The sequence below is a fragment of the Miniopterus schreibersii genome (assembly GCF_964146895.1).
Source record: "Miniopterus schreibersii genome assembly, chromosome: 6".
NCBI classification, from domain to species: Eukaryota; Metazoa; Chordata; class Mammalia; order Chiroptera; family Miniopteridae; genus Miniopterus; species Miniopterus schreibersii.
In genome coordinates this window covers 34,958,373-35,080,268 of record NC_138107.1, presented here as the reverse complement: position 1 = coordinate 35,080,268, position 121,896 = coordinate 34,958,373, and the positions used below count along the sequence as shown (strand labels likewise).

The 121,896-nt window shown below is 37.9% G+C and overlaps 1 protein-coding gene and 1 long non-coding RNA gene across 2 annotated transcripts; both read left to right on the top strand.

The window, feature by feature from the left end:
• Nucleotides 1–14,312: 14,312 nt before the first annotated feature.
• LOC308559051 lies at nucleotides 14,313–84,707 on the top strand. The gene is made up of 4 exons (XR_013999088.1): nucleotides 14,313–14,495; nucleotides 14,620–14,748; nucleotides 52,259–52,339; nucleotides 84,548–84,707. It is a non-coding gene; the product is annotated as an uncharacterized lncRNA (long non-coding RNA).
• Nucleotides 74,799–76,045, top strand: HTR1B (5-hydroxytryptamine receptor 1B; the record flags this gene model as incomplete). Its single annotated transcript, XM_081140162.1, has 1 exon — nucleotides 74,799–76,045. One exon carries the CDS (start codon nucleotides 74,799–74,801, stop codon nucleotides 75,966–75,968), a length of 1,170 nt encoding a protein of 389 aa, XP_080996288.1. The 3' UTR covers nucleotides 75,969–76,045.
• Nucleotides 84,708–121,896: the final 37,189 nt, after the last annotated feature.

Here is a 121,896-nt window from a genome sequence, read left to right as displayed (position 1 = left end):
CTTCACTGTATGTAAATTAATGTCACAGGCATATGCACGTGGTAGGCAAACCATCTGCTAAATCAAATAATTCAATAGAGGGAATTTAATACAGGAAGTTAATTACTAAGTTGTCAAAAGTGCTAAAAGGACAAACAGGAAAAGGTGAGTCAATATCAAGATTAGTAACTGTAGGAAGCTTCTACAACATTTAGGACTAGAGGAACACAGTGAAGAAAAAATATGTTTGGGCCCATTAGCCAGGGCTGTGAAGCAAAAGTTTGAAACACTGAGCAGACAAAGTAACTGCTGGAGATGATAATTGGAAAACAGGAAGATAAAGATAAACCCTGGCTTTGTCTATCTTCCTGTTCTCCAAAGTCTAACCAGTACTTCCCATTGGCCAAATCAAGCTAAGAAGACAGTAAAGGGCCCTGGTAAGTGCAAGGATTTCTCATTAAAGAAGTTTTATGTTAGGCAGGAATTGCCCAGCTTTAGTGGCCCCTCTGTGCTCAGTCCTTTCTGGTTGCCTTTCAGTAGCATATCTCCAAGTTGGCATATCAGGTGACCATGGCTCCTTCACTTCTATTACTGTAGAATCTTCACAGGACCTTTCTTACTCTTCTTTTCCACTTTGTTGCCCTCCAATCCAATACTATATGTATGGGTACAGAATATTACATACATGTGCTTTATGAGTGATTCACACATTTTAAATGTCACTGCATAGACTCTAGCTTTTTCTTGCATACCTGAGCAAAACCATAATAAGCAAACATACTAAGCCTTTTAGATGTAGTAAGATCAGGAGTTCTCACAACAGGCCCCAAATAGCCAAAGAAATCCTGAGAAAGTAAAGCAAAGCAGGGGGCATCACACTTCCTGATTTCAAACTATACTCTAAAGCTATAATCATCAAAACAAGATGGAACTGGCATAAAAACAGACAAATAGACCAATGGAACAGAAGCAGGAACCCAGAAATAAACCCATGCAAATATGGCCAACTAATATTTGACAAGGGAGCCAAGAATCTCCAATGGAGACAAAACAGTCTCTTCAATAAATGGTGCTGGGATAATCGAATATTCCTATGTAAAAGAATGAAGCTGGACTCTTATACAACACACAAAAATTAATTCAAAATGGATTATAGACTTAAATGTGAGACCTGAAACCATGGAACACCTAGAAGAAAACATAGGGATAAAGCTCCTTAACATGGGACTTGGTAATGACTTTTTGGATATGACACCTAAAACACAAGCAACAAAATAAAAAATAAATAAGGGGATTACATAAAACTCAAAAGCTTCTGCACACAAAAAAGAAACTATCAACAAAGTGACAAGACAACATATAGAATGCAAAAAAAAAAATAATAATTTGCAAACCATATATCTGATGAGGAGTTAATATCCAAAATATACAAAGAACTCAAGCAACTCAATAGCAATAAGAAAAAAAAATTTTTTTAAAGGCCAAAGAACCTGAATAGACATTTCTCCAAAGAAGATATATGAAAGGCAATAGGTTCAGCATCACAAGTCATTAGGGAAATGAAGATTAAAACCACAATGAGATATCACCTCACACATGTTAGAATGGCCATCTTCAAAAAGACAAGTAGATAACAAGAGATAACAAATGCTGGTGTAGATGTTGAGAAAAGGGAACCCTTGTGCACTCAAGTTGGTGGGGTTATAAATTGGTACATCCACTAAGAAAAACAGTACAGAGTTTTCTCAAAAAATTAAAAATACAAATACCATATGATCTGACAATTCCACTTCTGGGAATATATCCAAAGGAAATAAAAACACTGACTTAAGATATCTACATCCCCATGTTTATAGCAGCATTATTTACAATACCTAAGAATGGAAACAACCTAAGTATCCATCTGCGGATGAATGAATAAATAAGTTATGGTATAGATATAAAATGAAATATTATTCAGCCCTGAAAAATGAGGCAATTTTTCCATTTGTGACAATGTGAATGGAGCTCGAAGGGATTATGCCAAGTAAAATAAGGCAGGCTAAGAAAGACAAAAACTGTATGATTTCACTTACATGTGGAATCTTAAATTAAAAAAAAAAAAAAAAAGCCACCAAACTCATAGAAAAAGATCAGACTTGTGGTTACCAGAGGTGGAGAATGACGAGAGGCAATTGGAGGAAGGTGGTCAAACGGTACAAACTTCCAGTTAGAAGTTGCATAAGTACTAGGGATGTAATGCTCCACGTGCTGACTATAGCTAACCCTGCTGTGTGATATATAGGAAAGCTGTTGAGAGTAAATCCTAGGAGTTCTCATCACAAGAATAAAACAATTTTTCCTTCTTTTCTGTTCTTTCTTTTTATTGCATCTACCTGAGATGGATGTTAGCTGAATCTGCTGTAGTAATCATTTGTATAGCAGATCTGGATCAGATCATCACCCTGTATTCCTTATACATATGCTGTGTTGTAAGTCAAGGATTTCTCAATAAAAGTGGAAAAAATTTGAGTTCCAATGTTTCTTTGAAAACTAAGACACATTTTCTGAGAGATGATGTTTCACTAGTTGTTTAATGGCAAGTTGTTAAGGGTGGTGGTAAAAAGGAATATCTTAAACACTGATAAAGGCAGCATAAAATAATTGGGCTTGTGGAATTCAGAACTAAGGAAGTGAACACATATAATTTTATAGAGGAAATTTAGTCTAACTTCTCCTAGGAGGGAAACAGTGAGGCAAAGGAGGCACAGATAATGATTTCCCTAGACTCACACAGTGCATTGAGGCTTTAGCAGGCCTAGGGCCCAGGTCTCCAGACTTCACAATGTACCATGAGCTCTGCTCCAGCTTCCTACTTCTTCAAAAGTGGGTACCTTTTTTTGTATACAGCTTTATCACCAAACTTTGCTAACTAACAAATTCTTTTTGGAGGTCATAGCCTACAAAAAGAACTGAACAGAAATAAAGTGATTTGGGGTTTGAAAAGTCAGGCCAAAGAAGCTCTTTTACTGCAAAATTAGAGACTTTGTTATATGCATTAAGCATTAAAATTGGTGACTAATCGTCATAATGCCTTATGCTCTGGTTACCCTAATCAGTAGAATCTGTAAAATATCAATCCATTTACTGCTTACCCTAGGAGATGATTTTGGAGAAATGCTAGGCTTTCATATTAATTGGAACAAATTACACGTAATGGGTTTCTCTAAATGGTCCGATGCCTCACAGTGTCAAATTTGCACAGTCCAGATCTTGAGGATCACTGTCTTGGGTATAAAGATGCAAACAGCTTCATCTTTCCAAAGTTGCCCACCTGAGGTGTAAGAGGATTGCTGTATGAATCACAAGTAATAGAAGTTTACTACTCCTTTTCCCATTATTGTTAAGCAGAAAATAAACTGCAAAGCGAAACACTTGCCCCCGGGCTTACTTACATCTTCATTTCCTTACCTCTGAGAATTCAGGTGCATTTCCAACAAGTTTACAGCCTCATAAGACATTAATATTGCCCCTCGGTTGCAATAATGTTCTGCCAAACGCAGTGCTCTCAGAATGGCACCATGTGTACGACTAATAGTACATTAAATCTCTCAGGTCCTGCCTGCCTCCAGGATCAAGGCTGCTTCAGGGGAGCTGTTTGGAGAGGTTGCTGATTCTCAGTATTGATAACAAGAAGCCAACTGTGGGGGCTACAGTTCAATACTGAAACCGTGTCTTGTTTTGTAACAAACAAAAAACAGCTTTCTTTTTCTCTTTTAAACCCTGATATCTTTTAATCAGAGCAGAATCCTCAACAAAGGGAAGGTGACTGGTCCAATTAAGTAACAATAAATGCATCATGCAAACTCCAGGAACACAGGATAAAAACCAATTGGATCAAGATTGTGCTAGTTTGTCCTCACTTTTCTGCTCTGTTCCCCAATTATGTTTAGGAAAAAGTGCCTAGTAATTGTAGCTCCTTTTATCAAATAGCAACAGTTTAGCTGAAAGTAACAGAATATTCAGTCAAGAGTGGCTTAGGCAGTAAAAACATCTCATACAGTCTGGAAACAGGTGGTTCCTGGGGTCACTTAGGGATTCAGTGACATCATCAAGGATTAAGGATATTTCTTTTTTTTTTTTTCCAATCTACTACCATACATTTACTATGCTTGTGGCCATTAAGGTTGATCAGTGACGATGTTGAACAGTTAGTAATTTAAACAAACAAATGAAAATCCCTGACTTAGACTGGATTAAATGCCAATTTATAAACTTTGTCTATGATGAGAGGAAAGGCCATGTGAGGACCTGACAAAAAATGTGACAGTCTGCAAGCCAGAGAGTCCTCACCAGAACCTGACCATGGTTCTTAGACCTCTAGCCTCTAGAACTGTGAGAAAATAAATTTCTGTTTTTAAACCACCCAGTCTATCATGTTTTGTTATGGCAGCCTGCACTGACTTGTAGCATACATCAGATTGGCAGCTATTGAAAAATCAGATAGCATTATGTATGTGTTGGGCACTTTAACTCTCATCCATGGCTGGAGGGAGTATAAGCTGGCACAACCACATTGGAAAACAGTTTGGCATTCCTTAGAAAATCTGAACATGCAAATGTCCTACAATTAACTCCTAGAAATCTACCCAGGGAAATGCTTCCAAATGTGTACCAGGAAATAAGCACATGAATGTATCGAACAGCATTGTCTATCATGGTTAAAAACTAGAAGAAGCCTGAATGATTATCAATAGCAAAGTTGATAAATATAATACCTTTATACAAAAGCAAGATATAATAGAATGAAAATAATGATAACTAATTAATAAAGGATTGATCACACAGTTAATGTCAAAACATAATATCAAATGAAAGAAACAAGTAACAAAAGAATTTTTACAATATTATTTCATTTATATAAAATTCAAAAACAGTAAAACAAATTTTTATTTTAATAAGCATTATGGAAGCACAATGGACATAAAATCAACCACATATATTTAAAGAGTAAACTGATAGGTTTTGATATGGCATATATCTGTGAAACCACACCACAAACGAGACAATAAACATATGCATCATTTGCAAAAGTTTCCTCTATCTCTAATTCCCCCTTCTCATCTCCTTCTGTGCCACATCCCCCATTCACAAGTCACTATGGATCTGCTTTTAATTGCTAAAGGGAAAACTACTTTCTAACAAGCCTCTGGTGCTGATTAGAGATAACAGTAGTGGAAGTACTTATAGTAGGTACTCTGAAATGTGGGCACCTGAGTAGAATCTTTTGAATTCCAACTATCCATACTTTGATTAGGATATTTCAAATGATAACTAACTGCCCTATAGTGCATAGAAAATAATACATACACAGACACATGTACATACAGAGAATGCGTGTGTATTTCTTGGTAATGAAGTATTATATTGTAAATTATAGTCAGTATAACACCAAGTGAGGTTCATATCTTGCAGTTAGAAGAAGAGACTTATTTTCCTGAGCGCATTGTCTCTCCTTGCCTACATAGTACTGGAGTACTAGTATCTAAACCAATAATATCTGCCTCAAACCTAAATATGTTAACTAGATTTATAAATATTTACATGTTAGGCTGGTAAAACCTTATTGAATTACATGAGGAAGATTAAAATTTTATATGCAATGAGTGTTTATGGAAAGGTTTCCATATTTCCCCAGGATCTTTCCGATTTATTCCTGCTCTTTGAGTGCATTATTGATAATGACTCCTTTCAGTACCAATAGTGATCAGATTGGACAATATAATATTCTATAATCCTAGTAACTAGAGTAATAAAATGAGTCACGTCTATATTCATTGTCAACATGCAGAATTAGTTGGGTGGACACATACAATACTTTATAATCTTCTAAAAATGTTCTCTACTAAGGTTGAAGGGCAAATTATTATTTAAATCATTTTTTCAGAACTGCAATTAAGTTTTACTACCATCCCTTTCTAACCCTCTACATGTAAAGTATTTTTTCTCTGCATATTGGGAGAACATGCTACGTAATTTAAATGAAAAATTAAAATTTGATGAGAAAAATTTGTTCTGTTTTCTAACAAATGAAAACAGGTTATAGATTAAAGTTTTCAACCAAGAAATGTAAACTGACTAGGAGGGAATTAGTGCAACTCACTGCATCTGTACTTACGCAAAATAAGGAATCTATTCAGATATTTGAAAACATGCCACAACGTTAGCGAAAAAGCATTAGTAGCTAAAACCTCTGGCTTTTAATTGAGCTGAGCAAAGCCACGTAAAGTAATAACAAAAAAATGTAAAGAACCAGAGAAATACTTAAAAGTTCAAACAGCAGGACCTAAGATGCTGTGTGCAGCAGGCCCCTTGAAACTACAGTAATTAGTCTTGAGTTAACGGCTGAGCAAAAATCGAAACATTGAACCTGAGGCAAGATTCCTACATCTGATTTATGTGAAAGATATCATATTCATAAAATATTTCAAAAGGAATTTTTTTCCAATATTTTCTTACAAGAGAGAATAGCTGTCTTTATAATACTGCATTCGCTTACAGATGTAGAGCTCTTGAGCTAAAGGTGCTTATGAGAACATTCTTTGTAGGAGCTCTAAAAATGATTTAGAATTAATCCTTAGAGATGAAGCTATATGTTCCTGGGATCCAACTGAAGAACAGGCCCTTAAAATCCAGACTTTTTAATAGATCTGGGAACATTAAGTCTAATTTTCAGTCCTGACTTTCTGTTCTTTCCTGCGTAGGACAGTCTAAGAACAATCTACAGCCCCTCCCCTTTCATCATATTTATAAAGGTAACAGGCCATTATGCTGATCTCTCCTAATCAGGTCAGGTGTGGGGATGGTAGACTTTTGTCTAATTTCCAGTTCTGGGCCAGTAAAGGTCATTAATGGCAAAAGGCTTTGATTTTTTTTATTTACTGTAAAATAACCCTTGTAATTGAAATTTAAAGTGATTTACTTTGTCTAGCCTTAAGAAGATAAAGATTAGAGAAGTGATTTAGTTTTATTTTGAAGTCAATTCTATGATAATGGTCTTAGTTCTATTAAAGGTTAAGGCAAAAGGTATAGAGCAAAAGAACAAATAAAATAAATATACGGCAGATGCTAGAAACTTGGATTTTGTTTTGGGAATAACCAGAATTTATTTGCCAGATGTTTGCCCTTCTAAAGATATTTAAGGAGAGAGTACCAAATATTTATTTTCCTAGAAAGGGTGGAATATAATCTTTGCTGGGTGAGAGTAAGCAGTGGTTAAATAAATAATGCTGTTCTTTTGAAGTTGACTATGTGTCTGACATAGCTGCAAATGGCCAAATTTATAAAAGCAACCCTCTGAAGAGAATATATTATTGTGATTTTCAAGGGCAAATAAAAGTCAAAGACTTAAGGTGATGGTTTTAGATTAAAAGATTTCTAAAGTCCTTTTGTGGCTTTATCATTCAATCACCTTCCAAGACAGGATATAAAGTTAAAAGTTGTTAGTCTGGCTAGAATGCCCGTCACAGCTTAAGGCCTGTCCACCCTTCTAGACTCATCTCCTGCTTCTCTGACCAATCTATTTTAAGCCAAGTTCAATTTTACAAACAGGCCGTGATCTTCCATAGCTTCATGCTTTTCCATAAAGTTTGGAAAGTGTTATTTATTTATTTTTTTCATACTTCATTTTAGATAGCTTGTCTCGCTATATCTTCACAGGCCCCAGTTTTCAGCAATGTTGAATTTGCTATTAATCACTTAGTGCTATCTTTATTACCACGCATTGTGCCTTTGTCTCTAGAAGTTTGGAGACAATCCACTACCTGTAGGTTGCTATCTTTTTAATCAGATTCGGAAATTTTTCAGCCAGTTTTTTCACCAATACAGTGGTGACTCAGTTTTCGACCGCCTCCACTGAGGAACATTTTGGGTTACAAGAGCCGTAAACTCCGAAGGAAATGCTTCGGTTTCCGAACCCGCCTCGGGAGTCGAACATGCCCCGCGGCTCCTGCTGAGGGCGAGACCCTGAGGCCCGGCTGGCGGCTGTGGGTCCCTCGGTTTGCGAACCTTTCAGAGCTCGGTCTTCCTCAATGGGTTACATTCGAAAACTGAGGGACCACTGTATTTATTTTAGTCCCATTATCTCCCCCTCTTTTCTCTTCTTCTGGGACTCTATCTATTTGATTTTGTCCTACAGGTTTTTGAGGCTATGTTAATATATATATTTTTTATTCAGTTATTCAGTTTAGTTTTCTTTCGAGCTGTTTTCAAAGTAATGTATGTGTGTTTTTTTCTTTGTCCAATATATGACTAAGTCTACTTGATTACATTTTAATTTTAAATATTATATTTTCATTTCTAGGCTAACCTTTTTTTTTTTAAATATATGTATATCTTTATTGATTTCAGAGAGAGGAAGGGAGAGAGAGGGAGAGAGAAACATCAATGATGAGAGAGTCATTGATCGGCTGCCTCCTGCACGCCCCTGACTGGGGATCAAGCCCACAACCCGGCCATGTGCCCTGCCCGGGAATCAATCTGCAATCTCTTGGATCCTAGGTCGATGCTCAATTGCTGAGCCACGCCCGGCCAGGCTTTACCGTTCTTTCTTATAGTTTCATTTTTCCTAAAATTTACATCTGTTCTCCCACTCTATCCATTTTCCCTATTGATTTTTTAGCCTACTTACTATAGTCAAAAGTACTTTTCTGTTAAAACCATCATCATCAGTATTCTCAGTGAGTCTTTCTATCAACAGATTATTCTCTTGACTATGGGTCATATTTTCCTATTTCTTCACATTTTTGATAATTGTGGATGATGTGGTGTAAAGCCTATGAGAATTACTTAGCTTTTTCTAGTATCTTATTATACTACCCTGAATTGGGCTTTAGAGGCTTGTTTTTGTTTTTTTAGGTAAATTTGTTGTAGTTTTGTCTTTTGGTTTATGGAAAATTTCTTTTCTTGGGCTTCGTTTAGTTTTCTTCTCACATGCACAGTTCAAAAATCAGCCAAAGATTTAAGGAAATGTACATGCAGATTTCGGACCCTCCTCTCTAGAGAGCCTCCTTTGTGAGTTTTTTCTCCCTTCGGCTTCCAGCCCCTCTGTCAGCTCACAAACTTCTACTTAGGTCTCTTCAGGCCAATAACAGTGCAGCTGTGCACCTAAGCTTCTCTGCCTCATGCTGTATGGGCTGAGGAGAATCCTTGGAGGTACATAACACAAATCTGGTTTGACCACAGCACAATTCCTTCTTTTGAATGTGGATTCCCCTATTTTCCTGCCCTTTGGTCACCTCCACTGCCATCAACAGTTCCTCTGCTATCTTATCAGGAGTTGGTATTGGGCATGGACAGGAGGGTTCATCCAATACATGCTGCTTCATCATTACTGGACTCAACAGTATTTTTAATTAATTTATTATTTATTTATTTATTTTTTCACCCTCTAAACTCTGGACACCTTGATGGGCAAGATCTTTCTTTATTTTTGTACTTAGAACACTGTTCAGTGAATGATGACCTTTTTGACGAGGTACTATGAAATGGGGAATTCTGAAGGTCAAAATCATCTAAGAAACCTCATGAAAGGGAGGAATTTCCAATAAATCGAAAGGTATAGTTTTACTGTAGTAGTTGTCACATTGTGTTTGAGATGAAACATCTGGGTATACATTAGAGCTGATCATGAATTTAGTGTTATTGAGGAAAGAAATCCACATCTTCAGCAATGCACTTCTTCCATTCTGCTTTGTCTCTCAGAATTCTATTTACAGGAAGTCAGAATCTCCTGAATAGTTCACAGTCAACAAAATCTGAAGATGGCAATAAGAGTGCAACAAAAATTCCCTTTTCATTTAAGCAATACTACTGATTATATTTGTATGCAAAAACAGTTGATTCCAAGCATGTGTAAAGGACCTTTCTTAGATAGTGCTTTATTTCCTGCTCTACCCTGTTACTTTCACAGCATATTTGAAATGCATGAAGTCTTCATGCCCTGGTCCACAGCATATGGTATTTTGCTTAGTCTTCTTTTTCTTTTTTCCCTTTCAGATAGTAGCAGGGATGTAGCGTAACGCACCGTGCAAAGGAATGCATTATCCAAAGGAAACATGCAAAGGAAAAGATTAATTTTGTGAATGAGGAATTCAAGGGCTTTTGTGGTTTCAATCAATCACTATTGTCTCTTGCTTGTGCCTGAGCCTGCAGAAGAAACTGGATAATACATAAGACACCACGTGAGATACGTTTTCTGTGTTTCTATCAGGACAGTGAACTACAAAATAAATAATACAGGGCAAGTTTAGTGCAGTCCCATGTTAAATGTTTCTTTCCAAAGGGAAAGAATTAAAAGCAAAAAATAGATGCCCCCCAAAATCAAAAGAACAAAAAGTTTCTTCTTTTAGAAAACACCTATTAAAGAAAATATACTTTTGAATATGCTCCTCTAATCAATTATTGAAAAAGAACAACACGAGTGCCCAGAGATAATACAGAATACAGCTACAAATACTGTACTATATAAAAAATTGTGCCCCCCAATACAGGGTTATCAGAGAACCTCACTTTCTGCTCCCTCTAAAAGATAGCAGAAAAGAGCTATCGGTCATACTCTCCTTTTGAAGAAATATTTGCTCTTGTACTACAGTTGGAAGGAATTATTTAAATAAATTTATCTCACAAGGAGGTATGAGAACTTAGTCAAATTAAATATTTAAATTTAAACATTTCCTCCTCTCTCCATTAAAAATAGCTCTAGCGAGTAAGGCAGAACAAAGGAAACTAAATTTTGTATTACTTATTAACAATCTAGCATTTTTGTTCAATGTATTCCAACTAACATTTGTTGAGTGCTGTGACTATAAAGATAAATAAAGCACAAATCCTGACCTCAACGGAATGCCATATCAGGTAGAAGATAAGGCAGGTTATTTTAAGTGCCCTGAGAAATGGTGTGTGTTAGGGGGAGAAGAGGTCAAATCCAGGAAGCAAATGAGAACAAACTTCATGGAAGATGCAGCATTTGGGGTAAAACTTGAAGGGATATTATGTCTATTTCATGGGAAGAGAAGAGGAAAATCCAAGTTACAAAAGCAGGAGAGTGCTTTTATTCAGAGGACAGAAAGGCAACTGGTCCTGCAAAGAGCAGGACTATAAGTTAGTTTTTACTGTCACTCACCTCAAAACTGTCGTTAGCATGTTGTCCCATGCCCCAAACAGATCCACCTCCTCCACACATCAACTAAAATATGAAATTATGTGAAGCTTTAAATGGGGAAGTGAGGAAAAAGTTTCCCATCACACAAGTCAGAGAATTAATCAAATCGCCTAAGAGATGAATCTAGGTTCACAACCATAGTTCATTGGTACCAGTTGCCACCACCTCATCTCCCCTACTCTCTTCATCACCTCACCTTCTGGGCCATGATTTCTGCAAGCCAGACAGTTCCTACATCACTATAGGCCTTTTGTGACTTTCTGTTTGATCTCTTGTGGCTAAAATAAACCTTAGGACCCTACCGTGCTCAAACTGGCATCACATAGACAGGGAGAGCAGAGCACAGTGACTTTATTTAATGGAGGAAGAGATGGGTCAGTTTTATTTTCTGTAGTGATTTGTTTATTTGAATAATCTGCCCTTCAGAAGATAGACCATTTTTTCCTACTCCGTTCATCCTATAATTGTGACTGTAGGGCATGCTATAGCCTTTAGGAGTTGTTAGACTCCTGAAATATGTATCCAAATGTGTCTGATGATTTGATGTGAAATTAGGTAAATTATATTATATGATACAATGGTTTTTATGAAAACAACAGGACATGTTATGTTCTGCATTGGAGAATGTTTTTATTTCTCAATTTAAGAGTCATTAGGGATTCTGAGGGTCATTGGTATCATGCCATTGGCCTTAAATATTATCAACAGAGGCCACGATGTGATGAGCTAACATTTGTTTAGAATATTTATCTATTGCTAAGTATCACTTTCTTCTCTTTAGGCAATTTGTTCCAAACTAGACCATAAAATGTCACATTATTGATGTGGCATTATCAAGTTTCATCATGATTGACCTGATGTCACACTGTTTTGTAACACAACTGGTTGCTGTCAATCAAAGGCACTTACAGAAACCCGTTATAAACATTGAGAACAATTTGTGCCGGCAAAGAACCATCTGGTGCACTCTTCACTTTAAAAAGGAGCCTTGTGGTTATTCAAAAATCATTAAAGTTGAAATGTGAATTTTTGCTATATTAAAGCCTTTACTTGATCCTTGAAATTTTCAACATTTCAATAGTTTTTTTCAGGTAGGTAAAAATGTTGAGGACTTTTCTTTGTGTAGCAGTTTCTGTTTTGTTTTGCCTTTTTAAAGTAGGAGTTTTCACTGGTGTTAGTGACCCATACCAGGAGGTCAAGAGACCAGGGTCCAACTTTGACTCCTCGCTGGAAAAGGAAGGGCGATTCTTGATGAGAATGAGAGAGAGGCAGAGGGAGAGAAGGAGAGGGAACAAAAAGGGAGAGAGGGAGAGGTGGAGAGATAGAGTCAGAGGCAGAGAGATCCTTTGGCTAAACCACAAAAAGGGAAGAACAAATAGCAGAAGGTGAAGCAGGGGCTGGTAGATCTGAGAAGCAAGCGGTGGTGCAGTGCCCAGCAGCAGTCTAGGTTCTGAGACACGGCCTCTGAGCTGCTGTCACAGAGCTTCTCCATGAATTCTCTTCTCTGAGTTCCTAAACCCTGTTCTTTCTGCTGCTACAACTTTGTTTAAAAGTGACCTTTATGTGTCTAAGTCTTTGAAATCACTTCCCTGGGTTTTTGGAAAAGAAAAAAAAAGTAATAAGTGCAGTGGGTACAGTTTAGGGAAAATGTGCCAGAAAGCGGAATGCAGGCTTGAGCTTTCTTGCTCTTTCTAGACAAGGGGTAATACTTTATCAAGACGGTTTGTCTATTTCCATTAAAATACAAAATAATGACTTCCTAGAGTCCCAGAAACTTAAGCCCCCAGTACTTGTTTGTTTGGTTACTACACAGAGACTCTTCTGAGTGTTTTTCCAAAGATTTTGTCAGGTTTGTGGCTCTCCTCTTAACCTGATTCTAATACACTGAACTGCTCTGAAGACATCTTTAAAGAAGAAAAGGTGGACTAGAAAAGCAGAGGGAAAATGGGGAGCCTAAGAAAACTTACACTCAGATTTCAATGCTGTGTAAGAACTATTTCTCTTTAGTGTCATCTCTGGCACTTTATTTTATAAGTATGGCTGCATTTGAGCCCATTATGTTACCTTTAAAAGCATGTTTCCTGATATTTAGAAAAGGTTTACATAAATATTTCTGTCTATATTTACTACCTGGCCTTATTTATATTTGCATAATTTATCATACTTTAACTTTGGAAACCACTCATTCTCTTTTCATCAGCATGTGATTTAAGTCATTTTACAACTGATTCACTTAATATATTTAGATGTGTGCTACCTGGATGGTTTTTACATGGTCACATGCTTTAAATGTATTTTTTTAATTGCTGATCCCCCCCACCACCATCTCCAAGTGCCTTATTGCTTTAAGATCATTCCAGACATGCTTCTTATTAAAATTATATATTTTATCTCTCCCTACTTTAGTCATCATTAATTGCATGCCATGCTCCTATTCCTATATTAACTGGTCTACTTTCCTTTGAGGCATTTCTCTTAAAAGATCCTGGCACAATTCCATCCATATACCTTATATCACAATTGGCCTCATAGTTTTTTGTTGTTGTTGTTGTTGTTTTAAATCTTCACCAGAAGATATGTTTTTCATTGATTCTAGAGATACAGGGAAGGAGAGGGAGAGGGAGAGAGAGAGAGAAGGAGGGAGGGAGAGAAACATCTATTGGTTGCTTCATGCACACACCCAACTGGGGATCAAACCTGAAGCCTGTCTCTGTGCCCTGACTGGGAACGGCACCCGTGCCCCTTCAGTTCACAGGACGACACTAACCACGGAGCACACTGGCTAAGGCTACCACACGCTTTAACAGGCAAAGTATCTCAGTTTGCTTTTCCCCCTTTCTTCTACATTTCAAGCACTTGTTTTTCTTTTTTTAATGACAAATGTTATGTCATTTTTCACATTCTCTCAGTAGAAAAAAACAAAAGGACTTAGAACAGTCCAGGCTTTTGATTTATAGGCAGCACTGCTACTACACTATAGAAATTTAAAAAACATTCTACCTGTCTCCTGACCTGTTCTGAGAGCCAAGCCTCTCAGATGCTATGTCCACTTGAGGGCTGCAGCCCAGTGCCTCTCTCCGACACCAAGCAATGATTCCCAGCTCTTATCTTCTGATACCCAGCAGGGCTCTCAAGGGCAGTGAGAGGGCTCAGTCTAGTTTTCAAAATGAGTGTTAATGATCCTATAGTGCTTGTGTGAGCCGACCTCCTCTGCTGAAGTCCTGGCTCCTTGCATTGGAAGATCCTGGGAAAAGGAGACAAGCAGAGGGAGTTTATATCATCTCTCCCCTCATGAGCTTCAGCACCAGGAGCAGAGGTAGCTGAACCTGACTGTTCTCCCTCGTATCTCTGGAAGAAGATATCTTCATACTTTCTCTCGCCTTGATATCATTGCTGATGTTGGTTTTTAACTTAGGTGATGCTTGTTTCTTTACCTTTAGGCTCTAAAGGACACTTCATCGGATTCATGAATAACTGCAGTGTTCTTTCCCTGGACTGTTGGAGCAGGACCTAGTTCTCCCATAAGCCCTGCACGCTTTCACTTGGTAGGATATTGAAGAAGACAAGAGGTCAGTTTCTATGTGTAATAATAACTTGCCATTATCTTAAAAGACAGAGAACTTTTATCGTGGTTAATTACCACTTCGTATTTAAACCTGTTAACTACAGATTGCATTGCCCTTGGCACTATTGTCCAAAGCATTTGACTTAATTTTCAAATTATGCTAAAAATCCATAACAGTTGAGATTGCTGAAATCCAGTTAATGTCTTGTCATTTATCTTGGGATAGACATCCACTATATTATACTATCATCCTCTCAGTCCTTCATGAGCCTGTCTTACACCTTCTCCCAGGCCAGATATGACCTAGCTTGACTGAGAAGAGATTCTTAGTGCTAATGCTTGTGGTGAACTCATTTAGAACCCTAGACCAATCTGTGGTTAAAAATATTCTGCTATATTGTATACTGCGTTCCCTTTACCTGAGGTGGTTCGTATTTGAATCCATTGTTAGCAATGGCAAGTTGGTGGACATGCAATCTTCTCTGGTTGTATAAAGTTAAACCAGCAATTACTGCATGTTAAGGAGGGCAGGGCACAAAAGAACTAACTGGAAAAAAAATCGTTTTCTTTTTTGGGGGAAAAAAAGTGTGCTAGGGAGAATGGTGAACTAGAAGGGAATCATCCTTTTAGTTCCAATTTTCTAGTCGGTAGCCTTTTACTTTGTTGTTTGCTCTCTTTCTGCGCTGAAGGGGGAAAAATAGGTCTTCAGGGCTGGTAGGGAGCTCAAGAAAAAAGACACCAAAGTCAGTCGGTGAGCACTGAGTCTCCCGTACTCTAGGCAGTGCGGTCTGCCCCCTCACCTAGCCTCGGAATACAATGGAATGGAGGCTTTTAATGCCCAGTAAAACCGAAGATAAAAGACAAACTACAGGGCAGACTACAAGTGGGTTAAGGAATAAAGGAATATTTTAATCAGGATATGTGTATAAGATATATTTTTAAAAACTGATAATTAGAAAGTTAAGTATTAGTATAAACGGAAGAGTTGTATGAAACCATTTTTAAAATAGAAAGTTAAAAAGTTATAAAGAATTTTTTACTTGAATAACAATTTGATTTGAAAAGTGGCAGATATCTAGTTTTCTTAGTAATACTCATATTGTGTCACTGTAGCATAAAAGTGACCCCTGAGGCTAGTATGCCTTTATGGCCAAATCAGTGGTGATTTTGCCTCTGGGAAGTGAAGATATTGTTTTATGAAAGATAAAATGATAAAGTATAGAATTACTGAAATTTTTGCATACTTAAGCTCACTCTTTCTGATTAAGCATTAAGCAGTGGGATAATCAACAATGACTCCCCTCTTTCCTGATTGACTTTAGAAATGGACAAAACTCTAACCATTAACAATTTATGAGTTGAGTTGATATTGTCCTATTAGTAGGTATCTAGATCAGTGCTTCTCAGTTTTCCCCCAGTCATGATGCCCAAGAATAATGCAACTTATACGGCACAATGGGGTATGAGAATGTCATGACCGGAGGTTAGCTCCATAGTGTCTCCAGGCCTGGGACCAATCTTAGACACTCCAAAAGCTAGGGTGATGAATTTATCATCACCCATGCAACCTTTCAACACATGAGTATCAGAAAGCTCTTATCTAGATCATGCCACACACTTAGGCAAAGCTAAATTTATTTTGATGGGATTTCCCCCCACTTATCTGCTAAAAACAGAACTGTATAACCCGAATAAAAATTAGGGAGCAAATTTTTGTGATGCTAAATCATGGCTAAGTTTTTAATAGACGACCTCCTCCTCTGAAAAGTTGTAAGTGGCATGATTATCCAATTGTTCTCAGGGGCATATTAATTTTGTTTTGAGAAACTTTGGGGGAAAATCCTTTTAATGACTTGAATTTTGGCCAGGGCACCATAATAGAGCTCACGGACAATCTAGATTTGATGCTTTGTTTTGTTGAGCATAAGTGTTACAAGGTAAATTTGGCTTCATTATTTCCCTAGGAAAAATTACTCTTGGACCATTTTTATTAGATTTTGACTTCCAAAAAAGAAGCACAAAAAGCAGAGAGCAAAAAAATGGATACTATAAACAATATTTTTGGAAAACAGATGGCATCTCTAAGGGTGACCTAATCTGAGGGGAAAACATTTTCATATTCATACTGGGAATGGGAAGAAATAAGTGCTAGAGTTAACATGACAGCCTGGTGAATATTAATACTAAGGATGCAGACTGTTCTCTGAAAGAGGCTAATTAAGTGCTGATTGTGTGAGTAAATCCAAGAAAGGAGAAATACACATATATGCTTTGTCTTGTTAGTTAAAATAACCAAATGTTACAAGTTCTGGCGACTGAACAGTTACTTCTTTGAACACAGTGATTTTATTTTGCTGTTAGTGAATCTTGGAAGATGGTGAGAAAAGCTATGAGAGGGAGCAAAATGAGAACAGAAAGTTTTGACTTTTAAGTTGTCCTTAATTTTGACCTAATCAATAATTCTAATTATAAACAATACCAGTATAAACTATTTCAAATTGGAATCTGATATGCTGTGTAGCTTTGAGAGCATAGGAGTTCTGTTCTGCTAATGCAAATAATAATTTAACCACCAAACAAATGAAAGACGGGCCATTTTATATTCAGCAAGCCTTCTGTATAGTAAACAAAGAGTTTATAAATTTCGTTGTCCATGTTCAACAGAAATATCATTGATTGGTTCTATTATTTGCATTAAAAAACAGATCTAGCAAATAAGGCTTCTTGCCTCCAGGGAGTTTTATAAACATCAAGTGGACTCATAATTGATCTGATTTTACATAAGGAGTTCTTGCCTTTGGGATGAAAAGAAAAAAAGAAAAAGAGCTCTTGTCACATACTGAGGGGTAAATTTAAAGAAGTTAATCCAGTGAGAACAGGAAGGCTAAATTACCTCTGGTTACCAATTTCATATGTTTATCACGCCTTTTACGTGTTACTGGGCAGGTAGTGGGATAAAAATAGTTTCTGTGTCAGAGAACTGAGTCTCACCTTTATCCCTTTTTGACGATGGCTTCATTCAGAATGGCTGGCTGAACATATATTCTACACTCCCAGCTACCACAATAGCTTTAAATACAGAAAAAATTATTATAAACATTTACAAGCATGCTGGAAAACAAAATGTAAGAGGACTTTTTACAAAAAGTAAGCAAATAGCATTGGATAGATGCACAAACAAGTTAAAAATTAGACTCCCCAAAGACACATCAGAGGCAGGGAACAGGGTATCTCTGAGTTGGGAGCCAAACACAGAGATAATAGAAGTAGTGAGTGGGAGGAAGTCAAGGACAAATATTGAGAGATTGAAGGTGGAAATGCAGCCGAGCTTAGATGCTTACATGCTGCACCTTGATTCTCTCTAGCCAACCAGCAGGCAGCAGAGATGCTGGATCCATGCTAAGCCAGAGAAGGTGGGAGCTAGAACTTGAAGTCAGAACAGTGGCCACGGGCAAACTTCAGAAGGAAAATAGAACCCGTAAAACAAGAAAACAAGTTAATTATAAATCTTCCCCTGTACACATTCTGTAATACTGCTACTCTTGAAGAAGAAGAGAGCTAGCATTCATAATTTACATCCGCAGACAGAAAAATAGGAATTATGAAATACAGAGATGAGAAGAAACCAAGAATTATCAAGTTTTGAGAAAAACCAATGTATAGAAAGGCAGGCAACAAACTCAAAAATAAAACTACAACCTCGACAATGCTGTAAAGCAAACAAAGAGAAAGTTTGAAAATAAGTGTAATTAATATACTCAAAAATATTATATCCCATTTAGAAAAGATTGGCAAACAGGCAACAGGAAAGCTGATCTTCAAAATATGAAAATTGAAGAGATGAATAGAATAAAGAATTGGCTTAGATGAAGGGGGAATAAATTAGTTGAAAGAGAAAGTAGAGGGATTATCCCAGTTCTAAAGAAAAGTAAAATTTGATTAAAAAAACCCCACTATAGCTAAAATATAATAATGTTTCAAGACTATCTAATAGGGGTCACACAAGTAAGTGACATGAAGAATGTGTGTGTGTTTGTGTGTTTTTGTGTTTGGTGGTAGTGGAGGGGGTGTTGGAAGCAAAGAAAAAATTGAAGACAACATCTCAGGGCTAAAGTAATCTTAAAACCTTTGTTTAAAAAGATTCCAAGGGATGAATAAAGTAAATTTTAGAATAGCGTACGTAGATCCACCATGGAGTGTGTTTCACATTTCAGAGCACGTTGTATGTAAAAAAGGCAGAAATGAGAACAGGAAAAAAGTTAACTGAAAAGAAACTAGAATCACATTACTATTTTTCTATTTTTTCAATATCATATGCAAAAGACATTTGAGTAGTATCTTCAATATTCTGACAAAAAATAAATTTGGGTGTAGAACCTAAATCACAATGATACTTATCTTTAAGTAAGAACTGAGAACATGTATTACCTTTTTTGAAGGACTGATAATATGCTTTAGCCAAAAAAAAAAAAAAAAAAAAAGGGAGTCAAATAACAAGTATATAAGTATCAGTTGGTTTTAGCAATTTACAGAAAATAATAGTTTAAAATCACATATTAAGTATAGGACTCATCACTAGAATAAGAAAATATATATGAAAAATATTTATTTTAGATTTGTTTTACACTTTATATACTACTAAAAGGAAAAAAATCTAGCAAATAAGATCTCATTAATCTAACAGAAGTAAAGGAAGAAAATAGAAGGAATGGAAAGTGAAAAATAGAAAATAGAAGAAATAAGGTCAAAAATCAGTAGTCAAACTGTATATCAATGTATTTATTCTCTTATTAAAAGTCACAAATCTCAGATTGTGGAGCTGAAAAAATCCAACTAAAAACTATTAACACAGAGAAATTAAAAATAAAAGGATAGATGCTGATTTAACAATGAAAGATCCAAATAGCTGAAAAAGTATTATTGCATTTTTTAAGACAAAATGGACTTTAAAGCCAAAAATATTAAATGAAACAATAAGAGATATTTCATATTAAAAAACTCAAAGCATAGAAAAGATATAACAATTATGAACCTTCATGCAACTAACCACATAACTTGAAAATACACACACTAAAAACTTAAAGAAATACAGAAAATTTGATAAATCCTCAAAAATTTCAGGATCCTTCTCTTGAAAGCAATTGGCACAATTAAACTTGACCTAAATGATAAGTGTAAATTGACTTCTGTTTTCAGTACCTGAAGAATACGTTATACATTATATTTTAAAGCCCTTGAAATAGTCACCAGGTTTGGTCATCCACCAGATGACAAAAAAGAATATCAATCCATTTTTTCAAGAACAAATTCTCTAATCACAATACAATATACTTTTTTGTAATCTGTGAGTTGAAGAAATCCGAATGAACATTTAAAACAACACTTCAACTTTTTCCCTGCTTTCATTCCATGCTATCTTTTGGTTCTATTTTGTTCTTGCAAGGGAGTTTGAGTCTTTATACTCTTGTTTTTCTTTATGTGTTTCTATTTTCTCACGTATTAATATCACACGTACCTTTGGTTAGTTGCCATATACTCAACAGTCACAAAGTGCATTATTTTTAGTCAGGTCTCTATACCCTGCAAAGCATTTCCTAATGTAGTATATTTCTGAATTTATTAGGAAATCCCCTGTTTAAAATTGTCTCAGTAGAGAGGCTAACAAAAATTATTCTCTATGTTTAATCACAAGTTTGTGTCAGACAGTTGACTTTATTTGCAAACATGCAATGAGGATCTTGAATTAACTGTTATGAGTTTGTTTTCTCTTAAATTTAATGCTCACATTTTCTGCAGAGCAGAATCTCATGACTTATATTTATGTGGTTCTCATTTTCTCTGGAATTCAGTTTCTTTATCTTTAAGATAAGGAGTTTAGGTTTCATAATATTTGTAGTGCCTTGAATAGCTAAAATCCTAGAATCACTTTAATGTTAATAGAAAATTTATATTCCACAATAGGGACTTTAATCCTAATTGACAATACAGGTTCTATATGCATATATATTTGATTCTACCACTTGAATTATGCTATTGCATAAGGAATTTATTAGTTTTCATTGATATATGGTGAAATACCATAAGTATATATATATATATGTTATGTATAAGAAATATAGGAATTTCTCATTAACAGCAGGTAGATGTCAGAAACTGTTAAACCTGTCTCTGATATATGCCATGCTTAACCTTTTTTGAAGGTGTTTTATCAAGGGCATGCATAAATTTGCTGCCTAACCATGAATCAGGAAAAATAAAAGAGATAAAGGAGACTAAGTACTTGTGGTAAAGCAGCCTGACTCTCTAATACAGTGAAAATAAAACTTAAACGTCATTTTAAATTGTATAATTTCCTTATTATTTATGCAAATAAAATTGTCTCTATAAATTTACTCATGATAATGTTTAATAAATTAACCATGTAGTGGTTTGATAAAAATGATGATCAGGGAGTAAGTCACAAAATTATTTTATGAAAAACATTTCTGTAAGTTAACAAAAATAGAAATGGACCTATAAGGCAGAGTAAGAGTTATGATTTATTTATACAGCATTTCTTATGGGTAGCTGTTGCTACTAATCTCAAGAGATAAACTGAGGCCACTATAGTGGCTTTTCATTGCTTCTTATTCTATAGCAAAAATTGTCTAGATTTGGGATTTGCCCATGTAGAACATCATCACCTCTATCTACCTCCAAACGATATATGACTTCAGTCTGCAATGTGGTATGGCACAGCTGTTCGCTGGGGCTTCTCAAAAGCAGAGAAGCCAGACACATCTCCAAGAGCTGCACATGACATCCTGGTCCTCTCAGATAACATTCAACTAGAAGGCCCAGATTCTGCATAACTTAGTAGAGCTATTTAACCGATATCTCAGTGAAATTCTAAACCATGTATGTGATCATCATTATTGCTTTGTTTTAAATATGAATCGGAATAACCCAGGCATCATCAGCGGCCTTTATAGCTTCCGGATGCTGCTGCCACTTTGTTCCGCTTGCTTTTGTCCTGCAAAAAGGCCTACAATCAGCAGATGGTGTGTTAGGCTCCCTCTGCATCCTGCATTCTTGTTCCCTGGGGTCATCGTCCTCTGTGGCTTCTAGCTAGTGGTGTTCTGATAAATGTTTGACTACTGGCTCTCTGAGGAGGTGGGGGGAGCCTTTATCCATTGCATTTGCCAATTCTCATGGTGTAAATACTCCCACTATGGACAGTTTCAACCTACCAATGAGACATCACAGAAGGAGGAGTTGGGAAGAGATACACATAATTGGCTATGAGAGCTGGTAAGCACTGGCTGCAGCACACAGCTGCTTTTAGCTGTTGTTTTAAAATATATATTTACTAATGCTTTATGCTCTCCTTCTTTGTCCTATTAAGACTACTTATAGTCCTCATTAATAAGGATCGAGCAGTTCTTCCTGCTTACAGTTCTCCTGCTGCTGTTCCTCCTCCATTTGCTCCTTGCCTCCTCCATCTCTCCCCTTTCTGCTCATGCTTTTCTTATTTTTAGAATTTTTGAGGTCAGAGAAAATTTAAGTGGCACCAGTTATTATCTCACTGAAGAGTGTACGTATATATATTCTCAACAACCACTGTTTAATAACATGGTGCATGCCTTTCAATATCCCAAGGTGAGTTTATGGCCCACCCTGAGCACACCTCCACAACTGAACTCAAAGGAAATGTGAGGATTAGAATGCACCATCCTGGGGTCCCCACTGCCTTCACTGTCACAATTTGATTTTATTATACTGAAGGAAGAGGTATGCTTATTACTCACATCATGCTTTGTTCTGTTTCATTTTGTCTATTTGCATTGGATTTACTCGTGCCAGCATTTCACAATTCAGACATATCAATACAAATCAGTCTTGCAAAGGATATGGAAAGGAAGTTACTGGTTTATACCTAGTTCCTGAGTCTAAGATTTTGTAAATATTGAGCCAGAATTTTAGTCGGTGGGTTTATTACATGATTAGACTTGTTTTTGAGCTGAATTCTCTTTAGTTTAATCTTAAATGTTTTTCTATTTTATGTATTTGCCTGAACAATTTTTTCTCACCTCATATACCCTGGCAGAACCTAGTTTTATCTCTCCAGACTGGCTATTGAATTTTACGTTTACTCTCTTCTATATCACTCGATGAGCATTTATGTTCCTCTTTTATAAATTGTTACCATTTTTCAGACAGCTTTCCTAGTACAGAAGCTTAAGGGCTCAGCTATTTCCTTGTCCAATTCTGACCTGTGATTTAGGTGTAGCAATGGCATTCTTCCACCTAGGACTTTGAGGCTTGAGGGACTGATGCAAATTTGCAGAGAAATGGTGAAATTAATCATTTTGATAATGCTTTTGAGGGTTCAGTGATAGTGATGCTGGTGGTAGAATCTTAGCCAGAATATTACTAGGACATTGACTTGAATCTTTTTCTGCCCAAATTATGACCCTGGTTTCCTATTCTTGCCACAGATCTTTAAGCCTCCTTAGTTTCCCTGGTAAAGACCATCCTAACAATATTGGTATATGTTTGTTTATTAAATAAAAAGATTGTGATGATTATGTATGGTATATTTGGTTCACTGAATACATTGCTGAGAATGTGTGATGTGACAAACCAGCAAAAGTATTTATAAAATTAGTTTATTTTATCCTCAGATTATAATAATGTTGACACATTTTAGAGACCAGTAGTCTTATATCTAGGAGAAACCACTGATATCATCTAGATCAGAGGTTTGCACATTGGTCCTGTGACACTCTAGGAGTGGCCAGTTGCATGGGGCTCCTGCTCCTCCCCCTCCACACACACACACACACACACACACACACACACACACATGCACAAGCACACACATGCACAGGCACACAAGTACCACAAGAAGGTTTCCTTTTATTATTATCTAACATGGCTTAACAAAGGAATTTATTTCAGCAAAAATGTTTTCTGCTTTAAAAATACATTTGAAAGCAACCAATCTATTCTAAACTTCTAACTTAATAGATTTTAACACTGAGACTTCAAAAAGATGCTCAAAATTCAAAATCAAAAGAATTGGACTACTGTTAAATAAATGGTTCTGAAATTCTCCCTTTTAGGATTATAGGATGCCTTAAATTCTGTATTGCAACACATGGCCATAAATGTGCCTGGATTATGGATTGCTGTCTAGAGAGGATGTGGGTTATATGCAGCTTCAATTTTACTAGCTGTGCCTCTAGGCATTCTACTTCCACTCAAGAAAGCGTTATTCACATATTCATTCACCCATTCATCTACTTACCTTTCATTCCTTCACAGACTATATACCCAGCACTGTGCAGGGCACTGGGCTTACAGTGGTGAACAGGACCAGAATGGTTCCTCCTTTCCAGAAGCTTACAGAATGACAGGCAAGAACATTAAACAAGTGATCTCACCAATCCATGTGGTTATGCACTGAGGTCGCCGTTCTGGAGGAACATGAGAAACTATAATAAAAGCAGTTGTCTTAGACTGGGGATGTGAAGCTTCCTTGGGGAAATTTCCCATGAGCTGAGGGAGGTGGCAAGGGTGCCACCAGAGACCGCTGCTCTCTCCCTCTCTTCATTGCTGCTGCTTGGGAAGGTATAGGACTGGGGCCCATCTTGTGAGTTTATTTGTTTTCCAGAACAAGAGTCCTGTTTTACCTACTAAACAAGGTCTGAACACATTTTCTTTACTAGCTTTATGGTTGTTTGAGGTGGGAAAATAAAGTTCAATCTTTGTTACTGCATAATGTCCAGAAATAGAAACTCTAGGCTTTTTTTTTTTCCACATGGAGGACATTGCTCTTAGTGAGAGCTTGAGTAGTTAGCTTCATGGGTGTAGATGGACTTTGGAATAGGATACGTGGTCAGGAGGGCAGAAGGGTGTGACAGGACAAGTACAGAACACTTTTTTAACAAGTTGGCTCTGTGGGGAAGTTGAAAGAGGAAGGGTGATGGCTGGTAGCAGATTTGGGGTCAAAGGGAAATTCTTTTTAAAATTAAATATATTTGGTTATATTTCTATGTTGATGGGAGAGATTCAACTGAGAGGTAATGGATCAAGTGGTTACTCAATAGTGTAACATTTCTGCAAAGTCATCAGCAGAAGAAATGCAAAGACCAGGTAGAGTTTTGGGACTTAGGTGAGTGAGGGGAAACTTCCTCTAACACAGCAGGAGAGGACAGCTGTGTGTGTAGGTAATGTTATAGGCTTTCTGCAGACAACGGAGGGTGTTCCTCTCTAATGGCTTCTTTTTCTCCAGGAAGTAGAAGGTTAGGGAAGTGGAGGAATAACAGGCTGGAAGGAGGTTTTTGTTTGTTTGTTTGTTTTTATTATTATTTTTTAATCCTCACCTGAGGATATGTTTTTTACTGATTCTAGAGAGAGAAGAAGGGTGAGTGAGAGAGCGAGGGAGAGAGATAGAGAAACATCGATCGGTTGCCTCCCATATGTACATCCTGACTGGGGACCAAACCCTCAACCTGGGTATGTACCCTGACCGGGGAATTGAACCTGAGACCCTTCAATGCACAGGACAATGCTCTAACCAACTGAGCCACATGGGCCAGGGCAAGGGAAGGGTTTTAAAAAGAATGGAAAGGTTCTCTATAGTCAGTGTGGGAAAAGGGAAAGGGGCTTGACTTGAGAAACAATAGAAATTCCTGGGAGTGTGAGGGTCCATAAGAGACTATTGATCATGATTATTTTATGGTGATACAAATTTGTCTTATAGACATGAAGGAAGGTGAGGGGTGAGGTAGTAGAATTTATCCTAGTGGGTGAAACACATATCGGCATGTAGGTGAGTTAAAGTGCTGAGAAGCTAAACTTGAAGTAACTCTAATTTATATTTTCTAAAAAGTCTATCATCCCAAACTTTGGTGTTTTCATTATGATTAATAATATATTACTTTTCCAGATATCAATAGCTGCTAAAGTGTTATTAATAACACATTGTTTGTGCTATTGTGCATCACTGGCCACTCTATTCTTGTCCCCAGCGGGTTTTCACAGCTCGGCTCAGCATTGCTGTGCTGGACTACATGCTTGAATCTGAGTCTTCTCACACTCAGCACTGTTTGACCTATGATACCATAAGATCTTGCTTATGGATCCTTTTGCTTAATTTCTTTCAATGTATTTGGAACTATAATATTTCCCCCCCCTCCTCTGTTAATGAAACCAATAGAACCATTGACTGTCAAAGTCTCTGAGTGTAATTGGTGCTTCATTTTTTTTTTTTTACTGTCTATCTAAACAACTCAGAAGACCAAAGAGATATAGCCATGATATATTTTCCCTTCATGAGCCACTGAAAAAGCACACAAGAAGTCCTTTTACATTTTAAATTCTGGAGACTCATGACAAAGTTATGAAAAGATCACCTTATTCTATACCCTTATTAAAGACAAAGAATAATAGCATCTATTTGACTCATCATAATTATAATGATTGATATCAATATCTCATTAGGTCAGACAGTAAAGGCGGAGAAGTTAATTAAGTTTCATGTCAGATTAGTGGAATAGGGAGATTTTGTGCAAATCACAATGGTTCTCACTCAGATTGCCTTCTTTCTGAAATTTTAGATTTTAATAAGGATGCAACATAGGGAGAGTGAAAGATGTAAAACGTTAGGAAGATATTTAGAGCACTAGATAACACTGCTTTAAAGTAAATAGTGAGCAATTAAAGTTGAATGAACTGACATTACACACACCAGATTGTTTGAGTAAGCTTTTGGGGGGTAAAATTCTGTAAATAATAGCTGTGCGAGGACGGGGGGAGGTGGTCTTCCTTGTCCATTACACCCTGAATTAGCACAAAGACATCTAGCAGTATGGGCCACCAGACTCTGGCAGATGGAGTCTGACTTGGGCTGTGGGACTTGTATGCTGCATGATTGGAGAAGAATCCCTCCTCCCCTGGTATGATCACGGCTTAGGACCCAGTAGCAGGATGCCAGAAGAATCTTAGATTTTCTCCCTGTTCTGCCTCTTTACATTTCTTGTTGGAGTGACCAAGCTCCAACCCTGGAATGATGAGAAGGCTGAGTTCCAAACAGTATGTTTATGGTCTAGTGGCCTCCAGTCCTGACACACACTTTAGCACGTTAGCACTAGTTCTGATCCACCATCTCAGCTCTAGACCGCAGTGTACTGCCTTCAGCACTGGCTGTAGCTGATTCCCATGGTGCTCTGCAGGAGGCCAAGTCCCTCTCTTTGAGCTAAGACAGCAGAGAATAAATCTTGATCAAGTTGGCTCTTACCTGTAACCCAGACCATAGAACACAAGAGCACAGGAGAAGATAAAGGTGCTTTTCCCACTTGGAGTCTGTGTGGAACCATACAACTCCACACCATTGGCAGCAACCTGAGCGTCTAGTTGGACTAGCTTATGTCCAAAGCGGAAACCGAGTATCATTGCTTTTGCTGGGCATTAGCACCATTGGCAGGAGTGTGGGAAGAATAAAAGAATTTAGAATAGAAGCTTCATGGAATAGAGTTGAGGTTGGGGAAGGGAAGTTGATAGGATAGGAGAGAGAGTGGATTTTGTTTCTTTGAGCAATATTTCCTTAAAAAAACTGTGTATGAATTTCTTTGATAAATAAATTTTAACAGTTAAAAAACAAAAAAACCTCACATATTGATAAATATGAAGAACAAAAAGTAACAATAGTCCTGGAGAGAACCTAAAATGATTACAAGATAAGGGGCTTGATCTATATATCTGTATCTCTATATCTATATCTATGTCTATACCTATACCGATACATATATCTATATGCCAACAATACCTTAGTTTTTTGATAACACTTGTTTCTTTCCAAGTGCTACCTTTGGGGTATTATAAATAGACTTCACACAAGATTGCTTTTAGTGCTGCTGACTCCAACTTTATTAATAAATTTAACCTGTAAGGAAAACTGCCAACTCAATACATCCAGGAGTTCACATCCTTTTTTGACTCTCTTCAGAAATAAGCATCCAACACCAGGTGAGACTTATTTTGGCATCCCTGCTCCCCAAGGGAAGCCAACACATTTCTACCAGTCAGATGTTGTCCAGGGTAATGCACTGAGAAAAACACTCACTCTGACAGACTTGTCATTTGGCTGCAAAAGGTCCTTATTCTTTCCTCTGGATTTTAAAACCTGTCAAGATGGTATTATCCAAGCTTGTAGACCACAGCTGTGAGCAATCATATGCGAGTGACCTCAGTTCAGTCTGGGGTCATTACCTGGAAACAGTGAAAAGAATCAATTTCTAGGACTAAATATGTTGTATAACAAACCAATACCATCTATTTTTGAAAGAAACAAACTTTGAACTTGGATAGTGAACTTATGACCAGAATCCTGGCTCCGGTTTTTCTTTTGTTTCTCACAAGCACCCAGTGAAGTACTTATTACATTTATTTTTTATTGTGGACATTGACACTCACAGTTAAGAGACAGACCCTGAGGATCAGTTCAATCTCCCTTCAACTTTGTTCAACCAAATCGCTTTGATCAGATCATCCTAACCTCTCTAAATCACAGCTTTGAAATGGGGGCAAAAACACTTTATCTGGCAGAGGTAGACTTTTAAACAGAAAGTGAAGAATAAGAACTGGTTGGGGAAAAACGGGTTTCAGTCTATTTCATTTAATTTATTCTATTCTACAACCATCACAACGATGCATACCTTTGGACTGGATATTAGGTGACATAATTGTAAAGTCAAAACATCTTTGAAATTGGATTTTTAAAAAAATATATATCTTTATTTCCGAGAGAGGAAAGGAGAGGGAGAGAGAGACAAACAGAAACATCAATGATGAGTCATTGGGAATTAAGCCTGCAGCCCGGGCATATGCCCTGACCTGGAATCGAACCTCGATCTCCTGGATCCTAAGTCGATGCTCAACCGCTGAGCCACGCCCGTCCAGGCAAAAATGGATTTTTTTTTGTTAAATGCTTTTATATTCAAAACTTCCAGTTCTAAGTAAGTCATGAATACTAGTAGTATCACAGGATAAAGAGAGAAAAAAGAAAGATGAAAGAAGAAAGAAAGAAAGAAAGAAAGAAAGAAAGAAAGAAAGAAAGAAAGAAAGAAAGAAAGAAAGAAAGAAAAAAGAAAGAGAGAAGGTTGTTTGAAAGAGTGAACTACAAAATATATGTTGTCTTCCTTGCTCACACAGTTGAATGGTAGTGAAAACACCCTGGGCATCGCTAAAGGAGAGAGCAACACACACACTTCATCTTCATTCTATCTGGAACCTATGTATTAATTCCCTAAATATTTGGATTGCTTCCATATGCCAAGCACTGTGCTATATGCTAGAGATACAAAAATGTATAAGATATGTGCCTTGTTCTCCAGGAGCTTACAGTCTACTCAGTAAGTCATTATTTCTACAAGAAGTTTAGACCTGTGTCCTATGTTTAAAACTCTCCAGTTCATTTTTGGGCCTATATTTAAGTTTCCCTCACAAAGAAAGTTTCCCATGTAGTATCCCACACGCATGCAGTGAGTACCCACTGTTTGCCAAGCACTATGTCAGCCATCAAGGAGACACTGATGAAAAGAGTCAGAGGACCCTCCCTTTCAGATGAGTTACCAAGTCTGCCAGTTTAGACTTCTGAACACCCTTTTCATGAGGCGCCATAATCTCACTCAAAACTTCTTTGGCCATTACTGTGGTCCCAAGAACAAAGTTCTGCCTGGATCAGTTGATCTAAACCAGTGATTTTCAAGCAGTGTGCTGCAAGAATTTTAAAAGCATGCAATGCCTGATAAAAGAGGGGTACTGACCTCTTTCCTTAGATTGTCAAATTTAAAAAATGACAACAGCCAACACAACAATAGACGTCTGGTGCGAATGAATCAAAATTATACCCTTTTCTTTTTGGTCAGATTGGCAAAAAATATATTTTTGGGTGTGCCTCAGGCTTTTAGTAATTAGTTTACGTGTTTCATGAGATGAAAAGGTTGAAAACTGCTGATCTAAACTATACTATTATTCATGCTAATGATGTTGAGAAAGGGCACTTGAGTAAATGTGATATGTAATCGCATTACAAAACCATTAGTTTCAGTCTCCTTAATTACAAAATCTTTTCAAGCTCCACTAAAAGTAGCCAAATTGGTTGCTTAGTTACACCTCCTTTTCCATAATCATCAGATATGCCTTGAAAAACAGACAAGTAGCATACTTTATTAAAATTTTACTGTTTACCTGCTATCTGTGGCCAAACACTGTTCTGGGCACTCAGAATATAAAAATACCTGAATTGTACTCCCTGCTCTCAAGGAATTTATTAGGAGAGATGAAGAATTAAATGAAATGCCTTGGTGATGAGTTCTTAAGAAAACAGAAGAACTGCTGTGTGGGCTGTCATATTTATTTGATTTATGACTAACTAAGGTTTAACCAGTAGATGTTTTGGTGGTAGCCCCAGTCCCAAGTGACCATTTCTAGAAAAGTTTTTATCTTTTAAGCCACTTCTACCTTGTAGCTGCAAAACAGAAACATTTCCCCCCCTGACAATTTATGCAGATTTTCATCAGAGTGGATTTTCTGTTAAAAATGGTTCTGGTTTGTGATAGACAAAAATGCTTTTCTCTATAAGACATTCTTTCAGCTACTGAACTCAAAAACAGTGCAGTGCCCTTTCATTCCAAGTCTGCTGTGCATTTTGCTTCTGCTGTGCCCTGGAATACAGCCTGCTCTCTTTAGAAGGCTCTCGACCACATTATTGTTCCTTCCCCTCGTGTTGAGGGATGACATCTCTCATTCTTCACTGTCTTGTTTCTCATGGGTAAGGACAACCGTATTCTTTGTGTCTTTCAATTTCATATGATTCTAAGAAGACACACTTTCACTTTCCCCATTTTTTTATTTGGTCTTTGCAAATAACATCAAAAGCAATTTGATGTTTCAGGCGCACAGTAAATCTCAAGAGCATGGGTTTGAGTTAAAATGTTTTCTCTCTCCCTTCAGAATCATGCTTCTTTGAGCAGTTGCTAAGACTTTGGTGAGGAAAGGATGCTGGGCAGCCCTGCGGTGATGGGTATTTTGACTAACTAGAAATGAAAAGTGACAGTTCACTGCTCTTTATTTTCAGGAGCAGCTGGAACACTAAGGGTGCCAAGACCCCTTTGAGGAAATTCAGGTTATTCTCAGCCATCATGCCTACTTTTTCTGCACTGGGAACAGAATGTTTATATATTAAGTAATAATAAATAATCATATAAAATAACTGAGATATATGTATTCTATATACCAATGTCTATTTATCTATGTATCTATCTCTCAAATACATTTTTAGCACTTTGATATAATCAGGGATTGCTATGATGTGAACATCATCTAGAACATTAACAACTTCTGATTAAATAGAAACTAAATATATTTGTGATATATGTATAAAATTAATATATTTTTAGTTTTAATCTAGAGATCTGCTGTACAGCATTGTGCTTATAGTTAACAATATTGTATGCTACTCTTAAAAATCTGTTAAGCCAGGCCAGCGTGGCTCAGCTGTTGAGTAACGACCGAGAGACCAAGAGGTCACCAGTTTGATTCCCAGTCAGGGCACATGCCCAGGTGTGGGCTCCATCCCCAGTGGGGAGCATGCAGGAGACAGCAGACCGATGATGTTCTCTCTCATCGATTTTTTATCTCTCTCTCTCCCTCTCTCTCTCTCTAAAAACCAATAAAAACATATTTAAAATAAAAATTCTATTAGGAGGATACATCTCATATCAAGGGTTCTTGCCACAATAAAATAAAAAAGGAAAATTATACACAAAAGAATTTAGTTATGGATCATTATAATGTAAACATTAAGGCAATATACTAAATAGGGTATTAGATATTCACTTTTCCAATATTTTTCTGGGTTCATTATGTCCCTATGTGATTTAAAGTGTGGTTCCTGGACTTTCCTGAGTGCAAAGAGAAAATTTATTTGTTCTCCTTGGGATCACAAAACTATGACTTAGATCTGTAGCAGCCTGGTTAAAAGGATGAAGCCACTCACAAGTATTGTCTGTACAGTGTGTCTCACAGGAAAGAGATTTTACTCATGTTGAACAGAATTGTGCTACTTCAATGGCACTACTCCAGGTTGTCTCTCATTCATAAGAAGATTAGACTGGGCTCCTTTACATGGTAGCACTAACATTCCAAAAGTGTGAGAGCCGAGTCCTCAATGCTTATTGAGACTGAGGCTCAGAACTCCCACAAAGGATTTTCTACCACATTCTATTGGTTACAGCAAAAACACAATGCCCACCCAAATTCCAGAGGTGGGAAAATACACTGTGCCTCTTCATTGGAGGATAACAAAGCTACATTGAAGGCAGGTTTAGTGCAGGAATGGGAAGAATTATTTCAGTCACCTGTGCCAACAATCTCCTAGAGATGCTTGATAAATATATTTTGTTATAAGGAAATTAGGCTGCCCATGAAGTATCTAAAATATAAATAAAACTATTTACCTAGCCAGTAAAACATCATTTTAGATTTGATTGATTAGCTTACTGATGAAAAAAATCTTAACTACTAGACTGATAACATTTTTCCCAAAAGCTTCCATTTTATGCATTATGTGTGGCTTCTGAGTAGCATGCTAGCTATTTTATTCTTAAATTTTTTCTTTCTATATCAGAACATTTTCAAACTTTCTATATTGAGTTATTACCCTTAATTCCATTATCCACGTTTTCTAAGAATGTTTTTGGTGTACAATGTGATTAACACTTAAAATAATAAAAATTACATGTCTTCAGGTAAAAATTTTAAAGAATGTATTTTACTTTATTTTTATTTTTTAAAATATATCTTTAATGATTTCAGAAAGAGGAAAGAAGAGGGAGAGAGATAGAAACATCAATGATGAGAGAGTCATTGATTGAGCCCACAGCTTGGGCATGTGCCCTGACCAGGAATCGAACCCCAATCGCCTGGATCCTAGGTCGATGCTCAGCTGCTGACCCACACCTGGCCGGGCAAGAGTGTATTTTACTTTAAAAAATTATTGCAAACAGAATTTTTGTGTTTCAATTAAAGTGGCCATAAATTTATTAGCTTTCCTTATTTAGAAAAATCTAAGGTCTCTAAGATAAACTAGATTGAATATTTAGTACCTAAATAAATGCTGCTAATAAACAGTTAAAGTCAGAATATTTCCATCAAGAGCAGAGCCTCTGAAGATTATGTAAATCATCATTATTGTTATGTACATTAGTCATTGGGAAACATCTATTTTGTTCAGTAATAAAAATGTTTAACCTTCCCTGTCATTCTTTTATTTCTCAATCTTTTGTTGCTCACCTTTAATAACCCTCAATTGACCTAGGAAAGAAAAGCTAGCATTTTTAAAATTGACTTATTATAGTCTGTAACCAGAAATTTTTTGATTGATTATTTAGTGTTGGTTTCTTAATTTAGTTTTTGAGAGCCTAACAATGCTAGGTTCAGTGGCATTTGCATAGGTAATGGTAAAAAAATTAATATCCTCATATAATTCATAGTTTGGGTCAAAATAATGTCAACATTCTCTATATATTAATAATCAAGTTAATTTCAGTCTCATTTTGCTTACTACATTTCTTTAACACTTAAAAACTATTTTTAAAAAGTTAATTCTGCTATTAATTTTTTAAAAAGTAAATGGCATTCTACCTGTGATTTATATCTATATCTTTTAGTGAATATGTCCAGAATTTAATCAGAAACTATTTTGTCTTAATTATTTCCTGTTGTTTTTTATTCTTTGAATGCAAAAACTCATCTAAGCTCCAAAGATTCTCTGATTAGTAATTATCAGTAATTTTGATAATTCTGGAAATGTCAACACATCTTGTCATTTCCTGCCTAGTTGGCACAAACTTTTGAGTTAGAAGTTTCAATTAATCAACTTTAGGCACTGATTTCTATAGCACTAACAAATAAGATTAACTATTATAAACAAATTTCATAATATTTTAATGGGTGTCATATATTACAGAATTTAAAAAAATAGTCTAGAATATATTTTCAATGATAGATACTAAAAATTCTAGTGTGGAAGAAATTCAGACAATGAAAAATTATAGCCAAACTATTGCTTTGAAGTGATATAGTATGGTTACGTGAAAAAATAAGGACAGTATTTTAAATTAATACAGACCCAAATGAATGATTGGAACTTCTACATAACCTTCCAAATTCAGCGCACACTGTACAATTTTAGCTTCACTATCTGATGCTCTTATTTACACACTCGTTGTTCTGATATGCAGCCAAAACAACTTGGGCATATTTTTAGTGTCATGGGAAGGTTTAATTCATGTTTCTTTGAAGGTTTAAGGAAACAGGTGGCAGCTGCTTGTCACGCTCTGCCCTCTTGATATAGCATGCTATCTGCTTCTAGCTTCTATACTCTTGACCTGAAATCTTTGGCTGTAAACACTGGCTTCTCATTTGAAGGGATAGCAGTATATTCCACATTCAGACTCCTGATGAATTTATATATTGCTTTATTTAGATATTTTTTCAGAGTTTTCACCTCACATGATCTAATCTCATTACTCCAAACTCGTGGAAATATTTCCAACCCACTGAAGAGAGCATGTGTAAACCACTGCCTGAAAGTGTGTGTGTGTATAATTTGTATCTCCAGGACCTAGCTAAATACTTGACTCATAAAAGATAATAAAAGTCACAAACTTTTTATCACTATAATGCTGCCTTATTAAGGGATTACTGAGAAAGTTCACATGACATATAGTTTGTGCCAGAAATAAAGGGGTCATTTCATGGTACCCAGGAATATTCTAGAACTTTGGTGATTCTTTGCTAATCACTGATAACTCATGTTGCCATAGCACTGCTCTCAGTGCTAACCTTGTTTGCCATAAATTTATGTTGGGGTGTCAAATTCATGGCGTGGGAGCAGTCATTGTCCCTCCCATCCCTACAGCAATCATTACAAATCCATCATTACACTGTTTCTGACTGAGCCCAGAAGCAACCATGGAATTCTCTAAAAATAGTGTTCCAGAGCCCATAGACAATCGATTTGAGTTGGCATGAAATTTGAAACCTGTCATTCTTGACTTAGTTTAGAAGATTAAGTATTTTTGCAATATCAACACAGCATATACCTTATTCCAAATGATGCATAATAACCTCTTGTTGATTGATGGTTTTTGAAAAACCTTATAAATATGGATTGTGAATATTCTTATATTTCCTTGATAATGTCAAATATGAGTCCTTGGGGAAAAAGTAGTTTTGCTTGGTTAAAGGTATTTGTAAGAGATAGAGAAGAATTGTCACTTTATCTATGTGTTTGCACCATTTTGTTTTAAGCCATGTACATCTCTTTATAATTTAAAAAGTGTATTTTATCTTGCTCATAGTTTGGACAGTAAAGAATGTGAGGCTGTCTTGGTGGTATCTAGCAGCTGTGTACCCAAATCCCTACACTGTTGCAAATTGTATGACTAACTGGTAGTTGCCTCCTTAAATTAATTAGCTGGAACCTGATGACAGTAGTTGCCTAGCCTCCAGTGAGGCAACCTTTCAGGATAAAATCGTGGCAGATGTTAGCATGGTTAATAGCAGACTTGTTTTTCTGGTTCTATTTACCAATTGTGAGGAAGGTCTGGATTTTGAGTTGCTACATAAGCATCATCTAGGTTTTAAAGTGACACTGACTTTCAAACAGTTCTACATGGCTGTGGTGTTGTGCTTTCTCCAAAAAGCAGGTCAGGCAAGTGCCCTGGATGCCAGTGAGCGTGGATGCAAGAGGCAGATCATTATGCTTCTGTAGTGCTACTTGTCTATTCCTCTCAATTTAAAAACAGAATATTATTTTTCAAATTCTAAAGATAGGTTGCTGGTCACCTTACAGGTTAATCCAGACCTACCTGAGAAATAACTGCAAAGATGAATTCACCAGACACGCAGCTATCAGTTAAGATGTTCATCCTACAGGAAACAGATAGGTTTAGCAGCAGCAGATCATGAATATAGCAACAGATGCAGCCTGAATGAGACACACACATGCACATGCCCCGTTTGCTGGTGGTAAGGAGGAAGAAATAGCTTCACCATTAGTTTACTGTCACATGTAAAATTCAGCTCTAGATACAGCCCATCTTTTTAAATTACCTTGGGCAGCACATCAGAGGTTTTAGCAGCCAACCTTAGCATGAAAAGTAGGTAATATCTGTAAGATTTCAGATGGAATCTAACATTTCTTTATTTGGGATATTAGAAAAAGACATTGGAAGTGAAAATGTCAGCCATATTCAATAGAGGAAAGGAACATCTGAGATTGTTTAGGAGCAAACATTCTCCTTGACAGGTTCCCCTAGCCTAAAATAATGAGTCAGCTACCTGGAAAAAAATTACCTTTAATATATGGAAAAAAGGAGCCTTCCCATCTTATGTCTGCTTTGATTTAATCATGAAACTTACCTGGTCAACCCACTCACTATTGAAATGGTTTCCTAGATGCTGCTGTAGGTTGTTGATTCAGGTTATTTTCTGTCTCCTTTGTGGGTGAACAATTGGTTCATTAAAATAAGTCATACAGGACAGATGAAATTTGCTCACTCTAAAGTGTGGTTTGAAGGTTTTAATAGCATTTTGTAGTTGTGGTATAGTGGAAATTAGAATATATTTAATACCACAGCATGCCTATTTCATAGCAGACAATCTCCTCAGTGAAGGTAAAGTTTATACTCTTGTCTCTCACAGAAGCTCTTGCATATGTCCTGGAATAATTTTTTCATATTTTTTTTGTTTTTATCTCTTTTCCCACTGAATTAATTGTTTTGCTAACACATCCTATTCAACATGTCCCAAAGTGAACTTATTTTCTATTTTGAACCATGCTCATTTCTCACTTCCCAGTCTCTGTCAATGGTACAAACATTTCTCAATTTATCCTGATTTGAAATTTTGTTTTTCTTTCCCTGGTAATTATCTATTTTTTCTCATCCAACTCGTAGCTCCTTGTCTGGTTTTGAAGTAGTGTCAGTGCAGGCAGCTAGGAGTTCATAAAAGAGAGAGAGCAAGAGCACCTGGGCCTGACTGAGTCTTGAAGTTATACTTAATCAGACTGGGGTTTGAAAGTTACAGCTTCAGACACCCCAGGAGATGGCCACATCCCCACCATGGGGATGGCATCTCTCCACCCCCTCCCTCATGTAGGGAGAAGGGACCGGCTTTCCAGTCTCCCCAGTGCACTTGCTGCAGATTACCAGGTGGAGGGGAAACCTGTGAAGGGGAAATTCCTCTGCTGGGCACATGTGCAGTCGGAGCCAAGCTGGCACGGGGGAGATAAGTGCATCTGCTCTAGAAACCAAATGATGCAGAAGAACTTTGAGGCATGTGCAGTAGGAGCCAAGATGGTGATCACATTGGGGAGGTATCTAGCTGGGGAAAGGATGAGATTGGATGAAGGCAACCTGGGAGGATCCAGGAGAGGGATTGGATAGGGCGAGGATCCAACACAAGCCCAGGAGGAGCCAGGAAAGAGACTGGTTAGTTTGAAAAAAAGCTTAATTCCTTCCCAAGCCCAAGGTAGTTTGTAGTTAGAAAAGAGGTGAGATTAGTCATCCCTCACCAGCCCCAACAAAAACTATAAAACCTTACATAAATGTCTATTCGCATAATCCCTGGTTATAGTCTCCTTTAACTTTCCATGGTGCTAACAGTGGATAAGCCTCAACGCATTACACCTCTCAAGGACATTTTCCTTTTAAAGGAATGATGTTGAATTTGTAATATTTTTACCCAAAGAATAACTTTATCTGGTAGGAAGTTTAAGCCCTGTAAAGCCTAATAAGAAAGAAGGTCTAAGAAGCTTGGGGACCTTTAAGAAGGTCTTAATACGTCTCCCTAACCCTTCCCACACTGTTGTATTTACTTTTTTGAGTCTGGTATTGTGTTTGGGTAAAAATGCTGTGTCTGAGGGACTTCTGATTTACTTTTTAAAAGGAATTAAAATTTTTATCAGGCTAAAACTTTTACAAAAATATATGAATAATAAGTACTGTTATTTGGCTGGCACAGTTGCTGTTATTCTGTGATTTTTTCTTTCACAGTATATGTATAATCAAAAGTTATGTTAAAATAGTGTTATCTGAATGTCAGAAAATATATCTAAACAAATGTAATTATGAAAGATTTGTACATTAATGTAATTGTCTAAGAATTTTGCAGACAACATAGATACTGTCAAAAACAAAAACTTGCTTCAAAGGTGCCACCAACTGTTTTGATTGTAAATTACAATTTAGGGATTTTATCACGTATTAACATAGCTCATTAAGTGTTTTTCACTGCTGTCAAGTACTATTGTTCTAGGAAACCAACTTCAGCCCTTTGCTCTTGCTTTCTAGTAAAGTTCCAGGCTTAACATAATGAAAACTATGATTCATTTTGTTTATTATGTTTCCTCTTCGGTGGTGGCCAACAAGTAGGATAATGCTCACTTGAGTTCCAAGTTTTAGAATACATATTTAAGGAATACTTGACATTTCTTAAGGCATTTATTAACAAGGAAGAAAAGAAATAGATATATGAGTGACAAAAATACAGCTAGTGAGTTAGCAGAGATTATATTAATTGATTTAAAATGACTAGGATTCATCAATAGAAGACTTCTGCAAAATATGGCTTTTCATGTGCAATTCAGAGACAATAAAAATCATACATGTGTTTTATCTTGAGCCAGCCAGTGGTGAGTTCGAAGGCAGTGTTCAGAAATATATATTTGAGCTGCAGGGCAACAAGTAGCCTTGGATGGATAAGAGTTACAGACATGAGAAAATAACATGCAAATTAACATTAGCTAGAGGAAAACATTTTATGGGTTTAGAATGCTGTGTTTGTGAAGAAAGACAGGACATGAACCATTTCCATCTCCACAAAGGACTTTTTAATAGACATCAAGAACCTTTTTGATTCATCCAGGATTTTAAACTAAGGCTAATAAAAATTGTTTTTCTCTCAAACAATGTTGCAAAATTAATTCCTGCTATGTCAACTACTGCACTTAATAGGTGATCAATTAACTTTTAAAAGTAATCTCTGTACAAGAAAAAATATCTTTCACATTTGAGGAAGTGGGCTCTGTGACACCAGAACTGTTTCAATGCTTAACGTTATTTTGTTGACCAAGTCTGTAGAAAGACTGGCAATCTTATCCAAGGTGGGATGCTTTTTGAGCCATTTTATTTGATTCTGTAAGTCACTGCATTTTCATTTTAACACAAACTTTTTATTTCTCCAGGCATGTTAGTATATTGATCTGCTCATCCAGTAGAAAATATTTAATATATATAATAGTACGGATGCTTTTTAGCTAACTTCTGTAAATAATAAGTCCAAAACTATTAAAATTTGCTTAATCTGTTTGCATGAAACACATCAACTGTTGAAATCATCAATTCAAGTTCAAATTATTCTGTGATTAATTCTTTATTATTATTTATTTATTATTTTGTACACCTGAAACAATGTTATATGTCAATTATACCTCAATAAAAATAAAATAAATGGAATCATAAAATTTTTAAAAAGTTTTAACTGTCTTAAATAATAGAAAAATAATATATACTTTTCAAAATAACATGCTATTTCCAAGTTTTTTAACTGAATGCTTATTGTCCTTTTAATAAAAATGTGGATGTTGAAGGCGCATCTGATGTAAATGAGTTACAATTTCATTTTCCCCAGAATTTTGTGTTAATAAGATTTACTCAAAACACTACTGTTGGTTAAATAAATATTAAAAGAGAAAAAACAACGAAAAACAAAAATCACACACCAATTTAGACTTTATAAGATTATTTTATTGGGAGAGTTATGTAATCATTTAATTTTGGTTATGGCTAGGTCTTTTTCTCATTCTTACAATGCAATATTTAATGTTGAAATATAGGTTCCATATATTATCCATTGTGTGGGCACCAGTTAAACAAGTTGAAAACTTAAAGATGGCAAGTTGAGCTAAATTTAAATGAGTTGACTCAATAAAATTTATGATGTAGAAATTATTGAGCATTTCAAACTAACTTAAATTTTTTTAATTAAAATTATTCCAGGGAAATATAAAAAAGCTCTTTTAAATGTTTGATTGCCTCACTGATAAAAATGGAGCATTATAAAATTCATCTACTGTTATAAAAAGTTAAAATATTTTATCATTATGAATACTTTTAATTACTTCTAATAGCTATATAATCTAAAACTAGGTTTTTTTTCAATGGTAGTTTTCTTTGTATCCCTGAATATTAAAATTTGCTTGTGAACAAAGGAGGTAGGTAAAAGATAGATGTAACTCAGAATCCTACAGAAAACAAATTATCTTGTAGAATTAGTTTTGCCTTAAAGCAAAAGACCAACGTAGTTCAATCTGAAATATTTGTGTAGAAGAGTAAGAAGATGAGCAGAGACTATGGAAAGAGTCATATGTTTGTTTCAGAGAGATGGATGATATAACAAAAAGTGGTACAGAGAAGGCAAATGTAGTTGGCTAGATTTTGAGATAAGACAATTTTTAAAAGATTTAATGACAATAAAAAGCAGTTTGCCCTGGCCAGTATGGCTCAGTTGGTTGGGCGTTGTGCAGTGCACTGGGAGGCTGCTGGTTCAATTCCTGGTCAAGGGCATATGCCAGGTTGTAGGCTTGATTCCTGGTGGGTGATGTGCTGGAGCCAGTCAATCAATGTTGTGCTCTCACATCGATATTTCTCTCTCTTCCTCTTTCTCTAAAAATCAATAAACTATTCTTTTAAAAAAAAAATCAATAAAAAGCAATTTGGAAGTAGAGACAATAAACTCAGCTGTTAATACTAAGGGGAAATCCTCTAGGAGTAGGGAACATAATTTTAGGAGTATACAAATAATATAAAAAGAAATTATCTAGTTATTTTTCAGTAGTAGAAGATATATTGGATTGAAGTTTTGTGTAAGAAGAACCAAATATAAATTTTGAATCACGTTGACATTTCTGATTTTTTTATCAGAAAATATTGGTAATTTTAGTAGAGCTTTATTATATATATCACATGTATAATAAATATATCTATGTGTCTATAATTCATGATTTTTATGAAAAGTTGATTTTCTAAAATAATCTTAACATCTTCAAAAATTTTGCAGATATTAGCTTTAGGCATTAAGAAAATTAAAATAATGTCTTCTTCAAACAGCAATGTGGTGGTTGCCAGAGAGAAGGGGGTTGGGGGGGAGGTGAAGGGGATCTTAATATATGGTGACAGGAGAAGATACGACTTTGGGCGGTGGGCACAGAGAGCAAAATACAGATTTTGTAGCATAGAAACCCACACACCTGAAACCTATATGTTCATATTAACCATTGTCACCCCAATAAATTTAATAAAGTATTATCTAAAAAAATAAAATAGTGTCTTCTGAAAACTATGCATACATTTTTTTGATTTTGTAATGTATGGCAAAATAGCTGTCAGATTTTGTAATTTATTTATGCATCTTGAAATGTACCAGATGCAGATTTAGTTTTTAAAAGAGTAAAAAAATCTTTTATAGCACTGTAATTATGCTACTAAGCTTTTTGCTAAGTGCAATAGTCTAGCTTAGAGAAGCATGAGAAAAAACACAATTAAATAGATATGACTGCAGTCTAGATTTAAGAAGTCCTTATTTTCAGTGTTTTTCACTTAAATTACAAATTACAGGGAGCCATAACAACTGGGAGCTTTTCATTTTTAAACTAAATTCAAAGAAAGATAAAAATCTTAGATCTAGCAGAGCCTATACTACACAAGTCTCAAATACTCAAGCTGCACATAAAAAAAGGAAATTAAACAAAAAAATCATGAGCATGACATGCATCACAGTTACTGACTGACTCTTCTTCTTTTGATTAGACGACATTATTTTCTTTAATGGAACTGTTTTGTGTAGCATCTTTTATACCAAATCCAAGTTCAGCCAAAGAATTGATGGAAGCTATTCAAAGCTACTTTTGAATATCTAAAGTTTCTATTATCTACAGTACTCAGTTCTTTTTAGCTCAGTCCTTTTACTTTAGGTAAAAAGGACCTCCTCTCCTCTGCAGTTGGAGAGGACTATAATATATTTAGTGGTAGAGACAAAGTTTGTGAAAGTTAGATCATTCTAGATAGACAATTCTGGGGAGCTGACTGCCCCTGGCAGGATTGGGTGTTTTCTGGTGCAGTTCTGGCTGTGGCCCAGCTCTTTTCTCAGTACCCGATAGGGGTCTCTGCTCTGTCTGAATGTAAACATTTTGAATAATTAAATACTGAGATGTGTCCCCAGATATATCTGTTGCCTTTAAGAGAAAAAATTAAATTCGGTAGGTATAAGAAAAAAAATTATAGTCATGACCATTTCCTTTGCTTTAACCATCTTTTGGTATGGAAAGAAATTAAATCTGCTCCACCCTACTGCTAATTTAACCCCCACTGATTGATCCACGTGAACTTCTATTTCAATAAACTGGGATATTATTGTTTTTGGTTACGTTTTGTGATTGAGTCACAAATATTGTTGACATTCTTGCTTTATGCAGTTTCACTTTAATGGCACTCTATTTTTTTGCATTTAATTTTTCAAAGCACATTTTGAGCCCCACTTTTATGAGGCCTTTGCTGAATACGTTAGCCCCCATTGACTTCTCTCCCCCCTGAGGCTTTATGGTACACACAATAACGTTTGGCTTTGGATCACCTTTACAAATATCTTCTTTTAGCTTGTGGGTTTCACCGACCACGTTTCTCCCCATGATTCTTGGCATCACCTCAACAGTGCTCTATAAACATAACTGGTTAAGCACTAGAAGTGCAAGGACGGATTGCTTCCCCCGCAAGCACAGTGATACCCAGAAATCTTTTCCGCCTCAATGTTTCATGAAGACCAAAGAACTAAGAGCAGAAGATTCTCAGACACACTATACAAGAAACCTGGCTTTATAGCTCTAGAAAATGAAAGCACGGGCATTGATAGGTTTAATTAATTTAGGCATAATTTATGAAAATATTTAAACTTTTGAAAATAAATCAGCATAAATATATTTTAAAATGTCACCCAGTGCTAAAGTTATTGTTTCTCCTTTTAGTCTTAGTTATTTTTGTCACTTATGCTCCCATTTAAAAGCTATATTCAGCATGTTTTCATTCAGTTTGAAGTTATCACTTTTTCCCTTTTGTCAAGAGATAGTTTAATATTTTTTAGGAAATTCTAAAACACATTTTTAGGGCTTCTTGTTTGATTAATTATTAAATAACTTTTGCATCCTTCCTAGGAATCCACATACCCTACTTTATCAGAAATTCTGGAACTTTTGGCGTATATTTATTTGTAGATAAACAGGTTATATTTATTTTGGGAACATGTGAGCAAATGTTTATTTTTCTAGGATAGAGTTTGATGGATGAATTGAACTTCGGACTTGGGGAGCAGAGACTTGGAATCTATTACTTACTATTTAAAATTGAACAAACTTCCTTTTTAAAAAATCCATTAGTAAGTTCCTTAACTCTTTCAGGTTTTGTTTCTCCTATTCTATTTAGCAGGGAAGATTAGAAACTTAATCATTTTATTTTTATAGCTGGGATATCAGTTTTGAATCTTTGACTTGGAAATCCTGGTGAAACAGAACAGGCTGCAGACATGGTCTGCACAAGGGCACACACAGAAAGTAGGCTTTGACACTTACTGTCAGTTCCCTGGGATTAAAGGTCCCAAAACATGAGACAAAAGAGAATGAACACTCTCTTGAGCACAGAGATGAGGAACCAGGGCAGGCAGCAGGCTTACCTTGAAGTCAGAGATGCTGATATTTTTATGTTCTGCGGTGGACCGCTGGTGAGTAAAAGGGGCCATTGGAACTTAGGAAAAGGAAAGCATTGTCTGAGGGCCTAATGAAGCTCTCACACTGCTGGGGAGAATCAGGTGCTGGACTGCAATGGATCAAACATGTAAAATAGGATGAAGGCAACTCTGGTACATGTGTTGATGCGGGAGGCTTTTGTTCTTCAGAGGGAGCCCAGGTATTTATATCAGTTTTCCAGGAGATTCCAACTCTGTTACCTTTGCAGTACCTTGGCTCTTGGATTTTGCTTCTGAACCGCTCCAAGACTCTTATCCTGCTCCTATCTGGGTGGCATTCACTGGGTGGCTGTGGCTATGGCTTTGTGGGTGCCCTGGTTAGGCTCTGAGGGGCGACTGTTCTCTACTGTCCCCTGATTCTGGCTTTGCCTTCTCATGTCCATCCCAGGGCAGCTGGCACTTCATTCATATTATTTTCTGAAATAAGACAGAACCACAGATGTCTGTGAATTCTTATGGCAGTTTTACTGGGGAGAGAATAAGGATGTATTGTGACACCTGTGGGACAAGGCAATGGTGGAGGTGAGCACTGTGTTTTTACATGTGACCTGTCTGGATGAGATTTGTGCATATTTAAGTCACTATTGAAATAGAGAGATTTGAAGTTTGTTCAAAATCCTCAACAAAAATAACCACATTAAAGGAATTGTCCATATGAGATAGAATAAAATACATTAATATTTCATTGATTAACAATGTTTTTGCTGCCTTTGTTATAAATATTTCAAATTATTAAGCATGAACTTAAAGATAAAGCATAAGTAATAAATCGACGATGGGCACTTTTGGGGAGAAGAAAGGAAATAAGTATGGGGAAAATGGACCAGAGTGATGGTACTAACACATGACTAATTAGTGCATGGCCTCTAGTTAGCAGGATATTGTGACACATAAAAGTTTGTTTTGAATTTCTAAAAATACTCTGGTAATTTGGAAAGAGATCTCCGAAGAAAAATACAGTGGAACAGGATGTGGGAATTTGGTTATCTAATTTCCTTTGGTAAGACTGGCACTAAGTGGCATGGAATTCCCTACCTTCTGATACCACCTGAAGCTTTTAGAGGTTTATTTAAAAGAAAAATTAAGAGATTGTTTTCATTTACAAACTATAGACTAGAGGAATACAGCTCCAAAGAGAGATGCAAATGAGAGCAGCAGAGGGTCCTTTGGCCTCATTTGTCATCCACTGATGAGGCTTCAGAGGAAAAGATACCTTGACACTTCCTTTCGGAGGGAATGTGATGCTTCTTTGCAAGAGTGGCTCTCACAGGAGTCCAGCAACAAGAGCCAATCCAAACCCTTGGTCAAATTTCAATTCATTCTTTTTAGCCAACCCCTCATTTTGGAAGCCTATTGTTTAAGATATAAGTCAGGTCTTGGGGATCAATGAAATCAATCTGTCAGTTACTAGCCTAATTAAAGTACTCTCCTGACAGCTCTGACTACTTGAATTAAAAACCCTATGCCTTTTAATACATGCTGAGTATTGTGAATAACATAATTTAGTTTGTTTTAGGGGAGTTTCTTGGCCTGGAGACCGCCTATGACTTTTGCTGCCTCCATTCTTTCTATTGCCTCAAATTTCAGTCTCTGTGTATGAGTCCAGTAGCCAAGCACACTGTTGATGAACATCTCTGGTTGAGTTTGGAAAAGGCAGCCTCTGGCAGGATGTGATCTAAGAAAATTTCAAATACTTTTTTATCTATTTGGGGCCTTCTAAGTCATTGACTATCTCCTCTTGGTCAGAAACCACAGCTTTGTGGATAGGCAGCTAAAGAATGTGTGTGGGGAAGGCTTAGTACACACGTGGAGCTTCTTACACCACTACTGTTTTCTGCTAAATGGCATCATGCCTACATTTTTCTGAGTTTCTCTGTTATTATTGGCTTCCCTTTCTTAACTTCCCTATTTCTTACATGCTCTTTCTCCACTTAACTTATATCAAATCTGTAATAGCAATGAAAGGTTAGAGATATAAAATATAAATTAAAATGTTAGAAATGTTAAAAGGTATTATCAAGGACACAAGATTAAGAGAAATGTGCTATTGCCACCACTATTGTGACCTTGTGTTTGCAAGGTTTCTTCTACTTCTAAAATACACTTTAATAATCTCATGTTAAACCTCCAGTTTGGCTCTAAAAGCCTCTATAGCCCACTAAGAATTGTACTTTACATATACTTTGCAGTTTATTTCTCTCTTAGTTGTCTTACTACTTTATTCCTTGCATATGTGCAAAGATATTACAATATAGCAGATTGCATAATAGATTGCAGATTATGTGAATGAATGGGTCATTTTTAAAAGAAGATTATAAGCTCATGATTGCCTTCCCAGAGCATGTGATCCAGAGCCAGACACATAATTACTCTCCATAAAATATGATGACTTTCATCGTAGCACTAAGCTAGGGACATTTGCATAAACAAATACCAGTTATGACATGATGTGAACCAAATTCTTCACTAAGTGCAAACTGCAGAAGAAATTTCAAGAAGTTTCTTGGTGATCTTGTTGAGTCCTGAAGCCATCTGTGGGAAAGCTATACATTTTTCAACATTTTCAGCCTCTTGGCACCAAGTAATTTGTTGAATCTCGCCATTACTGTGATCAACAAGTTGCAGTTATTTGTCTTAGCTCCTCCTCACACTCACCTTGATTGATACCCTTTTGTTCTCCACATCCCCAAGAGGCATCATATATCCCTTTTGTTTATGAAGTTACTCAAGTGTGGTCTTGGTGTGGTAATTTAGGCCTCCTGGAGATGTCTCCTCTGTGGAAAGCTGAAAAACATCTCTGTGTGCTGAGTTTTCTTGCCTGCTTTGTAGAGCTAGGCAGCCACATCATTTGAAAAGGCAATACTTCAGATTCTGTACACATGAATACCTATCATGCTTTACTTTATTTAAGCCATTATTTACATCATTTTTGTTGAAATAAGTCATTTTCTATTTGTTAACCACCCTAGACCAAGTGCCTTGAGGTTTATATATGAAATGCTTTGAATAGTTCCTGGAACATCAGTACCCAAGAAATATTTGTACACTTCTGTACTGAATTGGACTAAATTGAAGGATTGGTTGTGCCATAAACAGGGGAAAGCAAATTGGGCTGGTAGTGAGGGAGAGAGTGGGGAGCTTAGTAGATTGGAACATGATAATTCTAGCGATCCTATGGGACATCCTGGTGGAAGGATTTAGTAAGCTGTTGGTAACATGAAACTAGAGCTTAAAAGGTCAATGCCACTGATTTTGGGACCATCAACTGATAGCCACTAAGGAGCACATGGAACCAGCCATTCAGGGAGAGGGAGAATGAGGACTGGCTGACCGTCTTTTTCAGGAGCTTGCAAGGGAAGGTATGGAAGTAAAGAACTTTCCAGTGACGTGCAGGGTTTGAGCTATTTTCCTTGTGAAAGCAATATTTAATTATATTTATGATCAAAGTAAGCTCATTTCCTGCTTCAAAGCATAGGTGAAAGGCCTTGAGGAAACCAAAAAGAAAAATAGTTAGGAGGGCGAGGGAAATTCTGTGTTGAAATTTTAGCAAAGTAGTTGACCAGATCTCTCATGATGACTTTAAAAAAAAAAAAAAAAGAGCGAGAAAGAAATATGAATTATAATATTACAACTACTTTGATTCTTAATAGAATGACTGCACTAACAAAGCACTGATGTCAAAGGATGGTCTTTAGTAGCCTGCCACAGGGCTCTAGTTTCAGCTATCCTGCAAAATGACTTCTATTGGTAACTCAAAACAAGAACTTCAGGGACACTTAACACACCCATAGTGCCACCAACCTTGGTAGCAGAAATAGCATGATGGCTGACAAAATTAAAACTCAAAATCTCAAAATCTTAAAAGGTAAGAAGGAAGAGTTAAATTAAGAAGAATACCAAATTACTCCTTTTTCACATTAATTGAACTAATATTTTTTTGTCATTTAGTATATTAGCAGGCCTATATTTTTTTTGTTTTATATTTTACTTTAATGCAAGACTTTGGATTCATATTAATTTTTGGTTCCTCAAGCAGCCATGTAAGTCCCAGACAGCTTACCCCCAAACCCCTTGTATGTGAGGAGAATAAACTTTTTTTTTCCAAACTACTGTAGTTGAGTTTTATGTCACACGTGCTAAATATGATTCCTAACTGAGAGTAAGACCTAGGTCATTTAATCTTCAAAGCAACCCAAAGAGGTAGGTTTTATTATAAATTTCATTTTTAAGCTAAGAAAAAGTTTAGTCACTTGCTTTAAGTCACAGAAAGTAAGTGGAAAAACCTGCATTTGAACTCAGCTCTAATTGCCGAGCTCGAGCCCGCCCCCCGCGCCTGTGCAGAGGCGAAGAGCAGGAGCTGTGGAATCAGGGCCCAGCCAGCTCCGCAATGGACTAGCTGTGCGCCCAGCATCCTGGTCTCTAAACTGCAGCTACTAGTAATGCCCGGCTCATTTGGTCATTTCATGAGTGTCTATTATACATTAGACACCAGGCTGGGCAAAGGGAAATGGCAGCAAACAAAATATTAGAGTTTTCCCTCCCTGCCTTTATAGAACCTACATTCACTGGCAAGTGGCAAGTAAACTGTACAGTATATCAGATAATGAGAAATATAATGGAGAAAACGAAAGCTGGGAGAGGTTTGCGAGGGCTGAGCACTTCAGGTATGACTTCCACTTTAAAATATTACAGTGTGGAAACTGCTCACCAAGAAAGAGACATTTGAGCAAAGGCCTGATAGGGATGGAAGAGCAGGCCAGGTGATAGCTGAGGGAAGGGTTATCCAGGGAGGGGTGCGCAAGGGCAAGGCCCCGAGGCAGAAGGTCCTTGTAGGTTCCAGAACTAGCAGGTCAGTGTGGCTGCCGGGCTGTGCTGCAGACAGGGGGAGAGAAGTGGGGGATGACAAAGGGGTATTGAGGGACCATGTCATCTGTAGACTATTTCCAAAACTTAATTTGACTCTGTGTGAGGATATTGGAGTCTTTTGAGCAGAAGCTCAACTTGACCTCACGTATCTAAAAGTCAGCTTTTCAAGAATCTTGTGCGCCAGCAATCTAAGTAATGTCAGTGGTAAAATCCTCCTTCCTGCCAGGAGAGATTGATTCTCCCACCCTCCTTTTCCTTCCTCTGCCTCTGGTTGCTGATGTTACTTTTCAAATCCAATTATAATTGTTAAGTTGGGTATGCCAGATGGGTGGTTTGAGCATTTAAATGTGGGCAGGGTGTGGGTTATGCAGCTGTGGCAGGTCTTCGTTTCAATAAACAGGACAAAGAATATGGGTGACTTGGAGCAGTAAATTATGGCTGTGTATATCAAGCATGCTAGAGGTTCTTTGTGTCGTCCCACGCCGAGCAGCTTCGAGAGAGAGAGGCACATTCTTGGGTGCCACTAAAGTCCTAAATATTCCTGTAAAGTTTTTAGGTCCTTCAGAACACTTGTGGTGAGTAATGTCCAAGTCAATGCATCTGTATCCAAGAGTATAATTCACTTGCCCAAAGATATGCACAAAGCTCTAGCCAATAAGATGGCATCTCAGAGCTATTATTTGGGGATATGGAATTTCTGTGGGCATTGTTAATTTCATCCAAATAAAATTAGCTGCAGTATTATATATATATATATATATATATATATATATATATTCTATTGTCTTCTCTTTATATTTTAGCCTAATTCATTATGTTTTTGAAAAGAATCAATAGCTTATAGTTATCTTTTTTTATATAGCATTCTTTCCTGGGTATTCAGTAGTTTTAAATGGACATTGATGTACAGTACCTTCAATATCCACGATTTGATAAAAATGAAAGCATTAAAGTGTTTGGCAATTTATTCCCAAATGTAATTATCATTGACCTCAACATATGTCTCCCAGGAAAGAAAAGTATTGCTAATTAGTGCTTTTTCTACTTTGTGCCAAGGAAATAAGAAATAACTTATATAAAGTGATTATATAAAATGTGTTTTCACAACTCTTTCTATCAAAGAAGTCATGACTAAGTCTGGTTGATATTTTTTCCCCACTCCTGTCTACATTAAAAATGTCATTGTCAATAAATTACGGTGTATTTATTACAGTGCATTTCAAGCTCCCAAAACAATGAATGTACTGTATTCTTTTCTAAATTGTATAGATTCCTTTTTCTTTATATGTGTGTGTGTGTGTGTGTATATGGTTTAGGCTTGGTTAATCTCATAATAATTTACTTGTTGAAGTCCCTCATTTAGGAAATTTTTTTTTGCCATTACTATATCAGATATGTAATTGACTTATGAAATTTGTGCTATATATACCAAGAGAACCAGCCTTATTACCAAGCGAGCTAACTTTCTGCTTAATGAAATATTTGAAAATGAAGAGAGTATAAAATGCACTTTAATAGAGGAATAATTTATCTACAATAGTCATTTTCATAGCTGTGTGCATTGGGGTAGTGTGGATGGGTGAGAAAGTAGCCTTGGACAAAGCGTAGTGAGGTCCATAGAGAGAGAATAGTTATTCTAACAGATTAATGGAAAACAATTTACAGGAACAGAATTTAGGAGTGTATTAGAATGCATGTTAAGATACCCATTAACTTACAACTCCAAAATTAAACTGGTACTGGGATCTGTCATTGAGATGCAGAGAGCACTATTTAAAAAGCATTTCACTTGGGAATCCAAGATGTGAATTTTTTTTAGATTATCAAGTCAGTTTGATGTTGGGGCCACATTTGGAGGCTATACTTCAGGTCATAAAAATAGTTGCCCACTCTAGGCCAGAGTTCCTAATTGGAAGGCATAGACTTAAACTCTTAGATACAGATTAGAATAAAATTCTTTTAGGTCTCTGTATATATAAAATAAATCTGTCTTCTGTCTTTTTCCTCTACTTTCACACTAGTGTGAAAAGTTGGCATAAGTGGAGCCATTTTAAAACAGAGTCAGGGTAGCAATACCCAAGGAACTGCATTGCATGTCCTATCCCTGAGCCTTCAGAATGTTTAAACTGGGCAAAATAAACTTTGGACTGGGCCAGAGCAGCTTTGTCTCCCAAACAACTGTTTGTAAAACTAACAGGAAAGCAGACATCCTGACTATGAGGACTGATAATTAAAGACATTCTTAAAATTAATAAACAGATAAGGAATAACATAGCTAATTAGCACCAAGAAAAATTCCTTCCTTCTAGTCATGTAATTCTTTTTCTTCCTCTCATAAAAATCCCTTGAGTTTCATAACACTATTTGGGTTTTTGCTTGAATCGGTGCTTCCTGTACAGCCATTTCTCCATCTCAAATAAATGCTTGTTTCCTCTCACTTTGGATTTTTATTTTTAGGTTAACACTACACTAATAACACTACTTCACTAATGGTCATTGAATGTGTGGAGTTTTCCCACACCAAGCAATTCTGTGACAGAAACTTTGTGTTTTACAAATTTAAATAAATTCTGACACTATCTACCTGGAGATAGCATCAGATCCCCCTGCTTAAGGGCTCAGTCCCACAAGACTGCCTGCTCCCCTTCAGATGTCAGTTGCAAGTACAGATCAAGGGGCTATAACCAGGAGGTTCCCATGACACCCTCCTTGGGTTTGATTAATTTGTGAGAGTGGCTCACAGAACTCAGAAAAACATTTCACTTACTAGATTTCGGGTTTATTATAAAAGGATATAACTTGGGAACAGCCAGATGGAAGAGATGCATAGGGTAAACTCTCTGAACCTCTCCTTTTTGTTTTTTTATGGAAGTTTTTAGTAGGCATGACTGATGACATCATTGATCATTCATTGATTTTACTTCCACCTTCCTGGGCTTGTGTGAGAGCCTGAGAGCAGGTGCTCCAACCTCCCCTCCCTGGAGGTGGGGTGGGGTGGACTGAAAGTTCCAACCCTCTACTCAAGTAGTTGATTCCCCTGGCAAACAGCTGCCATCCTTAGGGGCTTTCCAAATGTCACCTCATTAACATACTTAGCTGTAGCTGCAGGCACTGGTTATAGTAACAAGACACCCTTATTGCTCTTATCACTTAGGAAATTACAAGGGTTTTCTGAATTCTGGGCCAGAAACCAAATTTATGTTTTATATTACAAATTACAATATTAGTCTCATTGTCATGGATGACAGTCCCCCTTACTAGTGGTTCCTGAGCTCAACTTGGTGCAAGTATAGAATTCCATTGTAGAAGTTGGGAGTTGAGTACTTGGATCCAAATATGAACACCCAAGTGACCCTCCGTAGGTCCCTCCCTAATAAACAGCTCTCACCTCTACCAACATCAGCCTTTCCCTTGGCACTCTTTCCCACTGACCCTGGATGTGGCTCCAGAATACAGAGAATCAGAAAGCTAATGTGTGAGAGTTAGCATAAAGCTTACCTAACGTCTTTCATAAGGGTGATATTCACTCTCCATTTCCTCCCCCAATATTTCTGGACTCTTTCACTGTGGTGCCAGGGCTGGTCGAGGGGCTTAATCTTCCTAGTGAATCAGAGAAGATCCCACTGAATAGACTCAGCAATAATTGTCAGCAGCTTTGGGTAGTTGACAAGCTTACCCCTCTCAAATATCAACTGTTGTATTTCTCTGTCCTCTAGTTCCAAGAATTTACTCTTTATACACAGGTATACCAGCAGGGGCTCTGATGCAGATTCTTGTTTAACCTGTCTCCTGTCACATGCTGGTGTATATTTATTGGCTTATAGGTAAGTGTTTTGTTTTCTTTTTAATTGCATCTTTCAATACAAAGCCTCTGGGCATAGTGACTTGAGGAGCAATATAAACTGGTTTTTAAAGCTTGGAATCAAAACTTTCACAAGATTTGTAGTGGTATTTTAGTTATTTGTTTTGGATCTGCTAGCATAGGAAGAGAACATTTACCCCACCTCCTGAGAACTGAAAGATTAGAAACAAGGTGACTTTTGTTGAAAAATACTTCTCTCCAATTTCTGTAATAATTATAAATCAATATTAATTTTAGACTGTAATAAAGAAAATAAAAGCATTTATTTGAGTAAAAAGAGCTGCAGCCCAGGAGACACAGATTTAGGTAGCAACTTAAATTGTGTTCCACTGAGACAAAGGGGAGTCTACCTTTTATAGCATGAGTTCACACCCAGGATCCCAATTAGGTCTGTTTTATGTAAATGAGGTATTCAAATTGTGCAGTTCTGATTGGTTTGTATAGATGCAAATGAGGATACAATTTGTGCAGTTCTAATTGGATGGCGCAGGTCTCAGTCAGTTGATGGACAGGTGAAACCAGGGTTTCCCTCTAGTGGTTGTCTCAGATGATGTGAACAAGCAGGGCGTAGTGCTGGAATCCCAGAATTCAGTCTGAGTTTCTTCCTGGTATACAGAGTACATGAGATACTGTCATCAAATGGCTGCTAGACTCTTATTATTTATAAAATGTGGGCCCTCTGTTGACCATAGAAAGTCCATCTCAGCAGATAAATTCCTTCTCAGCCTTCACATCGAATGAATCTTTCTTCTTGGGGTCTACATAATAAATAGGAGAACTTTCATATTGATATTGTTTATTAAAATGTATTAAATTTGACTTTTCAAGGAAATTTTTATTCTTTTATTTCTTCTGTTGTTTTTGTGTTTTGTTTTGTTTTTGTAACCTAGGAGTAGCCTCTTCGATCTCAATTAAAAATATTCATTTATTTATTTCGCTTTTTCGGTTCAACATTTCCTTATTAAGGTGACGTTGGTTTATAACATTATATAAGTTTCAGGTGTACAACATTAGAATTCAACATCTGTATACACTAGAGCATGCCCACTACCAAAAATCTAGTTCAAAAATTTTATTGAGCATGTAATATATGGTGTTTATTATCCACCTCCTCCCCAAAGTAAAGAATACCATGATGATTGAATCCATGTCTCCAGACTCCAGGCTTACACTATTTCACAAGGAAGTCATATATAAAACCAATACCCATGAAGGAAAATTCTACAGTAGGGGCACAAAAACTGCATAAGGCAAACTGGGGAAAATGACATTAATTCAGCCTGTGGTATATTGCAATTTAGAAACTTTCATGGAAGAGATAAAACATGCTGTAGCATTAAAAGATGAAGGTAATATGCTATGGCCAGGATTTAAGGGCTTTCAAAGAGCCTTTTTAAGTGGAGGGCAGGTGGGTTAGTAAAGCCAGACTTTGCACTGAGCTGGAGAAGTGAAGGGAAACAATGACTAGAAAAACAGACTAGGACCAGGTAGTGAAGGAACTCAGATGTCAGGCTAAAGAGGGCTGAGCATTTTTATCTATGTGACTATGAATCTAGTTCAGAGAGGACAGGAAGTCTTTCAAGTGTCTGATTCTTTAAACCTATTTAGAAACTTTTTTTATTATTACTTTCAATCCTCTCAAAGATAGGGAGTTGGTAGTGCAAGGAGGCAGGCCAACGTCCAACTTGGGTTGCTCACGCTCCAATTTTCTTTTACTTCCCAGCTCACAACCAGGAAAAAACTTGTCCTTCCAAACAACACTTACTTTCAAATCTTTTCAGTCTTAATACTTAGAACTTTCCTTTGAGCCGAAAAGCTAAGAATTGCTGTCTTTGTTCCTAAATTCTAATCTGATAACTAATTCTGGGACAAATAGAGGTTTCAAGGCTCAAATTACAAAGGGGTGACCCCAGGGCTAGGGAAAAAAGAATAAGTTTCCCCAGTGGAAAGGAATATTTTATATTCTTATTTTGCCACATGTAGAGAAAGAAACCGAAGCTCAGAGACATTAATGAAATTGAATTTGTAGGGTTAGGATTGAAATCTATTATCTCTCTGAATTCAATCCCCAAGTTGTTTAGAAGATATTATGCTGTTTTCTCAATAAGTCATTAAATATCATATGGCCTTTGTTTCCTCACCTTGAAAGTGAAAAGCTCAGACTAGATGAATTCTAAGGCTCATCATAGCTGTAAATGTGTTTCTTAGGTTGAAAAAAATCCAGAACCACCTGTGTTCTTTCCTTCATATGAACTCATAAGCCTTTCCCTAAGAAAGAGCATAAATGTGGATCCTGCTCTAGGTTGCAGAGATCTAAGTATTGATTGGAGCGAAGTAAACATTCTATTTATTAACAAGTAGTGGCAGTGGGACCTCCAGCTACTGCTAGACATTCAAATGATTTTATGTTCATATGAGTGATATTTGTTATTTTTTTTACCTTTACATTTAAGCCTTAGTGATTCATATACTCCAGAAACTTTTTTTTTTTTTAATCCTCACCCGAGGATATTTTTTTCCATTGTTTTTCAGAAAGAGTAGAAGGGAGAGGGAGAGAGAGAGAAACATCGATGTGAGAGAGACATATTTATTGGCTGCCTCCTGCATGCACCTCGACTGGTGTTGAGCCTGCAACAAAGGTACATGCCCTTGACTGGAATCAAACCCAGGACCCTTCAGTCTGCAGGCCAATGCTCTAACCACTGAACCAAACCACCTAGGGCCAGAAACTATTTTTTAAATCAAATCAAGAAATTAAATGAGATTTACTCTGTTATTATTCTTGATGCAACCTAATTACTATTTGTCTCTATTTTAATATTGCAACCTCCTTAATATTAGCATTAACTTTGACTTTTCCCAGTTGCTTATGAAGAGTGATCTTCAAATTCTTTTCCAGTATCTAACACTGCAGCTCAACTTGTTTGCTACCCTCCATCTTATCTGCACGATTTACACCTGGCCACATACTGACAGTTTGAGTTAGTTCCAGGCAATGAAATGTGAAAACTCTGATTTACAGTATATGTCTGTCTAGAACAGACCTGCCGCTGCTTCATAGGAAGCCCTGCTTCAGATTTTTCCCCAATTGATTCTGAAACTTGAGCTGCAGTAGCATTTATCAAAGAGATTAGAAATGGCTCAGATACATTCCCTGGGGCAGCCTTACTTTGGAGGATTCTGCCTGTGCCCTCTACTCAGCATGTGAAATGAGGATATCCACTGTCTATTGGCTCATTTACCTTTTTACTAGGAAAAAACAGAAACAAAATAGAGTTTTCTAAAGACTATTTTTCTTTATTCTTTTCGGTTATACTTTATATTTAGGAACTTAGTAAAAGTCCCAAATTTAGTTAAGATTTTTATCAATTAGCTAAGTGATAGAAAAACCTGGTTGTACTTGAAAAGCTAAATACGGCATCTAAAGATGTCAGAGCAGTCTATTTTATAAGTTGAATTCAAATGTAAAAGAAGAGAAACATGTTTGAGTTAAGGGATAAACCAACAATTCTAGTATTCTTCAAGCCTATTCATTTTCAGAAAAGGTAAAGTAGATGAGATTCAAATTCTGGGTTTTATTTATTTACTTATTTATTGATTACTTCCTTACTTAATCTTGCCTTGGGACAAGCGAAGTTCGTGTTAATGAAGAAATCTGAATTCAAGGTGTTAGTGCCCTCGTCTTGTAAAATGGAGATCTCTTTTTATGTGGAAATGATCCAAATAATGTTAGAAAACAGATACATTAAAAGATATCAAGAAACAGACAAGAGGTAGCAAGTATTTTAGGAGAATGGATGACATGGAAGTAGAAAAGAAAAAATAGCATTTCAAATTAGCCGGAGCATCATCAGAAAAGTAAGTGGTGTGGAAATGTCTAAAGGCTGACTAAACGCAAGGATTTGTATGGTGCCTTAGTGCTGGACCTTACGAAAATGGTTCATCTGCTTGAGAAAGGACATGCCAGGGGGAAAGCAGACTGAAGTTCCCAAAGTTATTATCAGATCTACCGATGGGCTACACTGGTTGACACACTGAAACCCAGGTCAACTCCAGAGTGCAGCTTGTTCTGTAAAGAAGTTTCTTGGGAACACAGACACCCCCCTTCATTCACAGGCTGTGGGTAGCTGCTTTTGTGCTACAGCAGCAGAGTTGAGTAGTTTTGATAAGAATGTAAGGACTGCAAAGCCTAAACTATTTATTATTTGGACCTTTAGATATACAAATATCACAAATACTCTTATTGAAAACTGTGTGCGCCAGGCCGGGCGTGGCTCAGCGGTTGAGCGTCGACCTGGGATCCAGGCGATCAGGATTTGATTCCCCGTCAGGGCACATGCCCGGGTTGCGGGCTCGATCAATGACTCTCTCATCATTGATGTTTCTATCTCTCTCTCTCCGTCTCCTTTCCTCTCTTTGAAATCAATAAAGATTAAAAAAAAAAACAAAAAAAACCCTGTGTGCTGAGTTTGAAAAGAAGATTTTGAAAATGTTCTCCTTTAGCAATACAACTTTTAAAGGCATTGTTTCAGTTTCTGAATAGTTTTGTGCCATGTTCATAGAAAATTGAAGAAAAAAGTTATCCTTAAATACTCAGGGAACATGCTACTATATTTTTATTTCTATATGTTATATCTTCTGCTCTGTTTCATAGTCTAGCTGGTGGATTGAGATGCGGTTGTATATTTTATTTTGCTATTAACACATTTTAGTCAATAGTCTCAAGTTAATACTAGGAAGAAAACGTAGGGCATAATCCTTTTCCTGATTAGTTTAATGTACATTTCATAGATCATCCCATATGCCTTCCCCTCCTTCTGGGGAATGAATGATGGTACATATTTTAAGAGTCAGTTCTCAACTACTCAGGGGGTTCAGCCTGTAAGAGAAATAAAAGAATAGAATTAAAATTTCAGGTTGCTTCCTTAGTTCTATACCATGTTGTACATACATGTTTCTCTACCTCTTGAGCAAACAAAACACTACTTCAGAATTATAGTATTAGGTGTTGTTGTTTTTTTAACAGTATAACTTTTAGATGAATATAAGCAAGTTTCCTTTTCCTACTTGTAAAATATTACATAATGGAGTTAGATGCTTCTACCTTGTTGATTATCATTTTATCATAATCTGTACTGAAGGTTATTTCTAATTGCTTTTAGCCATCGAGGGTTGACCACATTCCAGAGTGGCTGAGGGAAATGGGACCCACAAATTTATCTAATGAGATTTGCAAAGTTCATTTAAAAATTAAGAATAGGCCTAGAGTCTTCTGACTGCTGTTGACTTCTCTAAAGTCTTTTTCAATTATTGACTCAAGATTTAGGCATTTGTGGCAACAGAGCAGTCAAGAGTACAGCTAATATATTTGAAAGCAGCGGCAGAGTAAAGGGTAAAATGTTGGCCTCTCAGTTCTGCTACTTAATAGCTATGGCAAGTCCTCAATCTCATCTCTAGGATGGTGATAATAGTCAGTTGCATTGAGTTTCCCTAATGACATAGAAGGAGGGAATAATATATAGTATGTTTACAACCAGAGTTAATTCTGGGGTAGCAGCCAAGTACATAAGTGGAAGGAATACATTCCCCCGGGAAGATTCCCACAAGGAGGGCCTGGGATGCAGTTTAATGGGCAGCCTGCACATTTGGGGCCTCAGCCAGGAGTAGATGCAATAAACATATCACTTAGTACCTACAGTAGAACCTGAGAGCCAGGGTGATAACGAAGTGGACCACGTGAAAGGGAAGCTTCAGATTTATGGCATATCTGCTTTTACTTCTCTGGCAGCGCCCTGTGTGCATCCTCACAGTCGGCTGAAGCAAGGCGTCTGTGGCCAGAGTCAGTCTGGAGTCTTGCCTTGTCCATTGGACCTCCAGAACCATAAGCCCTTCTAACTTTTGCATCACTTATCATATCCACGAGAATGCTGGGAAAGCAAGTGTGACAGTCCACAGTTCTGCTGAGGCCTGGGTGAATATAGGAGTCTGGCAAAAAGAACCAGGTGGCGCAATATTAATGGATGGGGTGTGAGTGTGTTATCCAGATTATCTGGCCACTTGCACAGCCACAAGAGAAGAGGGTGATGGACAACCTGTGTGTTGGGTATAGCTCTACAATCACGCCAAATTATTATTTTTCAAAACACATCAGTCAACACCTTCACTAAGCCAGCAGCTTCTAAAGAATTTCCTCTGCCCAAAGAGGATTGCTCGAGAGCATTTGTTGCGGGATCAAAGGAACAATTAAGCAACCTTTTTATCATTGCCCTCCCACACACCAAGGACCTGCCTGCATCCTGCCTCCCTCCTTCCACATGCTATTCCATCCCATGCAGGACCAGCCTTTAAATATGACTTGAGATGACATATGTAGCAAGCGAACGTGGACTCACAGAGCCAAGAGCCAGTGAATCTCTGTGGCCCTGAGGTACCCCTTTTTCAGCGAAGGGGGAAGGAGCTCATTTCTAGAAGAGTTGCCTTGAGGACAGAGATTCGATGTGGCCAATAGATCTGGATGGAAGTGCCGTGGGGGCTCGGCGGTCCTTTACAGGGGATGCCGTGGCCACAGCCGCCCACAGAATAACTAGGCTCCTGGGTCTAGATCCCGAGAAAGGGCTGAAGGTGAAGGTGAAGGTGAAGGTGAAGGTGAAGGTGAAGGTGAAGGTGAAGGTGAAGGGAGGGAAGGCAAAGAAAGGGAAGGAAGAAAAGGAGGTGAGGGAGAAGAGAGGAAGGAGGAGAGGGCGCGGTGGCGAGGAGGGGAAACACTGGGGACCACCAGAAAGTGGGAGAGGCAAGGGCGGGCTCTCCTTCGATTCCCAACCTTGATTTCAGACTTTTGGCTTCCAGCACTGTGAGAGAAAAAGATTTCTGTTCTTTTCAGCTATCTAGTTTGTGTAAATTGTTACGGCAGCCCAAGGAAACTAAGCCGGGGATGCGGCAGCGAACAGGACAGACGGCAGGCTCTGCCTTCAGGTGTATGCAGGTGCTGCTCCTGCGCCCCTGACTCCCGCGCTCCCCCAGCCCCAGGCAGGACCAGGAGGGCAAGTCCTGTCCTTGGCTGGAAGTGGACCCTTGACATGAGGCTGCACGTTTAGAAAGAAGCTGGGGAAAAGTACTTGGACAAAAGAATTTGAAAATGGTAAAGCAGAGACACGATTTTGTGAGCACCATGGCTTATGTAATAAGAATAAAATATTAGAAGGCCAAATGGGCACACTGGAGTTCATTCTTTGGAAAAGTGGAATATGGAAAAAGAAAACAGAGAAAGTGACTTCTAGAGAAACTGAAGAATTGTTAGCATGTGACCTAGAATTGTAGGATATTTAGATGAGCGGACCTCTTAAAGAAAGCCTAACTCTTGAGCTAGTGCTAGGTGGCAATTGGGACAATTCCTGGGGACACCACGAATTTCCTGGGGATGGGGAACATCAGCACAGTCAGGGGTACTCCCCAGACTCAGGGGCACTGGGAGGCTTAACTGCCCTCACTACTCATGTCATTTGTTGAGCACACAGTACAATTCATCAGTATTTTCTTTTATTACTTGATTGTCAAGGTGGATAGTTTTCTTAAAGCAAATAATTAGCCTAAACATAAATCAGTATAGGATTCTGGTTCTTTCAGAATGAAATCTGAATTATAAGAAGATACATTTGTATGGGGGCATTAAAAGCTCTGCAAAAGGCTTAATAGAAAGAGTAAAAATGATACAGACTCTAGAAAAGGAAGAGTCTGAGAGTTGGTTACTTATCACATGTAAAACTTTCTTGGAAACCTGATTATTAACCAAAGCATTCACCTCCGAGTCATGTTTTTGCTGTAACAGCTTAGTTGAATTTGGAACATGTATACTCACCCCAGTTTGCATAGTGAATGATTTTAAAAACTCAAAGCCACCCAGAGTGGAACTAAAGCTGTTTTTTAAAAGCTAGTTGATATTCTTATTCCTATTTTAAGGAGACAAGATCAAGAACAGTTTTTAAATCCAATATGAAAAAGATAAGAGGGAAAATGGCAACTACTTTAATTCGTATATTTTTAAAGTTCAGGTAATGTTCTTAATAAAGAAGGCAGTGCAGTGTGCACCATGGTGAGAAAAGGGGGCAAGTAAAAAATGCTCTTCATACATATTGAGCAGTTTTTTATGTGGAAAAAGTTTCTCTCCAGAGAACATGAGCATACATATTTCCAAGAATAAGCAAAAGGAGAAATATTTGCAGATTTACTCAGCATATAATGGTTGTGAATTGCCATCAGATTTCCATCAAAACAATAACATAGCCAGGAAACTTTTTAACTCCTGCCATTATTTTCCAGTGTATAACTTTTAATCTGATATTTCTTCTTAACTGATGCCTGCCTCTTTTCCCCTTAAGAATTGATAACACATCAAATGTTTGTTTTGTTTTAGTTAAATTATCCGATGTACATATTTTTGCTTTTTTGGGTCACAAAGAGTACATTTTTTATAAAACAAAATGTGAATATGTTAAAGCCGTCTAGTGAACACTTAAATGAAATACAGGCACAAATGTGAATCTACAGTTCACTGGTCAAGAATCTCCTTAAAACCAAGGGTCTAGCACTAGAGGGAGATTTTTTTTTTTAGAGTTTACTAGAAGCTATTTATTTTTTTTTAACTTATTTTGATTGAGTTTATTGGGGTGACATTGGTTAAAAAAATTATGTAGGTCTCAGGTATACAATTCTACAACACATCATCTGTATATTGTATTGAGTGTTCACCACCTCAAGTCAAGTCTCCTTCCATCACTATTTATCCCTCTTTTACCTTCTTCTGACTCCCTCCACCCCTCATTCTCTCTGGGAACCACTTGACTATTGTCTGTGTCCATGAGTCTTTTTTTTTTCTTTGCTTAATCCCTTCACCCTTCTTACCCAGCCCCCAAATCCGTTCCCTTTTCTCCACATTAGAAGCTATTTAATATTTACACATGGTAGATAGCTTATACATTTGCTGGAAATCAAGAGTTAAGTGTTACTAGAACAATGTCTTTTAGCCAAAAGGTGAGCTATTCAATCTTGCTGAAAGTCAATCCCCTTGATCACTGGAAGCTGAAAACTTGTCTAATAAAAAGTGACAATGTGCCTGTTTCAGAAGAGCAAAATTATTGTCATCGTAAAGGACAGATGTCACACCAGGCCAAAGACCTCTTCTTGTTGTAGAAATAACCAACTGGGAATTTTCAAAGGTGATTCTGACCTTAACATCATGAATAGAAAAATACTTTCAAAAAAGGAAGCATAAAATACGTATGTGTGTATGTTCATTTTGAACTATATTTTAAAAACAAGACAAACTTATATTGATTTCAATGTCTTTGTCACAGAAAGAAATATTCTGTTGTGTTTCATGCCAACATTTCCAAAGTTACATCTCATAAGATCTCAAAAATTAAAAATTAAATTTTTCTTTAAAAACTATTCTATCATTTTTTAGTGGGTTCACTTCCAGGCATAGTTTTGAATTAAAGTAGGAAGAACTGATATTTGCAGGGTGGTCTGTTTTTTTTTTTCAGTTCTAAAAAGAAAATCCCAGTTGATAACATTCTTGACTAGTGTTGGGATAAACCTGATTCCAGAAGATGAATAATGCTGTTTAGCACACATTTTCAAGATTTTAGTTAATATTAGATTTGAGTTTTTCACAAGTTTTTCCAGGTAAAAAGTAATAAAATACAAGTAATAATGGCATCTCTTAGAAAAATTGGTAATAGCAAACAAAATTAAACTCATGACTAGAATAGTTGTCATATATACTTTATCACAAAATTTGGAGAGAACATCATGAATTCCCTTAGTCTGAGACAAGGCCTTTTATATTTGTTGCTATATGAGGGCCCTTAATTAATATGTGCTTAATAAAAAACAGAGAATATATCTGTTAAGATAATCTTATACAAGAATTATACAATGTGTATTTTGATAACTGTAGAGAAATCCATATTCAAATGTCCATGTTTTTATTCAAAAGAGGAAAATTCTAGATAACATTAAAGCACATTTTTAGCTATGTGATTAAATTATAAGTGCAAAAATTTTAAATTATGTTGGTATTTAAATTGTAATTGATTTATTAGTCATGATTAAACAAAAATTTTTAGCAGTATAACTCAACATGCAACTTTCAAAATATATACTGCCGAATATAAGGCCCTAGTAGTGACTGGCTGCTCAGAAAATTTAGAGAATGAAAGAAAATGTGTAAGTAGTTATCGCTTAGAAAAGCCTCTTGAGGCGAGTGTGGGTAATGACTAGCACAATGAAAACAGAATAGCCAAAGCATTTTATGACTGGACTATAATCATATTATACGGGTTAAGATTATTTCTTAAGTGAGCTAGGAATTGTGTTTGACTGCTAGTTAAATTCTAGAAATAGCAGTGACCTACTGAAGTTGAAGTCTAGAGATACACAGTTCAGGGCTGACGTGGCAGTTTCACCGAATCATCTGGAACCTAGGTTCTTTCCATCTTTCCACTTCTGCACCCTTGGCGTGGCTTCTTCAGTGTTCCAGGCAGGAACCCCAGCCATCTAAATCACAAAACAGGATTCCCCAACAAAGAACGTTGCTTTTATATTTACTCTGTTTCCCTGCAAAAGAGATGAGAAAACGGTAAATTTTCAGCTGGGCACATCAGCCAAGGTTTCTCTTAGTGAGGAAAAAAGAGGATGGATATGAAGCAGGCAATCCACAGATGCCATCAAAGGAAGAAAATATCCCTAAGGCCCAATATAAGACAAGTATCTTGAATTTCTTTATTTTTTGTTTTCTTTTCAACACCAATTTATTTTTTTCTCTTCAAGAGAATCAATATATATTATTACCCAACAATTCAAGGTGCATAACTTTGACTTAAATTGGAGAACTGAGCCCCGTGGGTGTGGGCTCCCAGGAGGTCACCTTTGGATTCTGATTCCCGGTCAGGGCCCATGCCTCAGTTGCGGGCTCGATCCCCAGGAGGGGGCGTGCAGGAGGCAGCCGATTAATGACTCTCTCATCATTGATGTTTCTCTCTCTCTCCCTCTCCATTCCTCTCTCTGAAATCAATAAAAACATATTTAAAATAAATAAATAAGTAAGTAAGCTGGAGAATTGACATAATGATATATTTAAATAAACTCAAATACATTTCAGTGAACTATGAAAGGACCTTAATGGAAACACTAAAAATGATATTCAGGAAGTGATAAATATATTGATTTTATATCAAAAGAAATGTGTAATGACAGGTAAGAAAAATTAAGTTTTAAAGCACCTTTGTGAAGTCTTCAGAGTAGCAATTGTAAACATATTAAGAACATATTAAGTGTACTTTGAGGAAAAGGCTTTATATAAAAATGTTTTCTTTCCAGATTTGTAACTGAAAATAAAATAACATATTCTTATTGATATGACATTCAAATACAGATAAAATGTGATTTTAAACAGAGTATTCAGAAAATTAGAAATTCAGAATACACTGACATTTTATTTCTGAGAGCCATTTGTTTTTAGTATGAAATATAAAAAATTTTCCTCAAATTTGTAGAAGATATGAAAATAAAATTATGGTGAAATGTTGTATTGTGTATATTACTCCACTCTTTCTGGACACAAATTCTAGGCTATAGATTTTGTATGCTATACGTAGAACATATGCTAAAATTACCAAATACAGTTCATTTTTTTTTTAAATCTTCACCAGAGGATATTTTTTCCATTGCTTTTCAGAGAGAGTGGGAGAGTGGAAGGGAGAGAGAGAAACACCAATGTGAGAGAGAGACATTGATTGGTTGGCTCTCATGAGTCCCCTAACCAGGGTGGGGATTGAGCCTACAACTGAAGTATGTGCCCTTGGCTGGAATTGAACCCAGGACACTTCAGCCTGCAGGCCGACACTCTAACCACTGAGCCAAACTGACTAAGGCACCAAATACAATTTTGAAAAACACTACAAAGGCATAGATGCACAGTAAAAATTAGTAAAGATATTAAAATTTGAGTCAGGTTACAAGCAATCAGTATTTTGTATGTTAACTACTAGAGGAAACATGTTTCAAATCTCCTTCCATGGAGGTTTGATGACAAACTCAACCTAATTGTGCTCAGGTTGCATCTATATGCTTGCTATAATTTCCAGATAAGAAGGAAACTTCCTCTAAAACATTTTAAGAGCTTAAAAATCAGATACTTCAACATAATCTACACATAAGCTCTCTTTACTTAAATAGGGCTTCAGTTATGTTTTGGCATGAAGATTTTTACCTTGGGTAAACTTTAAGAGATTGAGTGCAATTTCAATAACTGTTCATTTGACCTGATTTGTTTTCTCTGCGCATATTACCATATTATGCAATATAATAAATCCTGAAGATTAGGATTGCATAGTAATGTAATTTCTACATTGCTATAAGGTGCTTAATGAATATCTTTTAAAAATAAGAATAGTTTTATTTTTGGGAATAATAGAAATCCATAATTCATTTCAAATGAAAATAGCAATTCAAACGAGAATAAAGAAGAGACAATCATCTGTCATTCCTCTACACAAAGAATATTAATGGTTAACATTTGGCACATATGCTTCCAAACTTTTCAGTTAAATATAGCTTTTCAGTTAAATATAGCTTTGGTTTTTTTTAAAGTGTACAATTTCTTGCATATCTAAAACTGTCTACATGTTTCCTTTATATAGCAATATTGAACACAAATTTGGGTATAGAAACCTGGTTTTGCAACCTTTATTCTGTTGAACTTCTACAGACATTTCTTCATCATCTTCTGGTGATGAAGTACTGGGAGGGGCAGTGCAAGGTGGAGGGTGTCAATGGGGGAAAAAAAGAGGGACATCTGTAATACTTTCAACAATAAAGATACATTTTAAAAAAAGAAGAAACATTTTGCTGACTCCTTTTCCCTTGTGAAAAGTAATCTGTTTTATTTTTCTCTGTATCAGTTCTTATAGGATTAAAGATAATTTTATCCTGGAAATAAAATAAACAAACCAACAAGCATGATAATCAATATTTATAGGTATTTATTTTTTCATTAATTGGCCCAGCATTTGTAAACACTTTCAATAAGTAAACATATTTCTTCAATGCAGTGAAGTTTTCTTCATTTATATCATTGATTATTTCATGCTTTCTGATTTGTTTCTCCAGAATACCCATAGATCTCTGTTATCTTTATCTCTTTCTATTTCATCTCTTGCTTCTCTTTCTCTACATTCTATGATATTTTTATTTCTGTACTTCCTATTGCTGATTCAATGTTCTGTAGAAGTACTGCTTTTTCTTAATCCTAGAATAAATTTGAATATTGATATTTTAAGACTTTTAATTCTTTTCTCATTCAAAAATTTCTTGGGACTCTGACTTCATATTAAACTTCCTTTCATTGATCTCCCTTAGTTTCATGCCTTTAAACTTATGTTCACAGAGAAACCTATAAGCATACATGAGTGAATGCTTATAGTAGCTTTATTCCTGATTGCCAAAATTTGGAAACAACATAGACGACATTCAACCCATGAATGAGTAAACAAACTATAATACAAACATACAATTGAATACTATTCAGTAATAAGAAGGAATCAACTATTGATTCATGAAACAACATGAATCTTACATGCATTTTGCTATGTTAAAAAAAACAAGATCTGACCAAGTAATTTGAAGATCTAGTTGGCTTCATTAAGTGACTCATGAATTAGGCAGTATCCCATCTAGCAACTAGAAGGGCACTCTGATGAATTGTCCAAAATGGAGGGTTTTTATAGGAAGAAGGGTGGGACAAAAGAACTATTTACAAAATAAAAGAAAGGATTATTTTTAAGTCAGAGCATCTTTGGGGTGTGTGACAAATGGCAAGGTTTTATCATGCAGATTGCCTCTTCCTTCTGTGAGGGATGGAGAGGGTCCACGTAGCAGATTACCTCATTGGTTTTGACCAGGAAATACCAGACTGTTTAAGATTATATTTCTGGAAGAGGCTGAAACAGCAATTAGATCAGGTATAAAATCTAGATTTGATATAAGGGACTTCAGTATAAGTGATTCCATTTGGGGGCTGTGATTTTCTGTTTAAAAGCTACGTGAAAGAAGGCAGACCCAAAAGATTATATTTGCAGGATTAAATTTACAGGACAGAAGGGAAAAAGCAAGACTATAGGGAGGAAAACAGTTGCCGGTGGTTGGTGATATCAGCCCCTACCCCAATATGAAACCGGGAGAAGGATACTGACTTGAGTAATATTCTTTCCACACAATCCATAACCAGTGTCTAAACATGGGAAAACATCACACAAACCCAAAATGACATTCTACAAAATATCTGAGTAGTATTCTTCAAAACATTAGGATCATGAATAATAAAGACAGGCTGAGGAACTGTCAGAAAGTGTAGGAGACCAAGTAGACAGGCCACCTAAATTCAATATGGGATCCAGAATTGATTCAGAAACAGGAATGGCATTAGCTTTTTTTTGAAAAAAGTTATCGCACCAACGGTAATTTCTCAGTTTTGATAAATAATTCCGTGGCTATATTAGGGGAAGGTGGATGAGTGGATGTAGGAATTCTGTGTACCATTTTTGAATCTCTGATTGAGTGATTTTTTCTACCCTACCTTCTCATTTGCTGATCCGATCCTCAGCTTCCTCTAATCTGCTGTTTATTCCTTCCAATGTATTCTTTATTTCTGCTTTGTCATTCTTAATTTCCTTCATAGTTTCCATATCATTTTTCATGCTGTTAAGCATCCTTACAATCAGTATTCTGAACTCTATATCTGATAGACTGCTTATCTCCATTTCATTTAGCTCTTTTTCTGGAGACTTCTCTTGTTTCATTTGAGGCTTGTTTTTTTATCTCCCCATTTTGGCTGCCTGTTTGGGCTTGTTTCTATGTATTAGGTAGATCTGCTAGGATCCTCAGTCTTGTTGGAGGGTCTCTGGTGCAGGCCAATGTCAGACTCGGCCTGTGACTGGCCCTGAGTACGCTGTTTGGAACCGCAAACAACCTTCGGCTTGAGGTTCCTCTGCTGGGGTTGGGTGCAATTGGACAGGACCAAGATGCACACCAAAGTCTGCTTTTCCAAGGCCAGGGTCCAGAAGCACATCAGGCAAAGACTCAAAGTACTCTGAGGTGACTCTGCCTGCAGGCTGATTAATCTGATTCTCTTAATGAACCTCAGACTATAGAAAATCCACAGGGTGGGGCGGCTGATTGTTATCAGTCTCTGAATGAGCCCCAGGCTATAGAACCTCCAAGGGGTAGGGTAGGGCCAGAGGTTTTCCAGCATGGTGGGACAATTGCTTCCTCCTCAGGCAAAAGCTGCTTGGGAGGTAAAAGTCTGCCTGGGAAAGATGTCCTCTGCAGTCTGGGGGAAGGACTCAGCACAGGAATCCAGAGGGGTGTCTTCTGATCTCAATCTCCAGAGCCCACAACCCCAGATTCTCCTCACACAGCTCCAGTCCACTCTGCCCCCTCCGCCGGAGCCCAAGGCGAGTGGCTGCACACAGAACGGTGTGCGTTGGCTCTTTACGAGGGTGCCTGCATTTCCAGCCATCTCTCCCTGGCAGACAGAAACCCTGCTGCTTTTCACAGCCAGATGTGATGTGGGCACCTTTCTCAGTTCTGCTGCTCTTGGCTGGGGAGCCCAGCCTGGGGTTTAGGTCCCAGAGTCCTCAGTGGGAACCCCCCCAGCTGAGCTCTCCCTCTGGACCTTCAGCTGCTGCCTGTGGGAGCCCAGCCAGCCCTCTCTCTCCTCAGCACTTCCTGCCAGTCTATGTGGTCTCCACTTTTCCTCCCTGGTTATGAGGGTGCTCCCCAGCTCGTCTTCAGTTGTAGTTGATTATTCAGGATGGTTTTTCTGTGTTTTAGTTGTAATTCCAGTTTGGTCCCGGGAGAGTGTCAGTGTGGCTTCCACTCAGTCGCCACCATCTTTAATCTCTATTCTTCTACTTGAGTGGCTGCTCTTGGGGATTTTAATTTGTCTAATTCTTTGCTTTTGGAATATTGATCTGTCATATCAATATTGGTCTCATATTAAAATCAAGAGCAGAACACATTTCTCAGAATTTCTGAACCTGGAACAGATGTAGATTAGTTTCTGAAATGTGATTCAAACTAAAAGGTGTAATCCTTAAAGGTGTTAATGGCTGTGTCTTCATACGGTCTAGATAAAAACCATCTACTGCAAAATAGATGAAATAAGCCAATAAGCCGACATGCAGACAGCAAACAATAGAAGAAAGATAGAGTCCTGATGGCGTCCAGAATGCTTGTGGTTTCTAAGTCTCAGATGAGTTCCTTCTCTGCCCAAAGCCTGGTGGTTCAATACCTCTTTTGAGCCTCACTCTCCTTGAAACAAATTCTCTCTTCTGTTTTTATGTATGATTAAATTGGTTTTCCATCACTTGCAATAAAAGTCTTCACTGGTTTCTGTTTGAGCTGTGGACTTAGGAATATGTGATGTGTGATCACCTATCAGCATTACTTTGGAAGTAATAATTCACTGGCTAAAGATAATCATAGTGCACAATTTTCTACCTGATTTTTATCACCACCACCTCCCTCCACCCCGAAAAATTTGAAGGCGTGTCACAGAAAATGATTCTGGAGACTTAAATAGCTATGAGCAGTGATGCTCCTCACAGGTGGGATGAAATAAAGCCACAGGCAAGATGCTTAAAAGGGCTGCTGATGCTGAGCTGTGGCTGACTCAGTGTAGACTATTCATAAAGAGTTGGGCCTTACAATGAGAGAGACTTGGATTTGAAAGCCAGTTCTATAACTTACCAGCTGTCTGACATCGAAAAATTACTTACATTCTCTAAGCTTCAAATTCCGCATCCAGAAAATGAGGATGATAAATGACAACACCTAGTATTGTTATAAGATTTAAGTGATTGAATGTATATGGAAAGTTAGCATAAGGCTTAGTCCATAGTGGTCAATAAAGAATGATGATTATTATTCATTAATTACAGGTGAAGAAACGATAAAATTGCCTGGTTTGTTTTTTTTGCAAGACTGGAACTAATCACGCAAAGTGATGCAGTTTTTCCCAGTTGAAAATAAGGCAAAACCCAATTTCTATTGCTCCTATATTTAGGCCAGAGGACAACTTCACTATTATAGTCTTTGAATTGATTTTTCTGGAGAGACTTCATCTTGAACGGAGCTGCCTAATGATGCTGCCAACTTAAAGCAGCAAGTTGTTCCTAAGTTTTGGTGGACTTAGGTATTGCTTTTCCATCCAAAAGTTTCTTATTATTGCCACATCCCACTGTTCATCCATGAAGAAATATTCAATGCCCATCTCCCCTGTGCAACCTCTGCTTACGTAACTTTAAGTTTTAGGTTAGAAATTTTCTTCAGAGCCTGGCCGGGGCTGGCTCAGCGGTTGAGCGTTGACCTAGGATCCAGGCGATCAGGGTTCGATTCCTGGTCAGGGCACATGCCCGGTTGCGGGCTTGATCAATGACTCTCTCATCATTGATGTTTCTCTCTCTTTCTCCCTCTCCTTTCCTCTCTCTGAAATCGATAAAGATATATTTTTTAAAAAAAAGAAAAAGGAAAAAAAGAAATTTTCTTCAGAGACTTAGGTCTTCAGCCAGGAAATATGTAACTGAGACCTTAATTGGGAAATAGCTCTTCTACTGGTTGGAACTAGGCACTAGGCTAGCTTTGAACCAGCAGCAATCGACATGTTGAGGATATCTGTTCAAAGTAACAAAGTGGCTGTTACTACAGAGACAGGCATTAAGAAGTGTCTAAGTTATGCCTATTTGCTCTAATTTCTGTCTATATTCTCCCTTAACTACAGATACACAATATTTGCATCTATATATAAACACATAGTTACTATTTCTCATAGATTAATTTATGCCAGCCTAGAATTTAGAAAATAAAGCACTTAATTTTATTATTTGGGAAGGCTTACAAATCCTTTATGAAGCACACACCACATGCATACCATGACACAAATTCCAAGTCAAAGGCCCAATGTGAGGGCAATGAGTATGGAGAGGCACCTGAGCCTCACAGGATCTGTTAACACCCAGAAGTTGTCTGCAACATTCCATGTATATACATCTGTATGTATATGTGCAGATCTTCATCTATCTGAACATTCCTATAGTTTCATCGAGCAAGACATAAGTAAGACTTGTATTTTCATTATCACCAATAAAAATTTAAAGAATAGTTACTGGAGGAAACATAAGGGAAACCTAGCAAAGAGCTAAAACCATGCATGAGGTTGTGCAGAGCTCAGGGTCTGCTGCCCAACTGAGGAAGCAGGACTTGTAACAAGAAGCAGCTTGTCTCCACATTTTGTGGTTTTGGACTGCCTGTGGATTTTTCAAATTGTGGAAGTAGAGGATGTGAGATTGCATTTTCCTTTATGAAGGGGTAAAGCAACTAGAGAGTGAATGCTTTAGTTTTCTTATTTCAGCAAAGCAAAGATACACTCATAAGCACTTTCTTTGCTCCTGTGCCTAGACCTCTCTTAGGAGGCCTTTTCCTGGAAATGGAAGGAAGAGTGCCCCAGACCAGAGGGCTGGCTGGTTTGCAGCCAAGGCAGAGTTGCCTTGCAGCAAGTTCAGTGGGGTGTCTGGTGTGGCTGCGTGGAGGTGGAGGGGGCTTCTCTTCACAGTGTTCCGTCTAGTTAGCGCTCTGCTGCAAACTTGGAAGCCTGCTCCGCCTCTCCTTTCACTGCATCAGCAGCACCTTATTTTCCAGCACAGGCTAGGTCTCTTCTAGGGGCGATTCTTCTCAGGTGCCTCTGCAGCACACCAGTGTCAGGGTTCCTGTCTGATCACAGGCTTCCCTGGGGTTCCAGCGTTGTCCTGCTGCTGAAAGCCCACCCGCATGAAGTTGATGAGGGAGCACATGAATGTGCAGTTTTCATGCCAGGTGGTCAAACAGGAGCTATTTCCATGCAACAAACTTTTGCTGAGTTCTGATATCCCACCTGGATCCCTGTTTCCTCGCGCTGTGTGGGCTGAATTTCCCGCAAACTTGAGAGCGGTTCCTCCCAGCTTACCTGGGAACCATGCCAAGGGCCCCGACTTGCGCAGGGGCATCCCAGGCAGAGCAGGTTTCCTGCTCTCTTGACAGGCTCACCCACATGCGCCCATGGGCACACACTAACATTTTATATATTTTAAAATAGGAAAGGAGTGAGCGAAATGCGGGAGCCAAGTTAATGAAAAGTGGCTCTCCACAGAACTGTGGAAACTGTAGGACAACGGATGTGTTCACGCAATTCGTAGCCCGAGGGGAGGGGAGGGGGGGGAGGAGTGCAGGGATCCAACTCCGCCCACATGCTGCAGATTCCACTCAGAGTCCGGGAGGGGCTCCACCAAGCAGCGAGAACGTGGCTGGAGAAAGCCACAGGTTTTCCCATCGCTAAAGCCAAATCCTAGAAGGAGCAAGTGTTTTTCTCCTTTGCACGCTACTGGAGCAAAACCTGAAAAAGAAAAGGCTGCCCATAGCTTTTAAATTCCTCTCTGTCTTCGGTTGTCTCATAACCCTTCGACAGTTCTCGCTAATCTTGCCCGCTCCCGGGAAAATAGTTTCCTGGCGCACCCCCATTCTCAGCACACATTTTTGCTCCATCCTGGCCAACGCCCCCACCTAGTGGCTTAGGCGGCCTGTTTTGCTTCCCTCTGCTGTGGTTTCTAAGAGAAAGATGCAGTTTGCAAAATAATCAAGTCTAGCTAGACGCCTGCTGTGGGTGGGTGGAGTGGGAGGGTGGGCTGGACGGCTGAAAATGCGGTGCAAATGAGGTCTGGTGTGGCCAGAGCGGGCTGGGCGCAGGGAAGGCGAGGAGGGGAAAGGGGAGGCAGCGCTTCTTCTCGCCCTGGCGGCCGCGGCCCAGGAGCCTCCAGAGGATGCCTTTAGAGGGTCCCACCTGGTTAAAGGAGTACCCTAACTCTTAATGCATGGGTGTGTTTTGTTTTCTTCATAACACGGAACAGTTTATGAAGACATGTTAATTATTTACGGGCTCATTCGGTTATTGTCTTCCTGCCTCTTCTAGAATAAAAACTGCTTGAAAACTGGGTCTGGGTCTACCCCATGGACTTTGATCCCTGTGATGCCCAGAATTCCCCTGGCATAGAGTAGGCACTCTATTTTCACCTGCCGGCCTGGCCCACAGACCAGGAATTAAAGGAACTTGGGCTAGGGTTGCCTCACCTTGAGTGAAAAGCTCATCTCTCAAAGGACCTCAGTTACTCTTTTGAAAATGAATGGATGGGCCAGGTCATCTCTGGCTCTAGATTAGACTAAATAATACTCTTTAACATATGTTTATACTCAACCTGATAAATTCAATTACAAAGTAGTTTTTTTATTGGATGCATTCTACCTGCCAAACACTGAGCCAGACCCTGGGAACTCATAGTTTGGGTTAGCTCTGAGGGCTGAAAATACATTGTTTCTTCCTGGTGCTTTTTAAAAACTTACTCTGACTTGCATTTCCACCCTGCATTCGTTTCTGTTAAGGCTGGAGGAGGCTCTGAGCACGGGGGATATGCTCTGGGATCTTGGGACCTGTGTACTACTGCTATTGCTGGGTGTGGAAAATGGTTGATACCTTGATGTTTTTGTTGAAGGTGAGGGAGATCCATTGATGGTGCTGGCGGTGATGACCCCCAGCCGTTTTATTTGTGTTTGTTTTTTCCTTGAATCCTGATGACCTTGTTTTTAAGGCAGGTTGTGGAAAACAACGTGCTTTCTACCAGCTGCCTTCCAGAAGCACCGACCTGCTGAGCGGAGGAAGCAGGAGGGCAGAAGCGGAAGGTTTAATTTCACATACAGTGAGCTTTTGTTTGTGATACTTTTACATTTTTGCACACAGCTTTTTCTTTTCTTTTTCTTTTTCTTTCTGTTGACTCACAGTTAAAGGGGAGGGATTGAATGAAAAGCACACATTCCTAAAACCAGGTATGAAGATTTAGTTTGTATTGTAGCAAGAGTTCAGTGTGACTAGATGCCCGAAGTATAAAATGCACTGCTGGCCTTTTCCTTCTTAGGCTATGTGACCGGCGCCTCCTTCCAGCCTGGGTGTGGCCAGCAGGGCTGGATAAAATTCCCGAGCGCGGAGGTCAGAGGCTGGGGCTGGCTCCACCTAGCACCGCCTGCCGGCGCGGGAGGTGGGGCGCGGTTGCCTAGGAAGGGACGCGGCGATGGTGCTCTTGCTCCGGGTGGAGAGCGTGGGTCTAATGGGAGGGGAGCGCAGCCAGCTCGGGAGCGGACCGAGGCAAGGACAGGACGCTCTCATTCCTATTCTTGGTCCAAACTGCGGCACCTGGGTGTCAGGATCGGGCGGGGCCAAGAGATGAGATGTGGGGAGAGGGCGGTAGGACCCGGCGGGAGCTTCCTTGGCCAGGGAGGGACCCGGGAGCGAACTGGGAGGGAGGAAAGGAAAGAGGGAGAGCGCAAAAGGGACGGTGCTGGGAGCGGGCCACCGCACTCGCCGCGCCGCAAGAGTAGCGCGAGCGGACGTGCGCTCTATAAAAGGAGCTCCTCGGTTCCGCGGCTCACCAGCTCCTCCTGGGCTGGCGCACACCGCTTCCCTCCAGCTCCCCCAGAAATCTGCCCGTTCCCCGCGTGCCGCGCTAGGTCCCCCAGACCAGTGCAACCCGCGCAGTGATTCCAAGTGGTGCGGGTGGGACGGAGGTGGCCGCGGTGACCACCTGGTGAGAGCAGCCTCAGCCCAAGCCCTCGCGTCCCCCTGGTGCGGCCCCGTCTCCGCGGGGCAGCGCGCCCGAGCGGCCGGCGCGCCGACAGAAGGGAGGGCAGAGCCCCGGCGCGCGGCGCGGCGCAGCGCGGCTCCCAGACTTCACCCCACCCAACTCTGGCGGCCGCAGCCACCGCAGGAAACTGGCACAGCCTGGGGAGGGGGGCGGGAATGCCAGACCGGGACTCGTCGCTGCCCCGTGTGCTTTGGTCTCAACTGCTAGGAAACTCCTGTGGGCCGATTCTGCAGCTCCAGGAGCGCCCGGGTTAGGTAACGCCCGAGCCTTTGGGGTAAGAGACCCCCGTCTGGCTAATGCTCCCTCCTCAAACAAGACATCGCCCTCCGCCACTAGACGCCCGGGCGCGAGCGGGAGCGGAGCGGGGCTCGGGGGCCGGTCTTTAGCCAGACCGGGAGTGGAGAGGAGCGGCCGGAGACGCGGAGGCAGCGCCGGGCGCGCTCGAGCGCCGGGGACTCGCTCGCCTGCCGCGCCCTTGACCTCTAGTTTCCGCTGGGAACCTGGGTGGAGGAATAGTTGAGGAACCTACGGCAGTAACTAGCAACCCAGGGACGAGACTGTGGTCTCTTCCGCGGTCCTTCCTCCTCTCCCTCGTCCGTTCCATGCCCCAGAGCCGCGCTCCGGCGCCGGGGCGAGGAGAGAGACATGGAGAAGACCGGCGCTCCGTGCGTCCCGCCGCCCGCGGGCTCCCAGCCTGGGGTTTCTCAAGCCAACCTCTCCGCCGCTCCCTCCCCCAACTGCAGCACGGAGAACTACATTTACCAGGACTCTGTTGCCCTGCACTGGAAAGTGCTACTGGTCTTGCTGCTGGCGCTCATCACCTTGGCCACCACTCTCTCCAACGCGTTCGTGATCGCCACGGTGTACCGGACGCGGAAGCTGCACACCCCGGCCAACTACCTGATCGCCTCCCTGGCAGTCACCGACCTGCTCGTGTCCATCCTGGTGATGCCCATCAGCACCATGTACACGGTCGCCGGCCGCTGGACCTTGGGCCAGGTGGTCTGCGACTTATGGCTCTCGTCGGACATCACCTGTTGCACCGCTTCCATCCTGCACCTGTGCGTCATCGCCCTGGACCGCTACTGGGCCATCACGGACGCCGTGGACTACTCGGCGAAGCGGACGCCCAGGAGGGCGGCTGTCATGATCGTGCTGGTCTGGGTTTTCTCCATCTCCATCTCGCTGCCCCCCTTCTTCTGGCGCCAGGCCAAAGCGGAGGAGGAGGTGTCCACCTGCGTGGTGAACACGGACCACATCCTGTACACCGTGTACTCCACGGTCGGCGCCTTCTACTTCCCCACCTTGCTGCTCACCGCGCTCTACGGCCGCATCTACGTGGAAGCCCGCTCCCGGATCCTGAAGCAGACCCCCAACCAGACGGGCAAGCGCCTCACCCGCGCCCAGCTCATCACCGACTCCCCTGGCTCCACGTCTTCCGTCACCTCCATTAACTCGCGGGCGCCCGACGTGCCCAGCGAATCGGGGTCCCCGGTGTACGTGAACCAAGTCAAAGTGCGGGTGTCGGACGCCCTGCTGGAAAAGAAGAAGCTCATGGCCGCTAGGGAGCGCAAGGCCACCAAGACGCTGGGCATCATTCTGGGAGCGTTCATCGTGTGCTGGCTGCCCTTCTTCATCATCTCCCTCGTCATGCCCATCTGCAAGGGCGCGTGCTGGTTCCACCTGGCCATCTTCGACTTCTTCACGTGGCTGGGCTATCTCAACTCCCTCATTAACCCTATTATCTATACCATGTACAATGAGGACTTCAAACAAGCGTTCCATAAACTGATACGCTTTAAATGCACGAGCTGACTTGGCACTTGCGTTGGGGGGGTCACCTAAGTGGCCTTTGGGGGACCATGTTGTGTCTGGTTCCACAGGTAGGTCTGTTCTTCTTTCGCTGTCCCTGGGCCTGAGCGGGCGCTCTGCTCCCTTCTGGGCAGGGGCACCGGATCCCGAGAAGCCAGGCCAGCCCTGGGAGAGGGCGAGGGAGCTAGCTCTGAAAGGAGGACCGTGCCAACCCAAGGCAGGGGTCCCTGCTGAGCAGGAGGCTCACTTTCTTCCCTCAGACCCCAGGTTCAGCACTGCCCCTGCGGCAGCCAATCACAAGGGGGTGCTTTGCAACTTTTTAAAAAATCGGTGATGGAAAGGTGATGCCTGCCCTGCTCTGGTGTCATGGATGATGCCCTCTAGAACCCGTGATACCTGGAGTTGTCTGAACCCTGCCTCAGACGGGTCCCTACAGCCTGGCAGTACTTGAACTAGACACTTAATACCCTGCGTTTTGGGGTTACAGCTTCCTTTAAGAACAGTTGCTTTGGCATCCTTCGGTCTTCAGTTGGTGTTTATTTAGCCTTGGTTGGAGAACCTTGTGGATCTGGTGCTTCAAACCCTAGGTGTGGCTTGGAGAGCACAGAGGAACCTTGAAGAGTTAACAACAAAGTTCTGATGTTAAGATTTCTATTTTTATTACCATTGAAACTATTTGGGGTGGGTGGGAATGGGAGATGGGGTGCCAGAGTTCAAAAGAGAGAGCCAACGTCTATGATTGTTTGCTTTCTGCAGATTTGTGATTTTTTTTTTTTTAATTCCCGTTTAGTGATTGTCACACCACGTTTCTAACAACTCAAACAAAACATTACCTGTGCTAGTGCCAAAATCTGCAGATCGCTTTATTTTTTTCCTCCTATTTTCACGTACCTGTTGTTTTACACATTTAAATCCCCGTAAATGGATGATATGATGGGTGACTCTGCCCAAGCTGCTCTGTTTCTTATTAACGCAATCGATTAAACTGATAATATTAGATATATCCTGCTCCTTAACAAGAAATGTATCTTTATTCCCTTTTCCAACTCAGTGAGATGTAAAGGAGACCAATGAATAGGAATGGTTCTTATACAATTAAGGAATGAGGGGCAATAGGGGGATGTATATTTTGACTTGTAAAAAAAAATCTTAAATGCATGAGACTTTTTTCTGATAGTCATGTGCACTCTCCTTCCCATCTATAATTCCTTTGTGTGCTAATATATAAAGTAACCAAGAAAACCAGCTCCATTCTCCAAAACTCTTCAAAATTCAGTAAGAACCCTAAAAACTATATTAGAAGAAAAAAAAAACTTGTTTCTTTTACCTTTTTATTGAAGTTGGGGTAGGAACAAAGATCACTAGAAGAACTTTAGAAAAGCCTAGAGAAACTAAAATTGAGCCTTTTTCCCTTGCAACTCATGGAAAACAAACCTCAGACTTTTTAGGAAATCAAGAAACTGATGAGCCTTTACACCTTGGAAATTTGCCACTGACCTGACACCTCAATAAATATAATAACAGTAATACTTTAAATTTATTTGTCTTTTCAAATTGCAATGATACTTACTTGTTATCTCAAATTCACTCTAATGACTTCCTAACACAGGGCAAGATTTATACACCAAAAATTGAAAAATGCATTATCTAAATAAAAAGGAGTAGCCCTGAGGGATCTTCTATACAGAAACAAAAAAAAAAGTGTATGTGGACCATTTAATACGCCAAAGAAGATTTACATTCCGTTCTTCAGAGAGCTTTCTGCAGTTGCTACCCTGTGTCTGCAGGAGCAAGTTTGTCGTTGTAAAATGATTTCACTCCCTGCTTGAAGCTCTCCAGTCCAGACTGTGAGACAATAGATGTATTGACCTGAAGTACACTGTTTGCCTACTGTGCAGACTTACTCTCTGGGGTAATAACTCTTGAAAATATACTATTCTAAGTTTCACATATAAACTAAATAAAAAAAGGAATTTTGATTAACATTTACACCAGTTACTGGAATAAGATAAAATTTTAGGAATTAGATGATCCTATATTTCTGCTGTATCCCCAGGTTTCTTTGTTTAGTTTTGTGATATTTCTCCTATGGAGAAATCTAGCTTATTACCTATAGGAATGTGCATAAAGCACGGTATTTGTTTTTATGTTATGTTTGTTTTTGTTTATGCAGCTGTGCTTTCTTTGGGCCTAAGAAGCAATTAAGTCAACTTCTAGGCTCCTGAAGGGGAAAAATTAATTGGGGAAAAAAAAATAGCCACTTACAAATGATTTCTTTATTTGGCACCTACAGTGACTGTGTCCTCATAGTAAGAAAACATGGTCAATTTAGTCAAAGGGACTGTTTGCCTTCTTATAGATTACCAACTTCAATTTTTGCTTGACTATTTGGCTGATCTGACTGGATTTGGGGCATGTTATGTGAAATAGGAGCTTGCAAACCCTTGTATTTATAAGAGATCTAGAAACATCATCTGGCATTGCACATGATTATGCAAAGTGTATCATTCATCCCAGGGGTATGTAGTTAAGACTGTGAAGCTCCTTTTCAGTTACTGCTGCCTGTAGCATAGTTGTTTCATAAACTAGACCTATGGCTTTTTTGCAGAACATAAAATGGGAGATGGAAATGTCTAACTGACATAGAAATGAAAATATATTTTCATTGGCTGTTGTAACAAATAACATTTTCCATGTTGTTTAATCGCACAAATTTTCACACAAATATATGAATGTATACTCATCCCAAAATGCGAGTATTGTCTTGTGTTTCTAGGAATTTTAGAGTTTCCTTTTTAAAAATGGACACTGCACCCATAAATGAATTGCTATTGAATTCAACAGATTTCCTACAGAATGATATTCTTCACTTTTTCTCTCTATTATCTTAATTTTATCTTCTTTAACCAGAAAACCCTGAGAGGACTATAATTCACTCAAGCAGTAAAATCTCAGATTTTGTGAGTTTGATGGAGTTGCTGTGACTGAAAATCGCCTTTGGTATGCCACCTTTCAACAAATGTGTAATTGGAAACAAAATTAAGGAAAATAATGAAATAAAAGTCCTTTTTTGTGTTCTAAAGTTTTGGGTAGTAATTCTATTATGAAAAGATTGGTTCATTGGATTCTGGGTTGGATTTAGGAGTTTGAGCCTTCAAGAGGAAATACTTGAGGATAAATGATACTGTGGAGGACTGGCATGTATCGCCATGATTTGGGAGATTTAGTTTATATCTGTAGGAAGAACTTAAAAGGAAATAGATTGTGATCTCACATTCTACAAAGAGGGTAAGTAAGGTTCATTATCACAGGAGTTTTCCAGACCCACATTCTAGAGGTACTGTTCAGTCTCTAGGCTAGGTAGTAAGATCAAGATACTGTATGGTGCTTGAAATACAAAAAAAGGGAAAGGGGGAGCTGGACTAGAACCTGGCTTTGGGGAGACATTAGAGGAGGAAAACGACTTATTTTAACACTGGAGAAGTCCACAGAAAAATAGCTTTTGAAATCAGAAAGTGCTAGGTTTGAATTGCAAATAGAGCATGTTATGAGCTGTATTGTTCAACTCAAATGTAGCCTACTTACAGTTTATAGCAAAGGTTTAGAGAATATACATGAAAACACCTATCAAAGTACCTGACACCTTTTTGGATCTCAGCAGATGATACCTCCTGTTTAGCACTTATTTCCCCATTTCATCCCCTGAGGATACAGGGCCCCTGTAGCATAGAAAAACTGAGGTGCTATTTAACAGAGGTTGACTGGGAGAAACTTGACTAAACTAAAAGTGACTGAGGTTTGGAACCTTTCACACTTACCCCCTTAGGCTGGCTTATACTAGCTTTAGTGGCCTAGAGGAAATTGCCAAATACTTCATTTCCTCTTATTTACTTTTAATCTCTCCTTTCTTGTCCTTGTCTAGGGATTTCCAGCTGTCTTCCAAGAGTCTAAATCTGCATCACATCTGCATCTTTTCTTAATGTTCTCATTTGCAGCTTCTCTGCATTTTAATTCCTCATGCAAAACCATAATAATCAATGATAATATGTTGATCTAATTTTCTTATTTTACCTGTAGAGGGCTGATTAGGTAGCCCAGGGTTTTTACATTATTTAAAAGGAAATTGTTGATCCAAATTAATGTGTAATTAGTGAGGGCAAAAGCTTTCAGCTGAGGCATCCACTGGGGTTTACAGAAGCAAGGAGGCTGGAGGGGAAGGGTGTGGGAATGAAGGTTCTTCACCCTTCAGCAAAGCCCGGCCTTGAACAGTCCACCAGGGGGCAGAGTGCCTCTGAGTTGTTTAGAGGATGCTGAGCTCACCACTCCCAGTCTCCAACTCCCTCTTCTGGGACACTACAAATGGTATTAACTTCTCTAGATCCATGAGCCAAGGGAAAGAGGGCTTATCATTTATTTAAAATAGCAGATTTTTCAGAACTGCTATTCTAGAGGATCCCTAAAACACACCTGAAGTTTTTCTTTATGTAAACAAGCTAAGTTATTTTCTGATTCATCTCAAGTTCTGGAGTAATGCTAAAATCTTAGTGTTTTAAAACATTGTAACCTTTGACTCTAGTGGCACTGGATAAAGTCAGAGAATAAAGGACAAATAACTTAGATTCAAAATAAAGGGAATTAATTATTTACTTAAATGTATCTTTCACCACTACGTTTTTCTAATTTCTGGGTTTTTCAAAATTGCACTGGTTTGAGGTTGATATATCCATAGTCCAAAGGTAGAACACTTGCCTTTTACCATTTCTTTAAAGAGAGGGCTGCTTTTTTGCACAGAAGTAAGGTGTGCTTGTATGTCAGTTTTTCCCAGAAGACCGACTTTCAAGTCTGTGTAATTTTGGCATTTACTTTAAAAGCAGGCATATATAAATGTGAGTACAATCTTAGGTATCACAAAAATAAATTTCTGTGTCAGAAAATGGGTCATATAAAATGAGAAAACAAGTGAGATTATACAGGGTGGGGCAAAAGTAGGTTTACAGTTGTTCATATGGAAAATAATACAATAATAAATAATTAGTAATACAAGAATGAACTCTGTGTTTTGAGTACTCACAACTGTATACCTGCTTTTGCCCCACACTGTATTATCACATTCTTCTTTAACTGTTACAGCCCAGCATTTTCATGGTCCACGATGGGGAGTTTCTATGTGATATTTCACATATCTGTCAGTTAAATTGAACTTTCAAAGTCAACATCCACATTTTAGGATTATGCTAGGATTTTCAATGCTCCCTGAGATAGAACCAGCCCCTGGAGTTAGGCCGGCTGACAAAGAGAATGTCTTAACACTAGTCCAAGCATAGTTTCTAAAGGAAAATGCCCATTTCTTTTGACTTATCTGCACATATTTCAAAAGATAGGAAAAATCCTTTTCAAAACTACTAACTATATGACAAGAGTGATCTAATAATATTTCTTGTACTTAAAGTGAACAGATGGTGATATAGAGATCCGTTTATGGTAAATGCTTAAAAGAATCTACACACAGCTTGCTTAAACGATGCATCAGGGCATGAGTCACATCCTCGCTGACTCTGTGGGAACATTCTGCACCTCGGCCTTTGATTGGGCAGCCCTTATTGGGATAACTAGATTTCAGGATATTTCTTGCTTACAAGTGTGGTGATGAGACTGCAGGGGAGCTATGCCTGGGGGAATGTTGTAAACACATTGGTTGTCTCTTCTAAGCCCATTTGCTGATCCAGTTTGTGATCATGTATGTAGACCCTCTCCCCGCCATTCATCAATCCATTCTTATTTCCTTGAATAATTTCAATGGGTTGGGCACTGGCTGATTTGATTTTGTGGAGAAGCAGTTTTGTGGCTCTTCATCTTTTCATCCCTGTCTTGCCTGACTCTCAGGTCCTTGAGCCCACTCTCTTTTTTCTGCTCTTCATAGGCCATAGGCTTTCCCATGGAGTATGGCACGTGGTAGTCACACAGTGGGAAGTTTGGAATCAGCTACTGGCACGAAGCCCACCTCCCCACCCCAAACACACACTGATAGGTTTAAAATGCAGGAACAAGTCTTTGAAGTCAGAAAGAACTGAGTTTAAATCTATATTTTGTAATCATGATCAAATTCCTCTGTAAATGTAATAATACACACCTCTGTGTTTGCAGGTAAAAATTAAATGGGACAATGAAATTGTTTTCAACCTTGGCTACACATTTTATTCATCAGGGGAGCTTTAAAAATACCTTTGCTCAGGTCCTGTCTCAGACTAATTTAATTATATTATCTGGAGTAGGGCTTGATATTCTTATTTTTAAAATTCTCCCTATGTAATCTGATGTGTGGCCAGGCTGAGACCCACTGAGATATGTATATGCAGCTCTTAGAATAATGCTGGGCACATGCAAGATCTGTGGCTGTGAAGGGGGTCCCTAAATAAAATGGAAATCAAGTGGATTTGATTCTTAACAGTGGTACTTCTCAAAATTTAATAGACATAAGAATCACTGGGGGAGTTGGTTACAATGCAGATTCTATTTCAGTAGGTCCAGGGTGAGGTTCTGCATTCTTGATAGGCTCTCCAGAGATGCCCACGATGCTGTTCCATGAACCACTCTTTGAGTAAAAAGGACCTACGGGAAAACACAGCTTACTTATAAAACATGGAACATTTCCTAAGAATATATATATATTTAAAAACTCAAACAACCCAAACAAAACCAACATAAAACTTGCAAATGAGAAAATGTGCTTTTTCATGTACAATAGGTTGTGTTCTCTTGACTGGTTCACATGATATTCAGGTCTCAGCTGCAGCAGCTGTCACAGGAATTGTTTCCCCTTGCATGCTTTATCCCAGATGCTTCGAATCTTCAGTCTACTCTAAAACTAACAGCTTACTTCTGGATCTGAATCAGCAAAGTATGGCCCTCAGACTCAGCCCTCAGTTTTTACATCACTGCCAATAAGGACTTTGTCTTTGGGAAAACACACACACACACACACACACAGGATGGGTAAAAGTAGATTTACAGTTGTGAGTATGTGAAACAAAGTTTATTTTTGTATTATTATTTATTAATTATTGTATTATTTCCATATGAACAACTATAAGCCTACTTTTGCCCACTCTTGTATATAATTATTTAAAAATACAAAACAAATGATAAAACAACAAATAAAGCAAAGAAATAACAATTGTCAACATATGGCAGGTGGCACCATCTCCTTGGTAATCTAGTTCACTCAGCCCATTTGACTTTCTTCCATTAGCAGGCACACCCACCCACAAACAGATTTGCATATTATATAGATATTATCTTTTGTAAACACAAGTAACTATCTAATCAAAGGTGAAAGCAATGTGCTTTACACCTATTATATTTTATTTTTATTGCATTTTAGAGTCTTAATATCCCAGAGCAGTGATCCAGTAGCCTTTTGATTTCATGAAAAGCTCCCCCACTTATTTTTTATTCCCAGAATATTTCATGTTTGTTTTTCCCCTAGTGAAAATAATTTAAATTATTTACTAGAAATGTTTGTCAATTTTTTGGCACCCTTCCATAAAACCAGAGACATTGTTGAGTTTCCTAAGCCCAGGCTGGGAATAAGATTGAGAAAAACCTACGTCAGAAAGGATCCTATTTTTTAGGTTTTTACTTGACTTTTCTGAAGTTAAATGAATAGTGTCAGTGTCCAAGTAAGTTTTTATTCGAGAGTACAATACACAGTTTAAAGTCTTTCATCTCCTCCATGTACAATCACGATGCTTAGAGTTGGATTCTAGCAAAGACATGTTGCTGGGAATTTAACTGCTTTATTTTAAAAGGGGCAGAGGTGGAGGAGGGAACAAGCATTATTGAGCACTTACTCTGAGCCACAAACTTTAAAGAGCTGCCCCCCAGCATTAGTCCTCATAACATCATCAGGAAGTAGGAGTTATTGGGTTTTTAAAAATAATTATGTTATCATCATGATCATGACCATGAGCAAGATATTACAACAATTGCACCCAGTTCTGTGGTTTAGAGAATTATGGCAACAGCCCCAGTTGAATAACTTGTATTCATACTTGGAAAGGAAACTGCATTATTAGGTCTATTTTGCTTAGTCTCTGAGAATATTGTTTCTAAAGGCTAACCTGAAGCTTTCAAGGACTTTAGGGATTTATCGGTAAGAACAATGTTGTCTCAGGGAGCACAGGTTTCCTGCTTGGTCTCCTCCCAAATTCCTGTCTCATCTGTCCGACTACAGTCTTGACCAACCAGGGCGCACACCATGCCCACTGACCTCTTCCAGGGGTGTTGGCATGTGTAAAAATGTACATTTAAACTGCGGGGTAGGGCAGTATTAAATATAGATGCTTCTGCTGTGATGAGTAATGCATGACAGAAGGTATTTCTCTCTTCTGGAAAGTCACTGAGGCATGTATATGTTAAAACTTGGGTACTTGGGACATTATGCCTATTTTTACATGGAGTCAAATTTCTGAGTGAAAAGTAAATTCAGGCAGGTAACAGGATGTTTTCAAATATTAGGCTTGTTTCTATAGTATGTAAATAAAACTGTTAAATTAGTGCTTATTTTTTCTCTTTTTTTACAGTTGTGTTTTTCTTCTCCGCTCCATGCCTCCCCCAATCCTAAACACTCCCATGAACAACAAACCAATAAATCCTGAAGGCAGAAACTTCTCAGTAGTCACAAAACTGATGTAAAACCAGTACATTTAGAGTAAATACTTTAAAAAAGTGATTTGCTTTGTCCATGAGTTCTTTTTCTGTTTTTCAAGGACAACAGTGTGGTGACTGTGGCGGCGGGGGGGGGGGCGGGGAGGAGATGGGAGAGGAAATATGGGGGATAAATGGTGATGGGAAAAAAGTAATAAAATGAAATAAAGGGGGGAAAAAGATTTGATTTCATTAAGGAGTAAACATCACACTACTGAGTTTGCAAGACTGTGGAATCTCCTCAGTTTCGCATGAAACCCACCCCCTACAAATTGGAGAAAATTTTGCTCAAAATACTTTCTGCCTTCTGATTTTGATGATGATCACCCATTTTTAGTTGAAACAAAAATACATGACACAGAAAGTTTAGTAACTTTGGAATTGGAACCCAGACCCAGGCTGACCTTGGTTCAAATTCCAGATTTGCCACTTGTCGGTTGTATGAGCTTCACTCATAGAGCATTAATTTCTTCGTCTGTTAATGTGGAGAAAATAGTGTCTTGTTCACAGATTTGTTATAAGGAAAGCTCAGTCCAGAAAGTGCTTAAAACCTGGTAGGCGTCTACTGGATGCTGGCTCCCTTCTGCTCAGACAAAACGAGCCAGGTGTCTACCCAAAGACCATGGAATTTTGAATCAGCAGAACTGTTTAAAATCCCATTTTTTTCTTCTTATTAGCATGCAATTTGGGACAAGATATTTAACCTCTGTAAATGTCAGTTTTCTTGTCTCTAAAATGGATCTAACAAGATGTGTCTTGAAAAGATTTTTGAGGATTACATTATATAATTAATAGGTGTGGTTTGCTTAGAGAACAGTATGCTTATATTTTATACTATATGTTTCTGTTAGATTTAAAATTATTTTAGATACCATGAGCACACTTTCTCATGATCACTGTGGAAGCCTCCGTATTAAGGGTGGCTGGCCAGTACATAGTGGGAAGAGGGAAGACTGGTAGACACAGGGCAGTGTGCTTTCCTGGCCTCATATAGATGCAGTCCCTAGTACCACAAGTGTATACAGAGTAATTATTTGCCCATGATAACCCAAACCACTGTCCAGAGGCAATGAAATAATTTTAAAGGTCACTTATTCTGCATTTAATCAAGTCTTTTCATTTTTGACCGCTTGTGTTAGTCAGTGGTATTCATAAAACACAGATATTTGCTATAGCAACTGCTGCAGGCTCATGCTGCCAGGCGGACGGACTGGACAGATTACTTTCATTCCACAAAGGAGATCCCCTCCTTTATGAAATGATGCCTGAGACCTATTTTAGATCAAAAGTAGAACAGAAATGAGGGTTTTAACACTGCATTATTTGATATTTTTATTGTTTTAATTAAAATTGGTCTTTCTCTCAAAGGAAACAGTAAATATATTGTCTAATTATAAAACCTAAGAACACAGAGATGATAATCCACTCTGAAGCCAGAGAGAGAGAGAGAGAGATTATTTATTTGGGTTAAAATGCTTCCTTACATTTTTCTTATTTTTCTACATAATCAGTTCTGGAGGTTACCAACCCTTTCTCATAAAAGTTCTTTGAGCAACTTAATTAGTGTAGACCAGAGTTTTCAACTTTGGCACTGTTGACATTTTGGTCAGAGAGTTCTTTGTCCTGGGGTACATTTTAGGATGTTCACCAGCATCGTTGGTCTCTGCTCTCTAGATGTTAGTAGCATGCCCCCACTCCCCAACCAGGCAACTGAAAATATATTGGCAAGTGTCCCTTGAGGAATAATCTTAACTCTGTTGAGAACCACTGGGGTACACAGTCAAATTAGAAATCTTAGCAGGAAGTCTATTAGAAATCTAAATTATTTCTCTTGCCACCATTTTGATGAGACAATCTAGATAATTGCCAAATATTCTCTTGTACACCATATAGACATATCAAAGAACCGCCTTTGCTCTACTGAATACATAGGTTCTCCATGGGGTATCCCTGAATCTCCAGGAAAGCCAAAGTGGCCTTCAGGGAATATTTGGACCCCACAAAATTACCTATTTTTGAGTCTGTGTGGATTTGCATGTTTTCCTTGGAAAAGATATTCTTTCTTTTAGCTGCAGTAATATATATATAACATAAAATTTACCATTTTGACCACTTTTTAAATGTAACAGACAAGAGATTTAATTAAATTCCTTACGAGGTCTTTGGTCGGAAAAAAAAAAAAAAAGTTAGGAATCATTGTTAACAGAGAGCACTCAGTGTAGGATGATTGAAAATATGTGGCTGAAGGCCACCCTCTCCCTCCCCACCCTTTAAGTCCCAGTTCACTAGCCGTCACCTCTGGGAAGCTTTACCTGACTCTTCTAGACCAAGACATTGGGCTCAGCTTTGTGCTGTCTTTGCAGTCTTTCTCTCAAGTATCATGGGGACAGTGATGTCGCAGGCTCACCAATGGGCTTTCAAGAGAGTCCAACACTGCCGTAGGAGAACATAAAGGCAAATTGAGCCTGCAGGTTCTTCCTTTCTAAGAGGTTTCAGGGTTATTGGCCGTTGCACACCGGGGTCTGGCAGAGTGCCTCACACTTGGTGGAAGCTCCTTCAGTGATCAGTAAGTGAACGTGTGCGTGAATGCATGAATAAACGAGTGTTTTACTTTGCATGATAATGCTCAGAAAACTATTTTCAACCACATGGTTTCCTAAAAGTCTCTTAGTTAAAAGCATACAAGTGAAAGAAAAAAGGGTTATCCTAAAGAAAAACTGGGCCAGTATGGCTTAGTTGTTAGAGCTTTGGCCCTGAGCACCAGAGCGTCTTGGGTTCGATTCCTGATCAAGGGCACTACCTGGGTCGCAGGTTAGATCCCCCACTCGGGTCGGAGCGAGTGCAGGAGGCAACCAATGATGTGTCTCTCTCACATCAATATTTCTCTCTCTCTCCTCCTGCCTCCCTCCCTCCCTTCCACTCTCTCTGGAGATCAAATGGAAAAAATATCCTTGGGTGAAGATTAACCAAAAAAACAACAACAACCCAGAAAGAAACTGCCTATGAGTTCTTCATAAGGTACTGCAAGATACCGAATCATCCAAAAAGACGAAGTGGCGTTATATTCTCAAGAGGAAAACTGTGCTAATACATTCTAGGAAAATTTTCAATAACAAAGGTAACAATTAAGGGTCATGGTACATAAGAACTAAACACTCAGTTGGCACCAAAATGCAAAGTTTTGCACTTTTTAAGTTTTCTGCACAATTGCAGTTTTATTGTCATTAAGTGTTTTAAACACAAATTTCCGTACATTGGTCTCTCGTGGTATTATACTTTCCCTCTAGAAATGCCTACTGTACTTCTGCACAGGGTGGGAAGGAAAGATTGTTCTAAACAAAATGAGTGTGTGTGGAGGAAAGCCTAAGGTGGTCCTGAGGGATGCGTGGCAGGGCCATGGCCCTAGGGCAGGAGGGAAGTGCCCCCCCCCCCATGAGGGTAGGAGGCTCAAAGGTGCAAAGGTAGGGACAGTAAAATCCTGTTGGCATAAGACCTCACTCTGGCTCAAAAGATGGTGATTTCTGATTCTTGTTCTATGTAATAGAGCACTTATATCCTCTCAGATCTGGGTGACAAAGGCAACTACCCAGTGTCTTCCTTTACTCATTTGCAAAATAGCTCAAGCGATTTTTCAATTAGAATGCAAAAGGATTTGTATTAGGTACATCTATGTCAACAAGGCCAAGCTGCCATGTAAGGGTAGAATAATTTTTACAAGTTACTGAGGCATTAATACAACAAAAACTGCAGATTTTGGTGGCCTGAATAATTAATTTAGGTTTTCTGTTTGCATTGATTGAATTCACTGGATAAGTGCACATTTCCTTTTTCTGCTCATGTGGACCCACAGCATTAAATCTTTGAACAAATGTTAAATGATGGGAAATTTTTGTTTATTGTGTAATTCAATATCCCAGCATTTTAGAGGTCGGTATTACGATTTTCTTGTGCTGACTGGTACAAACAATGAAATCAATTAGCGTTGGCTTCAATTATGCAGAACTATGAAGTTGCCATGCAAGGATCAAACTGAAGATTTTTTTAGGAGAAACAACAGACAATGAATAAAGAAGAAAGATTGTGACGGAAGATTGCTTTTCTTGTGACAGGCTTTATCGCTCCAATATCAAGTGGTTTCTTGAGGCTGAGTGGAGAGAAGCAGCAAGTCAGGGGAAGGAAAAGCGAGAACCAATAAGAAAAGCAGTGAGACCGAAGCAACAATATTTCTGATCATTTATCATTGACACTTCCAAATGAGTGTTTGAGAATTAAATTATCTTGTCATTTCCTGAAGGACTGAGGTCATGAGTAATGGGAGAGGGAACCAAACTCACACCCTCTTCTCTGTAAAATCAACTTGCTATCTAAGCAAGTGAAGTTGGAATCACGGCTGCTTCTAATGAAATACAGGATTGCTGCATTACTTCTTAAGCCCCCTGTCATGTATATTGGTTCTCACTGAAAACATCAGATGAGAATGCTGCCTGGAGTCTCTGGTTTCGAAGAGTTCTGTCCAAACGCGTGCCACTTCTACTACATGGGCACTCGAATAAATAATTTTATTTGATAAACGGCAGATTTATCTTTGTACCAGGAGTCACTTTTCTTCTTTTGGAATTGTGGATCTATAAAAATCTTAAACCCTCCTTTCCACGACAAGTGCCAGCATTTATTCATCACTTGGTGAGACACTAAGCTGACGGTTTACATGCGTCATGTCACTGAATCTTCTCAACAACGTTTGTGTAGTATTGCTCTGCTCATCTCATCGATAACCCCACCTCCAGCTGTTACTCCTAGTGCACCTGGTGCCCAGACATATCAGATGTCCTAGTCTTTGGGATCATATGCCGTTTCCCAGCCCTGTGTGCATGCTGCTCCCACTATTGCTATTGCACCAGGAATGCCTACTCATCTCCTGAAATACAGCTCAAACTACAGCTCCTCCGCTTGATCTTCCCAGCAGAACTGGTTAATACTTCCCTTTGCTCTTACAGCAAACTTTTAAAGGCCTCTAATTCAGCTATATTGTAATTATGTTTATATTTCTGTAACTTTAAATGGATTTAACTCTTTTATGGATCAGTTATTCCTCTCTGTAACCTCATGGTCTTAGCATAGGGTCTGACCAAAAAAGATACTCAATAAATCTTTGCCAAATTGTGATATGACTGGTTAATTTCATAGATTTATTAATGTCTTTGTATTAGGATCTAGGGTTATCCAGAGGAGGGACAAGTTTTATTTTTGTTTTTGTTTCCATATTACTCCTGATTACACACATGCTTAAATATTTTGTTGTATTTCTGGGGGAAAAAGGGGGGGCCTTTGTTGTGCACATGAAGGAGGAATTATATCATATAACAAAACAATAAAATACATGCTGTTTAGGTGGACAATTAGCCTTCACAATGTCCCATTTCCACAAAAATTTGATACAAATTTTTAGATTTAAAGTAACTCATATTATCAAAATGAGAGACTGTCTATGATATGCTGGAAAAACATGGAAGTTAGAACTCAGAGGCATGGGTTTGAATTACAAACTTTTCCACTGATTAGGCTGGTAACATTCATAAAGTACTTAACTATTTTTAGTATCCTTTTACTTACAGAAGCACTATGAGGTTTAAATAGAAGGATTTATTGCATCTCCCCCCTCCACACACACACACTTTTTTTTACCCAGATACTGGATACACAAAAGTGAATCAAACTGTCTGATCTCTACACTCATAGAGTTGACATTCCTGAGGGGGGGCTCAGACAATAACCAAGCAAATATGAAATAGTGATAAATGCTGTAAAGAAAACTGCACGTAGTACACCGTGCATGCTCTTTTAGTTAGGAATGTCAAGGCAGGCCTCTCTGACAAGGGGGCATTTGAGCAGAAACCTGAGGGGAGTGAGGGTGTGAGCCCAGCTGGTGTGGGGGAAGAGTGCCTGGGGCAGAGAGGCCAGCTATTATCATTCTTTGAATAACTGCTTTGTATGTCCTGCAACTTGGAAGACCTGTTGGCAATGACAATGGTCTCAATGGAAGCAAAGTGTGTACAAAGGTAAACATTCTCTCAGACACGTTCGTGCTCCAGAGCACCCTTCCTGAGGATCCTTTACTTGGCCTCACTGGGTTGCTTTCATTCAAATTCAAGACATTTGACTTTCCCTAAAATGCTAGATTGTCAAATAGAAAACACAGTGGTGTGTTCCCATGCGTACTTAAAAAAATCATTAATTCATAGCTCTTAAAGTTGCTTTCAGTCTCCTATAAATATTGGCTAAACTGATCGCTGTTTTGTAAATATATTGAAAGGAGCAATGGAAAAAGGCAAATGTGTAGACAGCTAACATTAAAATCACCTTTGATAGATAATGTTTAGATGCATAGAGAAGTGGCTCTTTAACTTAGCAGAATATTGCAGTTTTGAATGTGGATAACCTCAGCATATCTTTAATATTTTATTGGCCCGAGTCACCACCTTTCTCTCTTCTCTGTTCTAGCAGATAAACAAAAAAGCAGAGATTTCCATCATAGCAGCTCTACACACATTGACATTTATCGATTTCCATTAGTATTGGGGGTGGCTGGCATTTTACTTTTTTATGTGGCATTAATAAATAGTGGTTAAATGTTGCCTGTGCATTTTTTATTGAGGCCCCTCATTTGCTCTTGACTATTTTCAAGAATTCTTTTGAGTTTTAGCATTGGCATTTTCCTTGTTCTTTGTTTTCTTTTTTAGGAAATGTACAAATACCACAATGCAGTTCTGTTTCCCAAGAAACACTGAAGCACTGAAAGGCATGTTCTATTCCAGTGTGTAGAGGTTACGTAAAGGATCCCTTTGTTGTTTTCTCTTTGTAAAGACCAAGAGAACAATGCTTTGCATATGCTGAAACCACAGGACTGTAAATCAAAAAGGGAGAGATTCATTTTGGCACCTGGGTAAAATCAGTATGAGCTAACACAGCATTTTTCGAGTGTCATTTTTTAAGACAAGCACTGACCAGTGGTCAAATTTCCTTAAAGCTACAAAAAATAAGAGATATAACAATGATGACATATATTTTTCATAAGGTAGCACTAATTAAATTTGAAAACCTGCTCTAAATCCAAGGTTATGTCATTTTAATTTTTTGGTGTTAAATGTTCTTTTATGAATGATAGAGCTAGTGCATAATCATAATTATTTTTATGCCTAGAATAATAATGATTTAATTTTTAAAATAGAAAATAGGTTAACATGCTTCAAAATATTTTTTAAAAAGGTATTTTTCCAGGCCAGTATGACTCAATGGTTGAGTGTCTACTCATGAACCAGGAGATCAGGGTTTGATTCAGGGTCAGGGCACATGTCCGGGTTTCCGGCTCAATCCCCAGTGCGGGGCATTCAAGAAGCAGCTAATCAGTGACTCTTTCTCATCATTGATGCTTCTAGCTCTCTCTCCCCCTCCCTTTCCTTCCTCTTTCTGAAATCAATTAAAAAAAATATTAAAAAGAAAGGTCTTTCTTTCTACACCTGTCTCCTATTTGCTACAGTTCCTCTTACCTATAAACATTCAGGTAACCACAGTTATCAGCATCCTTTTGGAGTTCTGTTGTGCATAACTAAGCAAAACCAAATATATATGTTATTTTCCCCTCCCCCTTCCCACAAAACATACTATATTATACTCATAGTTTTACACATAGTTTTTAAAAAAACCTTTATTTTGATATAATTATAAATGTGCAGAAAGTGGTAAAAATGTATAAGGAAGTCCCTATATGCTTTTTCCAGTTTTCCCATTGGTAACATGTAGCATAGGAGATAGTACAATCTCAAAGCCAGCATATTCAGATTTCAATCACTTTCACAGGTGCTTGTATAAAATAAGTGAAATCTGGGGACCACTAATCTGTTCTCCATCTCAAAAGTTCTGTTATGTCAGTACATTTACACCATGGAATACTATGCGGCTGCAAAAAAGAAGTATCTCTTACCCTTTGAGACAGCTTGGAAGGATCTGGAGAGTATTATGCTAATCGAAACAAGCCAGTCAGAGAAAGACAAGTATCACATGATCTCACTTATATGTGGCATCTAATGAACAAAATAAGCTGATTAAAAAGAAGATCCAGAGATGTTAAAGCATGCAACAGACTGACATATTTCAGAGGGAAGGGTGGGTGAGGGGGAAGAGATTAACCAATGGGCTTATATGCAAACGTGCATAGCTCACCGACAGACAATAGTGCAGGGAAGACCTGGGGAGGGGGCCGGAGTGGGGTGGAGAGGGTCAATGGGGGGGAAAAAGAGGGACATCTGTAATACTTTCAACAACGAAGATAAATTGAAAAAAAAGTTTTGTTATTTCAAAATGTTACATATATGAAATCATACAGTCTATGCCTTTTGAGATTGTTTTCTCTCAGCATATTTTCCTTGAGACCCATCCAAGTTACCGCATGGATCAATGGCTAGTTCCTTTTGATTGCTGCAGAGTACTGCACCATAACTATTTGTCATAGTTTGTTTAACCACTTATCTACTGAAGGACATTTGGGTAGTTTTCAATTTTGGGTTATTGTGAATAAAACTGTTATGAACATTTGTGTACATATTTTGTCTTAAGATAAGTTTTCATTTCTCTGGGGTAACACCTGAGAATAAAATTGTAGGTGATATGGCATGTGCATGTTTAGGTTTATAAGAAACTGCCAAACTGTTTTCCAAAATGAATGTACTGTTTTACTTCCCCAATGTATGAGTGCCAGTATTTGGTGGTAACACTCTGTCTGTAGCTATTCTAATAGATGCACAGTAGTATGTCACTGTGGTTTTAATTTGGATTTCCCTAATGACTAGTGATGTTAGCATGCGATTATTTGACATTTGTGTGTTACCTTCAGCGAAATACCTTTTTATGTCCTTTGCCCATTTAATAATTGGATTTTTGTTTTTGTGGGGTTTTTTACTGTTGAATATTAAGAATTCCTTACATACTATAGATATATTTGTTTCATGTGTAGCTTGCAAATATTTTCTCCCATCTGTTGCTAGTCTATGTATGGCTTCATATGGGCTTTCACAGAATAAAAGTTTTTAATTTTTATTAGATCCAATGTATCAATTTTTCCTTTTCTGAATTGTGTTTTTGGTGTCAAATCTAAAAACTCTTTTTTTCCTAGGTCCTGAATATTTTCTTTGAGCACTTTTTTTTTTTTTTCTGAAAGTGTTATAGTTTTATGTTTAAGTCTATTAACATATTTGAGTTCATTTTTGCTTAAAGTTTGTTTTAGGTTAGAGTTCAAATTTTGCCTATGAATTCCAGTTGCTTAAGCACCATTTGTTGAAAAGACTATCTTTCCTTTATTGAATCACTTGTATGCCTTAATAAAAAATTAGTTGACTGTATTTGTATGGGGTCATTTCTGGGTTCTCTATTCTGTTTGTTGATATATGTGTTGATCTCCCTGCCAATACCGTTGCTTGAATACTGTAGCTTTATAGTACTGTAGCTTTATAGTATTGTAGCTTTATAGTAAGCCTTGAATACTGAATGCTTTATAGTAAGTATTAAATACTATAGCTTTATAGTAAACCTTAACTTTGAGTATAGTAATTCCTCACACTTTATTCTTCTCTATCAAAATTGTTTTGCTATTCAAAATAACAAAATAGCTATTCTTTTGCTTTTTCACATAAACTTTAGAATAAGCTTGTCTATGTCTATAGAAAAACCCTTGGGATTTTTAAAAAATATGATTTTTAGAGAGAGAGAAAGGAAGAGGGAGAGAAAGAGAAACATCGATGTGAGAGTGAAACATAGATCTGCTGCTGTTCAACCTGGTAGTGACCTCTTTTTTTTTTTTTTTTAAACACGTGGGAAAACGTTTAATGTGATTTTAAAAGTACAAATTAAAGCAGCACTAAAATGCTACTTCTCATCTATTCATCAGGCAAGATTATTAAAAATGGAAATGCTCAGTGTAGGCCAGAGTGTGGGGAAATAGAATATTTATGCACAGCAGGTGGGCTGCAAAATATTTCCATTTCTAAGCTCCAACATGAAAGAATGAGAATTTCTGCATCAAAGTGTGTCATGTTTTCAAGCTTCTTGTTGTATTGCCAAACCAGTGACTTCTTGATGCATGGGAGGAAGCTCGACCAACTGAACCTCACTGGCCAGGACAAACCTTGGGATTTTTATAGGAATTGTGTTAAAAATATGGATCAACATGGAGAGAATCGCACAATTACTATGTGGAATCTCCAATCCATAAATATGTCTTGCCTCTTAAATTACTTAGGTCTTCTTTTCTTTCTATCACCAGCATTTTGTAATTTAGAGCAAATGGATTCTGTGCATGTTTTGTTAGATTTATACCTAAGTATTTTACTTTCTTTACATAAGTATTTTACTTAAACATACTTTTCCCCCTTTAGTAATATAATATGAAAAACTTAATATACGGGGTGGGGCAAAAGTAGGTTTATAGTTGTTCATATGGAAAATACAATAATTAATAAATAATAATACAAGAATAAGGTCTGTTTTGAGTACTCACAACTGTTTTTTGCCCCACCCTGTAGTTTATGGAGAAATTCCTTATATCTTTTTACAGCTTTATAATATGACATATGGATAAGTACTCCATTTTCATTAAGTAATGGTCTACAGATGGATACTTGGATTATTTCTGATTTATTGTGATTGTAATTTAAAGTTAATTCTTTATATATGCACATATTTGTGGTTTATTTATGTGTACCTGCATGATACATACCCAGAAGTGACACTCATTGGATTAAAGGGTATTTGATTTGGAGTTTTGATACATTTTTAAATATTGTCTTCACAGTTTGTACTCCCACCAGCAGTATCTGAGAGCAGCTCTTTCCCCACACGCCTCACCACAGAGTTTCATGTTCAACTTTCTGCCAACAGGCCTGCTAACCCCAGTTCGCGTGTCTGTTGTAGTAGGCACTGCACTATTTCAGGGTGAGCCTCTCGCCTGCAGAAGGGAATCTTTGCTGGCATCTTCTGAGTTTTGTTGGCCCTTTATGCCTTTCCAGTCTCCTTTTTTCTCCTCTCACTTTCTGCTCCATATCAGCTGTTATATTTAACTTGGAATCTGAAAATTATGTGAGATTATATTTATCTTTTTCTCTGGCAGAAAATAAAGTTTGAGTTTTTTGTGGGTTTTTTTTTTTTTTTGGCCCCTGTTGCTTTTCTATAATTTTTTCAGCATAAACAGAAAAAAAGGGTCATTTGATTTTTAATGTCTACACTCAGTAAAGGGAGAGCGTGGCAAGTCTATATTGTTTGTTTCTCTCTCTCCTCTCTAAAATCAATAAAACATATCGTTGGGTGAGGGTTAAAAAAATCACTACAAAGTAAAAATTCATAATGAAAGAAAAATGCACGGACTGTCTTGCTGCCTTTCAAAACCACTACTGGGATTGTCTTGACCTAGGAGTTCTGTAAGCACCAGGAACCAGGAAGAAAACCATTGTCATCTTTCCTTCTTTCATTTGTGAAAACTACAAGTCATCTTCAGATTACTAGAAAATTTGCTGCTGCTTCTAGTTGATTGTGCCTTTACTTATTGTATTTTCACGGTGTTCAGTACCTCCTGAAAACGTAAGTGTAACATACAAATCTCTCTGACAGTTTATTTTATGAAATTATCATCTTCATATTTCAAGGAAGGAATGAAGGGAAATGAATGGGAAAGAAACAAGACTTCTTAAAGGAAGGAAGGTTGAAAACAAGGTCAGCAGTTTTCTGAAAGCTGGCGCAGAATGTATTTCTGTCTCATTTCCCTTTCTACCCTGTGCGCATATGCGTTCAATACTGTTTGCTAACACAGTTGCAAGAAAGGACAGGAGAGGTGTATTTTTTTCCATTTTTGAAATGTTAAATATATATATGAATTATATATATTTTTCTGTTTTCCTGGTGCTCTAAATACATGTGTTGTTTGTCGACTGGTAATCCAGTGCAGGATGGAGCAAACATTTTTGTTTGCTTTAGGATATCAAAAGCTCTTCTACATAAGCCTTATTTATATTTTAATTATGAAAGGGCATTTGAAAGACGATATGGTTTTCTGAAGGAACTCTGGGTAGTATCCCAAAAATAACTGGAGAAGAAGTAGAGGAGTCCAGCTATAATACCTTGTTAAACTTCAGAGAACAACTGACATACATATTAAACATATATTTTCATTTTTATGTCTTTAAAAAATTCAGACCAACATTTCACTGTGAAATTAAAATACATCTCTGCTTAGAAATCAGAAACAAATATAAAAACATGAAAATATAAGAACCTTAATTTTATGGAGATTCAGTGGATAGATTTGAGATATGAATCATGACTGATATTTGGTATTTGTAAGAGTATATTTTCTAAGATGTTTTATGAAGATATTACTTTTCTTCTGCAACCATCTAATTTATCATGTAGAAAAACATGGTAATTAAAATTAAAACATCACATATAAAGAGCCTCATTCAATGATAATTCTAAAAAAGAAATTTTGAAAATAATTACTATTGAAAATGGAATTTGGTAATTCAGAAATATAAGTTAAATTATATGTTTATTTTAAATGAACATTTGAAGTCTGAGATATAAAGTACACCTTGATTTTTCTGAAAGAAAATACTTTTTGGGGGAAACAACATTGAAAATTCAAATAGAAAGTGTTATCCAACTAGGTTAAATCATTTTAAACTTCATCTGCCAAATGTGCATACTACCATTATGAATATCATAGTATAAATATTAAATCTTTGCTTTTACTTGCAAGATCTTAGTTTCTATGTAATAGCAATTTAGACCTTAAAGAAACATCATGGGTCACTAGGTTGTTCCTCATATGAGGAAACCAGGATCTGAGAGAATAAGTGATTTGCCCCAAACCCTTCAGCTATGAGCATTGCTATTTCTCTGTTGGAGAACTCATAACAAAACTTCACAATAATAGAACTAGTAGAGTTTCATCACTGATTGGGGAATGGAAGCTGCCAGATTCCTTGCAGCCATAATGGATGAATCAGCTTATTTTTTATTTCAATACCTTGGTCTTCTCAAGGCAATTCTGACCTGTTTCCTCCACATTTCTTACATTGAGTAAAAAAAGAGAAAATTTTGTATTTATTTCTTAAAATTCCATTAACTTTACCCAGAAGAATGTTTTGAATTGTATATATTTAAAGACTGGCATTCTTTGTCTTTTTCTCCTGTAGTACATTTTCCAGACTTGTGAAGCTTTTCCTGCTATGCCATATTTCACCTTAGGAACCTGCTGCCTCTTGCCATTTAAATGCCACTTGACCATTGACAATGTCCTTTCACAGGGAGCTCACTCGATATCTGAAACAACTTGTGAAGTAGATGCTACTGTGCTATAGGGAAAACTGGCTAACCTGGTTCCCTGATTCAGTAGAAATTGATTACAAATCTTAGATGTGAGATTTCAGAGCTCACAACCCTTGAAGCAAACTATGTTAAAGAAAATCCTGTGAAACGTGACAAAGAAACCATCTGCGGTTGCTCAGTGGTTGATGAGAAAGGGAGGGGCAGGTTATAGGGGACAATATGTGTTAGGTTTGTTTAGGAAATCAAGAACCCATTTCTTTAGTTGACTAACTTCTACAAAAATTAGAAAAATGTGGAGGGCTGCTGAGGTGATTTAGAACTACTAGAAACCTTTGAACAGAGAATGAAGAAAACTGGAATGTATGGAATATTTAGCATGTGTTGATTTCTGTGAAAAATGCTCACAAATATAAATGCATTGAAGATGTCACTGCTTTTTCTGTCTGTACCTCCTTCTTTGGAAATGGTCCTTTCTCTCCTCTCAGATCAGCTGTCCTTACTCTCTCCTGATGGAAATACATTATACTTATTATTGTAGCGGCAACAACCATGTTATAAACTGACCCAAATTTTCGTCACTCTTGATTCACTCAAGGGGTTGGCACCAAATTGAGAAAACGAATCTCTTCCTATTTTGAACTTGAAACTAAGAGAGGATCAGGTAGTACAGCAACAAAGCTCGAGAAATTCACAAAACCATGTTTTCTACCATGAGGACCAGGAAAAGTGTATACCTCTCATATGAAGAGACAATATGTTTATCAAGAAAGTGTGGAAAGGGAAATATAACTGACACATAGTCAAGGTGTTTTGATAATGTTCCAATACCCTGGTTTCCATTGTTTTGGCAGGCTCAGATAAATTCCTATCTTTGGTCCACCAACATGTTCTAGGATATTTAAAATAAATTTCCAGTTTTGCTTAAACCAGTTTGTGTTTTTGCCACTTACAAACAAAATAATTAACTAATCCAATGGTTGCTTTTAGGAAATAATTCTGGCAGTGTTACATGAGACACATTAGAGGAGGGAGAAGCTGAAGATCAGGATATCAGTTAGAGTTTAGGAAAATGGTAATAAGGGCCTGAATTAGGAGGTTGCTGGGCATGATAAGAATAGGAGGTAAGAAATGAAGTTAACTATAAAGTGAATTAGAGTTGCAGAAGCAAAATAAATTAATATTGATATAGATGTATGCAAACATGTCTCTATTTAGTACACGTCTCTTAGCCGGGTTAGGCTGCCATAACAGAATTCAGTGGACTTGGGAACTTAAACAATAGAAATGCATCCCTCACATTTCTGGGGCCTGGGGAATCTGAGATCAAGGCACCAGCAGATTCAGTGTCTGGTAAGAGCATTCACCCTGGTTTTCCTGCAGCCCTTTGCTTGTTATATCTTCACATGGTAGAGGGGGAGGGAGAGAGAGGGATCATCTCTCCTGTGTCTTTACTGATAAAGGCACTAATCCCATTCAGGAGGGCTTCACCCTCATGGCCTCATTACTTCCCAAAGGCACCACCTCCAAAATCCCCACCTTGGGGATTTAGGCTTCAACGTATGACTTTTGGGTAGACACAAACATTTAGTCTATAGCAACAAGTATGCACATTCAGGTGTGTGTGCACTTGCATGCACATACACACACACACACACACACACTACCCTTTTAAAATTTTTGATAAATGGAAACAGCAGAAGGAAGGGACAAAAACTCAAATGGGTTAAAAGGTCAAGAAGAGGCATAGGTTATTTTCATAGGAAGGAAGGTTCCAGTAGGCAGAGGGAAAGTGTCAGTAGGGGAGAGGATGATAATTTGAGCACATACTAGGACAGGACCCTGAAGGATATGGGAGATGAAAGGGAAGACAAAAATGTTAAACTTCATATGGAAGAGGAATTATTTAACATCTCTGTTTCTCCCTTCAACTGTGGATTCCTATAAACCGCCAGAAAAATTGATTCCAACTGACCCAGGTCCCTGCTGACAACTGCCAGTTCTACCATCGCCCATTCACTTTTGAAACCTGATTTTCAACCCTAGAACCCTTAGAGGTCTGGGATAAAGTCAGATATCTTTGGGTAAGGTGCCCTTGCTTCTTCATGTAGTTGGGGGTTCCCCTTCATAAATAAACTAGTGGACAAGAGAAGAATCCCAACTGACTTAGTCTCTCCACCAGACATGGGACATTGGCTTCATCTTTACCTGATGCATGGGACCTGATTGTGAGGTCCAGAACCTCTAAGGAAGCGAGTTTGTGACACAGTCTCTTGTGGACAAAGACTCCATGGTTTCAAAACACCTAAATATCCTATTAATTACAGAGGATACCCACCCTAGTCTTAAGGTTCTTAAAAGCTCTGATTCTGAAGCCTACAGCTTCCAGCATGCTAGGAGAATAAATATGTCTAGGGACTCTCTCCAGTGTATCCCACCCCAGGTTCTGAGAGGCTTTCGTACCTGTCTCCCTAAAACTGAGGCTACCGGGAAGGCTTCCACCATCCCTAACCTCTGTTCTCCACTCTCTCCTTCCCTCTTTGCAGCCTCTGTTGGCTGATTTTTCCCAGATCCCTTGCCTGCTAGGTGGTCAAACCTGTATGAGTCTCAAGCCCTGCAGTAGAAGCCCTCTACTGTGACTACTTAGTCCCATTTTCCTAACCTATGGAGTGCATGGAAAACCAGAAACTCTTTCATGAAGTCAACAAAGTTAAAATAAAGGAGGGAGTAGATACAGAAAAATGTTAAGGTGCAGAAGAGAAAAGATGAGGAAGCCCATGTAAGATGACTTCAGTCTTCTCAGAAGAGTAGAATTACTGGCAACTTGTTTTAGGTTAGGAGGGCAGAGCAGAGCTGGAAGCCTCAGGAGCATTAAAAGGTTTGGAATGACAGCTGACTGAAATATAAGGGAGTCAACATACTAATGAAACTCTGCACGGTGGTATGGAAAGACCAAAATGGGTGAGTCCGATGTCCTCAGGGGAAGTTTATTTATTAGAAATGTTGGACAATCTAGAGAAAAAAGTTTCTGAGTTGTACCCTAAGCTGGAAGTGGCAGAAGATAAAAGTGGAGGGGTTCTAGAGGGTCAGGGATATCTTTCAATGTTCTTAATATCACACAAGGGCAAAGAAAATAAGGTAGGGTCAAGGGATTTGGTCTGAGTTCACAGCCCGGGAGATACAAGTTTTGGGTTGTGGAAGGAATTTAACAGGGAGGTTGAGGTGTTGAAGAATAATAAAGATACAAGTCCTTGTGGAAGGTAAAAAATTGTGAAGCTAAGACTATAAGAGGTTCTTGAGGAATACAGTTGTGCATAAAACAAAAACTACATTTATATGTCATCTCTAGCAGCAGCACCATCACCACCATCACCATCACCCACAGCAACAAGAACATGACCTGTTTGCCACATGTATAAATCATAGAAGAATTAAGCAGTTTCCTGGAGGTTGGAGAATGAATTAGATAAAGAAAAGAGTAGATTATTTAATTTATATTAATTTCAAAAGAAGCCACTGAATGATAGTGGCAACAATGTTCCAGGAGTAAAGTGAGTTGTATAAGAGTCCATTTGTGAGAAACACTATGTTGTCAGGTTTCAAATAAGGGAAAAAAGTAGAAAGAGGTTTAGAAAAAAGAGTTAAAGAATGTCATGGGGCAGGAGAGAAGACTAGGAAAGAAGCAGTTAGGGAGGAATTAACCTAAGGAGGAATTAAGCTAGCAATAAGAGAAGATGGGGAGTGGTAACAGAGAAGAATTTGGAAGGTGCATTGAAGGGACATGAAAGCAAGACAGGAGAGTAAAATTAAGTAGGCTGTTCACATGGGAGATCACACAGAACTACAGTAGAAGATCATTTTTATTTACTAATCTGAGTAATGAAAGTATTCAAATAATGGAACTGTTTTATAAGGGCTTTTATAGTTATCCACTAAAAAATTATACCAAAATACTGTTTGAAAAGCCATCTTCTGGAATACTTGAGGCTTGGTGAGGTCATGCCACAGATACTCTAGATCCTCAAAACTTTGCTTGTGATGACAAGCTGACCCAAGCCATGGGATATGGAATGGAAATATGGAATTTAACAGGAGCAGCGTAATGGTGGTAGCTGGCCGTATATGAAATGTGATGGTTTCCAGTTGTTATATTTTGCCAGATTAAAAAAGAAAGTTTCAGTGTTTTAAATTACTATTATTCAAATGTCTATTATGCATTTAGTTTCTTACTTATAAAGGACAGAAAAAGCAAGAGCAAACATTTTGGGACATGGCAGGGCTACACTCAGTGGCAGCAGCCAAAGGCACTTTGGGAATAAAACTATCCAAACTCCAGAAATATTATTAATTTCAAAACACATCAGATCTTTTTATGCCAAATAAATGACATTCTTTGAAATTAGTTTCCAGTTTCCAGTTGAAGTATGGATATGAGGGATTCTACTATAAGTTTATCTTCCATTACAAAATGAGAAACTGAAACATTCTTTCAGGAGCCATAACTATTTTTTATACCAAATAATCACAATATAGTATGTTAGAGGGCACAGTTGTTTTTAAAATATAATATTTATGAACTATAGAGAGCACAAAACATAGGTAAAAACATACTATTTTTCTAATCTTAGCAGTGTATTTCACATAAAGATAAAATTGACTTTTTTTCTGATTTTTTTTTTTTTAGTCATTTTATTAAGAATTTTGTTGCCCCTGCTTCTACCTCAGAAAGACTTACTAAAAACTCTATCAGAAATTTGTCAAATATTAATACAAGGGAAAAAATTTCATTTCACTTTATGTAACATTTTAGTGGGTTGAAGAAACAATTATTTTTAATCTCTGTGTTAAATTATTGCTATAGTGTATGTCTATACACAGACTAGAGAAATGCATGATAGGTATTTAATTCAGATTGAAAAAGAAATATGTTTGAAGAATAAATAGCAATTTGAAAACTTGTTTAACACTACTTTCTATTTTTTCAATCCTTTTACATTTTTAGAGATTTTTATATTCTAAAAGCAATGTTCAGTTGGGTGTACTTAAATAGAATAGTAAATATCTGGATTTCATTTATAGTATTTTTAAAGTGTTCAGTAAGGGTTTATACATGCTGTCTCACTGCGCTGTGTGCCTGTTAGCAAGTACGCCCCACTGTGCTCTGCTTACATAATGAGCAGCCATTATCTCTCATGACTCTGATCCATTTCTTCCTCTTTGTGTGTCCATGTGTGAGTGTCAGCATCATTTCACGTATCACTTCCCAGAGAAAAAAATTCAGAAATATAGGTGAATAAAATTAGCTTTCCAAAGGGAAAATGTTGTGCAAACTAAGGAATCTTTTATTTTTTCAAGATGCACAGTACTCAATATAGTCCATTTTCCTGAAGAAAACAGGATTATACACCAGTTATATCAGAAATTTTTTAAATGATTTAAAAATATCTGTGAATGAGGAACAAAATAGATCCAGAGACATAGAAGCATCCAACAGACTGATGCATCTCAGAGGGAAGGCGAGGGTGGGGGCGTGGGTGGGGAGAGATTAATGAAAGAATTTACATACATATGTGCATAACCCATGGACACAGACAATAGCATGGTGAAGGTCAGTGTGTGTGGGGGTGGATGCGGGGTGGAGGGGGATCATTGGGGAAAAAGGGGGGATATCTCTAATACTTTCAACAATAAAGATGAATTTAAAAAAATATATGTATGTGTGTGTGAAGGAGACATGTCCTTCACATGAACAAGAGATGTTAAGATTTTTGATCATTGAAAACAATTTACTTAGGGGTAACATCAGCATCATGGTGCTATAAGACACCCCTTGTTTTTGTCCCTCCCTTAACAACCAAGTTTTGACATCCATTCATGAACAAAAGCACCCCAAAGGAATCTCACCCACCTTTCCATCAGGTAATAGGCAGACAGACCCCTGTACAGGGTGTGAAACCAGCAGGAAAGTGTGAACTGGCTCCACCCCTCTCTGCAGCAGTCTGGGAGCAACTGAAAACACGGACTTGGGCAGATGCCCATAGATGAGAGCCTTTATAGAAGTCTAGGTTTCCAGAGAAGTTTCAGCACTCTGTTTGAAAAAGTAGAAGTGTGTGTGTGTGTTTGAGCACATTGGAGTACATTAAAGGAACTTTGATAGCATCACCTCTCCCCCCAATGTGGCACAGCTGAGAACTAGAGGATGCTGGTGATCTCTCCCATGAGGGAAAAGAGGAGCAGTGATGAGTGCCTCCTACAGCAGCTATGTGGGATGCTGCTAAAGAAACCCATTTCTCTCCTGCAGCATCCAGAAAACTAAAGCAGGACCTCCATGACTGTGGGGCAGGAGAGATAGTGGAAGAGGCCATTCAAGGGATGCAGTTCCTGTTGACTACAGTCTGGACTCCAGTCTACCCATGAGCTTCTGGGAAAATGTCAGTTGAGGATACCTTCGTCTGGCCCACAGTGACCCCCAATGCTCCGAGTGCCTAATCTACACCTCCCCCATTCTATGGTCAGCTCCTTGTGTGTATTTATGAGGGTGGCAGCAGAGGTGATCTCTGGTAGACAGGGAATGTGTACAGAAAACAGGCCAGGGTCTCTGGGCATGGAAGAAACCAAATTCTTGGTTTGTATCTCCACCCTTGGGAAAAAGAGGTTTTCATCAACCAGGTTGGTGCATTATAAAATCAAGAGAAGACATACAAGCTTAAGATTTCTGCCACCAGAGGGAGCAAGAAGCATGGAGCAGCTGTATCCATACAAGGCTGGAGAAAGCCATAGAATATACGGTAGGACCAATGAAAAGTGAGTCTTACCTAAATGCAGCTAATAAAAATTAGATGAGGTACTGCTACTTCAAATGTGAGAACAGCAATCCAAAACTCCAAGGAACATGAATAATTAAGGAAACATCACCAAAATATCATAATAACCCTCTAGAAACCAGACCTGATGACATGGCGGTCGACAATTTACCTGGTAAAGAATTCAAAAGAATTGTTTTGAGGAAACTCAATGAGCTACAAGAAAATAGAGAAAGATAATTCAATGAAATCATGAAAAGAATACAAGAACAAAAGGAGACATTTATCTCCCTATACAAAGAGAGAAGTAATAAAAAGAACCAAGTAGAAATTCTGGAGCTGAAGAATTTAACGAATAAAATTAAGAATTCAACAGAGAGCATCAATAGCAAAATAGCTGAGCAGAAGAGAGAATTAGTGAGTTAGAAGACAGGAACTTTGAAGAAACTCAGGGAACAACAACAACAAAAATAAATGAAAAAATATAAAGAAAGTCTACGTGATCTGTGGGAAATCACCAAAAGAACCAGCATCACGACCGTTGAAATTCCAGAAGAAGAGAAAAGGAGTAAAGAGTTTATTTAAAGAAATAATGGCAGCCAAATATGGCATCCAAGCAAGTGGTGCACACTTGAAATCAGCTTTTATTTCACTGGCCAGGGTAGTTCAGACAAAAGGAGGTAGTCTGTGCAATTCAGTCAAAGTTTGCAAACCTTATGTAAAACATCTAAGAAAAATAATAATGCTGGTAAACAACTTTGCAAGCACCATGCATTTATTTTGTTCTTGTGGAGATAACAATAAAAGTGAAAACCATGACAAACTTGAGAACATTTGCTAAAAAGAAAAGCTTCAACTTTATCTTAATGGTTGCTGTAGGGGTTAGGAGACCTAATATTAACCAGATATTTCACATTTTTAACAAAGCTGGGCATTGAAATTGTTTTGTGAAACCTATTTTTACACATTGATATATAATTCAAAATCTCAAAATGAAGACATTTTGTGGGCAAAATACTGTACAGCCTGCCAAACAGTCAGCTAGTTTATGAAATTTATGTATTTGATGTCTCTGGCTTCTAAGCTGGTTTCATTCCTCCACTGTGATCCCCATTCATAAGTAACACCCACCTTTAGAGTATGAGTCAAGAGTTAATAATATTAAGCAAATATCTAAAAGGTGCTTATTATATGCCGGGTACTATGCTAAGTGCAAAATACCTTATTACATTCAATCTTCACAACTACACAAGTATCGTCAACCTTGCTTCAGTGAGAAAACTGAAGGTTGCAATTTAATAATATGCCCAGGTTCATCAGTCTAGAAAAGGAAGCTGGGTAATACACCCAGCACAGCAAGGACAAACTCAGGAGAAACAATCATTATGATGACTTGCAGCTGAGTAGTCCTGGATCTGGGGATATTAGGTATCTTTCCCCCAAATCTCTCAGGTGGTGAGTACTAGATAACAATACCATATTTCTTCCCCTCCAAGCTAGGTCTTTCTCATCAAACAGCATTGCCTTAAATTTTAAAGTGCCTTGTCTTAGTTCAGTCATTTTAGCAAGTTTTATCAAAAGCAATAGGCATTTCTGTTTGCCTCCCTCCATTTTTATCTGATTCATTTGTCAGCAGTGCATGAAGCAATTTTCTCAAAGTGGATGGAAGAAATTCTTCAGTCACATGCTTCTCAGGAGATCCTTTATTTTAAAAATTTCATGAGCATGAATTGCTTTTCTCCTGTATTTCTTAAATCTTCTGCTGATACATCAGAAAGAACCTCATTAGGGGTATTTCTTTCTTGTGCTTGAAAGACTTAAGAGGAAAAGATTGGTTTACTCACATATTTCCCCCAATACTTTACAAATATTGGAGAACCTTGAGAATTTATCTCTAGAGATGCGTAACTCCTGTACCAGAGAATGGGTACCCAAATTTCAGAGTCTCTCGGTAATAAAATGCTAAGGATCATGATTTTCTTGAAGTTAAATGGCATCTACTTTAGTCTTTTTCAAGTGTTTCCAGCTGAAAAATGTTAAGAGATAGTTTCCAAAGTTTTTTATCTTCACAATTGTCTCTCTTTACATTGTGCATTTTTTGAGAGATGTAATTTAACATTTATCATAAAGGCATATATAGTAGTGTTCACCCAGCGTCTCTGGCTTTTTAACTTGGTTGTTCTAGAGGCCATATGTGAAAATTAGATACAATGGAGTAAAAACTGAAACTCTATGCTGTGTTGTTACATAGTTCGTGACTGTGAGATTTTATGTACCATGTAGGCCTCATTTCTGTAAGACACACCAGAGTTTATTAATGTATATACCTTTAAATGAGGTACCCAAAGTGGTTACCCTGTTCCACATGTGCTCTGACCAGCAGAGCCTGCTGAGACTGTCACTTCCTGTGTCCTGACCACGTGTTTCTGTCATCGTGTCATGAGAATGCACTAATATTTGGCAATGACATCATTTGATTTACATTAAATTTGAGATCAGAGGGATCCTTTTTTAAATAACAAAATAATGATTGACCATATTTTTGTGTGTGTGTGATTTCACTCTCAGGAACCTTTAAGTTTCATTACAAATGCCTTTGTTTGGCCCTTTTATTGGCTGCTTCTCTTTGCTTCTCATTTTCAACTTCTTTCATGCACATCTCTTATGGAAAGAGATTGCCTGAGAGTAAAATAATTTATGAAACACTTATGGAAGTGCTCCAGAGGTCAACCTTAATTGGTTCATTCATAGATGAATTATATGTGTTTAGGAGCTAATTCAGTTAAATGATAAATAAATTAATAGTTTAACTCAATTTAAATTTTTTAAAAAATTACCACTATGTTTGAGAGACTTGGTGCAAACAAAAAAGAGACAAGATTTTTCCTTAGAGCCCCTTCTTCAGAGAACTTGCAAACAACTTCTCAGGAAAGAAATATAAGCACAAGGTTATAGTACAATGTGAAGAGTAACATCCATCCATCCATCCATCCATCCATCCATCCATCCATCCATCCTTTGACCCATCCATTTATCAGTCATACTGTGAAAGCATTAAGAACCTACTAGAAATTTTTTTACTATCTTCTCATGTATCTTGGGATTCAGTTTATCAAAGTGATATCTGTTCTAATTTTCTAGTGTGAAGACTGTTCTCCTTGATAAAGAAATTGAAAGCAAAATGGGAATTGAATAGTTCCTTCCATCTTCTAGAATTAGAATTTCCAAGTATTTGGACATTTTCTTATTATATTTCTTTTATTAATATCTAGTTTGAGTCCATGTGGTCAGAGAACACAGTCTTTCTTTAAAGTTTGTTGAAGTCTGTTTTCTGGCCAGCATATGATCTGTCTCAGTTTATGTTCCTCAGACATTTGAAAAGAATGTATACTCTGCTGTTGTTGGGCAGAATGTTCTATAAATGTTCATTAGGTCTTGTTTGGGAGTGTTGAGGTCTTCTATAGTCTCACCATTTCTCTCTAGTTAACCTGTTGATTGTTGAGAGAAAGGCATTGAAATCTTCAGCTCTAATTCTGAATTTGTTTCTCCTTTCTGTTCTGTTTTTGCTTCACATAGTTTAAGTTCTGTTGATTGGTGCATACAGACTTAGGAGTGCTGTGTCTTCTTGGTGGATCAATCTTTAATCATTACATAATGTCCCTTTTTGTCTCTGGTAATATTCTTTGCTCTGAAGTCTAACTGAAATGAATATAACACTCCTGCTTTCCTGACTAATAGTTACATGAGATATCTTTTTCCTTTAACTTTTAATCTACCTAAATTGCTATATGTGAAGTCAGTTTGTTATAGACAACACACTGTTTGTGTTTTTTAACTTACTCTTTCAGTCTGTCCCTGTCTTTTAATTGGTGCTTTTGAGCCCATCCACTGAGATGTTTGTTATATTTCTTTTTGTTTTAAAATTTTCACTGTGGTCTATTTATATCTTCTATTTCTTTGTAGAAACTTTCTATTTCTTGCTGAAGCTTTCTTTTCTTTTTTTAAAAAATAATTTGTTTCAAGCAATGTTTGTAGTTTCTCATTGAACTATTTTTATTGTGCTGCTTTGAAACTTGTTAGATAATTCTAATATCACTGTCATATTGATATTGGCATTTTTTATTTTCTTTTTTCATTCAGTTTAAGATCTTCCTGGTCTTGGTATGATGGGTGACTTTTACTTTATTTTATTTATTTATTTAAAAAAAAATTTTTTTTTTTTCAATTCTCACTTGAGGATCTGTTTATTTATTTGGGGGAGAGAGAGGGAGAGAGAGAGATCAGTGTGACAGCAAAACATCCATCGGTTATCATGTCTTCCTGATACTTATTAGCTGTTCAACAAATGGTTGTGAAACAGGCAGATGAACATAGTTTTCTAGATAGCATTTGTGTTACTGCAATTTGGTGTTGCTGTTTGCAACTATTTTCCAAGTAACTAGCTTCATAGAATATGGCTATGTTGGCATACTTCACTTTTCTTAGCACTCCTGGAAATAGCTGAGACACTGGACAGAAATATTGCCTGAGTTACATTAAATATACTTAGTTAAAGTGAAACAACATTAATTCATCTGTTCTTTATGAAGTTGGCAAACCCACTTCGTCTATGGTGACAGATTTTGGAAATATGTGTATGTGTGTGTGTGTGTGTGTGTGTGTGTGTGTGTATTTTGTATCTAAATCCAGTTTACAGAGTCTGAGGATGTGGGGAGCTTCCTGTACAGATTTTCTCAGTGTTCTGCCTCGGTACCATTCTCATGCGATAAATGGAATTGTCCTTCTGGGATCCATCTTGGAATCACTGTGTGCTTGTGTTTGGCTGCCTGTGTGATGCTAGGATGCCTTCATGACCACTTCAAACCCTAACTGATTTTGCCTGAGGCGTAAACTACTTTTCCTTTCCACTGATGTCATAATATTTATTTTCTTTCCACTACTGGTATCAACTTCTCATCTCTCTCCTATCTGACTGAGTTCATTTGAAAAGATGAGTCCAATGGGAATCTCAAACCTGCCAGCTCTCCAAGGCAGAACCAATAGCTTTCTGGACCAGCCTCTTGGAATGTCCCGAGGACAGGAGTTTTCCGAAAGGAGCACAGGAGGACTGAAGGAATGGTGAGTCAGCTAGTGTTTGCTTAGTTTTCTTGACTTTCAGATGTGGATACTTTTGCTGTTTGCATTTTCTTTAAGAGGCAGTTTAATACATTGAAGAAACTTCCAGAGTAAATATAGATTCATGCACTTTTTTTGGACAAAGTAAAAGTAATGTTATAAATGCATAATATATATATACATACATATACATATTTATTTATTTAAAGACATATTTTCTACCTACAGTTATATGTAAACAAGGAAGTTGCCTTTCACAAAGACATTGGTAGAGGTTTGTATATGGTTAAAAAGTTTTAAAATATAAGCACGTTTTAAAAATAATTCAAATAGTAATAGAAAGCTACTATATGCATAGTGTTGTATTTGAAATAAAGAAATGTCAAACAGCATACCATGACAATTAAAATGGGACTTGATATGGAAATACCAAATAAAATAAAATAGTGTATCCTAACAGGAAAAGGCCTGGTGTGATGGGAAATGCATTATACTAAGGTTAGAATATTGGTCCTAAGAAAAACATGATTTTGAGTATGTACTTAGCTCTATGAACCTCAGTTTCTTAATCTATAAAATAGGGTAAATATTTAATAATTAATATTAATGTTTAATGAATGTTTATTCTGCCTTCATTACAAGGTTATTGGAAGCTTGGAAGTGTAATTAATATCAGATGAGTTAAAATGTTTTAATACCTTCCAAGTGCTAAAAATGTAGGTTTTAAAAATATAGTTAATAAAAATATATGCAGACAATAATTAGCACTAGAAAAAATTGAAATTAAGACATTTCAAATTGTTAGGTTAACAGGGATGGTAAACTAAAGTTTTGTATGCTAAAAGGTTAGCTTTCTGTGTTTATTTAAGAAAACATTGCACCATTGTTTTTTCTAAGATAATATGTGATATTCATTTATGAATCAACAAACAGCTACCTGAGATGCTTCTATATGGTTAAAATGTTTTAAAATATAAACACATTATTAAAATAAATCACATAGTAGTAGAAAGCTATTAATGAAAAAGCTGTTCCCATCCTAGTTCCTCTGAAGCAATATTTTGGTTCATCTGTTTCTTCTGGTATTTTTCCAAATAATATACTTGTAAGATTATTTCTTGATTGATGATTTTTAGATTCTATCATTTGACTTTCTATAATAAAAAGGAAGATTTAACTCTTTTTAAATCTCCCCAACTTGCCTCCATTTCTCCCAACTTTATCCCTCTGAACACTGGAATTAAATCAATGATCATTGCTTTCACCATTATGTTGATGCAAATACATCTGCCTTAGAACCAAAGTAATGCACCATGTGGAAATACTTCCTTATGAGATGTTTTTGTTGTATATTAATTGCCCTGCTTTTCACATGCCCAATTTGCTGTCTTAATATTTTTAAGTTGATTTTTAAAGTGGGGGGAAGGGAGAAAGAGAGAGACGGAGAGACAGGGAGAAACGTCCATGTGAGAGAGACACATCGATTGGTTGCGCCCTGACTGGGGATCCAACTGCCACCATGGCACGTGCCCTGACCAGGAGCTGAACCGGCCACCCTCCAGCGCACGGATGACGCTCCGGCCAACTGAGCCACACCGGCCAGGGCTCTTAATATTTTTAATTTACACCTTTCCCTTTGTAGCTTCCCATTCACGTTCCATACTCTAGACTGCTTCTAGTAGCTGCAAAGCAGTCACCTTGAGATCTCCCTCCCCTGCTTTCCTGATTCAATTCCATATTTCCTGAGCCCCATCTTTCCCTTTCTTTATTCATGAATTTGCTGAAGAATGTTTCTTAGGACCTCTCAAGGCATCGCGGGAGGTAAATGTTTGGAAACCTGTTCACGTGAAAACGCCTTGATGATCTTCTCTCCTGACACGTGGTGAAGGTTTGGCTGGGTGGACTTGGACTTTGAAAAGCATTTTTCCTCAGAATATTGATGTCATTTAACATCTAGTGCTGCTTGGGAGAAGTGTGCCTTGCTCCTTTGTTCATGACTTCTTTCTTAGAGATATCCAGAGACTTTAGGAGTTTCTCCCTACTTCCTATGCTAAAATCTCATAAGCGGGTGCTCTGGTGTGGATCTGTTTTGATTCTTTTTGCTGGATACTAATAGTCCTTTCTATTAGAGATGTATATTCTTTATTTCAGGGAGAAAAAAAACCTCTTGATTTCTCTCTGTGATGCTTCCTTCCTCTAGCCTCTATAGAACTCCAATGTATTGCGTTGAATTTTCTAGTCTCTGAGTCTCTTAATATTTGCTTATTGCTTATGCTTTTGTTCTTTCCCCCGCCCCGTTTCTGCCTCTGTGCACATTCCATTTCCTTAACATTATCTTTCAAAGCTTCTGTTCAGCAAGTATGTTTTATGCTATCCAGGAATTATTTCCTGTTTTCTGATTTGTTTTGCTTTTCCGAAGTGTTGTGGGCAGATTCCTAAGATGACCTCTCATGTGCACACCTCATATAACGACCTCCTCTTGACTGGGGGCGGGAGCCATGACTCTAATAGCATCCTGATGGCCACGTTATATGAAAAAAGAATTTTACACGTGTCCTTGAGGCAGCTGACGAGCAGGCCGAGTTAATAAGGAGGGCGTCTGGAGCTGGTGCGCTTGAGGAAGTCAGCTGAGCTCTTCTAAGAGGACGCAAAGGGCAGCGAAGGAAGGGGTCGGAGAGCTGGACTCCTGCCTGGAGACAAGTCGCACTCATGTTATGAGCTGCTTATGGGGCCACCTTGCAAGGAACAGCTCTGGACGCCAGGAAATGACAGCAGTTCCTGGCCTAGGGCTAGCAGAAGTTAGGAATTTTAGCCCTTAACCATGAAGAAGTGAGCTGTTTCACCAACCCGCTGTCCTGGCAGAGGAGCCTGAGCCCAGGGAGGCCGGCTGCAGACCGGGGGGGGCCCTGCGCAGATGCTGCGAGACAGTACGTTTGTGTTGCTTTAAACCACAAGCTGGTGGTAATTTATTATACTCTAATAGCAAACTACTGTGTTGTGGGTGGAATATCTTTTTTGTCCCCATTTGAGGATGCTACTAAAAGTTTCATTCTGTCCATGACTTTCATTTTTTTCTTTTATTATTTTACGCTCTTCATGGGAAAGCTCTCCTCAAATAGGGGTTACTCTGAACTCTTTCCTGTGTTGAAAGGTGAGACACTAATAAGGAGAATAGGCATGTAGTGAAGCCATGTGGCCAACAAGATTTCATTAAGTAGGTACAACCAAATATGTGAGGATCTTGTTCTTACCGAATTTCTCCCGAGAGAAATTAGCCTGGCTGAGTGCTTTATGCCAGACTTAGGTGATGTCTGCTTGGGAAATGTGCAAGGAAATCTGAGTGACATTCTTACAGGATGCCAATTAATTTCCATTTTTAGTCCAGGGCCACATTTCTACCATGACCATATAACCTTTAAATATTCTAGAGAAAATGCCTCGGATGCATCTTGCTTAGAGGGTAAATGTTAGGATGCCAGTGTCCTGTGTCTCTATATGGCCACTTCAAGTACTGACTTGTGAGAAATCTCTTTTGCAATGTGAGGCTTCTGCGCTGCCATCTGCTTACTGTACAGGTGGCTGGCCTCTGACACCTCCCAGGTCTGAGCCATCAATCAGTTCTCCTCAATTTTGTGTACCTTTATTTACACACTTTAGGTTATAAGATCACGAAAGGTGATAAGCAATTAACATTTAAAAAATAGAAATTAAGGGAGAACGTACTATTAAATGCAGTTCACTGTGCTGTGGAATGTTACTGAGATTATTTTTATTCATATGAAGGTATAAACTAGTGTTTACATTACAAAATAATTTGAATTGTGAGGGAAGACAGATATAATTGATTTTTATATGTTCTTGAATATGAATTTGATAAGTGTGGATTATTTGATACACTCATGGTTTTGAGGCAGCTGCAAAAATAATGACTAGCATCGGAATTAATCAGTTGTCATAACTTCTCTCCCCTTCAGCTGCTGTCTCGCTGGAGGGCCCCTTCACCAGTTCAATGTTTGTCACCGACTATTTCAGTGGCTCCACTGCTTACTGCCCCATCTGCCAAAATGGCAGCATTTCTGATGACACAGAGGGGAAGCTGTTCTGCACATGGAAACCCTCCTGTTGAGTCAGATAAATATCTCCACGTAGACAGCTGAGATTAACCAGATCCCAGGTAGGTTAGGGAGTTGCTTAATTATTAAGGAAACAACAGGTATTATCTCTGCCTTCTAGGTGAGGCAGAGGAAGAACAAAAAAATTTAAGTCTAAAAACTGTCTAATCATTTAGAAAGAAGGAATGGTTCTACACTAAGAAATTATAAAAACATAAATAAAATAAATTCATGGAACTATGTTAAGAAAGACATAAGTTTCAGAAGTGTGAAAACTTCTCATGGCCCTAGCCAGAGTTCTAATAAAATCTGCAGTGATAGACGCATAGGTATATAAGCACATAGAGGCTACACTATTACTAGGGTTCTATAAATGAATAATGAAGTTTTAAAGTGGAAAGATTCCATGAGAGAAGGTAGAGCTGGAGCAGAGTTTAATCATGTGCAATGGGTAAGAAATGTAGTGCATTACTGTCAGATTCCTTGTGTGTGAGGATACGGTCTATGTCTCCATCCAAATAGCAAACAAACAAACAAGCAAAAGGATCTGGATTTATCTTAAAAAATTTTGGAGAACAAGAAAAAATTGACAATGATTGCTTCTAAATTGACGTATAACCCATTCTTATTTCCAGAGAGCTTTTAGACTTTGAGGAACGAACAGTTCATGAAAATTATATTTCAAGTATCCACTATTTCCACTACATTTCTGAATTTTTGAAAGTGTGATACAGCATTCACATTATTATTGCTTTTTAGAGTGAGGAGAAAGCAATTATTATTATTAATATTAGTAATAACAATAGTTGTGATTTCAATAAATAAGATCAGCAGAAGACAGCAAAAGTAAGAATCACATTATATTTATTCACTTGCTTATTAACATACATTTATTGCAACAGCTTACAGGAACATATATAATATAAAAATAAAGACTCTAATTATAATTACAAATTAAAATATAAATGTAATAAGGGCACAATAAATATAGGGAGAAGACAAAAAAAATATGCTAAATGCCCAAACCAAAGTAGGTACTGAGAAAACCAGATTGGGTGGTAGCTGATGTTATATTATTTCAAAAACATGTTACATAAGCTTCCAATCTTCACAAGGAAGAAAAATCTAAGCTCTTTCTACCTGTATAGATGATTTTTTTTTTCTTTTTAAAAATATGCTCAGAGGTATTTTGATTGGTTATTTTGAATATATATTATAAGTAAGTAGAATGTGATAATGTCATTTTTTTCCTTTTGCTAAAAATCAGGCTTCTAGGAAAAAAAGCATGTAAAGCCAAAAGCATTATAACTAAATCATTTATTTAATGAAAAGATAAAAAAAATCTATTTTTTAAAATACAACATTCACCTCAGTGAGATGAATTATCTCTTCCATGCAGCTTTACTTACTTATTTACTTATTTTTATTAAATTTATTGGGGTGGCTGGTTAATATGAACATATAGGTTTCAGGTGTGGGTTTCTATGTTACAAGACCTGTAAATTGCACTGTGTGCCCACCGCCCAAAGTCTTATCTTCTCCAATCACCATATAGTAAGACCCCCTTCACCTTCCACCCCCTTCCCTCTGGCAACCACCACACTGCTGTTCGTGTCCACGAGTTTCAGTTTTATGTCCCACATATGAGTGAAATCATATGGTTCTTAGCTTTTGCTTACTGACTTATTTCAAGTTTTAAGTATGTATATTCTTCTCTCAGCATCCTCATAACAATATCCAGATAACCCAAAAGAGCAAATAACCTTCACATGGGATGCCACTTGATTACAAAACAACATAATTTTACTTGTTAGGTCAAAATTCTTCAAATGCTTGGGCAACTTCGTCAGTGACCTGACAGGCCTTAAATTAATGTTGGCCATAGATAAGTTTACATTAGTTTGCCTTTCATTTTCTTCTTTCTTTTTCTTTAGTCCCTTACTGGAATTGATTCTCTAAAGAGCTGGACACTTAAAAATAGATTTGTAGCTGATACTAAAAAAATTTTAAATTTTTTATTGGGTCAAATGTGCTTAAATCTAACTTTTTGCTGTTCCAAAGCCCTGATAGCCTGTTACCAGAAATCTGTGGATGAAGCTTCCAAGAAGGAGATCAAAGGCACCCTTATCCAGCATGACCAGGTCCTGCTGGCAACTGATCTCCGTCGCTGCGAATCCAGAAAGTTTGGAGATCCTGGTGTCTGTGCTCAGAAATCCTACTGATAAGCCCAGCTGGGTTCACCTTCATAATAAACAATGGTAATGGGGGGAAAAAATGATGGTCCCTCATTTTATTTTATTTATTTATTTGTTTTCCCCTCATTTTATAAATACAGGGGTGAGCAAAAGTAGGTTTGCAGTTGGTTGTATGAAAAATAATAAAATAATTGATAAATAATAATACAAGTATATAAGCTCTGTTTCTCCTACTTGCAACTATAAACCTACTTTTGCCTACCCCTGTACTTTCATCATACAAAACACAATATCAGATCATATGGAATCATGAAAATAATTTTAACACAATTCCTTTTACATGGAACATTTCTGTTGGAATGCTATTCCCTTTGAGAAAATCCGTAACACCTCTTGAAAAAATATAATAATTACTTCCTTAACAATCATTAAGATTTTGGAATGCAGGCAAAAATGAATAGCTTTTAAAGCCACATGCCCAGGAAACCAAGGAATCTATCTCTGTGTATCTTCCATTGGAGATCAGCAACATTTTTTTTTTTTATATATATATAAACAACTTTTGCATGAATGATCTGGTGGCTTATAATATATGTGAATTTGTGACTCGTTAGAAGGTTCATTTGCCCAGATATTACTGGTTAGTTAGGTTTTAGTTTTAAAATGTTTACTATATTTGACAATAATAGAAATATTTACTTAAATGTAGTTAATTTTTAAATAAAATCTTCTATAATTCAGAATTTTTACAAAGTCAGGCTTAACAACTCCATCATTCCAAACTGATGAGTTTTTTAAGGTGATTTTACTTGTTAATTAATTTTAAAGTATATATTGGGCTCTTTGTTTTCCTCAGGCCCTGTTGATACGTGCTGAGTGGATCTCATTTGTTGGGAGATACAGGTAAATAAATTATGATGGGGATTGCAAAGTCTAGTGATAAACAGAGGCTGGAAGGTCAGGAATGTATCCCCAGAGGAAGCAAATTCCCCGTTGAAATTCAAAAGCTGACTGATTTTCTGTGTAAACAATGATTCGAAGGGCATTCTATTCAAAGACGTTATATGGAAAGGCATTAGGGAATCAAAATAGAACTCTGAAGAAGCTTACCTAAAATGATTAAAATCAGTGATGAAGTCAGCATATAAATAATATTGTTAATATCTAGTTAACCCAAAACCTGAGGATTGAATGGAGATGGAATTGAGATCAAGGTTTGTTAGAATTAATGATAAAGGCTTCTAATGGTAGGCTTTCCAATAGACCAAAAAGATATCAAAAGTTCAGGTGAGTTTGAAATATTTAATAATTTAAATGAAAGATCAAAGAAAAGAGATCAAAACAGGATGTTTCCGATATATCAAGTATCAGTCTGTGAAATGGGAAACAGACCAAAACAGTTTTAAAGCCAAAACAGTGAACAGAAGTGAAGCGGCTTAGAGGTAGTTTCCATGTGAGGACTTGGGGTTAGCAGGGAGAGAACAGCACTCTCCCCTACATTCTAACTGACCAAAAATGAACCATGCATTCTTTTGTTTTGAAAAATCTGTACCTAATTTTAGATGATAATCAGAAGCATGAATTTAGTATGCACTTTTCCGTGCTATGGGAAAGTTCCAGCATTTCCCATAATTCAGGTCTGTGGTGACAGTACTCTGCCGAGCATCTAAACTATGTTTGTGAAGTATGTTGCTGTGGCAGAAAATGCGTGGGAAGAACTGGGTGGAGAATTTACTACCCAACTCAGTTTTATTCCCAGCTTTTCTCCAGTAGATGAATTCCCAGGTTATCTTGGGAAAGCCCACTACTCTATGCCCGAGTTTTTCTCTTATGCATGGAAAATCTGTTCTTGAATTATAGAAAATGACCCAAACTCATTTCATTTGTAAAAATAATCTCAGGAAAATGAAAAATTTTACAGGGTCTTAAAGTCTTCAGATAGTCTTTTCTTAATTTTAATGTAAAGTATATTACCCAATTAAAATAGGATTAAAAAGTATACTAACATAAAACTGATTTTATTGAATTGTGATTTTTATTTTACAGTGTACTACTCTTACATTTTATATGTGATATTTTATGGTCCCGTAGAAGTGGTCTTGCAATTCTATATAGATTTCTGTAGTGGTAAAAATTTAGTTTCTATATCTAGACTCCTTAGGATTCAAATTTCAGCTCTATTACTTGACCTTGGGCAAGTTATTTAATCTCTCCCTGCATCAGTTTTTTCATCTGTAAAATGGGAATAATAGTAATAATACCTATTTCACAGGATGTTGCGAGGGGAAAATGTCAATGCATGTATGGTGCATAGAACATTGACTGGCAAATAGTAAAAACAAAATGTTTTATTTTCAAGAATTTAGCTAACCCATTAGAGTTTCTATTTCATTATCTATATGAAAGAATATTCTATATTTTATAGGGTTGTTAAAAGAATCAAGTTAAAATTCTAAAAATAAATAATTAGCAACATTCAAAGTGACAGGTTGTATTTTTCTTCATCTGTAGCTACTTCCGAATACTGATGCACTGATACATTAGTAGACAAAGTGGTCCTACACATTGTCTTGGTAACCAGGGATATCATAACTCATTGCTCTTTTTGTCCTCCTGATGCATTGTTTCTCAAAGGTAGAAAGGTGGTCAGGAAATTATATATATACCTTAAAAACCAACAACTCGTAATCATGATGAAAGCCAGCAGCCTGGCAACATTTGGAAGTGCACAATGGAGTTGGAGCTCCTCCAAAGTACCCAATGCCAGAGAATTGTCATTGTTTTAGCTATCTGATGGTTCTTGTTAGCAAGAGTGTTTTTATTTGACCTAACTTGGTGAGAATAAGCTTTTCCCTGGGGGCATCTGTCAAAAACCATCAGAGGCACCCTGGTCACATGGCTCAGTTGGTTGGAGCATTGTCCCATACACCAAAAGGTTGTGGGTTTGATTCCCAGTCAGGGCATATACCTAGCTTTGGGGTTCCATCCCCAGTCAGGGCGTGTATGGGAGGCAACCAATCAATGTTTCTCTCTCACAATGATGTTTCTCTCTCTCTCCCCCACTTCCTCTATCTCTAAAACAATAAAATCAATAAAAACATATCCGTGGGTGAGGGTTAAAAAAGAAAGAAAGAAAAATAACCCAATCAGAGGCAATTATTAAATATTTTGACCATCTGATATGGTGGTTAACAGTTGGAGCAAATAACAGGCTAATGAAAGAACTTGAAAATCTGGGGAATGAGCTGTCTGTAGGTGGTGCTGGAAAAGGTCTGACATAATCCTGGAGATCTAGAAGGCTATAAGCATGCATAGGGCTGTTCACAGGCCTAGGGCTGTGTATATGTTAAAAAAAAAAAAATCTGAGAAGAACATAAACCCTTGTCTTTGTTTGAGCTGCTATAACAAAAATACCGGCCCTAGCTGGTTTGGCTCAGTGGTTAGAGTGTCAGCCTGTGGACTGAAGGGTCACAGTTTCAATTCCAGTCAAGGGCACGGACCTCAGTTGCAGGCTGGATCCCCACCCCGGTTGGGTCTTGTGCAGGAGGTAACCATTCAATGTGTCTCTCTCACATTGATGTTTCTCTTTCTCTCTCTCCCCTTCCTTTTCACTGTCTCTAAAAAACTGATGGAAAAATATCCTTGGGTGAAGATTAACAACAACAACAAATACCATAAACTTAATAGTTTATAAACAACATCACTTATTTCTCACAGTTCTGGAGGCTGGGAATTCCAAGACCATGGCACTGGCAGCTTCAGTGCCCAAGGAAGGCCCACTTCCTCATATACAGCACCTTCTCGCTGGGCCTTCACATGGAGGAAGGGGAAGGCGTCTCTCTCAGGCCTCTTTTGTAAGGGCACTCATCACTTCCCAAAGGCTCCACCTCCTAATAACATCACTTTGGAGATTACGATTGCAACATGTAAATATTTGGGGGACACAAACATTCAGACCATGGCATCACTCATCTCTGGCTAAGCTTGAGGTTCTGCGTGAATAGGAAGTAAGAGGTAAAACAGAATTGTAAACTGCCTCGCTGGGTGCTCAAGGCAGCTCACGATGCACACACAGACCCTCAGCAAACATTGGGGGACATATTGTTTCCACACATTTAAGGATATCTCTGTTCAGCAAACTTTAGTGACATGATAAATAATACAGACTTTACAGAATTAGTTCAGAAATGTCAATAACAAACAACAAACCTTGGGGAAAGGAGAATCTGATTTCCTGAGTTGTCATAGTATTTAAAACATCCAGGTTTTGACAAAATGCAATGATATATACAAAGAAATATAAAAGTATGTCCCATACACTGAAAAAAGAATCAATAACACTGTCTTTGTAGAAGTCCAGTTGAACTTATTAGACAAACACTTTAAATCAGCTACTTGAAAAGTTCTCAGATAACTAAAGGAAAGAATTCTAAAGAAAGAAAAGTTTGAGAATGATGTCTCATTAAATAGAGAATACCAAGAGTCAGAAATTAATACAACAAGAACAAATAGAAGCACCAGAGTTTAAAAGTACAATAATTGCAGTGAAAATTCACTATATAGGCTCAACAGCAGATTGGAACAGGCAGAAGAAGCAATTACGGAACTTGAAAGTAAGTCAGTTAAGATTATCCAGAAACAGAAAGACAAAAGAATGAAGTAAAATAAAGAGATTTTCAAGACCTGTGGTATACTATCAAGCATATCAACGTATGCAAAATGATTTTCCCAGATGTAGAGGAGATAGAGTATTTGAAGAATTTTTGAAGAAAGGATATTTGAAGAAATATGGCTAAAAACTTCTCAAATTTGATTTAAAAATTTGACACACCAAAGACCTTCAATGAATTCTAAGTAGAAAAGCTCAAAGAGACTCATACCTAGATACATCATAATCAAACGGTCAATAACCATAGACAAAGAAAAAATTTTGAGAGTAACAAGAGAAGCAACTCATCAGATTCAAGGAATTTCTAATAAGATTATCAACATAGTTTTCATTAAAAACAATCAAGGCCAGATGGCAATGTGAGAATACGTTCAAAGAGCTGAAAGTAAAAAACTGTTAACTAAAGAATTCTATTTCCAGCAGAACTATACTTCAAAAAATGAAGAAGAAATTAAGACACTTATAATAAAAAAACTGAGAACATTCATTACAGCACACTTCCCCTAAAAGAAATAATAAAGGAAGTCATTCAATATGAAATGAAAGGACATTAGATAGTAATAAATCCAACAATGACTATAATAAATCAAACAATTACTGAACACTGGTAATGATGAAATAAAGAACACTGGTAATGGTAATTACCTAAGGAAATATAAAGAAAAATAAATTATTTTTTTTTAGAAGTTTTTTTTCATAAATAATTTAAAATACAACTGCCTTCAGGAGACACATCTAAGCTGCAAAGACAAAAATAGATTCAAAGTGAAAGGGTGGAAAATGTTTCTCCAAACAAGTAGCATTCACAGATAATCAGGTGTAGCCATACTTATATCTGACAAAATAGATCTCAAGATACAAAGTTAACAAGAGGCAAAGATGGGCATTTTGTAATGATAAAGGGGACACTACATCAAGAAGACATAATACTTCTCAATATATATTCACCCAATCAGTGAGCAC